The sequence below is a fragment of the Ranitomeya imitator genome, chromosome 7, assembly GCF_032444005.1.
Source record: "Ranitomeya imitator isolate aRanImi1 chromosome 7, aRanImi1.pri, whole genome shotgun sequence".
Taxonomy (NCBI): Eukaryota; Metazoa; Chordata; class Amphibia; order Anura; family Dendrobatidae; genus Ranitomeya; species Ranitomeya imitator.
The window spans coordinates 172309384-172440599 of NC_091288.1; the positions used below are offsets into that span (position 1 = coordinate 172309384).

The following is a 131216-nucleotide window of genomic DNA, read 5'->3' on the forward strand; positions in this document are numbered from 1 at the left end:
GTACAGTGTCAGACTAAGGAACATTGGGCCCACCTTTTATCAAAACAAAACTCAATGCATCATCATTAAAAGGTTTTTTTCGGACCTGAGCTATGTTTCATCAGGCATTGTATCATGTTATATAGCCATAAGATACAGAATGTTAGGATTCAGCTCTGTTTGCTGAATTGATCGGTTATCACACGATTGCTTAGATACTATTGAACTCCAGATAGTGGCACCAGATTCTCTCTCACTCAAGAGCCCCATAGCATCTGCAAGGTCTGCACTATACATTCCCCTGAAAAGAAGCTGGGGCCTACCGGAGGATTTGCCGACTCTCTGGTGGGCCAGTCCAACCCTGCTTATGTAATGTACAAAGTCACATTACTATGACCGACAACCTGTTTTTTAAATTGTTTATTCTGGATACAACTGATCAGTGCAATTGTGGTATTATTACATTTCAGTCACTCCAAAAATTAAATCTTTATTAACTTGGTAATTACAAGAAAGGGTTTCTCAAACATTATACAACACCTTGAAAAAGGTCCAATGATTCATATTTTGATTTAATTTAAACCAAAATCCTAAAAGAAAAAAAACCAAAACAACTCTTTGTGGGTTTTGATTTTCACAGTACTTGCATACAAAAAGACTAATTTGTGAAGGTGCCATCACAGTGACACAATGTTAACCTAAAAGAAGTTAATTTTGTTGGTATTAAATAAATTAGATATTTACATTCTAAAGAAAATACATATGTACAAAGTGTTACAGTAAAGTACAGCAAGAAGAGCACGGATGTACATGTGCGGCTATACTGGAGCTCAGCATAGGCCAGAATGAAAGATGGGACTTGTAAGCAGCAGGAATGGTGCCCGTTGCTGCACATTATCTTCTATAAGAAGGCCGCCCTTTTAAAGGCTTCTCCTGGCTCACTTTCACATTGGGAACATGATGTCATTGAGGCTACAGATATCGGTCTGCATGGGAGCGCAAGTGGCAAACATCAGACACATGCTATTTATTGAGACCAGCGGGCGGTAGATGAATCTGACTGATATGTAGACATAAAGGGCTATTCCCATCTCCAGGATCCTACCCCAAGGAGGTACAATAATAATATTGGCCAATACTTCCAATTATAAATGTAGTGTAGTTCTTCTGATTCGCCTTGTCACCCTATATGGAGAGCATTGCAGCTTTCATATCCATGGTTATGACCACTAACAACTAACTGTCACTATATGAGTGGTCGTAACCACAGATACCTAAGCTACTGCAATGCCCTGCACATGGGGTAAGTGACAAAGAAAATCAGAAGAATTATATAGTACATTTCTAATTAAAAGATATTTGCTAATATGATTATTACACCTACTACATATTGAGAAAGGGTCTTGGAGATGGGGATACCGCTTTAATGTCACCAGTCCTGCTCTCGTTTCAATACAGAAGTGAGAGGAGCCTGGTTTCCCCTTTACCCATTTTAGCACGTCTGTTCACTGAAAACCTACTTTCCAAACTTACAGTGGTCATAAGGGGTCAATTGTCTACTTTCGTTACAGACAGTAGTCCAAGGGCGGTCTGGTGATAAAGTTTAAGCCAAATGAAGCTGAAAAGGTAGACAAAAGAAAAGCGAGTATCATACATCCTGTGTAGAGGAAACCCATCAAGTGGCTTTAGGGTTGAAAAGAAGTAGCATGTCACTTTTTTGTGAATCTGCAGCGTTTTTGTACCCATTCCATTATAGAAAACCGCAGGGGTAAAAAACCGCAGCAAATCTGCAAGAAAACCGCAGCAAAAACACTGCGGAACTGCACAAAAAATGCGACAAATCCACAGGTGCGTTTTCTGCCAGGAGAGGTAGAATCCGCACCAGAAATTCCTAAGCCTAATCCGCAACGTGTGCACATAGCCTGAAAGGTCTAACCACCGCAGCTCCAATGCAAGCTAATCCAATAGTCTCCAGGTGGACAGAAAACAATGGTGTCCTTTTTCGCTATTGCCCGATAACTGAGGCTTGCGATTGGCTGCAGCAGTCTGGTGACTGGAAAGGAACACATCTGACTGCTGCAGCCAATCAGAGTATAGTGGTCAGGAAAACAGATGAATGGGAAGTCATCACTTCCTCCAGAGACCACCGGCCTAGCCTTCACTTCACACAGCCTTAGCTACAGTCATGGGTGTTAAAAGTCGGTGAATATAGCAATTTCCATTATTGTTTTAAGAGTATAAAAAACAAAAAAAACTTTTAGACAGCTTTCAAGGTCTTACACAACGCCGGCAGCAGTTTTACAGGGTCAGAAATTGATGAAAGACTCTCATTAAGACAATTGAGCTCCTCTAGCAGTTAAGGAATTTGTACCAAGGAGAGAAGTTACTCTATTCAAAGGATAGGCGACAACTTCTTGATTGCTAAGGGACCATCAGCTGGGACCCCCCCATCAATTCGGAGAATGGGGCTCTATAGTGCTCCGTATGAATGGAGCAGAGATCGACCCCGCGCACCTCTGCGCCATTTATTCTGCAATAGCCGGGCGGTGTTGGTCGTGCTTGACCATCTCCAGCAGTCTCAGAGTGAATGGTCAAAAGGTGACGCACTCAGGTCTCCTCTTCGTTCTGCAGTGTCCCATTCTCAGGACCAATGGTGTTCTAGGGGGTCAAGAAGTCATCCCTTATTCTGTGGATTTGGGGGGGTTGTAACTTTCATATTTGGTACAAACCATTTAATGATCATTGATAAATTGTAAATTTATTGCATGAGCCTAGCGACAAGTTATTCGCAGAAAGATTAGAGGCAGGGAAGGGTCATTATTTGGTTCCGCTATGCAAGAAAGTCATAAAAAAGCGAGATTTCTACAATATTGAAAAGTGACAGATTTCTGAAAACATTTTTTTTTTCCACATTTAGAATTACTAAAAATTGCACTTCGTTTGCAGCTTGGATTTAATATCCTTCAAAGTAAAACACAAAATAAGTTAATTTTATAACTATTGCTAGTAGCAGGACACAAGGCTTAGTCCGCACAGGGGTATAATTTTGCAGATCTCAACTGCACCAATTTTGGAGCCAATTAGTTTATAAGCATTAACTTGAAAAAAAAAAAAAAAGGAAGAAATTTAATAAAACATGTTGAAAACTACAATAGGGGTACAGCATATAAAAATATGTAGGCACCCCACTGCCAGTTCTCTTTAAATGGGAGAAATGCAAATTATAAGCTTCATTAAAAAAGGTCAAAAAAGAGACGGTGTGTGAAAAGCAAATCAAATTCTCACTGATCGCACAAAACAACCAAAAACGCGCCCTGTGTGAACGCAGTCAATAGGATTGCACGTAAGCTGCACATTATTCCTATGTAGGCTGTAAACAAGAAATTCACTCAAAACCTCCAATACTAAAATAAGAAAAAAAAAAATTTAAAATAAAATTGATGTCTAAGGGAAAGGAAAAAAAATATAATTACACATAAAAAAGTATGAAAATATTTTGACCTTAATAGTGCCTCTCTGATTTAAAGTCTTATTAAAATAAATGGATCACACAGTGACTGTAGAAAGAGGAGACATCCTTTAATTCAGTGTCACGACTTGTGTCCAATCCTGGCAAGGTCTCACACTGCTTGGGTCTCCAATCTTCGGAACTTTTTCACCACTAAGTCAATGTTAATGATTGGGTTGAAATATAAAGCCCAGTAAAACAAGCAGTTGCAGACAAACTGTGGGATTACAGGCCAGAAGATGGCAACAAAAAGTCCTTGGGTTGACATCTTCCAAAAATGGCCCCACATATGTCGGGGGAAGGAGCTGAAAGAAAGAGGTGAAATGTGTTAACACAGCGACGATGTAGCTAATACTTACACAGGAAAAAGACGTCGATCTCAGGAGCATGTCTGCCATTGACCGATTACATTTTTTCATTTTATAACGGCTCAATTAAAAATAAATTTATTAGAGGACAGTTGGGCAAAAAGATTCACAGTACCCTGTAAGGCCCAGAGACCCTGACGATATTCAGTGGATTCCAGACCATAGTACTGAAAACCTCTGTAGGCCTCTTTTATAAGTTGTCCCAGTTGAATCCACTACAAGAAAACGTTTTGGCTGCGGTTCCGCAACCGCCATTTTTTACTCTATACTGTTAAGCATAGAGAGGGGGCGGCTTTTTTTTGGCAGACCTTCCAAAACACTTGTAAAAAAAAAAAAAATGTATGTGTACATGGTGTTTATTAGACACCATTGCAGCTGCCGAGTTTTTCCAGGTGAAACAGTTTCAGGAAAACACTAACAGTAAAGTTCCTGATGCAGCTAGACGTCGTTCTTAAGCAGCAGGCATATTTTGCTCTGTGTTACCAATATAGTGCAGGGTGGAAACCTCTTGAAAGAGTAGGTTTCCAAAACCTGAAGCAATTAAAAGAAGAGACATAAGGCAAAACAGGGGCAGAGCAATGTGGTTTTGACATTGCAGCGGACTATGTTCATTTTATGGCGTGCTGGGGAATCCGCCAGAAAAAAAGAGATTTTTGTGAACTCACCGTAAAATCTTTTTCTCCGAGCCAATTATTGGGGGACACAGGACCATGGGTGTTATGCTGCTTGCCACAAGGAGGACACTAAGTAAACACAAAGAATTAACTCCTCCTGTGCAGTATACACCCTTTGACTGGCCGGTAACGACCCAGTTCGTTAGTAAAGCCGTAGGAGTATAAGAAAAACCAGACAAGTAAACTATGTCAAAAACTGAGGAACAAACCACAATAACAACCAGCCGATAGGCTAACAGGGTGGGTGCTGTGTCCCCCAATGATTGGCTCAGAAAAAGATTTTACGGTGAGTACACAAAAATCTCCTTTTCTCCTACGCCTCATTGGGGGACACAGGACCATGGGACGTCCTAAAGCAGTCCCTGGGTGGGGAGCAATTGCACTGCTAAACCCCAAGTACCACTGGCTTACTGAGGTACCGCTGTCTGCAGAATGCCCCTGCCATGGGCAGCGTCTGCCGAAGCCTGGGTATGAACGTGATAGTGCTTCGTGAAAGTATGCCGACTGGATCAAGTCGCAGCTTTACAAAGCTGTTGTGCTGAAGCCTGGTGCCGAATGGCTCAAGAAGCACCAACTGACCGAGTCGAATGCGCCTTAATCCCTGCTGGGACAGAGGCGTTCCTGACGCTGTAGGATTCCTAAATGGTGGAGCAAATCCACATGGCTAGAGAGGCCATTGAGGCGGGTAGACCTTTCCTATGTCCCTCCGGAAGCATGAACAGGACATCCGACTTACGGAAGGGAGCGAGATATGTACCGCCGAAGAGCTCCAACCACATCAAGAGTATGGAGAGCCTTCTCGATACGATGGGTTAGCGCCGGACAGAATGACGGCAAGACTCATCTAAATGAAGACAAAGGAGGAGACGACTTTAGGTAGGAAAGAGGGAGAGGTTCTCAAGACTACCTTGTCTGGGTGAAAAATCAGAAAAGGGGGTCGGCACGAGAGGGCCGCCAACTCAGAAACTCTCCTAATTGACATAATCGCCACGAGAAAGACCACCTTCCACGAAAGGAGGGTGAGAGAGATGTCCTGCAATGGTTCGAAAGTGGACTCCTGAAGAAGAACTCCGAGAACCAAGTTAAGATCCCATGAAGCCAAAGGCATTCCATAGGGAGGAACCACCCGGGAGACTCCTTGCATGAACGTCTTAACCGGCAGTCTGGAAGCGATCTTTCGTTGAAATAGAACAGAATGTGGACACTTGTCCCTTGAGCGAGCTTAGCGCAAGGCCTGACTCTAAACCTGATTGGAGAAACTCCAGAATGAACGGAATGGAAAACACCAGAGGAGAACATCCATGGGCATTGCACCATGAAATGAAGATGCGCCAGGTGCGATGATAAATGCGCATGGATACGGGTATCCTAGCGCAAATCATGGTAGAAGAAACCCCTGGAGACAATCCGGCTTGGGCTAAAATCCAGGATTCAATGGCCACGCCGTAAAAGACAGGGCCCCAGAGTTCTGGTGGCAAATCGGGCCCTGTGAAAGGAGATCCCTGCGATCTGGAAGCCGCCAGGGAACATCGGCGACCATTTGGACGAGTTCCGTGTACCATGCTCGGCGCGGCCAGTCCAGCGAGATGAGGAATACCGGTCTCCCCTCTGCCCTGATCTTCTTGATGACTCTCGGGAGCAGAGGAAGAGGCGGAAATATGTATGGCAGCTGGAACCGATGCCACGAAAGGACCAGAGCATCTGCCCCGATGGCGCAAGGATCACAGGATCGAGCAATGAACTGGGGAACCTGGTTGTTGAGCCTCGAGGCCATGAGTCCGAAGATGGCGCCCGAGATTTGCAGGGCTCTTCTCGTTCAGAGTGAGAAGCGCCTGAGTAGTGGGCGGGGCTCCGGCGGTGGGTGGGATTTTTGAATTGCGGCCTAGTCCGGCTGAAGAAGCCGGGGACTAAACTAGTGAACCCGGCCGGCGGCCGCGACGCCGCGCCTAGCGGTCGCCGCTGGCATCTAGCCAGCGGTACCTCTCCCCAGGGACCCGGACCGCATCTTACCACATCGGCAGCGTGAGGAAGAGTAGTACTCACCGAGGAGGAGCCACCCCCAGCTCAATCGATCTTCTCTATGCTGGGGGATGGAGAGCGTCCTGATATGTGCTTGCCGCAGAGGACTTACGGCTACTGTGGGGACTACAAGACGCCAAGGTGAGGGCTTGAGTGCGGTGGAGCCCAGGAGATGCACATAAGAGGTATACTCTATGTGCTCGCCATCTTACAGGGGGGAGATCGGGACCGTATAGGAACCGTCGCCCTAGCGTAGATTAGGCGTGCCCCAAACGTCGCAGGAGAGGTATGGGGAGGTATACTCGCTGTGCTCGCCTGTTGATGGTTCGGGGGAGAGCGGACCCTGAAAGGAATCCGTCGCCCCCTTCACTCCATTAATTAAAAAATAAAAAGGAACAGAAAAATATAATAAAAAACGTTGGGGTCTGAGAACAGACCGAAGTGCCTCCTACAGACATTAAGCAAGAACTGGGTCGTTACTGGCCAGTCAAGGGGTGTATACTGCAGCGGAGGAGTTAATTCTTTGTGTTTACTTAGTGTCCTCCTAGTGGCAAGCAGCATAACACCCATGGTCCGGTGTCCCCCAATGAGGCGTAGGAGAAAGATGCAAAGTGTGCATAGCCTAATATAGCATCCTGGGACCTCTACTGATTAGTGACCACCACAACATCATTACATTGCATGCATGACATCGGATGTCATAGGTGGTAAAGAGGTTCACAGTGCACAGGTCCGATTCCACAGACTATCAACACGGCCAACTGGACCAGGTACTGCAAATCTTTTCGCTCAACTTAATCACCTACTGCTCTGGTACTGAAACTTACTGGATCTCTTCCTAGCCTCTGCTGACTGGGCTCCCACAATAGCAAGTCGCTTCCACACCATTGAGGCCATCACTAAAAGGGACATCGTAAACAGAGCAGCAGAGAACCAGGGAAGGGTGGTCAAGAAAGGCAGGAGTACGATGAGGTGATTACTAGTGATGAGCGAAAGTGCTTGGGTGCCAACAGTGACTTTAGCGTGCTCGAATAATATATTTGAGTCCCGCAACTGCATGTCTCCAAGCTGTTCAACAGCCACAACCCATAGGGATTGTCTGTCTGTTAGACAATCCCTGCATGTGTTGCGGATGTCTAACAGCCTCGAGAGATGGAGGCTCGCGGATGCGAACATATTATTCGAGCACGCTGATGTCACTCTGTTAGCACCCGAGCATGGTCAGATAACACCTAACCCGGGCGCGTTCGCTCATCACTAGCGATTACTCCTGCCTTAACAATTTGATGCTATTGGAAGTGGTGTAATCTTCCGGGCAGCGTCCTCCCCAGAGCCTGGAAAACGCCATTTACATAAAGTGATAAGATGATTTCTCAGCAGCCACACATCTGCTATGAAACACACAGGGAGGACATTTTTCAGCAGTTTATAACCTGTATGCCCATATTAATAGTTTGTACAGATCAAATGTGGTGACAGATTTCCTCTGAAAAGATGATAGGTCTGCAAACAAAAAACAGACATATGAACATAAATACTGTAATGTGCAGGTGTACTGTGAAAAACAGCATACAGTTGAATCCAGAAGTTTCCATACACTATATAAAAAGACACATCTGCATGTTTTTCTCAATATCTGACATGAAATCAGAAAAAACCTTTGTTCCGTTTCTGGTCAATTAGGATTACCATAATCTAATATATAAAGCTGAGTGTGTGTGTGTGTGTGTGTGCGCGTGCGTGCGTGTCCGTCCGTCCAAGATTGACATCTGCACCGTCGCAGCTACAGCCACAAAATTTTGCACAGTCACACGTCTGGACCCGAGAGCGTCATAGGTTATGTTGTGAGGTGAAATTTTAACCCCGCGCTTTCCAATTCACCAAACAATTTTGCCCCTATCTACATAAATGGGGAAAAAGTGAAAGGAAAAGTGTTGGAGGCAAATTGACAGCTGCCAGATGTGAACAAGGGGGACTTAAAGAGTGAGAGCGATGGCGCCAAAGAGTATATACCGTACAGTTGCTAAGGTGGGGCCCCGACATGGGATACTCACCACACACGGAGATATGAACATGCACACAAAATGCGCCACACACTACCACGTGCTTGAACACATATACCACCCTCAGCACACATTTCACCACACATACACCAACCTCGCCACATAAAAGTCAAAACACAAAAGTCGCCGCTCAAAACTCGCCACGGTAATACTCGACACATGCAAAACTAGGCTCAAGCAAAACTCGCTACATGTGCAAAACTCACCTCATGGGAAAACTCGCCACACGCAAAACTTGCTGCACACAACTTGCTACACTAACCTGTCACATGCAACTCGACACACAAAAAGTTGCTACACGCATGTCGCCACACGCAACTCAACACACACAACTTGACACACGAAACTCGCCCTAAAACACACACAAGTCTGGTATTATCCTTCAAAAATAAAAATCTGATTAATAAGCAGACAAACTACAAGAGCAACAAATGTACCATATAGGAAATACGCCAGCTGTCAGTCACATGACCTATTATGTGTATGTGTGAGCTCATATATACTGCCAGGGGGAGGGCTTCCTGTTGGCTGGGGATTTATCAGGCTGCCAATTTAGCTTACAAATACTGAGGTAAAAATACTGACCAAATAACGTGTGAACGAGGTCTAATACAGGAGGAGATGACACACAGATATATATTATATACAGGAGAGATAACACACAGGTATATACTATATACAGGAGAGATGACACATAGGTATATACTATATAGAGGAGCAGATGACCTACAGTTATATACTATATACAGGAGGAGATGACATACAGGTATATGCTATATATAGGAGATGACATACAGGTATATACTATATACAGGAGGAGATGACACATATATATACTATATACAGGAGGAGATGACACATATATATACTATATACAGGGGAGATGACATGTATACTATATACAGGAGGAGATGACAGGTATATACTATATATAAGAGGAGATGACACAGGTATATACTATATACAGGGGAGATGACAGCAGGTATATACTATATACAGGGGAGATGACAGCAGGTATATACTATATACAGGGGAGATGACAGCAGGTATATACTATATACAGGGGAGATGACAGGTATATACTATATACAGAGGAGATGACATACAGGTATATACTATATACAGAGGAGATGACATACAGGTATATACTATATACAGGAGATGACATACAGGTGTATACTATATATAAGGGAGATGACAAACATGTATATACTGAGGTGATGAGGTGAAAATGAGAGGTGTGCGGTGAAAATGAAAAGGTGTGAGTGCAAAATGAGAGGCGTGAGGGAAAATAGTGGAGTGATCGGAAAATGACAGATGTGAGGTCGAAATGACAAGTGTTAGGGGGGAATGAGAGGAGTGAGGGGGAAAATGAGAGGTGTGAGGGAGAAAATGAGAGATGTGAGAGGGAAAATAAAAGATGTGAGGGGGAAAATGAGAGGCGTGATGGGAAAATAAGAGAAGTGAGGTGCTATAACTAACCACAGATATTTACTATGCCCAGGCAACGCCGGGCTCTTCAGCTAGTTATTAATATTTGCCAAATGTTTTAAGGCATTTTTATTACTTACTGCAAAGTCAAAGTTTCCATACACTAAGATTACTATGCCTTTAATCAATTCTGGACTGCCCACATGATGTCATGTGTTTTGAAGCTTCTGATAAGTTTTTTTTTGGCAACATCTGAGTTAGAGTCACACCTGTGGATGCTTTTTAATGCACACCTGAAACACACTGCTGCTTTGTGTAGCATCATGGGAAAGACTCAAGAAATCAGCAAAGATATTAGGAGAATTGCTGACTTGCACGAGTCTGGCTCATCCTTGAGTACAATTTCAAGATGCTTGAATGTGCCTCATTCATCTGTACAATCAATTATAGGCAAGTACAAACGATGTAAATATGCAGCCATCATTCCGCTCAGGAAGGAGACGGGTTCTGTGTCCCAGAGATTAACATGCTTTGGTCCGACAAGTGCATATCAACTCAAGGACAAAAGCAAAAGACTTTGTGAAGATTATGGCGGAAGCTGGTAAGATTGTATCACTATCCACAGTGAAATGAGTACTGTATCAACATGGGCTAGAAGGCCACTCTGCCACTAAGAAGCCATTACTCCAAAAGAAACATAAAAGGCCAGATTAATGTTTGCAAATGCACACAGGAACAAAGAACTTAATTTTTGGAGACAAGTCCTGTGGTCTGATGAAATAAAAATTTTACTTTTTGGGCATAATGACCTTCAATACGTTTGGAGGAAAAGGGAGAAGCTTAGAAGCCTAAGAACACCATCCCAACTGTGAAAGACGGGGGTGGCAGCATCATGTTGTGGGGTTGTTTTGCTGCAGCAGGGACTGGTGAACTTCAAAAAATAGATGACATCATGAGAAAATAAGATTATGTGGCAATACTGAAGAAACATCTCAAGACATCAGCCAGGAAGTTTGGGCAGAAATGGGTCTTGCAAATGGACAATGACCCAAAGCATACTGCCAAAATGGTAAAAACGTGGCTTAAGGATAAAGTCAATGTTTTGGAGCGGTCATCACAAAGCCCTGATCTCAATCCTATTGAAAATGTATGGGCAAAGCTGAAAAGGCCGGTGCGAGCATGGCGACCTACAAACATGGTTCAGTTACACCAGTTTTGTCAGGAGGAATGGGCCCAAAATCCAACCAACTATTGTGAGAAGCTTGTGGAAGGATAATCCAAATGTTTCACCCAAGTCATTCAGTTTCAGGGCAATGGTACCAAATACTAATGAAATGAATGGAAACTTTTGACTTTGCAGTAAGTAATAAAAATGCCTTAAAAACATTCTCGCTCTCTCTCATTATTCTGGCATTTGGCAAGTATTACCAATTATCGTAATCCTAATTTACCTAAATGGGAAAGATTTATTCTGATTTCATGTCAGATATTGAGAAAAACACGCAGATGTGTCTTTTTATTATATAGTGTATGGAAACTTTTGGTTTCAAAATTATATAATTAATTCAGCAATAATGAGTGGACCACCTTTGTCTGAATGTATTTGGTAAGAATATTTTTTTTAAATCTTACATTATTCTGAACCAAAAAGCAGAAGGTATAACTTTGCATATACTGGGACATTGCGCCATCACAATGCAGAATATGCTCTTACCGTAGTTGGCTATTCGACCACAGTCTCCAAAATGAAAATAATTCCAGCACTGTAAGCAGCATGGCATTTACTATTATGAATCGAGACGTCCAGTAATGAACTTCTAGCCAGTCCCATGCAAACTCTGCAAGTAGTTGATACGGAAGAAACACATATTTGACAAGGAACTCGCGCCACTGTGTCCACGTTGGATCCTGCAAATCCTGAAAAGGGTATAAGGCATAGTTAAAGTATGAATATAGTGACAAATTAGCAGCCGACACGAGCTGTCACTCATCCTATGCCTGCAGACTGGCTGGAAGGTTTTTGCTTTTGCATGTGATTCTGGGGCAATGGTCAGTGCATCTGCATTGTATATGTGGTCTGCACCATAATACAACACTATGCATGCATTATGGGGTGCATTAAAAAAAATGGAGTCACATCCAGATTTCAATAAAAAGGTTACAGTCATTTTGTTAATGCAAACAATATCTTCCCAAACCAAAGTCTTATTTGCACATTCAGATCCATTCATGTTTCCTCTGGTCATATACTCAATAGGCTAACGTTGGGCAAAATCGCCAACTAATGTGTATAGGGGGCGTCTAGACTTCACCTAGATGCCTTGAAATACAGGAAAATAGGAATCCGGAATCTCAAATGTTATCAGGTGTCTGGAAGAAGCCTATTCTCCTGCCTATTCACATGCACAGTCCACTGAGCCAAGCATCCACGTGTATGGGGAGACTCATCCACTGACCATCGACACACAGACATCTGATTATTCTTAGACTGTAAGCTCTTGGGAAGAACGCTCATCGTAAAGACAGAACATACAATTGATTATCTAAGAGAAATGATGACAATTGTGTGCACAATAAAAGAAATTCCGATCTGCAATCATTATCAATCACAAAAAAGGTAACTCTGTTAGAAATCAAATCCTTAAACTTATTAGTGTTTGTTAGTATGCACACAAGGCTACACAATACCGTGTATTAGCTCAGATCCCAGCTTACCCGCACGCCAGAACTGCCACGTAGTGCGCTTAATGCTACAGACACCTGTAGGTTATACAATATACAGAAATCCCTCATTGCCCCTGTTAAGAGATATACGCAACTAAACATGATACATTAAACCTCACACCCAATAAAGAGGCTCATTTTGCAAAGGGTCGGTAATACCAAAGTTTAGACAAGATGGTTATTTTTCTGTGAAAAAAAAGTGGAAAACTACCTGCAGTTTTAAAAAAAATCTTGTGTTTTTATAGATGCGGTAAGTGGGTAACATTTTGCTAATTTGGGAAGAAACCCCCACCCCCACAACATGTTAAGTGCCATATCTTTAAAAAAGCATGCATTTTCCCAAAGTATTTTTTTTTGGACTCTAAGATACTCTCCCTGCCTTCTGCACATAGTTACAATGAAAGGGGATAAAGGAGGTCTTCAACAGTTTTAAGGAGGACCTTCCAGCAAATTTGTCAGGTTGGACTGGATACACCATGCAATAATGACTGTAGAGTGGATTTTTTGGTTTTATTTTGCCTCTTTGTTGCAGAGATATTAGCAAGTACTTGGCACCTAAGGAGTTAAAAAAAAGCTTTCGTGGGTGTCAGTTTTCACTGGGGAAGTGTACTTCTACATGTAGGTTTATGACCAATCATACAGAAGTAGCAACACTCAAAAGCAAGTAGAGAACAGCCCACAATAGCTCAGAACAGGTTTGAGAGATGTAATGATACAGCTCTGATCTCCTAGTTTAACAACCTACGTGAATAAATAAGGGAAAATGGGCAGTGCAGCAGAGTTTAGCTGTGCCACATTACAAACCATTCTATCAGTTTTCCTGACTATTAAGTCTGACAATCACACTTGTAATCACTATGCAGTGAGACCAGGACTATCATTGAATTTGTCAACCTGCCTGTTCTGAACTACCCCTGTGTGAGATAGGACCCCCTGCTCTAATCTCACAGCAGAGCGATTACAAGTTGAGCACAGCAGTGTGATACTGGCACATCTCTGGACAGACAGTGTAGGGGAGGGGAAGTAGGAAAAGGGACAATGTTAGTAGAAGAGGAGAGCTGATAGCTTGTATAGCTTGTCACATTGCACTATGTTGACATGCAATGGCATAGAAGTCGGATTAGTGGGGATTCAATCAAGGAGACCCCCCCATTGATCACCAAGGTGAAAGAGCACCATTTCAGCTCAGCATACTTGCACTAGTAAAATTCTGACTCCAACATTGAAAATGCAACACCAAGAAGGAAAAATCATTATGGAAATCACAGGATGGATACATAGGTTAACGAAATAAGAGAGTGTTGAAAAATATGCAAACAATTTTCAAAAGATCTCAATTTATTCAGTACTGATTATGAGCACCACGTGCAGAGACGCCTGCACTTACATGCTTTGGCTGCCATCAATGAGGCCATTACTAGTTGCTGAGGAATGTTCTGCTGCAACTGAATGCACTTGGGCAAATAATCAAGATTCTCTGCTGGCAGCTCCCTTTGCAATTGTTAACCAATGAAGTCCAAGATGTGGCGATGGAAGAAAAGTCCGGAGACGCTACACGACTTGGTAGTAAGTTTTAAATCATGACGGCTGGGCATCGTAGCACCAGCAACATGCGGCCTGGTTTTGTCGTAGTAAAAAAGTCTCCTAGGGGCACTTTGGAGAAATGACAATACCACTGGCCTCAACATGTGCTACCATGACCTGCAGCGTCTCCGAACTTGTCTCCCATTGAGCACATCATTTGTTGCAATTGCAAAGGGAGCTGTCAGCAGTGGATCTTGTTGATAGCCATTACTAACCTCATTGATAGCAGCAAAAGCGTGCAAGTACAGGTATCTCCTACTCTATATAGAATAAATCGAGATGATTTGAAGATATAATGATCTCCATAATAACTGACTTTTCCTTCTTGGTGTTGCAATTTCAATGTTGAAGAATGCACATAAACTTTCCATAGATAAGAGGTTCAACAAAATTAATACACTACAAGTATAATAAATCTGACCCGTAGAAACTGGCACCACTGGCCTAGACAAGTCAGTGATGTAAAACTTACTATGAATTTGGTAATAATGTCTTCTTCGTCCTCCTCCTCCAGAGGACAAGTAGTGTGGATGAAGGGTAAAAAGGTTTCTGAGTAATCAAACAAGTACATGTATAACATGCTGAGACGCGGCGAACTCTTCAGAGCATACAACAGAAAAAGGGATTTTCCAGGGTTTACAGCCTAGAGCGCGAGAGGAAAAAAAAAAAGTTTAAATGCTTTTCTATTGGAAACAACTAGATAAGTATTTGCCTCCCAAGAAAATAAAATATCACAATGAAACTTCTAAAGACAACGTTTTGATTGCTTATTATATTTTTCCACATCATCTAAATATTGCTGTTAAGAGATTGTCAGGTTTCTCTGGTGCTGGCAGAGAGAGCAGGTGGTCACAAGTGCGCAAGCAAGCGATTTGTATTGTGACCCTATGTGCGCAGGCTCACAACAAGTGAATTAAGTAAAAATGAGCACATCTAGCTGGCACGTGACTTCATGTGTGACAGTGTACAATATGCTCAATGTGAGGATTCAGCAGTAGGGCGACTGCAGACTTTCAACCCAAACTTGAACAACCCCTTTAAATGCAGCAATTAGAATAGCAGTTGTAGTCAGAAACCAGCTACGTAACGAAGCAGGTTCAGCTCCGTAGCGGGATTCATACTTTCCTAAGCAACCAATGATGAAAATGGACTTCATAGATAATTATGGGGCTAAAGAGTCACTATATCCTTTTAGGATTGCTGCCTCCATAAGTGCCATTTGAGTCTCTGTTCTCTCCCTCTTTGAAGCAACTTCACCTCCCCTCTCCGTTTGTCACTTTCCTGAAGGAAAAACTTTACTCTTTAGACCACTACCTCACCCAACAAGCCTCTTACTTTGCACTGATGAAAAGCAAGAAACCAGAAACCGACAACTGAAAATGGAGGAGTTCTTTACATTTTGGAAAATGATTCTGGTTTGGCTTCCTAAATCATTTTGCAAGATTTTTTTAATGATATTATGGACTTCAAGATTGCTGCTGGCAACAGGTGGAATGAAAGACTGTTCATTTTTTCTTTGAAGAAGTGCAGCGCCTCCTTGCTGCGAGGGTATGAGCTCAATCCAAGCACCCTGGGTCGGGGGATGGAGAGGACCCCCATCCATCTTCACCACAGGGGACTGCCAATTTCATGGGGACTGCAATGACGCCATCAGGTGGGGGCTGGTGGGGCCCAGGAGAGGGACATAAGAGACTATGTGCTCGCCTTCTTACAGGGGTAGATTGGGACCGTATAGGAACTGTCGCCCTAGCATAGATTAGGCGTGCCCCAGTCATCTCAGGAGAGGGTGCGGGGAGGTATACTCCGCGTGCTCGCCTGTTGATAGTTCGGGGGAGAGCGGACCCTTGCAAGGCATCCGTCGCCCCCTTCACTCCGTTAATTAAAAAATAAAAATTTACAGAAAATCAAAAATTAAAATAAAAATGTTGGGGTCTGAAACAGACCCAAGTGCCTCCTACAGACACTAAGCAAGAACTGGTTGTATATGGCCCAGTGAGGGTGTATACTGCAGGGGAGGAGTTCTCTTTCTTTGTTAACTTAGTGTCCTCCTAATGGCAGCAGCATAACACCCATGGTCCTGTGTCCCCCAATGAGGCGTAGGAGAAACAAATAAAATAATATACTGGATCATAGATAGTGATGAGCGAGTATACTCGTTGCTCGAGATTTCCCGAGCACGCTCGGGGGGTCTCCGAGTATTTGTAATTGCTCGGAGATTTAGTTTTTGTTGACGTAGCTGCATGATTTACAGCTACTAGCCAGGCTGAGTACATGTGGGGTTGCCTGGTTGCTAGAGAATCCCCACATGTAATCAAGCTGGCTAACAGATGTAAATCATTCAGCTGCGGCGATGAAAACCAAATCTCCTAGCACAAAAAAAAAAAAAAAAAAAAAAATACTTGGAGACCCCCCCAAGCGTGCTCGGGAAACCTCGAGTAACGAGAATACTCGCTCATCACTAATGATAGACCGAAACCAAATGAAAAAAAAACCATCACACAGAAGAAACAGTGCATTTGTTTGTAGACACAACACTGATGTGTGAATAAAGGTACCTTCACACTGAGCGACGCTGCAGCGATACCGACAACGATGTCGATCGCTGCAGCGTCGCTGTTTGGTCGCTGGAGAGCTGTCACACAGACAGCTCTCCAGCGACCAATGATCCCGAGGTCCCCGGTAACCAGGGTAAACATCTGGTTACTAAGCGCAGGGCCGCGCATAGTAACCCGATGTTTACCCTGGTTACCAGCGTAAACGTTAAAAAAACAAACACTACATACTTACCTTCAGCTGTCTGTCCTCCGGCGCTCTGCTTTCCTCTGCACTGTCAGCGCCGGTCAGCCGTAAAGCAGAGCGGTGACGTCACCGCTCTGCTTTCCGGCTGGCTGACGCTGACACAGGATGCAGGAGGAGTGCAGAGAAGCAGAGCGCCGGGGACAGACAGCTGAAGGTAAGTATGTAGTGTTTGTTTTTTTAACGTTTACGCTGGTAACAAGGGTAAACATCGGGTTACTAAGCGCGGCCTAGCGCTTAGTAACCCGATGTTTACCCTGGTTACCAGTGAAGACATCGCTGAATCAGCGTCACACACGCCGATTCAGCGATGTCAGCGGGAGATCCAGTGACGAAATCAAGTTCTGGACTTTCCTCAGCAACCAACGATCTCCCAGCAGGGGCCTGATCGTTGGTCGCTGTCACACAAAGATTTCCTTAACGATATCGTTGCTACGTCACAAAAAGCAACAATATCGTTAACGATATCGTTATGTGTGACGGTACCTTAAGGCTTACTACACAGTTGTGAGGCTTCAGGCAGCACCACAATTTTTCAATAGGACTTGTCAGCTTTTCTGACAACTTTGTTTTAGTAAATGTTTGCATGCCCCTATATAATGCTGTAGCACCTTTCCTTAGCCCCCTGCATTGCATCGACCACATGTTCTTCCACCTAGAAATTTATAAATACGTTGACAAGTGGGAGTTATTACATGGGGTGTGTCCCTACACAATGTAATCAGAGCTGAGGCTACAGGTACTAACGGCTGAGTCTACTAGAATGCGTAAGGACACATGCCAGACCAGTGCATGTATCAGACTGCAGGGACAAGCGCCAGACTGGCGATGGTACCAGACTGTGTAGAGACACGTGCCAGACCGGTGATGGTACCAGACTGTGTAGAGACACGCGGCCAGACCGGTGATGATACCAGACTGTGTAGGAATACGCGCCAGACCGGTGATGATACCAGACTGTGTAGGAATACGCGCCAGACCGGCGATGGTACCAGACCTGTGATGATACCAGACTGTGTAGGGATACGCGCCAGACCGGCGATGGTACCAGACTGTGTAGACACACGCGCCAGACCGGTGATCGTACCACACTGTATAGGGATAAGCGCCAGACTGGCGATGGTACCAGACCGGTGATGGTACCAGACTGTGTAGGAATACGCGCCATAGCGGTGAGGGTACCAGACTGTATAGGGATAAGCGCCAGACCGGTGATGGTACCAGACTGTGTAGGTACACACGCCAGACAGGTGATGATGCCAGATTGTGGGGACACTCTTCTTTCACAAGGTAAACGGTAAGTCCTAGTTTACATATATATTTTCAGCAGGAATAACAGAACGACAATGCATGGTTCTATGAAAAGATTACTGGTTAGGGTCCTTATCCTGTGGACCCAAGTGATAACTCGTTGAGCATGGATATGTAGTTCTTTGATAGACAGAACACACTTAGGAGAAAATAAAAGTTAATGGCAGACAGAAAACAGGTGGAGGAGGCCTGAGGACTGCGGCACCTTCATACTAATGATCTTGGGACATGGACGTTCCCTGATAACATTATCTTGACATGTTTCACCGACATACAGTGAGGTTGACAGATATGACAGGAGGTCTCCTGAAGCTGTAATGCAGTTGCTGCAGAGCGGCAGTGACCATGTCTGGTGCCAATACAGGAAAAGAACACGTGCCTAATCTTTACTTGTACCAATACAATATAATAGATAAGAACGTTCTATACCTTATATTCCCACAAATTCTGGGGTGGCTTCACCCCCAATGTTTTAACTCTCTCCAGCTCCATGATAATGGCTTTCCGGTGACTGTTGCTTTGTATACTGTACGGCTCTTTAGAGAATTCCTCCTCCGCCAGTGTCAGCAGGAGCCTGTTTTATAGAAAGATCTGTTAGTAGTAGTGTTAGTAGTGATTACAAAAGCTATCACACATGCATCATGGCATTCTGGAGAGAAATGTGTTGTCCAGTGTCAGAAAGCTTGATCTGAGGTCGCAGGACATGGGTCATCCAATAGGATATTGATCCAAAAGACAACTAAAACACTAAGCTCCAGATCTGGTGCATCTTATGGATGAGCCATTTCTGGGGAAGCTGAGAGGTGATGTTGGTTGCCTGGGAAGGGGACAATATCGCTGGCCCCTTCCCAGGCTATTAATATCAACCCACAGCTGTCTGTATGGCCTTTGCTGGTTAGAATTTATAAGGGTGGCCTACAACATTTTTTTTTCTTAACCTTTCGTAAATTAACCAGTAAAAGTTAAGCAAATAGCCTGGGAACCTTTTGGGATATTGTCCCCTTAACCAGATTAGTGGGCTTTCCCTCTGCTGGTTATTAAAATTACGTGGGAGCCCACGCCATTTTTTTCCCCTTCATTCTTTAACTTACATATGATGCACACAACGTGTGCTGAATACAACTCCCATCATTGTCACCTGGTCGTGCTGATCTCAGGGTGAGCAGGCGACAATGATTAGGGCAGTATTCAGCACCCGGTGCCTGGGAACAGCTCAAACTGTACGGCTTCTCAGGCGGTGGTGCGTGTCACGCTAATGACACACGGATGTCATCTGTGTGCCACATGCATTTTGTCTGTGGGGGGTGTAAAAAAACTGACATGTCTGCGAGTTTGTCACACGGACACAACACAATTTAATACAATGGGTGGGCATGTGTCTGTAAAAAACTTGTGGGGGCACCGCTAGTTTCTGCAAGCCAAATAATCCTCTTACAACGCCTACTGACAGTGCGCTCTCTTAGTGGCTCCTAACTTCTAATCAGAGCGGGAGAACGAGCGCACTGTCATTGTGCACATCGAACAGTGACAACAATGTACTGAGCATCCGTCAGAACTGACAATCGATGCATGCTTAGAAGGAGCAGGGACTAGCCTAGCCTCTGAAACAGGCGTCACTTATGACGCTTTGTCTCAGGATGTCTCATGATGATTCTTCAAGTATCTCTTCATGCACTGGAATTCTCAAATGAAGCAGTAAAAATAAAAATAAATAAAAATAAAGATAGATAGTGTAGTGAGGGAATGGTAGGGACTTTTTAATTAAATATTAGAAAATAGATTCGATTATGGAATTAAATCGATCGGTATTTAGAATGAAAATCACTGTTTTGGATCAACCCTTTAGGGACTGAGAACCAAAAAAAAAACAAACCTCATGCCATGTACAGCATGTTATTTTACGTTTCTGTTTCCACACCATATGTAACATGTCAGGTAAGCAGTTACTCAGCAGCAGTGAGACTGGTAATTACCTGCCATGTTCCTAGTGAATATACCGCATTCATTTCCAACAATAGAGCGACACCAGTATTCTCACCTTCCATTAACTCTTCCTAGTAAAAAGCTCTCTTTGTAATGGGAGGCCCAAGGACCCAACTGTTCAAGCCAGAGGACTACTTCTTCAGGAGTCCATTTAGACACCGGTTTGTGGACCAAGAGGTCATGTTCAGATTCCCGACTGCTCCAATGATACACCAGTAATACCACCTGCGGCACAAAGACAAACCATATCATGAGAACACAGGGGATACCCAACATCTACTTGGTTGTGATTCACACAATAATTGCTGTGATCTTGAATATACAGAATGACACAAGATGTACAGTGTTAAAAGATAAAATCTGGGGCGCGCAGGGATTTAGGCAACTACCATAATTATCAAAAGTGTTTGTCCACCTAGGAGGACAATTTTCTATTTTACTTAAATGCATGTATTGTCGGCTGAAAATCATTTTTGCTATTGGGTTTCATTATAAATGTTGCATTGCTTGACTTCTACAGACTCTGGGTTGCACTGTGTATTGCAAACTGTAGAATGAGGAATCTAAATTAATCAATGAGCTCCTTCTCTCAGGAGAGTTTGACGCTTTTTGTCCCTCTGTCTTTTGCTAAGCTTTTTCCAGCAGATTTCTGAGCACAGACCATACTCTTTTTCTTAGCCTCTAATTGGGGGGCACAGGACCATGGGTGTTATGCTGCTGTCCACTAGGAGGCGACACTATGCATAATCTGAAAAAGATTAACTGTGGCTCCTCCTCTGCAGTATACACCCCTGGACAGCCTTCTCCAGCTTAGTGCAAAAGCAGTAGGAGGAACGTAACATGAATAACATAACCATGCCTATAAGAAGGCAACTATAATATACATAATCCCACCAACATGACAACGGTCTGGGAAAAGAAACCCAAAAAACATTTATTTAATGGGCACCCAGACAAACTAGATCCGCTCCAAAAATATCATATGACACCCGGAGAACAAGGAGCCAAACATGGAATAAATGTAAATTCTTTATTGATGAATACAAAACGTTAAAAGTTAACAAACCGTAATACGTCAGAGTAAAAAACGTTACCAGTGAACATATGAAGGGAAAAACCTCGGTCCCCAACTCTTTCTCATGTATCAATACATGGGACGTCCCAAAGCAGTCCCTGGGTGGGAAGCAATGGACGAATATTGTACAGACAGGCCCCTATACTTGGGGCACCGTCGCCTGCAGAGCACATCTACCCAGGCTCGCGTCCGCTGAGGACTGGGTATGAACCCTGTAGTGTTTAGTAAACGTGTGTAGGCTAGTCCAAGTGGCTGCCTTACACACTTGTGCCAAAGCCTGGTGCCGAATGGCCCAGGAAGCCCCTACCGCCTGTGTAGAGTGTGCCGTAATACCGGCTGGAAGAGGAGAATTCTTAAGGCCGTAGGCCTCTTGTATGGTCGATTTGATCCACCTGGCAAGGGTAGCTTTGGAAGCTGGCAGACCCTTGCGGCCGCCTCCCGGAAGAAGGAAAAGAGAATCACACCCCCGGAAGGACGCAGTCCTAGACACATACCGTATATACGCAATGCGCTGACAAGGTCAAGCGTATGCAGAGCCTTCTCCACTCTATGAACCAGGACCAAACAAAGGGAAGGCCGAGAAATTTCCTCATTGAGGTGGAAGTTGGACACAACCTTCGGAAGGAAGGATGGGACCGTACGGAGAACTACCTTGTCCTGGTGAAAAGCCAGGAAGGGCTGTCTGCAGGAGAGTGCTGTCAGTTCAGACACCCTGCGTAGCGAGGCAATTGCCACCAGGGAAAACCACCTACTGGGAGAGAAGGCGGAGCGGGGCCTCCTTAGGGGTTCGAAGGGTGGTTCCTGCAATGCTGTCAGGACCAGGTTGAGGTCCCACGTTTCTAGTGGTCGTCTGTAGGGAGGAACCAATCGGGAAACCCCCTGAGGAAAAAGTCCTTACTTGCGGCTTGGTAGCAATGCGCCTTTGAAAAAGCACTGAGAGGGCTGACACCTGGCTCTTAAGCGAGCCCAGGGACAGCCTGGCCTCCAGACCCGATTGGAGAAAACCAAGTAGTTTGGGGAGGGAATAAGGGAATGGGGTCTGGCCACGAGATTCGCACCAGGTAAAGAAAGCTTTCCAGGTACGGTAATAAACCTAGGCAGAAGCTGGCTTCCGTGACCTGATCATGGTATTAATGACGTCCGGCGAGAGCCCTGCCTGGGCTAGAACCCAGGTTTCAAGGGCCACACTGTCAAATTGAGGGCCCCTGAGTTCTGGTGGTAGAACGGGCCTTGTGATAGAAGATCCAGGCGGTCGGAGAGGCGCCAGGAGGCGTCTGCTGTAAGTTGTACGATGTTGGCGTACAATGTACGTCTGGGCCAGTCCGATGCAATTAGGATGGTTGGAACTCCCTCTTGCTTGATCTTTCTCACCACTCTTGATATCAGGGGAAGAGGTGGAAAAATGTACAAAAGCCGGAACTGGGTCCAGTCCTGTAACAGAGCGTCTGCTCTGAGCGACCGCGGATCGTGTGCTCTGGCCATGAAGTTGGAGACCTTGGCATTGAAGTGGGATGCCATTAGGTCCTCATCCGGGGTCCCCCAGCGATGGCAGATCTGGCGAAAAAAATTCGGGATGGAGAGACCACTCTCCCAAGTCTATTCCTTGTCGGCTGAATGAAGTCTGCTTCCCAGTTGTCCACACGCGGAATGTGGACCGCCGAGAGAACCGACCATGTGTCCTCCGCCCAGTGGAGGATGTGTGACACTTCTCGCATCGCCTGGGTACTGCGGGTCCCCCTGGGTGATTCACAGATGCCACAGCCGTGGCATTGTCTGACTGTATTGTGATGTGAGAGGCTGCCAGTAAGTGATGGAAGGCCCTCAATGCCAGGAGGATGGCACAAGTTTCCAGGATGTTGATTGACATGGTCGCTTCCGCTGGGGACCACTTGCCCTGTGGTGTAGGTGCACTGCACCCCAACCCGTCAGGCTCGCATCAGTGGTCAGAACCTTCCATTGACCTGTGAGAAAGGATTTCCCTTTTGCTAGCGAGGTTGGCTTGAGCCACCAGTGCAGGGACCGGAACTCCCTGTCGAGAGAGAAAGGGTTCTTGTCCCAGGACTTGAGGATGGCTAGTTGGAGAGGCCTGAGGTGAAACTGGGCAAATGGGACCGCTTCTATTGCTGCCCCCATCCTGCCGAGGACTCATGGCAAACAGGAGAGATCGAGGGGGTTTGCGGAGGAGGGTGCGAACTCCTAGGCGGAGAGCCAGTGCCTTGTCCTTGGGAAGGAGCACTAGACCCCTGGAGGTGTTGAGTAGCATTCCCAGGAAGGTCAGAGACTGACTCGGGGTTGGTGACTTTTGTAGGTTGACTAACCAGCCCATGCGACTCACGTGTCGATTGTGATTGAGACGCTGAGCTCGCAGTCCTTGAAGGTGGGAGCCTTGATGAGTAGATCGTCCAGGTATGGAACGACTACTATGCCTCTGGAGTGCAGGACGTCCATGGTGGCTGCCATGACTTTGATGAACACTCTGGGAGCCGTGGCGAGTCCGAACGGGAGAGCCACGAACTGGTAGTGGTCCTGGTCGATTGCGAACCTGAGAAAACTCTGATGAGCAGGTGCAATCGGTATATGCAGGTATGCGTCTTGTATGTCTATGAAGGCGAGATATTCTCCTTTCTCCATGGACACAATGATAGCCTGAAGGGACTCCATGCAGAAGTGACGAACCCGTACATATTTGTTGAGTTGTTTTAGGTCCAGTATGGGCCATACGCTGCCTCATTTCTTGGGGAATACAAATAGATTGGAGTAGAACCCTCGGAAGCGCTCGGCCGTGGGGACCGGTACTATGACTCCTGCTTGAAGAAGCGAGGAAACGACTTGGTGGAAGGCACGAGCCTTGGCTGGCGGTTTTGGGGGAACAGAGAGGAAGAATCGGTCCGGTGGGTTGGAGGTGAACTATCTTGTATCCGGAAGACACTAGTACCCGGACCCACCTGTCTTCTGTAATAGGCATCCAGACTTGCTGAAAGAGCAAAGTCGGCCGCCTACGGGTAGGATGTCTTCTGGAGTCCGTGAGTCATGAGAAGAAAGTCTGAGGTTTTCCTCCTTTGGGCTTTGACTGGCCTGCTTTTGACTGCCAGGTCTTGTCCGACCTTTGCGTCGACCGTGAGTTGTCCCTGCGTGGGAACGGTTACGATTTTGAGCTGGACGCGAGACGGACCAGCCTGAAGAATTCCGAAAGGATCGGAATCGGGTTTGGTTATGCTTCTAGTAAGTGCTTTTCGATTTCAGTTGAGGGAGACAGGTACTCTTACCCCCGGTGGCGTTGGATATCATTGTGTCCAACTTTTCACTGAAAAGTCGCCCACTGAGACACGGGAGGTGCGTGAGGGACTTCTTTAAGGCTGCGTCTGCTTTCCATTCCCACAGCCAGAGGATACGCCGAATCATGATGGCGTTTGAGGCCATCTCCGCTACGCCCCTTGCTGAATCCAGAGCTGCATGAAGCATGTAATCTGCTACAACTGCTATTTGAACCGCTTGGTCCGACAGCTCAGGAGAAGATGCTTGGAGGCCAGCTTGTAAATGTTTTTGGCCCAAGCCAGGATGGCCTTGGCAGCCCATACTGAAGCGAACGCGGGAGCCAGTGAGGCCCCTGCCGCCTCGAAAATTGAACGAGCCATGCGTTCTACCTGCCGATCTGCTGCATCCCTGAGGGCGGAGCTATCTGACTGTGAAAGGAGGGTCTGTGCTGATAGTTTCTTGAGATTGGGGGGTCCACTTCGGGTGGATCTGTCCATTCCTTGGTGTCCTTCTGTGGGAAAGGGTACCTTGCCTCCAGATATTTGCCATTAGCTAATTTTTTCTCAGGCTGTGAGAGCTGCTTTTTAAGGATCACCTTAAACTGTGGGTGGTTAGAGAAAACCTTAGGCGGCTTCAGAGCTCCTTCAAAGGAAATCTTGTGTTCTGGGGCCTCTGGTGGCGGATCAGAAATGTCCAAAACCCGATGGATGGAAGAGATTATGTACTCAACTAGCGCTGTATTGCTAGGGGGGATTGTGATTAGGGACCCCTCTGTTTCCTTGTCTGAGTCGGAGTCACAGATGCCTTCTGAATCCTGTGTATCACTGAGGCGTCCTCTGCTGGGTGAGCTGGGGAGGAAGCCTTCTCTGGTCGGGGATTGCGGAGATCTGCATTGTCTGCCCCTGGAGGGGGACGGTCTAGATGACCTGGAACTACGCTGTCTCTCCCTAGAAGGGGATGACCGTTACGATGACGCAGATGAACGTGACCTATGGGTCCGCTTGCGTCCTGACTTAGACGTGGATGTGCCAGGGTCATCCTGTTCCTGAGTCAAGCTCTCCCTTTGCTGGGTAACGGTCATAGCCAAGGCATGACTCTGCAGAGCCTGAAGCAATGTGGAGGTTTGGTTATCTATAGACTGCGTCATAGATTGCGACCGGTGAGTGACCCATTCCGGCGTGGCATTAGACACCGAAACATTGGCAGGGGCTTCTTGGGGCTCTGACACAGTAGTCTGGATGCAGTCATGGCAGTGCGGGCTGCCACTGGGGAGAGCGGTCCTGCAGGCTGTGCAGAATGCTAATAGCAGTCCTGCCTGGTTCTCTTGGACCTTGAGCCAGGCATAGTGCACAGAGTGCAGAAGGGCTGGCCATGCAGAGGACCCTTAGGGGTGGCTATGCAGAGGAACCTATAGGGGAGCCTTATAGGGAATATGGATTCACAGCCGAGTAAAAAAACCCAGCTGTGATCGTACCCCACCAGTTTGCTCCTAGGTCCAGCGCCGAAGATCCACAGTCCTGTGCCCTCCTGAGACTGGCTGGCCTGGTCCTGCTGACCGGGAGGTGCGGGGTTAATCCCTGCAGCAGAAATGGCCGCCGAGAAGAAGAGGAAGGGGGAGAAAAGGGCGGAGAGCTGAAAAAGGCGGCAAAGCTGTGTAAAATCACGCCCTTTCTGTCTCGATCCGCCCCCTCTATGACACTGTAGTGTCATTTGTCATCCGGGGGCGGGCTGTGGGGCGGAGAGGAGGCGGCGGCTTCAGCTAGGCCGAAGCCGCGGCCTAAATTAGATGCCATGATGCCCAGAAAGGCTCCAGGCAGGCGCTAAAAGTCGGGGAGGGGGGGGGGGGTCGGATCTGAACCGGAACCCTCCGGATTTAAAGACAGGATAGCGGTGGGGCTATAAGCGGAAGGGGGGGCCCTGTGAGGGGTCCCCCTGAGGCAGTATAGAGCTGGTGCAGCAGCAGAGACAGGGGGGCAGGGAGCCCTCTTTCTCTATTGTGCCATGCCTGCCTGCACTCCCCCCCGACCCCGACAGGAGCCCGCAGCTGGGCTGGGGTCCCTGGATGCAGCTGCAGTGTGCTGGCCCATGCTGGGAGATGCAGAGTGCTGCCTGTATAGCCCCTACCTGAGGCATCTCAACCTAATGCCCCCAAAGGGGGATTAGGGAGGGTGCTGCTTTCACCATCAGGGGGGCTTTATCCTCGCCTCGACCTCAACCCAGAAACCAAAAGGAATTGGTGAAGGAGGGGGATCTCGACTTCGAACCAGCATCCGAGTGACTGGGGAAGGAGCGACATGGAGAATAGCCATCTCGACTTCAACCGTAATAGGGGGCCAAGGAAGGAGCCATGCTGGGAGTCTCACAGGAGACCCACTTTTCTTTATCTGTAATCCGTTGGAAAAAAATAAAACGGAGTAAACAATTTTAGGTGTGCCTCCTATGCGACACTAAGCAAAAACTGGAGAAGGCTAACGCCGTCCAGGGGTGTAAACTGCAGAGGAGGAGCCTTGGTTAATCTTTTTCAGATTATGCATAGTGTCGCCTCCTAGTTGACAGCAGCACAACACCCATGGTCCTGTGTCCGCCAACGAGGCGACAGAGTAAACCCTATAAATGCAAAGTTTTTATTGAAACCAAAAATTGCAAAAAAATATTTTTTATAGTCCAAAATACATGAATTTAATGGAAACGGTCTTTGTAAATCTCTACATTCCTGACTATGCACAGTAAGCTTGGTGTACACTACATTGGTGCACTGCGCGTGCCCAGGGAAGCAGCGGTGACGTAGGACCAGGTAGCCATTAATACCCGCTCTGCAAATTTCACGACTGGCTGTGTCGCTGCCTTCCTGGGCTTGATCAGATCAGCGATGACTGCATACTCAGAGGCAAGATCTGAAAAGAGTTGCCAGTGACGCCACTTGTGCAAATTGTGATACTCAGGTGCACGGGGTGGGGGTGGGGGCGTGATGACAAGATTAGTGGGATGAGCTGTCTGGGGAAGACAAGGTCCACTCAACCACTCACTCACTAATTATCGTATCACCACCGCATTTATAAAACTCTTTGCTGGCACTACTGTCTCTTTCCCCACAATCCTGTAGAATGTAAGCCCGCAAGGGCAGGGTTCTCTCCCCTCTGTACCAGTCTGTCATTGCTAGTTTTGTTTACTGTAAGTGATAAGTTTGATAAGTCTTTTAACCCCTTTCTGACATCGGACATAATAATACGCCGATGTCGGACACCCTCCCTTTGATGTGGGCTCTAGCGGTCGATGGAGGTCGACGCTCATAGCAAGTGAGCAATTCTGCTACATACAGGCATTCTGATCATCGCCTGTATGCAGTAGAGGCGATCGGGTTAACCTCTTTCTGACCTCGGACGGGATAGTACGTCCGAGGTCAGATACCGCGCTTTGATGCAGGGCTCCGGCACTGAGCCCGCATCAAAGCCGGGACATGTCAGCTGTTTTGAACAGCTGACATGTGCCCGTAATAGCGGCGGGTGACATCACGATTCACCTGCCGCTATTAACTAGTTAAATGCAGCTGTCAAACGCCGACAGCGGCATTAAACCGGTGCTTCCGGCCGGGTGGCCGGAAATTAGCACATCGCCGACCCCCGTCAAATGATCGGGGGTCAGCGATGCTTCTGCATTGTAACCATAGAGGTCCTTGAGGCCTCTATGGTTACTGATGCCGGCCTGCTGTGAGCGCCACTCTGTGGTCGGCGCTCACAGCACACCTACATTTCTGCTGCATAGCAGCGATCTGATGAACTCTGCTATGTAGCAGAGCCGATCACGTTGTGCCAGCTTCTAGCCTCCCATGGAGGATATTGAAGCATGGCAAAAGTAAAAAAAGAAAAAAAAAGTTAAAAAAGAAAAAAAAAAAAAAAATTTAAATCATTCCCCTTTCGCCCCATTCAAAAAAAAAAAAAAAAAAAAAAAAAAAATCAAACCTACACATATTTGGTATCGCCACGATCAGAATCGCCCGATCAATAAAAAAAAGGATTAACCTGATCGCTAAACGGCGTGGCGAGAAAAAAATTCAAAAACGCCAGAATTACGTTTTTTTTGTCGCCACGACATTGCATTAAAATGCAATAATGGGCGATCAAAAGAACGTATCTGCACCAAAATGCTATCAATAAAAACGCCAGCTCAGCATGCCAAAAATAAGCCCTGACCCGACCCCAGATCATGAAAAATGGAGACGCTACGGGTATCGGAAAATGGCACAATTTTTTTTTTTTTTACCAAATTTTGGGATTTTTTTTCACCACTTAGATAAAAGATAACCTAGCCATGTTTGGTGTCTATGAACTCGTAATGACCTGTGGAATCATAATGGCAGGTCAGTTTTAGCATTTAGTGAAGATAGTAAAAAAGCCAATCAAAAAACAAGTGTGGGATTGCACTTTTTTGCAATTTCACCGCACTAGGAATTTTTTCCCCATTTTCTAGTACACGACATGCTAAAACCCATGATGTCGTTCAAAAGTACAACTTGTTTCGCAAAAAATAAGCCCTCACATGGCCATATTGACGAAAAAATAAAAAAAGTTATGGCTCTGGGAAGAAGGGGAGCAAAAAACGAACACGGAAAAACGGAAAATCCCAAGGTCATGAAGGGGTTAAGGCAGTTTCTAGTTTAAAAAAAAGTTTTTAAAATAGGGATTTTTTGTGTACTCACCGTAAAATCCTTTTCTCTGAGCCACTCATTGGGGGCACAGAACCATGGGTGTTATGCTGCTGCGGCTAGAAGGCTGACACTAAGTTTGTTCATTTCAATGGGCCTGACTAAGACGTTGTGTGTATGTGCCCTTACGATATGTGTTTAGTCCACCATTTAAGGTTGGGTTGACAATGGTTGCCTGCTTTGTACAAATGCGATTGATCAGATGAATGCCAGGAGATCAAAAATTTAAAAAAAACTGATCTATATACCATGTGCATAGCTTAGAAATGAGGTATACTACAAAAGATTACGTTAGAGGGTCACTTACTGCAACTCCGGTTAATGCAGTCAGCACCCCTGAGAAGAAGCCACCTCCACCTCTCTGTCGGTTAGCCCGCCCTTGCCTGGAAGACGATTGATTCTGGTCATTCCCATACTTATTGAAGGCCTGTAGGGCCCTGGCAATTTCAGTACTCTGCTCAATGTCCTCATATTTTTCTTTTATTGTATCAGGAAATAATTTTTCAATGACATCCCTGAAAAATAAGAGGTCAGTGAAAACAGGATTTTTGGTTGCTTACCGTAAAATCTGTTTCTCGGAGCCTTCATTGGGGGACACAGGAACCATGGGTGTATGCTGCTGCCACTAGGAGGCTGACACTATGCAAATAAAAAGTTAGCTCCTCCTCTGCAGTGTACACCCCACCGACAGGAAGTAGGATCTTCAGTTAGTGAGAAAGCAGTAGGAGAAGCAACGTGTAAAAGAGAAGGATAATATAATAATAATAAACTTTATATAGCGCCAACAAAATCCATGGCGCTTCACAGATTAACAGCTTCAAACACTCAGAGTGTTCAAAGAACTCAAACGTAGACAGTAAACAGAGCTGTTCAACTTGGGAGGGTGCTGTGTCCCCCAATGAAGGCTCCGAGAAACAGATTTTACGGTAAGCAACCAAAAATCCTGTTTTCTCTATCGCCTTTCATTGGGGGACACAGGAACCATGGGACGTCCCAAAGCAGTCCCTGGGGTGGGAAAAAACAGACTTCCATCAGGCCAGAGGACTCACCACTGCCGCCTGCAGGATCCTTCTGCCCAGGCGGGAGTCCGCCGTAGTTCGGCGAAACGTGTGGATGGAAGACCAGGTTGCCGCTTTGCAAAGCCGTCGGCGAAAGCCCTGTGACGTACCGCACTGGAAGCGCCGACTGCCCGGGTAGAGTGAGCCTTCATCTCAGGAGGGGGCCCCCTGTGCTTGACCCGGTAAGCTTCCAAAATTGCCATTCTGATCGAGCGAGCAATCGTCGCCTTGGAAGCCGGCAGGCCTCTACGCACGCCATCAGGGATGGCGAAAAGAGAATCCATCTTTCGGAAAGCGGCCGTGCTAGCCAGGGAGATCCTCACTGCCCTGACGAGGTCCAGCCTGTTCAACGATCGCTCCAGAGGATGAGTCGGAGCTGGACAAAAGGAAGGTAGAACGAAGTCCTCGTTGAGGTGGAAAGATGAAAACCACCTCGAGAAAGGAAGGAAGGCGGAGGCCTGGGACCACCTTATCCTGGTGGAAAAATCAAGAAAGGAGGACGGCAGGAAATGGCCGTCAACTCAAAAACGCGGCGGATCGAAGAGATGGACCTGAGAAAAACCACCTTCCGAGATAGAACTGACAGGGAAAACTCCCTGAGAGGCTCAAAGGGGAGAACCCCTAAGAACAACCAACACAACCTTTAAATCCCATGAATCCACAGAGGCCCTGAACGGAGGGACAGCGTGGACTACTCCTTGAAGGAAAGTCTTAACCTGTGGCTGAGGAGATAAGTCTTCTTAAAGGGAAGAAGAGCGCAGGAACCTGGCCCTTTTGAGAACTGAGAGCGAAGCCCGAATCCAGTCCTGCCTGAAGGAAAACCAAATGGAAGGCAGGGAAAAGGGACATAGGTGAAAAGCGGTTGGACTCGCATCAGCAAAGTAAGCCTTCCAGGTACAATAGTAGATCCTGGAAGAAGACGAAGGCTTCCTAGCCTGGATTATAGTGTGACTCATCCGGGCCGAAAGGCCGTACACTCTTAAAAACAGTGGAGTCCACATCCACGCCGTTAAACTGAGCGACCGATAATTCGGGTGGCAGATCGGACCCTGAGACAGCAGATCGGGGTCCGTTTGGAAGGCACCAGGGGTGTCCGCGAGAAGATAGACGATGTCTGCAAACCAAGACCTCCAGGGTCAATCCGGGACGATCAGAATGACCGGCACCCATCCCGCCTTGATCTTTTTCGACAGTTTGGAAAGCAAGGGAAGGGGTGGGAACCGATAGGGGAGCAGGAACTGCGACCAAGGAATGGCCAAAATGTCAACACCACTGTGAGAGGATCACGGGACCCTGGGCCGACCCGAGGGACCTCCTGTTCAATCGGGACGCCATGAGGTCCACCTCTGGAGTCCCCCATCGAAGAGCAATCCGACGGGAAACCTCCTGAAGTACCATTCCCCTGCCGCGAGGCCTTCGAAGCCGAGGAAGTCGGCGGCCTAAATGTCCACGCCGGGGACATGCACTGCGGAGCTCACCAGGACCGTTGCCTCTGTCCAAAGGAGGATCCTGGAATCTCGGCCGAGGCCAGAGAACGCCGAGTACACCCCTGGTGGTAGACGTATGCCACTGCTGTGTCATTGTCTGTCTGGGTTCGAATTGGCAGGCTGCTGAGAATCCTTACCCAGTGAAGGCAAGACGGAAAGATGATCCGGAACTCGAGAACATTGATCGGCAAAGAGGACTCCTGCGCCGACCAACAACCCTGAAAGAACAGGAGACAAAGCCCCGCGCCTCCGCCGAGCGGGCTGGCGCCCGTCGTCACCACCTGCCAGGGAACTGGAAGGAAGGATATGCTGAGAAGGATCTACTCTGGGATAAGAGAAGTGACCTCGGCCACCAGTCGAGGAACCATTTGACCCGGGAGAAAACCGGATCGGACGATACAGGGAGAAGACAGACCTGTCCCCTGTGATAGAATAGCCTGCTGAAGAAGTCTTGAATGAAACGGGCGAAGGGAAAATTGCTTCCGATGTTGCAACCAACCTCCTTAGGGCCTTTAAGGCCCATCGGAAAGGAGGGGAGCCGAGAACCCTGGAGCAAGTGAACTTCCTGACAAAGGAGGGATATCTTGTCTTCGGGAAGGAAGACTCTGGTCCGACAAGTGTCGAAGAACATGCCCGGAGATACGAGGCGCTGAACAAGACGGAACTTCTTCCTGTTGACGAGCCACCCGCAACAGTTAGAATGTCGGGAAAGATGGATAGACTTTCGGGTGCCTGAAACCGAAATTCCTGAGCCTCCATGGAAGCGATTACTGAACGAGGGGATATCGTCCCGAAGTGTCTCCGACGAAACTTCTTGTTCAGCAAATTGAGATCCGGACTGGGACGACCCTTGTCGTTCTCTGTCAGTACAAAAGGATTCGAAGAGAAGCCTGTGAACCGTTCCTGTTCTGGGACGGGAACGATTACTCCGGATTTAAGGAGGGAAACAATGGCAGTAAAGAAAACCCGGGACTAGAGCGGGGTCTCTCGTAGGTTGGGATTTGAAGAAAACGATCCCAGGACCGTGAAAAGAAGATTTTGTGTCTAGAGGGAACAGGTGCCCTGGCCCATGCGACCTCTGCTGAGGAGACCCAGACGTCCCTGAGGAACAGGAGACGGTTGCCCAGTCTGAGAAACGGGCTGGGGTCTAGTCGTGGGTCATGCCTAGGTGGAACTTCCAGTCCTGGACCTGGAGAATCCACCTTAGGAGTAGCGGGCACGCCAGGGAAGAGTGAGCCGAAGAAAACCTTCTTCTCTTAACATGCCTGTGGCCTCTGCAGTTGCGAAGAAGAATCAAACTACGAGAAAGGTCGAAAAGACCAAAGTAGCCGCCTAAGGGGAAGTAGGTGAGGTCTGGAGAAGGGGACTGGTGCCCCCAGTGGCGTCCTTAATAATTTGGTCCAGCTTGGAACCGAAAGGACGTGAACCTTGAAAAGGCAGGCTAGTGAGGGACTTCTTCGATGACTCTTGAGTCAAACAGTGCGACAGCTGGCAACGACATTACTGGGCGCCCGTGCGGCAGAAGACGCGACGTCCCGGGAACAAATTATTCCCCGGCATGAGTAATCTGGGTGGCAAGTTCCGCCAGCCGGCCTGACGGAGCTCCAGCTTGAATGCCCCAACGGAGTTGTTTAGCCCCTCAGATACAGACTTCGAAACCCATGAGGAAGCCAAAGCCGGGCATTGGGATGATGCAGCAGTTTCGAAGGCCGACTTCACGAAGGATTCCATGATCCTATCGATGGAATCTTTCAGAGCCGCCCACCGGACAGCGTAAGGACTGTGTTGGCGGCAAGTCTAGCGGCCGACGGATCCACAGGGGGAGAGGTCGTTCTCTAACGCCTCTCATTCCGGTTGGCAATGAGATCCGGAGGAAAGAGATATGAGCGTCTTGCTTGTCTCTTTGAGAACGTCTGGTCGAATTCGCTCTCTCTGGCCAGAAGCTCCTCGAATTCAGGATGAGGAGCAAATACCTTGGGAGGTAGTTTAGACCGTCTAAACGAAACCGCCTGATCTGCGGGTTTCGTAGAGGAATCTTCGATGCCACAGGTCTGATTGGTCGCTCCAATGAGGCTTTGAACCATATCCCTCATGTTAGCGATTTGGTTCGAATCCGGCCCCAAATTATCCTCCGAAGGCGCATCAGAGAAGCCTCGCCTGACTCAGCGGATGAGGATCGGGAGGACGCCGACCGCAGAGGAGGACCGAGTGGCGAGATGGAGCGAGAAGAGGACTCAGACCGGCGTTCCTGTCTGGACCTTTTGCAGCTAGCCTTGGAAGGCTTGGACGGAGCTTCCTGCGACCCGGTGGCTACTGCGGGGGTCTGCAGGGGTAACCGATCCAGCACGGAAACCAGGGTTTGAGACACCCCTGTTAAATTGGCCACCGATTGAGACAGAGAGGAGGCCCAGCCTGGGATGGGTATCACTCTGGGGCGGATCGGCTGGGGGATCCTGGGCGGTGGGAACAATCGGGTTGCTGCAGGACAGACATAGCGGAGTGTCAGTCTGCGGTGCAGAGCTACTTACGGCAGACGAAATCCGGAGGAAGCTGTCCGGCTAGATGGTATGGACCTCCGGCGAGAAATAGACCCTTAGGCAGGAGGGTGGTAAGGCCTGCTGCCGTAATCTTGATCGATCTGCGTTGCTTAAAATTAACTTTCATTGCTGGGGTTCGAACTCACAGCTCTCTGTTTGCAAGCCTGCACACCTTACCACTGTACTATCTCACTCTCTTGTTCCGGAGGAGGGGACTCGTGGTTCAGGAGTCCCAAGATGGCGCCGGTGGGAGGAGAAAAGGCGGTTCTCAGTGAAATTGTCGGGCGGGAGAAAAGCCCGCCCGACGAACAAGGAAGGGGGGCGGAGTCCGGCACCGGAAGTAGGCCCAGGCAGAAGCCGGGGCCTAAATTAGCGATCGGTGACCGGCATGGAAGGGCCGCAGCGGAGAACCGTGCGCCGCAGAAGGCGATGGTGAGCGGCCGCCTACAGCGGCGGGAGCAGCGCAGCCGCAGGTCCCAAGCGGTGTGGCGGTCTGGCAAGCCGCCGCGCTGAGGGAGGATGAGCGGCACTGTAAGCGGCCAGAGGGACGCAGCTGCAGGGGGCCCGAAGCGATGCGGCGGCCGGCAAAGCCGCCGCGCTGAATAGAAATGAACGGCCGCATACAGCGGCCGGAGCAGGGAAGCCAGAGAGGGCCGAAGCGATGTGGCGGCTGGGAAGCCGCCGCGCTGAAAAGAACGGCCGCATACAGCGGCCAGAGCGATGCGACGGCTGGCAAAGCCACCACGCAGAAAAGAAATGAACGGCCGCAAACAGCGGCCGGAGCAGGGGAGCCACTGAGGGCCGAAGCCACCGCGCTGAAGCTGGGGCTGGGAAGCCTGCAGGACCCGAGGTGGAAATGTCCCCCCCCTGAGCAAGGCCACGCAGATAGCGTGCCTGGACAAGAAGCGGCGCGGTGGTCCGTAAAGGCAGCCGCGCCGGAACAGGGAGGCCGCATCCACGGAAGTGGCGCGGCTGAAAAGAGATGCGATTCGCATCAGAAAACCCCCCTAAATAGGATTTTTTTTTTTTTTTTTTTTTTTTTCCTCTGGGATCCAGGGAAGCCACAGGGTGGGGCGGGAAAATACTCACCTAAAGATCCCCCGCCGGTACTAACCTGGAAGGAATGAGACGTCCACGGAGCTGATGGACGTCCTCGTCTCCTCCGACCGACAGGCTCTGGTGGGCGAGTGGGTGGGGGACGGAGCCAGGACCGGATTTCTGAGCACGCTTGTGTGCTAGGATCTTGGTCCTGGAGAGGAATCTATGAGGATACGGGGTGGCAGTACACGCCGTACTCATAGTCCGCATAGTGGGACTACAGGTGTGACTGTTCACCCTGTATCCCTCCGGAAAAACCTGAAGGAAACGACGCACATTGAGGTAGATAAGGGTCTAATGAAAGACCCGTGTCCACCTCCTACTGACACTAAGCTAAACTGAAGATCCTACTTCCTGTCGGTGGGGTGTACACTGCAGAGGAGGAGCTAACTTTTTATTTGCATAGTGTCAGCCTCCTAGTGGCAGCAGCATACACCCATGGTTCCTGTGTCCCCCAATGAAAGGCGATAGAGAAAAGGTTGTTACAGGAAGACAGAAACTTCGTAACAGTACTCATTTCATAATCTAATTATATTGTAAAACTAATGATGAGTGAATATACTCATTACTCGAGATTTCCAGAGCACGCTCGGGTGTCCTCCAAGTATTTTTTAGTGCTCGGAGATTTAGTTTTCATCACCAAAGCTGAATGATTTACATCTGATAGCCAGCATAAGTACATGTGGGGGTTGCCTGGTTGTTAGGGAATCCCCACATGTACTTATGCTGGCTAACAGATGTAAATCATTCAGCTGCGGCGATGAAAACTAAATCTCCGAGCACTAAAAAATACTCGGAGGTCACCCGAGCGTGCTCTGGAAATCTCGAGTAATGAGTATATTCGCTCATCACTAGTTAAAACAAAGTAAAAAAAAAAAAACCCTACTGCAATTCAGAACAAAACCTACTTTCAAGATATATGTCCAGCCTTAAACGGGTTGTCTAGCTTCAAGCTACAAGTCTGCAGTCACTTTGCAAACATCTTTTTCCAGGATGTCCCTCCTGACAGCACCACCAGGAGGTTGTCCTTCGTATCCTTGATAGCGACAAGAACACAGAAGAGGTTAAATAGCCTCTCCCCACCTCCACCCTTCAGTGTTTTTCCTGTCCCTATCAGGGACAGACGCAGAGGAGTTAGGTGCGGCTTACCGTGCCGAAGATTTCTAACAGCCGGTCGAGCGGTGCTCCCAGGGCAGCTTGATCCCTCTCCAGAGGACTCTGAGCAGCGGGGGGCTTGCTTCTACAGCAGACTCCACAGAACGCGCTGACACCAAGGGAGGTCCCTCAGCGCGGGTTGAGCTGTGTGCTCCCATCTACGGCGCATCCCTCTCCAGAGGGCTCTGCGCCGACAGCTGTATACCCGGCCACACGCCGGCGGTGATCCGACTCCAGGCGCGCCGCGTCATCGGGAACGACGGCGTCGACTTCCGGTGACGGGGTTCCGGCCGGGACTTGTTGCTGCCGTCGGGGACGCCGAAGAGTGCGGCCTTGTGGGGCTGCTGTAGTGGGCCCCGGAGGGGAATTCTCATCCACGAATCAGCGTGAGTTCCACCAGGGACGTGCGCAGGCCCGCCGGAGGTCATCAGGAGGATCACCAGCAGCTGAGCTCGGAAGGAGGACGGGTCAGATGGTTTGAAGCCAGGTGAGGCAGACTATTTAACCACAAACACCTGACAGCACACTTAACCTAGGAAACATGGAAGGTGCTAATCGTCCAGACGCCCAGTCCTCGCCCCAGAACATGTGTTATACATAGTGGGGTTTTCATAGCGCTAGTCACACACAAGCTATAGGGCCTTCTTATATCTCATTGTAGGATAAAGAAGCGCCCAAGCGTCCAGAAGCAGTTACTAGACGCAAGACAAATAGATGTCCACTATGCTCTAACAGACTTCCAAAAGGACACTCGTAAGAAATTGTGCGACGGCTGTATGTCGGGACTGCTTAAAGAGGAGCAGACCTCCTTTCTAGACAGTACTAAAACTATGATCAGAGAGGAGGTACAGTCCACGGTATCATTCCTGATGCCGGATAAATCTCCCCATCCTAAAAAACCCAGGTGGGAGCAAGATCTTAGCTCAGAAGAGGGCGAGCTCTCAACTTACTCTATATCTGATTCCGTGGAAGGCGAATGTTCTTCAGCCATGCTCCCAGAAGAGAGAAAAAGGTATCTGTTCTCTTCTGAAAATACGGATATACTCCTGCAGGCTGTTAAACACCATGAAGGTGGAAGAAGCCATAGAACCCCTTACGGTCCAAGATGAGATGTTTGGCGGGCTTAGAGCTTGCAGAAACAGGGTGTTCCCAGTGTATCACAATATAACAGAAATGATCCTGGAAGAATGGGAGGACGACGGGAAGAAGCTAATAGTCCCAAAAGATTTTTGATACCGACGAGACCAAAGTATGGAAATCTGTGCCTATAGTGGCTATACCAGTCGCCAAGGTCTCAAAAAAGACCGCCATACCGTTTGAAGATTTGTCTAGTCTCAAAGACCCTATGGACAAAAGATCAGAAGATCTCCTTAAGAAGGCCTGGGAAGCATCATCAGATATCATGAAGGCCAATATCGCAGCTACCTCAGTAGCCAGGTCAATGACTCTGTGGGTAGAAAAATTAGAAGACCAAATTAACAATAAAACTCCTAGAGAGGAAATCCTAAAGTCTTTACCATTATTGAAGATGGCGACGGATTTTATGGCTGATGCTTTGGCGGAAGCGGTTCGGTTCGCAGCAAGGAACAACGCCTTGTCCAACGCAGCAAGAAGAGCTCTGTGGCTCAGGTTATGGTTCGGCGATACGCAATCAAAGACCAAACTATGTTCAATACCCTTCTCCGATCTTCACGTATTTGGTCCAGTATTGGACGAACTGCCTGAAAAAAGCAGCAGACAAGAAAGGCTTTCCGGAGGAGAAGCCGAAAAATACACCGTCCTTTCGTAGGACTCGTTCCCATCCCAGACAGGATTATAGAGGGAAGGGGAAAGGTGGAAGATGGAGCTACCCGAAAGGGGGTAGAGGTAGGGGTACCTTTCAGGATCAGAAGCCAAGAGCCAACAGACAATGATGTCAACTTAGTGGGTGGAAGACTCCAGTACTTCTTACAGGGCTGGCAGGAGATCACTCAGAATTCATGGATCTTAAGTACAATAGAGCAGGGGTACAGAATACAATTCAGCCAGTTACCCCCCAGAAGATTTTTGACTCACACCCAGTCCTTGACAGTTCACCAGAGACTTCTAAAGGATATTCAGGAACTTATCCAAATAAAGGCCATTATTCAGGTACCCCACTCGCAGAGGTTCAAGGGACACTATTCAAGCCTGTTCTCCATAAAAAAAACAGGTGGAGAATATCGTAAGATCATAAATCTGAAAAAACTAAATCAGTGGGTAACTTCCAAACAGTTCAAGATGGAGTCCCTCAAATCCGTAGTACCTCTAATCCAGAAAGGCTTGGTAATGAGCACATTAGATCTAAAAAGTTCTTTGCCAAAACAGGGTAAAGATCCGAGGGATCCAGCTTCTTATCGCCCAATCTCATTATTAACGATAGATATCAAAATCTTGGCGAAGTAGTTGGCTAACCGTCTTAATAAGGTGATAACAACCTTAATACACCAGGACCAGTCCGGATTTATGCCCAATAGTTCCACAGCGTGTAATCTTCGACGACTGTTTCTCAATATGCAGGTAAAGGCGGATATTATAGGTCGGAGGGTTGTGGTGTCTTTAGACGCCGCTAAGGCGTTTGATAGTGTGGAGTGGCGGTATTTATGGGCAATCATGAAGGCTATGGGTTTTGGTGAGAGGTTCATACGGTTGGTGCAGCTGATGTATGAGTCTCCAAGAGCCAGGATAAGGGTAAATGGAGTCTTGTCGGGGGATTTCCCTTTATATAGGGGAACGCGGTAGGGGTGCCCTTTGTCTCCTCTGCTGTTTGCAATTGCTATAGAGCCCCTGGTGGCGGCAATACGGAGGGACAGGGACGTAAAGGGGTTTCGGAATGGAAACTATGAAGAAAAAATAGCCCTGTACTCTGACGATGTATTATTGTTCTTGGAAGCTGCACAGGAGTCTCTGGGGGCCGCTATAAACAGTATATCTAATTTTGGGGCTCTTTCCAGATTATCTATTAATTGGGAGAAGTCTGTGTTGTTGCTCATGGACGCGGCGGCTCCTCTGACTCTTGACCCTGGGGTTCCCTTAAGAGTAGTACATGAGTTTAAATATCTGGGCATCGTGGTTTCGGACAAAACAGAGGACTATGTGCGACTATCTGACTCCTTTGCTTGGGAGGTTCCAGCAGAAGATTGGGGCTTGGAAGAAGCTATTTCTGTCGGTCGCAGGCAGAGCCAATTTGATCAAAATGATACTTATGTCTCAGCCCCTCTACATGTTGCATAATGCTCCAGTGTGGCTACCTCAGAGTACATGTTATAGGATCAATACTCTATTTAGGGATGTAATCTGGAAGGGTGGGCGGGCGCGCATTAAATTGGAACATTTGCAAAGGGCGAAGGATGAGGGTGATCTGGCGGTCCCCAATCCATGGATTTACTATATAGCATCTCAATGCCAGCACATGGTAGGTTGGGGAGAGACAGAACAAAGCTCTTCAGCGGGAATAATCATTGAACACGCGGTAGGGAAGGGCCCATTGTTGGCTAGTCTTGAAGCAGGTAGATTCAGAATTAACCCCCAAAAAATCCCAACAATAGCTATGATGTGGAAAGTATGGCAGAAAATTAAGCAATGGAGGGGAGTAATGGAATTAAGAGATATATGCCAATTTGGTTTGAACCTAGGTTGGCAGAGCTTAAGAGATTGCGGGGGTTCGGTCAGTGGAGGCGCATTGGCATTTTGTTCGTGTCTCAGTTGTTTGTTGGGGATGTCATTAAAACATTCGACACACTTATGACTGAGTTTCCTTTAACCCAGAAGTCATTCTTTCAGGACCTGCAGTTGAGATGCCCTAAACTGTCAAAAGGAGGTGTCGCGCGTGAATCTGCATTCAGACAGCCTGTTGAATCTTATTGGGCCTTGAAGGAGTACGAGAGAGTTCATTAACTTGATGTACAGGGGTCTGATGGATACCTTTTTATTGAAGCATCCGTTAAGGAATAAGGAGAAATGGGTGGCAGATGTGGGCTCCTTGTCCGAGTCCCAGTGGGAGTCCATACTTCATCCAGGGCTTCCCTGAGTGAGGCTAAAAGGGTGTCACAGTTATACCTGGTGTATAGGACCCGGGCATGGATGAGGAAGGCAGGACTGAGAGGTGACAGTGTCCCAGGTGTGGTGAGGAAAGCGCTGATCTGCTACATATGGTGTGGTCATGTGCTCGCCTCCAACCCTTTTGGGTGAAGGTGCTCAACTTGATCTAGGAGGTGACAGAAGTGGGATATGAATCTAGCGTATGCTTTTCCACCATTGGCTCTAATACCAAGAATCTTGAGGAAGATCCAGGAGAGCCAGGCATCGGTAATCCTAATAGTTCCATACTGGCCCAAAAGGAGCTATTTTCCTCTACTGAAATGGATGTCCTTGGAAGAACCAATCCATCTACCAGCAAAACCGGACCTTTTGTTCCAAGGCCCTCTAGTTCATCAAAACCCGGGACTGCTACAGTTAACAGCGTGGATCCTGAAAAAAATGAGATCCTAAAGTCAAAAGGCCTCTCGGAACCAGTCATTGCCACTATCCAGAGCAGTAGGAAGCCTGTGACTTCTGCAATATACGGAAAAATATGGAAGACGTTTTGTTTACAAAGTACATCTCCTGTGTTGGTCTCCCAGGGCCCAGATATTCCTAAAATCCTAGATTTTCTCCAGTTGGGCTTTGATAAAGGACTAAGACCTAGTACGTTAAAAGTACAAATTTCAGCCCTCAGTTCCTTCTATGACTTTCAGTTAGCTAGTGATCCCTGGGTAATGAGATTTGTTAAGGCCACCCAAAGGCTTAGGCCTACGATACACAGTACAGTACCTCCCTGGGATCTAAACCTGGTTTTGAATGAACTCTGTAAAGAACCATATGAACCACTAAATCAAGCAGACTTAAGAGCGGTAACCCTTAAAGCCCTCTTCTTAGTAGCGATAACTTCAGCAAGACGAGATTCAATCCTTATCCATTAAAGCTCCATACCTGAAAATCCAGGATGATTGCATCATCCTTAAACTAGATCCCGGGTTTCTCCCCAAGGTGTTTTCTGACTTCCATAGAAGTCAAGAGATTGTTCTACCTACCTTTTTGCCAGAATTATAGTAATGAGAAGAAGCGTTCTCTTCACACCTTAGATGTTAAAAGGACAATTCTCCACTACCTAGAGATCACAAATAATTGGAGAGTGGACCCTAATCTCTTCATCCAGATGGCCGGAAAAAAGAGGGTAGAAGGCGTCCAAAGCTACTCTAGCTAGATGGATTAAGTCAACTATCAGGGCAGCCTATATCTCGGCAGGGAGACCCCACCAGAAAGTCTCAAAGCGCACTTGCTGAGAGCAGTCTCGGCCTCATATGCAGAAAGCGCTGGGGCTTCAATGGACCAAATATGCAGAGCTGCAACTTGGTCTAGATCAAATATATTCTGTAGGCATAATAAATTGAACGTTACAGCAAACCAACAAACTACATTTGGGAGGAAAGTCCTCCAAGCTGTGATCCCACCCTAGAATAGGAGTTATTTGGTATTTCTCCTGGTGGTGCTGTCAGGAGGGACATCCTGGAAAGTAGGAATTAATCCTACCGGTAATAGTGTTTCCAGGAGTCCATCATGACAGCACCCATTATATACTCTCCCCTGAGTTCCTGTCTGATATGTGATGTAAACATGTGTAGGAAGGAATTTCAATAAAATAGAGTTGCATCCATCCTGGTGTGGTACTTGGGAAAATCACTGAAGGGTGGAGGTGGGGAGAGGATATTTAACCTCTTCCGTGTTCCTGTCCCTATCAAGGATATGAAGGACAACCTCTTGGTGGTGCTGTCATGATGGACTCCTGGAAACACTTACCTGTAGGACTAATTCCTACTATTGAGGAACCTACTTATTTGGAGTACTGGTGCTGGCAGTGAAAGTCAGCACTTAAAACAACACATATGCTGATCCTTTCACTGCCATCATCTGTACTCCACAACAGTCTTTTCTGGATCCATTAATAAAGAGATTAGGAAAGTTTTATAACTTTCCATGCTGGATAAAATGAATAGAAAAAAGTTTTTGCTTCTTTTAAAATATAAATATAATCTTTTACTTGGCTTCTACTTATGCATATTTAAGAGCCACGGGCATTCAAGGAAATGGGTTGAAACTATTTATTTGGATTGGCACAATCTTATGTGCCATTACTAACAGCTCATGGATGCAAAAGTTAGTAGGATTACCACCATAGTCTGATGATGATCCAATTTCCTCAAATAAAATTATTTCACCGTGATTTTTAAAAAAAAATTATATTACAATTACATTGAACCGTTGGCTCCATTTACCTAAGAAGTATGTTCACTTTGGGAAAGCCTTCCCACTTGTCACGGCATTCAGGACACTCAGTCTTCTTTGAAGACACCCACCACAGGGCAAGACAATGTCGGCAGAAGCTGTGCCCACAGTTCAGGGTGGTGGGGTTCACCAAGATATCGTAGCAACAATTGCAGGAAAATTCACTAACTGAAATGTTTCGGTCTAATTTTGGACCCGAACCGCCTTCGGTTTTGGCACTTTCTATCTTCACATCTTCCTCCATGGCTGCCGTGTTCAAACTGTCAGCCACGCAAATAAGAAAACCGGGACCTCAAAAAAATCATTGAAATCCGATTGTCGTTAACCCTGTAAAGAGACAGAATGTCATGATTGTGAACATTCAAAATACATACATGAAAGCACTGCCTGCATTATGTATTAGGACTATTAGAAGTCAAAAGAGATCCTGAAAACCACTGCAGAAGCAATCAATGTAAATGAAAAAAAAAAGTTTATTTTTTCATAAATACGTATATATACCACATATTTGGCACTACCAGAAACACAAGCAAACTTCCAGGGAGCGACTTAAAAACCTCATACAACGTAAGTGTAGAATTTAGATAGGGCTGCTCTGTCATTTACCGTATATACTCGAGTAAAAGCCGAGATTTTCAGCCCATTTTTTTTGGCTGAAAGTCCCCCTCTCGGCTTGTACTCGAGTCATACCCGGGGGTCGGCAGGAGAGGGGGGGCGGGGGCAGTGTAATTATACTTACCTGCTCCCGACGCGGTCCCTGGACGTCCCTGCTTCTTCCAGCACTGCAGCTTCTTCCTGTACTGAGCGGTCACATGGTACCGCTCATTACAGTAATGAATATGCGGCTCCACCTCCCATAGAAGTGGAGCTGCATATTCATTAATGTATGAGCGGTAATGCTGACCGCTCAATACAGGAAGAAGATGCAGTGCTGGGGAAGAAGCAGGGACACAGCGCCAGGAGCAGGTAAGTATACGGGAAGGGGGAGCGCAGCGCTGCGCGATAATTACCCCTCCTCGTTCAAGTGCGACTCCGTCTTCATCGTCCTCTGGCAGTGACGCTCAGGTCAGAGGGCGCGGTGACGTAGTCAGTGCGCACCCTCTGCTGAACGTCAGTGCCGAAGATGGAGCCGCACGAGGAGCAGGTGACAGTGCCGGGGTCCTGAGCGAGGCGAGTATGTGATTTTTTTTATGGCAGCAAAAGCAAATGGGGCAAGTGGCTGTGCGGAGCATCTGTATGGGGCCATAACGCTTGTGCAGCACTATAAGGGGCAAGTGGCTGTGCGGAGCATCTGTATGGGGCCATAACACTTGTGCAGCACTATAAGGGGCAAGTGGCTGTGCGGAGCATCTGTATGGGGCCATAACGCTTGTGCAGCACTATATGGGGCAAGTGGCTGTGCGGAGCATCTGTATGGGGCCATAACACTTGTGCAGCACTATATGGGGCAAGTGGCTGTGCGGAGCATCTGTATGGGGCCATAACACTTGTGCAGCACTATATGGGGCAAGTGGCTGTGCGGAGCATCTGTATGGGGCCATAACACTTGTGCAGCACTATAAGGGGCAAGTGGCTGTGCGGAGCATCTGTATGGGGCCATAACGCTTGTGCAGCACTATAAGGGGCAAGTGGCTGTGCGGAGCATCTGTATGGGGCCATAACGCTTGTGCAGCACTATATGGGGCAAGTGGCTGTGCGGAGCATCTTATGGGGCCATAACACTTGTGCAGCATTATATTGGGCAAATATCTCTATGGAGCATCTTATGGGGCCCTTATTACTCTTTATGCAGGATTATATGGGGCATATTTTAATATGGAGCATCTAATGGGGCTCCTGATTCAATATGGATATTCAAAAACACTTAAACTACTGATGTCTCAATTAATTTTACTTTTATTGGTATCTATTTTTACTTCTGAAATTTACCGGTAGCTGCTGCATTTTCCACCCTAGGCTTATACTCGAGTCATTAAGTTTTCCCAGTTTTTTGTGGCAAAATTAGGGGGGGTCGGCTTATACTCGAGTATATATGGTACTTCTAATCTGCATACTGGAATCAAGTCACTTCACTTGCTTCAGTCCTTTACTTCCTCCCTGCTGAGACAGACACAGGTTGCTAGAGAATAAGAGAGATGCAACTAAAATAAGCAGAATATCATACTCAAATACGGAGTATTACGCCGTCTGTAAAGTACAAGTCCTAATTAAAGTCCTGTGATTACAGCAGACTCCGCAGCGACTTAACCCTTCCCAAAATGTGACTCGCATATATGTTACATATCAGTTGCTGGTGTACAAAATGGGTTCACCTTGTGCCAGCAATGTTATACAACTGGTACCTGCCTCTAAGGCTACGTTCACATTAGCGTTTGCGTCGGGCGACGCAGCGGCGACGCATGAGTCATGCGCCCCTATATTTAACATGGGGGACGCATGCGTTTTTGTGTGACGCATGCGTTTTTTTTGCCGCAAGCGTCGGGCCAAGAAAACGCAACAAGTTGCATTTTTCTTGCGTCCAAATTTCGGCAAAAAACGACGCATGCGTCGCAAAACGCAGCGTTTTTGCGTGCGTTTTGATGCATTTTCATTTGCGTTGTGCGTTGCGTCGCCGACGCAGCGGCGCACAACGCAAATGTGAACGTAGCGTAACAGCAGTGATCAAAACAGTATTTTAAGAGTTAAATGCTTCAGTCAATTTGACAGTAGTAATCAAGTGGCACCATAATGCGACACAGCCATTGCCGTGATCATGTGGTGCCAATGGATCCCCATGGCAGCTGAAGGACTCGGTTACTGCCATCTGTGTAGTCCCATGAAGACCAGCCACAGGTTGGACTTCATGGGAAATAGTCATTTCTTCTACATTGGGGAAAATAAGTACTTGATACACTGCCGATTACACAAGTTTTCCCACCTACAAAGAATGTAGAGATCTGTAATTTTTATCGTAGGTACACTTCAACTGTGAGGAGACAGAATCTAAAAATAAAAACCAGAAAATCACATTGTATGATTTTTAAATAATTAAATTGCATTTTATTGCATGAAATAAGTATTTGCTCACCTACCAACCAGCAAGAATTCTGGCACTCACAGACTTGTCAGTTATTCTTTAGGAAGCCCTCCTACTCTGCACTCAGCTTGTTACCTGTATAAAAAAAAAACATCTGTACATACAAATCAAGAAATCACACTCCAACCTCTCCACCAGCTGCTCACACCAGCACACATCCAGGCCATATTGAAGTTTGCCAATGACCATCTGGATGATCCAGAGCAGGCATGGGAGAGGATCATGTGGTCAGTAGAGACTACAATAGATCATGTTGATATTGAACTCCATTTTGTTATCAAATCGCCATGTTTGAAGGAAGAAGAAGGATGAGTACTACCCCATGAACACAGTTCCAACTGTGAAGCATGGTGGGAGGAAAACAATACTTTGGAGGTGCTTTTCTGCAAAGGGGACAAGACAAATGCACCGTATTGAATGGAGGATGGACAGCCAGGGTAACTAAGGAATGGCTCCGTTAGAGGCATTTCAAGGTCCTGTAGTAGCCTAGCCAGTCTCCAGACCTGAACCCAATAGAAAATCTTTGGAGGGAGGTGAAACTCAATGTTCCCCAGCAACAGCCACAAAACCCTTAAAGATCTGGAGTAGACCTGTATGGAGGGTTGGCCTAAAATCCCTGCTGCAGTGTGTGCAAACTTGGACAAAACTACAGGAAACGTCTGACCTCTAATTGCAAACAAAGGTTTCTGTACCAAATATTAAGTTCTGTTTTTCTATTGTAGCAAATACTTATGTCATGCAATAAAATGCTAATTAACTATGTAAAAATCATACAATGTGATTTTCTGGATTTTTTTTTTCTTTTTAAGATTCTGTCTTTCACAGGTGAAGTGTACCTACGTTAGAAATTACAAACCTCTCCATTCTTCGTAAGGGGGAAAACTTGCAAAATCAGCAGAGTATCAGTGGATATACCCTTATCATATACAGGTGGGGTCTAGATGATGGCTATTCAGCATATGACCCTGTGGTGTACGAGATGCCAGCCTGCCCTGTCTGCAGAGAAGAATGCTGGGTGCGTCAGATTAGGCGGCCCCAGCTACACTCCTGGTGATGGGCACAAGTCTATAGATATCTATAGATAATAAACACAGCAGTACAGGCTATATTTGTGCCAGCGTGCGGGCGGTCCACCATTTGGCAGAACCCAGCTACACTCCTGGTTGTGGGCACCGGTCTTTGGATAATAGGCGCAGCAGGATGGGTTATTGGGGCTGGTTATACGGTGCCCAGTGTGCGGGATCACACCATTTGGCAGAATCCAGCTACACTCCTGGTTGTGGGCACCCGTCTTTGGGTAATAGGCGCAGCAGGATGTGCTATTGGTGCTGGTTATATGTGTGCCCGGCGTACGAGCCGCCGACCATATGGCAGAACCCAGCTACACTCCTGGTTGTGGGCACCGGTCTTTGGGTAATAGGTGCAGCAGGACGGGCTATTGGTGCTGGTTATACGTGTGCCCAGTGTACGGGATCCCACCATATGGAAGAACCCAGCTACACTCCTGGTTGTGGGCATTGGTCTTTGGGTAATAGGCGCAGCAGGATGGGCTATTGGTGCTGGTAATATTATACGTGTGCCCAGCGTACGAGCGGCCAACCAAATGGCAGAACCCAGCTACTCTCCTGGTTGTGGGCACCGGTCTTTGGGTAATAGCACAGCAGGATGGGCTATTGGTGCTGGTTATACGTGTGCCCAGTGTACGGGATCCCACCATATGGCAGAACCCAGCTACACTCCTGGTTGTGGGCACCAATGTTTGGGTAACAGGCGCAGCAGGACGGGCTACTGGTGCTGGTTATACCTGTGCCCAGTGTACGGGATCCCACCATATGGCAGAACCCAGCTACACTCCTGGTTGTGGGCACCAATGTTTGGGTAACAGGCGCAGCAGGACGGGCTACTGGTGCTGGTTATACCTGTGCCCAGTGTACGGGATCCCACCATAAGACAGAACCCAGCTACACTCCTGGTTGTGAGCACCAATGTTTGGGTAACAGGCGCAGCAGGACGGGCTACTGGTGCTGGTTATACCTGTGCCCAGTGTACGGGATCCCACCATAAGACAGAACCCAGCTACACTCCTGGTTGTGGGCACCGGTCTTTGGGTAATAGGCGCAGCAGGACGGGATATTGGTGGTTATATGGTGCCCAGTGTACGGGCAGCTGACCATTTAGCAGAAGTCACTGGTGTTGCTCAGTCTCCAGGACATCGTGCCATGTGGTCAGTGGAATCTACCTGGCATGGAACACCCCGCCACAGGTGGGCACACAGGGCAGGTGGGGTCTTCCTGGCACTGAGGGCGAGGAGCCACCCATCATGTGCCCATACAACACACAGGTGACACATGGCGGTATACCACAGCTGTAGTAATGCCCCAGTGCGCACGCCTGGCAGCTCTGCTCCATGCTATGGGGCAGCTGGGCTCCCGGTGCCAACACACAGAACGAGACGCCGTTATACTGACAGCCGCCATGCCCTTCTTCCCCAGTCACCCCCGTCACACCATTACCTGCTCTGGCTTCAGCTCCCGAGGGTGCCGCCATCTTCCCCCGCGTCAGCGCCCGGATCATCAACACTCGCTCTGCTTCCGCCTGACAGCCCCAGCTATGGGCAGTCTTCTACGCATGCGCGGCACAGTGTCACGAGACGAGACTCGGACACCGTTAGTTTTCCTGCGGTAGCGTCCAGTGACTGAGCGTCCGTCACATAACTACACTCTGTGACCCTAGTGTGCCCTGACGGGAGGACACGCGTGGGCACAGCAGTCATTGGCGAAGGTGATGGGAGACTGAATACCAGGACCACACCTTGCCATTATAGCTCCTCTAAGGCTACGTTCACATTAGCGTTGCGCGCCGGTGCGTCGGCGACGCAACGCACCAAAAACGCGCGCAAAAACGCTGCGTTTTGCGACGCGTGCGTCGTTTTTTGACGAAAATCGGACGCACGAAAAATGCAACTTGTTGCATTTTCTTGCATCCGACGCTAGCGTCGAAAACGACGCACATGTCGGAAAACGCTACCAAAAAAACGCACGCGTCCCCCATGTTAAACATAGGGGCGCGTCGCCGCTGCGTCGCCGACGCAACAGCGACGCACATTAGCGAAACGCTAATGTGAACGAAGCCTCACAGTGGCATGAATTCACACCTGGCAGGCTTTTGAGTTTTTTCTCAGTCCTTATGCAACTGGGATCGCTGATGTTCGTGGCTTCACAGATTTCGAAGCCTGAAGAGATTAACCCTTTCAAGACGCAGCCCTTTTTCGGTTTTGCGTTTTCGTTTTTCACTCCCCTCCTTCCCAGAGCCGTAACTTTTTTATTTTTCTGTCAATATGGCCATGTGAGGCTTATTTTTTGCGGGACGAGTTGTACTTTTGAACGACATCATTGGTTTTTACCATGTCGTGTACTAGAAAATGGGGAAAAAATTCCAAGTGTGGTGAAATTACAAAAAAAGTGCAATCCCACACTTGTTTTTTGTTTGGCTTTTTTGCTAGGTTCACTAAATGCCAAAACTGACCTGCCATTATGATTCTCCAGGTCATTACGAGTTCATAGGCACCAAACATGTCTAGGTTATTTTGTATCTTAAAGGGACACTGTCACCTGAATTTGGAGGGAACAATCTTCAGCCATGGAGGCGGGGTTTTTGGGTTTTTGATTCACCCTTTCCTTACCCGCTGGCTGCACGCTGGCTTCAATATTGGATTGAAGTTCATTCTCTGTCCTCCGTAGTACATGCCTGCACAAAGCAATCTTGCCTTGCGCAGGCGTGTACTATGGAGGACAGAGAATGAACTTCAATCCAATATTGCAGCCAGCATGCAGCCAGCGGGTAAGGAAAGGGTGAATCAAAAACCCCGCCTCCATGGCTGAAGATTGTTCCCTCCAAATTCAGGTGACAGTGTCCCTTTAAGTGGTGAAAAAACAATTCAAAACTTAGCTAAAAAAAAAAAAATTGTGCCATTTTCCGATACCTGTAGCGTCTCTATTTTTCATGATCTGGGGTCAGGTGAGGGCTTATTTTTTGCGTGCTGAGCTGACGTTAAATGCCGCTGTCAAACGCTGACAGCGGCATTTAACTACGGCATCCGGACGTGCGGCCGGAAATGCGCTTATCGCTGACCCCGTCACATGATTGGGGGTCAGCGATGCTTCGGCATAGTAACCAGAGGTTTCCTTGAGACCTCTATGGTTGTTGATGCTGGCTTGCTGTGAGCGCCACCCTGTGGTCGGCGCTCATAGCAAGCCTGTAATTAAAGGGATCCGGGCGCCGCCCCCACTGCGCTGTTTTCCCATGAAATCCAGCGCCGCTCTCCTCTGCTCTGCACTACTAGCGCTCAGGATCCAGCGCCGTTACTCCCTCCAGGCTTTGTGCCTCTCCTCTGGCGCTTCACATTCCTTTGTGATCCTGCAGACTGCAGCTCCTATATCCCGTGCTCTGGCTGACGCTCATTCAGGCTCATTAGCTTCCTCATCCAGTCAATGTCTAAGAAACGCTCTGACGAAGGTCCGGTGTGGACCGAAAACGTTTAGCGGTTTTGTTTGTCTGGATGCATCAATAAACTAAGAAGCTTTTCTTCTCAAAAATTGCCAAGTTTCATTCATCTTTAATATACGGGGTGGACACACTACTTGAGCACCGCCAACCCTCATATCTACTGAGTGCCGTGTTTCCTTACCGTGGAATTGAGATCAGACGCCATGTCGCGTTTTGAGAGCCCCTGATGTGCCTAAACATTGAAACCCCCCACAAGTGACACCATTTTGGAAAGTAAACCCCCTAAGGAACTTATCTAGATGTGTTGTGAGAACTTTGAACCCCCTAGTGTTTCACTACAGTTTATAAGGCAGAGCCGTGAAAATAAAAAAAATCCTTTTTTTTTTTCCACAAAAATTATTTTTCAGCCCAAGTTTTGTATTTTCCCAAGGGTAACAGGAGAAATTGGACCACAAACGTTGTTGCCCAATTTGTCCTGAGTACACTGATACCCCATATGTGGGGGGGAAACCACTGTTTGGGCGCATGGCAGAGCTCGGAAGGGAAGGAGCGCCGTTTGGAATGCAGACTTAGATGGATTGGTTTGCAGGCATCATGTTGCATTTGCAGAGCCCCTGAAGTACCTAAACAGTAGAAACCCCCCATAAGTGACCCCATACTGGAAACTAGACCCCTCAAGGAACTTATCTAGATGTGTTGTGAGAACTTTGAACCCCCAAGTGTTTCACTACAGTTTATAACGCAGAGCCGTGAAAATAAAAAATAATTTTTACCACAAAAATGTTTTTTTAGGCCCAATTTTTTATTTTCCCAAGGGTACCAAGAGAAATTGGACCCCAAAAGTTGTTGTCCAATTTGTCCTGAGTACGCTGATACCCCATATGTTGGGGTAAACTCCTGTTTGGGCGCACGGGAGAGCTCGGAAGGGAAGGAGCACTGTTTTAATTTTTCAACGCAGAATTGGCTGTAATTGAGATCGGACGCCATGTCGCCTTTGGAGAGCGCCTGATGTGCCTAAACAGTGGAAACCCCCCAATTCTAACTGAAACCCTAACTCAAACACACCCCTAACCCAAATCCCAACCCTAACCATAACCCTAACCACACCCCTAACCCCAACACACCCCTAACCACACCCCTAACCCTAATCCCAACCCTAATCCCAACTGTAAATGTAATCCAAAACCTTACCCTAACTTTAGCCCCTAACCCTAGCCCTAACACGAAACCCTAGCCCTAATCCCAACCCTAGCCCCAACCGTAATGGAAAAATGGAAATAACTACTTTTTTTATTTTATTATTTTTCACTAACTAAGGGTTATGATGAAGGGGGGTTTGATTTACTATTTATAGCGGGTTATTATAGCGGATTTTTTTGATTGGCAGCTGTCACACACTAAAAGACGCTTTTTATTGCAAAAAATAGTTTTTGCGTCAACACATTTTGAGAGCTATAGTTTTTCCATATTTTGGTCCACAGAGTCATGTGAGGTTTTTGTTTTTTGCGGGACGGGTTGACGTTTGTATTGGTACCATTTTCGGGCACGTGACATTTTTTGATCGCTTTTTATTCCGATTTTTGTGAGGCAGACGGGCACAGTCTGCCGCGAATTCTGGAATCATCATTGTCCATATACTATGAGGACATGCATATTCTAGAATACCCGATGCGTTAGAATCGGGCCACAATCTAGTACATCATATGCATTCTTAATCCACTCCCATTTTCATTCGTGTGAAGGACACACAGGCTGCATCTTACAGCAAAAAGCCTCACACTTCACCCTTTGTAAACAACACGTACCCATTATAATCTATGGTGCTGTTCACATGTCCATATTTTTTAACTGTGTGTCCGTGCAAAACTCATGGAGACCCGTCTGTTTTTTGTTTTTTTTACGCCATTTCGAATGAAAAAAGAAGGGAATAATTCAGCTCACCCAAACGAAGCCAGGGATCATCCAAAGCACAGACGGGTCAGCAGTGCAGCAGGCTTACTAATCGAATGAAGAAAAAAGTCCAGATCCCATAAAAGGAAAATTTATTGATGATCCGTAAAATCCATTATAACAGCATGAGGCTATGTGCACACGTTGCAGATTTTGCTGTGGATCCACAGCGGATTTGACGCTGTGGATTCGCAGCTGCTTTCCATGCATTTACAGTACAATGTAAACCTATGGAAAACGCAATCCGCAGTGCCCATGCTGCGGAACAAAAGTGCAGAAACGCTGCCGTTTACATTTCGTAGCATGGCAATTCTTTGTGCGGATTCCGCAGCGGTTTATACCTGCTTCTCTATAGGAATCCGCAGGTGTAAAACCGCAGGTGGAATCCGCACAAAATCCGCGGTAAATTCGCAGGTAAAATGCAGTGCCTTTTACGTGCGGATTTCTCAAATCCGCTGAGGAAAAATCCGCTGAGCTCAAAACTACGTGTGCACATACCCTAATAGTCACCAACCCTGTCAGGGGAGTTCACACGTTTTATGGGATTCCTGGAGCAGGACTTTTTTTCATTCGATCACGAATAGAAAGGATCAATGCAACTCTAAAACACGTGCAGCACACTGATGATATTCGTATTGTCCGTACATAGGCGGATTATAATGGAGGGCAATCTAGGCTACCACAATACGAGGCTCTGGGGGCCCATCGCCAGATTGCCATCATGATAATGATATGTGCGGCGTCATCTGCAGTGCACATATTCCGGCAGGGAGCTTTCCTGATGCCGCGCTGCCGATGATGCAGAATGCCAGCGTGGCTCCAGGGGAGCTCCTGTCATCTCTGCGACGTCATGTGCTGGTGCATTGACATCATAAGCTGGCGCTAGCATGTACGTGCTGGCCAGAATAGAAGTGGAGCCTTAGGGACTGCAGTAGAGTGCCAGGAGAACGGGAGCGAGATTAGTATGTCTTTTTTTTTTTAAATTAATATGGGATGTGCGGGTTCATACTGTATATGGGAGGCTATATGGGGGCTCAGACTATATACAGGAGGCAATGTGCGAATGTGCGGGGTCACACTGTATACAATGAGCTATGCGTGGGGTGTTACTGTACATAGGAGGCTGTATAGGGGCTCATACTTTATATAGGAGGCTATATGGGGGCTCACACTGTATATAGGATGGTATATGGGGCTCATACTGTATATAGAGGGCTATATGGGGGCAGAAACCGTATATGGGGCTTATACTGCCTATTTTACTTAATGCCCTTATTTTACTTTGCCCAACGGAGCTGGGCAAAACGATTTTGAAAATGCCAAAACTTGCAAAAAATGTTTGACTTTTCAAAGTTTTTGTACTCTGGACTTCTGGTGTAAAAGCTGTGATGAATGGGAGCCATTGTGTGCACGTACAGTTATGGTATGTTCTGATGAGCATAGCATACAACCAGCACACAGACTACTAGGGTACGTGTCCACCTTCAGGATGGCCGGCGGTTTAGTCGGAGCGGCAAACCCGCCCTGCGCTAAGCTCCGCCCCCTTCTGGGACGCGATGATGCCGCATGTCCGGAGTCGCAGGGCCGCCGCGTGCGTGTTACCACGCATAGTGGAGATGGGATTTAATAAAATCCCCTCCACTATGCTGTAACATCTGGACGCTGCTTCTCTATGCAGCGTCAAACACGCAGCGTTTCCTGCACATGGAAACACACCCTTAGGCTATGTGCCAACGTTGCAGAATCTAAGCAGAATTTTCCACAGCGTTTTTTGTGTGTTTTTATTGCGGATTTGTCGCTTTTTTCTTGCGTTTTTCTATGTGTCCCAATACAATTATATAGCGGCAAAATCACCACGATTCCGCAAAGTTAATGAGCGTGCTGTGTTTTTTTTTCCCCGATGCGTTTCCGCTGCGGAAAAAAATGCAGCATGGGCACAACAATGCGGAATTCCATTAAAAATAATGTGATGCATTTTGTAAGCGTCTCCGCAGCAGAAAAAAAACGCTTAAAAAACGCAACGTGTGCACATAGCCTTACAAGTCAACGCTTTTACACACGGACCAACAAGACTCATGTAAACTATCATAGCATGCACTAGTCTAATCCGTTTTTGGCTCAGAATTGCCCTATGATGAGTGCATCAAAAATGGATATCACAGTGAAACCATCTTTTTTTTTTTATATAAAATTATTAGAAAAGAAAACTCGGTTTGGCCTATTATTATATGTTAAATTGTATATGTAAACAACAAATGTTGTACAGATGTCTTATGGATATAAAAAACGGACATACAGATGATATATCAATGGCACACAAATTACTAAACAGGTGAAAAATTAGTTTTTTTTCTAGATGGAAAACAGATAATTTCTCATAAGCTCACATGAGCCAGACTTAAAGGCCTCACTCAGTCATAGGTTTTTCACATATGTATGTTCCGTTAGTGTGTTTTTACTGGACACATACCCATTATTGTCTTTGGGATGTTCACTTGTCCATATTGTTTTTGTCCACAAAGAAAAAGAAATGGAGACGTGTCTGTTTGATCCAAGTTAACGATCAAATGCGTTCAATCCAAGCGAAAAGGTGTACAGCAAAGTACTCCGGCCACAGATTGCCACAAATCACATGTAGGGTCTATTTACACAGTGAAATTATATTGTATTTTCCCCACAATTGTGTGAAATTTTAAAGCAATTGTGTCACATTTACAGCAAAAACTCCACTAGAAGAACTAAATATTTACTTACTGTTATCGCTTTTATTCCGCAGCCGCTTACAGAAAACTGTGAGAATCAATTTGTTGAATTTGTTTTTCCCAGATTCAGGAATGTAAATTTTTGCCAGATCCGGAAAAAAACGGAAGGAACGGTGGGCAATGTGGCGCAATCCATCGCTAATACAAGTCAATGGGAAGAAACCGGTTCCGTTTTGTTTTTTCCCCTGGTTTTTCTAAAAAAAAAAGAGCCGTAATGAAAAAAACCTTATGTGTGAAAGTAGCCTAAGGCTATATTCACACTTTGCGGATTTTGCTGCGGATCCGCAGCGGATTTGACCGCTGCGGATCCGCAGCAGTTTCCCATGAGTTTACATTTCAATGTAAACCTATGGGAAACAAAAAACGCTGTGCACATGCTGCAGAAAAATCAGCGCGGAAACGCTGCGGATTACATTCCGCAGCATGTCACTTCTTTTCTGCGGATTTTCAGCTGCTCCAATAGAAAACTGCAGTTGAAAATCCGCAGAAGAAAACGCAGTAAAAACCGCGATAAATCCGCAGTAAAAACCGCGATGGGTTTTCACTGCGGATTTTGCAATTCCGCTGCGGAAAAATCCGCAGTGGAATCTGCAAAGTGTGCACATAGCCTTACAGATGTAGCTTTGAGCTGTGAACATTTGCTCCAATTAGGGATTTCCATTGGGTGGGATCACATCGTCAGCCATTATAAGGGTGTTCACAGGGAGACATTGCACATTAGAGCACCAGTGGAAGTGAACAGAAGCCCTGGTTGGGATTAGGTTTTCTTGCAGAAGGTGATGCCATTTATTTTTTTATGTAGAGTGTTTAATACCAGTAGATTCAGGGGTGGACAAAGGCTAACAAGGGACCTTGTGCAAGAACAGTGTTTGGGTCCAGTGCAGTCTATGGCTACTTTCAAACTAGCGTCGGAATCTCCCCGTCGCAATGCGTCGGGCAGAGATTCCAACGCTAGCGTTTGACGCACTGCACAGCGGGTGCAGCGGATACATTTCTCCGGCGCATCCGCTGCCCCATTGTGAGGTGCGGGGAGGTGGGGGCGGAGTTCCGGCCGCACATGCGCGGTCGGAAAAAGCGGTCCGTCAAGAGCAAAAAACGTTACGTGTAACGTTTTTTTGCTCTCGGTGGTCCGCCACAACACGGCGCAACCGTCCCACAACGGTTGCGACGTGTGCCAAAGCGTCGCAATGCGTCGCTAATGTTAATCTATGGGGCAAAAACGCATCCTGCAAACAACTTTGCAGGATGCGGTTTTTGCCATAAACGACGCATTGCGACGTCTGGCAAAAAACGCCAGTGTGAAAGTAGCCATATATGACAGAAGCTGCTTTGGAGGTAGAAGTGGCCCCTTACCATGTGGCCCCTGGATGGCTGCAGGTTGCACCATTTGTATATCCGCTTCTGAAGTATTTGCCAGACAAGCAGGTTATTCTTTTTTAATGATTCCTAGAATGTGTAACCCATTAAACTCCAGAAAACAACCATCTGCATTTGTTTCTTTCAATGCAGGAGACATGGGAATTTGTCACTGCAGCGCTGCTAAACACTGTGATCCTGAAGAAGGAGGAAACTGCTTTCGGGTGAGTGTATCACATGGCTGCATTTTTAGGGATCTATCACAAGGGCAATCTTGGCACAATTTAGGTAACTTTTACCAGACTTCCAATTAACCTGAGGCTACATTCCCACTATGAACCTTTGATGTTGCACCTACTCAACATGGGTTATTGCTCAAGACTTTTTTTCTTGTCATAAAGATGATTTTTGTTTATTACTGCCTGGTATATGAATTTGAAACTATACTGATCTATTTTGGTGCAGATTACATGTGTTCTGTCTGCGGAAACACACTAAAAATGCACTTGTGGTTTTTTTTTTTGTTTTTTTTTTTTTCTGTCCGAGAAAACTCTGCATACCTGCAAGAGAAATTGACATGCTGTCTACATGAAACGCAAATCGCAGGTTGGTTTATGCTGTGCTGAAAAACAGGTGTGAAATTTCTATACATCCCATCCACCTTCTTAGAACTGCAAGATGCTGTGATTTTCATGCAGCATAAAAAAAAGCACCAAAAGTTAATTGGGGAATGTAGCCTATGGCTAAGTTTACACTAGTCATTTTTTTTTATTTTTATGCAAATAATTATCTGCTGCATTTTGACGTGCCAAGCAAAGTCTGAGACATCAGAAATCTCCTGCTGCGTTTTTGTGCCAAAAGTTAAGTCTATAGAATAAGACTGCAGTGATAATGCATTGTTGCACTGCAAAGTATGCTGCATATACTGACATTTTGTAAAAACTGCTACTCTAATGTGCCGCAGACTTAAAAACGAACACGAAAAAAAACCTTTGCATATAAGCCACCTGAACATATACCCTAACATTGCCAGTCACATACTAATTTGCCTCTTCTGTCGTTTCCATGCTTCATTTTAGCTTGGTTCTTTATATTTGATTTTCCTTGCTACTCCAACGGCCGCAGGGTCCTGTGTTTCCATTATTTTGCAACTTTGGATGTCACTAAATATTTATTGTAATCTATGACTGTATGTATAGTTGAATTGATTATGTCCTTGTCTTTCAGTGACTCTATGATTAAGACCCGGGAGGGGTCGAAACATCATGTTTTTCAGTTGCTTTGGCCATTGTTTGTTTTACTTTGCTTCCACTTATGACTCTTTAAGGGCAGTCTCACACGTCCAGATAATTCCGGTACCGGAAAAATCGGTACCGGAATTATCTGTGTCCGTGTGCCTGTGCATTTCTGTGGCACATCAGTGTGGCACACGTGTGCCGCCCGTGTGCCCACTGGGTACCACACGCACCGTGCCGGAGACAGCACTAAAGTTTAGCGCTGTCCCCTGCATCGTGCTGAAGCCCCATTCATATCTTCCCTGCAGCAGCGTTTGCTGTAGAGAAGATATGAATAATTGTGTGTAAAATCCAGATCCAGGTCCCCACCCCCTGTGCCACCCCCCCATGAATAATCCATTTTTTTCTCTTCGCCACGACAGCACCCACTGAGAGAGGGGATCCGCCCCTAGGAACAGGAAACCCTACGGAGAGATAAAAGGGGCGGTCCCCCTCGCTCCCACAGTTTTGGTTTCCTGTTCCTACGGGAAGATCCACGGAGAAGAGGATTCCCAGCCTGGACGCCGCTTGCGCAGTTTACCTGTGAGGACGGCAAGGGCTCCAGGACTGGATGCAGCGTCGGGGGTGCTGATTCAGTTTTCCCCCCTCTGCTGGCAGACGTTGCGAGACCGGGTCGTGGGGTCGGTTCGCGGCAGATGTCCGGCGGTCTGCGGGGCAAGCACCAGGTGGTAGTGTCGCGCCGTCCTCGGCGGACGCTTGTGCGGTGTGGAGCCCAGTGTACGCCCCCGGAAGTGCTGGTAAGCTTCCGGGGTGCGGAGGAGTGAGACGACGCCAGCGCTGAAGCCGGGTAACAGCGCCGGAGTACACAATATGGCCGCGACCCGGAAGTGGTTAGCACTTCCGGGTTCAACAGGAAGAACATGGCGGCCCCCATGTGAAAAGGACGCCGGCGCTGCATCCCGGCGTCCAGAATGGATTCTACAAGGGAGCCTGCGGTACCTTCTCTAGAAGTTACCGCCAACACCCTTCGCAGCCATGCCAGCAGCAGCAGCCGCTCTAGACAGAGTGGATCGTCCAAAAGGAAGCCACCTGCATCTGTGTCTCCTCCTCAGCCAGTACCTGATCGGTCAGCTTCTGGGTGAGTGTGCATCTACCCCACTAGTCTGATTATTGTCCCTCTCCCTTTATAATAGGCAAAAAGGAAGGCAAAAGCGAAACACAAGCAGTGTGCGTTATGTATCCAGCCCCTTCCGGATAGTTACACTAAAAGACTATGTGATTCATGTATAAAATCAACGTTACGTGAGGAAGCCTCAGTCAAATCAGAGGATATAAGGGCCATGATCAGGGAAGAATTACGAGCCCTACAAAGCGTTGGCAGAGAGCCACGTATTAAGGAGAAAAAAGGATACGTTTCACCTGTATCCGATCAGGCCTCTGAGTTAGAGGAATCAAACTCAGATAGATCGCAGCAGGAGGTATCCTCAGATGAGGATCAGGATACGTGCTTCCCCACAGACAGCATTGACAATCTGGTGAGATCAGTTTGCAATACCATGGGCATAGAAGATCTTAAAGTCCCTAAAACACAGCAAGACATTATGTTTGCCGGCCTATCCGAAAAGAAGAGACCCTCTTTTCCGGTAATAACGGCAGTAAAGAGTTTGATCAAAAAAGAGTGGGAAAGTCAGGGGCAGAGGGGGTTACCACCATCCTCAAAAAGACGCTACCCCTTTAATGATGAAGAATTAGCAACATGGTCAAAAGCCCCAAAAGTAGACGCAGCTGTGGCGTCTACATCAAAGAGATCTTACTGCCTGTAGAGGATTCAGGCTCGTTGCAAGATCCTCTAGATCGCAAAGCCAATTCACTTCTTAAAAGAGCATGGGAGACTTCTGCAGGGGCTTTTAAACCGGCAATCTCAGCCACATGCACCGCAAGATCCATGCTTGTTTGGCTGAGTGACTTGGAAGAAGGGCTGAAAGGAGGTCTCTCTCGAGAAAAATTATTGTCCTCCATACCCCTAATTAGAGGTGCCACAGCCTTTCTAGCGGACTCGTCTGCCGACTCTATCCGCCTGGCAGCCAAGTCGGCAGGATTAACCAATGCAGCACGTAGGGCCCTATGGCTTAAGGGCTGGAAGGGTGACCCTCAGACCAAGTCTAAGTTATGCAGCCTCCCATGTCAGGGTGAGTACCTGTTTGGTACCAAACTGGATGAGATTTTAACTAAAGCAGGGGAAAGGAAGAAAGGCTTTCCAAATAGTAATAATTACCTTCCATTTTATAGGAGAGCGTTCCGAAAGCCCGCATTTAATAAAAGGAAGGAGTTTAAGAACCAGGATCGCTGGGCCACAAGAGATACAAAACAAAGGGGTGCGTTCTTTGGGAAGCGCCCTTTCAAGTTTGAAGAAAAACCCGTTAGGACAGATCTACCTGTGGGAGGCAGATTGTCCTCCTTCGCTAATCAATGGCGGGCCATAACAGCAAATATTTGGGCAAATAACCTTATCACATCTGGGTTACAATTAAAATTTTCCCCGAGTCCCTCCGGACTCATTTCTATTGACTTCATTAAAGTCTCAATTACAACAAGAGGCATTGAAGCAGGAGGTAATGAATCTCCTAGCTAAGGGAGTCTTGGTGGAGGTTCCATTCCTACAGGAGGGGAAAGGATTCTATTCCCCCTTATTTCTGATTCCTAAACCAGATGGAACATTCAGAACTATTATTAATCTTAAAAAATTAAACATCTACCTAGAAAATCAAACCTTTAAGATGGAGTCTATCCGGTCCACCATTAAACTCCTGTTTCCCTATTGCTTTATGACAGTTCTCGACCTTAAAGATGCGTATTACCATCTACCTATTTATGCAGAGTATCAACAATATCTCTGTGTAGCGATTGTATTGAATGGGTGTGTCCGACACTTTCAGTATACTGCAATGCCTTTTGGGCTATCTATAGCCCCAAGAGTATTCACTAAACTAATGGCGGAGGTAATGTCATATCTAAGACTAAAAGACACTCTCGTAATTCCCTACTTAGATGACATCTTAGTAGTAGGAAATTCTCCTTCGCAATGTCAACAACGGTTGTGTGATATGATAGCATCTCTGCAAAGATTGGGTTGGATAATAAACTGGGAAAAATCTAGACTGATCCCAACAACTCGGCAAATTTTTCTGGGAATTATATTAGATTCTACAAGCCAGAAATGTTTCCTTCTGGAAACTAAACAAATAACGGTTAGGAATAAGGTTCAGTCGGTAATAGATAAACCCCTAATTTCTTTGAGAGAAGGCATGTCCCTTCTTGGCTCCTTCACGTCATGTATCCCAGCGGTTCCATGGGCCCAATTTCATTCGAGGCATTTGCAGTATGCAATTTTACATGAAGAAAAATCTCATGGTCATTTAAATATTTAAATTTCCCTTTCTAATAAAGTAATCCAATCTCTGATATGGTGGCTAGAACCAAGAAACCTGGTCAGTGGAGTCCCCTGGGTAGTTAAACCCTCAAATATAATATATACTGATGCCAGTCCTACTGGCTGGGGCGCACATTTAAAAGATCATTTAGTCCAAGGATTATGGTCAGTCACGGAGTCAGACGACTCTTCTAATATAAGAGAGCTAAAAGCTATCTATCATGCTCTGTGAATTCCTTCCGCAGCTACACGGGACACATACCAGAATTCTGTCCGACAACATGACATCAGTCGCCTATATCAATCATCAAGGAGGAACAAAATCAGGAACACTTATGTCTATAACCGAAGACTTTATAACCATAGCCGAAGAACATCTTCTGTCCCTGTCAGCGCTGCATGTCAGAGGAGTGGACAACTCAAGAGCAGACTTCCTCAGTCGTCATACCCTCCACCAAGGGGAATGGGTCCTAAATCATCACATTTTCAAAATGATAACTATGAAATGGGGTATACCCGAGATAGATCTCTTCGCCACAAGACAAAACCGAGAACTAAAAAGATTCGCTTCAATGTTCCGGGCCGACAATCCCGATATTCTCGATGCCCTTCAGACTCCTTGGACATTTCAGAAAGCATACGCTTTTCCTCCTCTGATTCTTCTACCAACGGTAATCAGGAAGATAAGAGAGGACCGGGCAAATATAATCCTGATTGCCCCGTTTTGGCCAAAAGGACCATGGTTTTCCCTGCTCAGAGCCATGTCCATCTCGGATCCGTGGATCCTCCCAGAGGATCAGGATCTTCTTTCCCAGGGGCCCTTCAACCACCCTCATGTGAAGGGACTAAGGTTGACAGCCTGGAATTTGAGAGGCAGCTGTTAAAATTAAGAGGCTTCTCCGATAGTGTAATTAATACCTTATTGACAAGTAGGAAAAGATCCACTACTGACATATATGTGAGAGTGTGGAGGAAATTTCTAGATCTCTATCCATCAGCATTGTCTAGTGAAATTCCCATCTCCACTATTCTAGAATTTCTTCAAAAAGGACGTGACCTAGGCCTTTCAGTTAATACTCTGAAGGTACAAGTTTCTGCTCTAGGGGCCTTGTATAGTCACAATGTTGCGGGTAATAGATGGATAGCTAGATTTATTTCAGCTTGCCAGAGATCAGAGCCAGTTCAGATTCCCCAGATGCCTCCTTGGGATATTAATTTGGTCCTGGAAGCCTTAACAGGTCATCCATTTGAGCCTCTAGACTCAGCTCACATTAAATATATTTCACTTAAGACCGTTCTTCTTGTCGCGTTAGTATCGGCAAGAAGAGTAGGTGACATACAGGCGCTATCAGTAGATCCTCCCTTTATGTCAATATTTCCTGATAGAATTGTCCTGAAAACAGACCCTTCCTACCTACCTAAAATGTGTACAAAATTCCATAGATCTCAAGAGATCCTTCTTTCTATAATAATCCTACAGACCAGGAGGAGGAGAAGTACCATACTTTAGATGTGAGAAGGGCTATAATAACTTATCTGGATAGGACTAGCGCCTGGAGGAAGAGCAGGGCTCTCTTTGTTTCCTTCCAGGGTCAAAGGAAAGGATCTGGTGTTACAAAAGGCACACTATCCCGATTGATTCGGGAGGCGATACACCTGGCCTATTCCTCTAAAGGGGAGAATCCACCTGAGACTGTGAAGGCACATTCCACCCGGGCGATAGCATCATCCTGGGCTGAGCGAGCAGAGGTTCCTATAGAACTCATATGTAAGGCCGCAACCTGGTCTTCTCCTTCTATAGTCACTATAGATTAGATCTATCTGCCTCCACTGACTTGTGTTTCGGTAGATCAGTCCTTAATACGATAATCCCCCCCCCCCAAATAACTATCTCTGAAAGTCTCTCAGTGGGTGCTGTCGTGGCGAAGAGAAAACACCGGATTACGTACCGGTAATGCTCTTTTATAGAGCCACGACAGCACCCCTTCACTTCCCTCCCATTTATATATATATTAGTGTACATATGAGCACTGTTAAGGGTGGTGGATTCTTGTAGTTATACGTAGTTAAATTATAATAAATGATGATAAAGAATTGTCTACTAAAACTGGTGGGCGGTTCCTCGCAATCTCTGTAACCCAAACTGTGGGAGCGAGGGGGACCGCCCCTTTTCTCTCCGTAGGGTTTCCTGTTCCTAGGGGCGGATTTCCTCTCTGTGGGTGCTGTCGTAGCTCTATAAAAGAGCATTACCGGTACGTAATCCGGTGGTTTTTTTTAAGTTTACCGTGTATAAAATAAAGGTCCATGTCCCCACCCCCTGTGCGCCTGCCTGCTGTTCTGAAAATACTCACCCAGCTCCTTCGTTGGCTGTCGCTGCTTCCTCTCCTGGCCGCACCTTCTACTGTATGCGGTCACGTGGGGTTGCTCATTTACAGTATGGGAGGTGGAGCCGCATATTCATGACTGTAATCGGCGGCCCCACGTGACCGCATACAGTAGACGGTGCGGCCAGGACAGGAAGCAGCGACAGCCAACGAAGGAGCTGGGTGAGTATTTTCAGAACAGCGGGCGGGCGCACAGGGGGTGGGAGGGGGGTGGGGACATGGACCTTTATTTTATACATGATAAACTTAAAAAAAATGGATTATTCATATCTTCTTTACAGCAAACGCTGCTGCACAGAAGATATGAATCGCAGCTTCAGCACCATGTGGGGGGGACAGCGCTTACTGGAGCGCTGTCTCCTGCACGGCACACGGACTGCACACGGACAACGTCCGTGTGCGGTACGTGTTTTACACGGACGCATTGACTTTAATGGGTCTATGTAATACGTGCGCTCCCATGAACACTGACATGTCTCCGTGTTTGGCACACGGAGACACGGTCTGCAAAAAATCAATGACATCTGCACAGATGCATTGAATTGAATGTGTCTACGTGAGTCAGTGGCTCCGGTACGTGAGGAAACTGTCACCTCACGTACCGGAGCCACTGACGTGTGAAACTGGCCTAATAGTAACATAGTTAAGGTTGAAGGAAGACTTTAACCCCTTTACCCCCAAGGGTGGTTTGCACGTTAATGACCGAGCCAATTTTTACAATTCTGACCACTGTCCCTTTATGAGGCTATAACTCTAGAACGCTTCAACGGATCCCGGTGATTCTGACATTGTTTTCTCGTGACATATTGTACTTCATGATAGTGGTAAAATTTCTTTGCTATTACCTGCGTTTATTTGTGAAAAAAAACGGAAATTTGGTGAAAATTTTGAAAATTTTCCAACTTTGAATTTTTATGCAATTAAATCAGAGATGTCACACAAAATACTTAATAAGTAACCTTTCCCACATGTCTACTTTACATCAGCACAATTTTGGAACCAACATTTTTTTTGTTAGGGAGTTATAAGGGTTAAAAGTTGACCAGCAATTTCTCATTTTTTTACTTTTTTTTTTTTTTTTTTTTTTTTTTTTTTTAGGGACCACATCTCATTTGTAGTCATTTTGAGGGGCCTGTATGATAGAAAGTACCCAAGTGTGACACCATTCTAAAAACTGCACCCCTCAAGGTGCTCAAAACCACATTGAAGAAGTTTATTAACCCTTCAGGTGTTTCACAGGAATTTTTGGAATGTTTAAATAAAAATGAACATTTAACTTTTTTCACAAAAAATTTGCTTCAGCTCCAATTTGTTTTATTTTACATAGGGTAACAGGAGAAAATGGACCCCAAAAGTTGTAATGCCACCTGTGGCATTCGGTCAGGGTGACCGACGCTGCTTTAAGGGGTCTGCTGGGGTGATGCTATGGCAGCTAGATGGTATACCTTCCCACAGGTGAAGTATATCCCCAGAGCTTCCTGGTATGTAGACTGTGAATGGTGGGCGGTGCAGAGAACGAGAACACAAGGTTGCAGTTTCTATTACCTTTACTGATGACTCCAGCATCTACAGTCCAAGGCAGCAGATCACAGGGCAGGCAGAGTCTGGTCGGTTTGGAGGCAAGTCCAGAGTCCCCTTGTCCAAGTGGAGAATAAAAGCCTTTCCTCTAGTGCCGTGGTGGTGTAGGCCCTTACTGCTAAACTTCTCATAAGGTCCTCACAGATGTTCTCTCTCTGTCCCCTAGATTGGATAGGACATAACCCGTATGACTGGTGATTTGAGGCAGATTATAGGGACTCTAGCACGCCCCAGCCTTTAAGTTTGTCATCGTGCCTCCTGGGTGTTAGGTCACACAGGTAAAGTAGAGTTCAGCTGTCCTGCTGGTCTCTGATGTAAGTCAGAGGTCCTTACAACCTCGGTGTTCCGGCTACCGGTCTCTGCGCCTCAGAAGGAGGCAGCCTGCTCGGGGCTGGTCCCCTTCTGATATCCTCTCCTGTGCTTCCCCTCCTGCATGCTTGCTGCAAACAATTCGGCCTTCAAATGTCTTTCTGGGAGCTGCAGCTCTGTGGACATGCACAGCTCCGTGGACCCTCTGTCCTCCTCAGACTACTGTCTGGAACTCACTAACTTTCCCTGCAGACTAGTGTGTGTGTGTGTGTGTGTGTGTGTGTGTGTGTGTGTGTGTGTGTGTTAGCCTGAAGTGTGTTGCATGTTTGTGGTACTTGGATGCAGTTATCCTTTCTTGCCTCCAAACGTAATATCACTCTCCCTGGGAGGAAAGCGACATTACTGCAACGGCCAGGACCCTGGGGCGCTGCAATTTAATGTAGTGTAATTCATATAGTTGCCCACCACTGTGGTCTCTGGTATCCAGCGTTGTGCTTTTGACATCACCATCAGTGTTGGACATCAGAGCAGTGTAAGTACGTTAATACACACTACATAACATGCATGTATATGTAAAATGGGGCAGTAGCCACTGGCAAGGTACCTCACTGGCACGTTACATGAAAGTGGAGGTCCTAGTTGGGTGTGTGGACTTAAGCTGTGAGGGTGCTATGCCCATGCAGGCCACATGTAACCAATGTCACTGGTTGCCAGGACCAGATGTTTTACAGTTCAGTGAGGGAGACCACCAGTCAAAAATCTTCACGGAATAGGAACTTGGTAGGAAATGTAGACATAATATAGTGGATAAACCACTTCACGAACATTTCCTTCCCAAAATTGAGCATTTTTCAGTTTCAATTCCTTCTTCTTTACTTGCCCTCCGAATTCACTGTTCCTCACTAGTTAACCACAACCCACATTGACACTACAGTTCTGTTTAGCAAGAGTTCTTTGCTCAACCTGTGGTTCTGTCTCCTTTCCCCTTAGAAGTGCTTCGGTGCCAGTATAGCCGATACCTAACTTGTTTACTTGCCGACGTGTTGGAGCTCTCGCCCGGGACACTCTGCGTCTCGTGTACTCAGTCCGGTCTATGCACATAGCCTCTTGGAGATATAAACTCTAGGCCTTACAGATAAGCGTCTTCTCGCAGGACTGGTCTCCACAAAATCACTCCACTTCTGGTCTGAGTCTCACAATCTCTTCCTTTCAGATTCGTCTTGAAAATGTGCAAGAATGCAGCACTGCTCACACTGGACCCTAGGTCCTATCTTACCCACTACCAGGAAACTGTCGCTTTCCCTTCAACTTTACCCCTATAGCTCGGGGCTAGTCCCAACATTAACTCACTATCCCTGCTGCAAACTACACATTACCAACATTAACACAAGTCACCATTCACATTATACATCACAAGTTACATATTGAACGGGGAACATGGGCAATATGTCAGTCTCCTTACATACACTTAGAGGCACTCCCACTAACTTCTGAATTGATTCAGTAGGTTAGAGGTTTGATCACTATAATTGGCCATAAAAAGACTTGGGTAAACTTCTGCTGTAATATATCTTAATTAATATGCCCTCTGTGTTCTTATTTTTAAGGTTATCAATGTGAATGACAATGGCAAAAATGTCTGTCCAGGAATCATGGAGCTTACAGAGACTACCCTAATTTTTCATATTAGGAGAGGAGGGTTTGTGCGATGGCCTTACATCAGCCTGCTGAAATATGGCTATGACACCGATCTGTTTTCCTTTGTCTGTGGCAGGAGATGTCAGACTGGAGAAGGTAATATTGGTCTGTTAACAAAAAAAAATCACACCTGGGATATGTGCGCACACAGTCTTATTGTCATTTTTTTGCAGAATTTTCAGTGTAGAAATTGAGCAGAACCTTTTTGTTTTAAAGAGGATCTGGACTTTGTGCTTCAACTCCATCCCCCACCTCCAAAGGAAACTGAGCACATAAAAGCATGTGCAGAGCATAGTTTGAGTCTTTTCGAGTGTCTGCAAAAAATAACTTTTCTTTTTTGTTTGTTTTTACTCTAATGCTTTAGGACAAAAAATGCCACATATAAGAATTTCCTTTAAGGCTTCTTGAAAAACTCCCCAAAAGTGTGCACATAACCCTTGTAGATTGCTGCGCAAACATGTGGTGCTATGGAGTTCAAATGCTTTCTATCTGAAGAGGCAATGTGCATATTACATTTTCCAGTGGAGCATTGCACCACAAATAAGCCTCCTTATATCGGCATGCCAGAGCCGTTAAGTCGCTCTCCACAAGGAGAAACATACTCCCTTAGACCTCAGTCCTGAGCCTCTCACCTAGCCTAATAAGATCTCATACTTGGCACTGATGAGGGGCAATACCCCAAAACACCATGTCTACAAATTGAGATTCTGATTTGGCTTTTATCCGAAGTCTCTTTTTCAAGGCTTGTTAAAGGGTTGATTGTGACTTGTAGGATCGCTGCTTCCAACAGGTGCTGCTTTATAGTTAAGTCATCTTCCTCTCTGAAGAGGCAATTTTCACATACCGCTTTCTAAATTATATTATTAGATACTGAATGCACAAAATGACAAGGCTTTTTAGCCTTAAAAGGGTCATGCGGTCTTGAGATCTGACTGCAGACTTCTGAATCCTTGCGGCATGTGCACCTCACATTGAGATTCTCCATTGATGATGTTGAGAGCATGCATGCAGTCACATGCTGACAAGACTCTGCTCCTCTATTTACTTGGCTTGAGCGAGGTCAAGCAGATCTAGTCGGACTGTGGCAGGAAGTATGCAAATTGCCTGACAGTGTGCCTTGTGGTTTTAGAAGCCTACAGTCACTTAAAGGCTACAGGTTTTTATCACAAGACCAGATAACCCCTCTAACGCCATATACATATGCTTTGTGTCTGAGGGGTAGACAAAATTGCACAAGCTGCAATAAGACTAAAGGCAAGCCATTGTGTAGAGGTGAAGAAAAACTATGGATTAATAGCAGGGCTTCAGCTCAACTTTTCAAAGCCAAAAAGGTGTTCGAATATTCAGCAGGAGCAATGATGGGTGTGAAACTGCAACCAAAAACAGTCTAGGCATTATGCTAATAGTCAATTTGAATAACTACACCCCATCTCTAAACAGATATACTAATAGGACTGCTATCTGCTGGGCACCCAGGGTTAGAATATTCACCCATATAATACTCAGAATAATTTTCACTATTTGTGTCATTAACGACTGCATGGAAGGAAACTACTGGAGGTTTCTAACAATATGCAACTGCAAAAAGATCAACAAATTGAAGACAAAAACAATTGTCTAACATGAGATGAGTTTGTGTGCCAAAATCCACATACACACTGAACATTGACAACCATGTAACACCAAGAAGTAAATGTACAATCGATTAATTCAGCCTATTGTGGATATCACACTAAAATGAGAGTAAATGGGCACCATGTTATTACAAGTCCTAAGGCTATATTCACACTTAGCGGTTTTTACCGCGGAACCGCCGCGATTTTGATGCTGCGGGTCCGCAGCAGTTTCCATAGCGTTTACAGTAACATGGAAACCGCAAACCGCTGTGCACATGCTGCGGGAAAAACCGCGCGGGAACGCAGCGGTTTACAACCCGCAGCATGTCACTTCTTTGTGCAGAATCGCTGCGATTCTGCACCCATAGGAATACATTGAACCGCTTACTTCCCGCATGGGGCTGTGCCCACGTTGCAGGAAGTAAGCGGATAATGTGCGGGTGGTACCCGGGGTGGAGGAGAGGAGACTCTCCTCCAGGCCCTGGGAACCATATTTGGGGTTAAAAAATAAAAAATCTGGTTATACTCACCCTCTGATGTCCGGAGCTCCTGGGCGCTGCACGCGGCCGTCCGGTCAGAGTTGCAGTGCGACCAGGACCTGCGGTGACGTCGCGGTCACATGACCGTGACGTCACGAAGGGTCCTTCTCCCACAGCATCTTTGGAACCGGACCGCCGGGTGCAGCGCCCAGGAGATCCGGACATCAGAGGGTGAGTATAACCAATTTTTATTATTTTTAACATTACTATTGATGCTGCATATTGCTGCATATGCAGCATCAATAGTATAGGCGGAAACCCGCAGCGGAAAACGCGGAACAAACCGCGATAAATCTGCAGGGAGAACCGCAGTTGTTTTGCCCTGCAGATTTATCAAATCCGCTGCGGGAGAACCCGCAGGGACCCGACGCAAGGTGTGAACATAGCCTAAGGGTGCCCTTATAATGACAATCCTGTGGATATGGCGAGTACATGAGATCACCTTTTGTTCAAAAGTCTTGGATTACAGGGAAAAAAAACTTAATGTCCTGGCGTTTGGCAATCTTATGAATGAAGTCTGAATGATGCCCTAATCAAGTGATGTCACCACTGCAGGTATGGTGGACTAGAGATCCCCCGATGAAGGAAGTGGTTAATTTCTTAAATGCACAAGCTTCTGTCTTGGTCTCTCTGGTCCAGTAGATCTACAGCAGGGGTGTCAAACTGCACCCATAGTTTGTAAGCTTGCGAGCAGGGCCCTCACTCCTCCTGGTATCTGTTTTGAACTGTATTTCTGTTATGCTGTAATGTCTATTGTCTGTACAAGTCCCCTCTATAATTTGTAAAGCGCTGCGGAATATGTTGGCGCTATATAAATAAAATTATTATTATATTATTATTATTCCTCAAGGGCTGCAAACAGGTCATGTTTTCAGGATTTCCTTGTACTGCACAGGTGATAATTTAATCACCAAATCATTATTTGTGTAGGTGATTAAGTTATGACCTGTGCAGTACAAGGAAATCCTGAAAACATTACCTGTTTGCAGCCCTCGAGGAATGCAGTTTGACACCCCTCATCTACAGCAGTGGCGTCACTCAGTCATTCAGACTGCATCCACAAGATTGCTATGAACCTCGCTGTCCGAGGCGTTTTGTTCTTCTACATTTTGGTAGTTGTCCTAGTTGAGGATTTTTGCTGTTTTGTTGGCAACTTCCAGTTTTAATGCATGGCATTGCCTTTAAACTGTCATTGTCATACAGAAAAATCTCCTATTTGTATGCTATACTAACCTAATCAATTTACGGAGACCCTGCTCCTGGCCAATATTACCTGTTTATGAAGTCTTGTGATCTGGTTACGTCACCTCCCTCCTGTTACTGAAGCGTGTACTCCTCATTTTACCTAGCAATGATTACACCAGGATTACTAGTTTTTCAGGACCTCAAAAACCAAAGGTCGGCGTTTTATCTGCTTTCTCAGACAGAAGTCAAAAGCGAACATGTGTAATTGTTACAGCCTGGTGCAAGTTAAGAATTACAATCTATAACTAAAGCTTTGTTCACATCAGTTGAAAAATGCTGGATTGTATGATGGAAATCGGACCTTATTCTAGTCAGGGATCCATCGTGTCAGGGATCCAGAAACTCTGTGATTATTGTACTCCTGTTGTGACTGAGCAGAAAAAATATTAAATTACTAACGCAAAGCTGTAAAAGGCAAAAGTCAGAAATGTAGCGTAAGCCAGGAAAAAAGGCCAAGGCCGTAATTGGGAATCTATTATTTTGGATAAGAATGTACGGTTACTGTAATCTTCTCTAAAAGATCTCCTTTAGTCTGGAGGCAACACATGTGGTGCGACAGCCAGTCTCCAATAAGTCGTGTAACTAAAATCTGTTTCAGACTTGCAGCATAACTGTAAGGTACAGCCAAATCGCAGATACGCAAATTGCATCAAAGTCCATGATGTGTCACTTGCAAATAGCAATGGAAAGTACAACACATGCCCAATGCAATGCCAAAGGTAATCACTAGATGCAGAGTCCGATCAGTGGCTGCTTGTTACTATTAGTACCTGACTCTTACTTACTTAGCAGTGCAGTCACTACACTAGGAACTATGTAGCTACTTTAATTACTTTTTTTTTTTGGTGTGGAGGTTTTTTTTAAAAATTTTATTCATTCCCCAACTTAGGCATATTTGGGTTCAGATGTAGCCGTGCAGAAGAGCTTTTCAACTTGCTACAAATATGCATGAAAAACAATCGAATAAGTGTAATTTCTGATACAGATGGAGACTCTCCAGTAGGTAAGTGCCAAGTAGTAGTTGTTGTAGTTCCCCTGTGACTTCACTGGAGAACCCGAAGGCACATATCTGTAGTGTAATGGTGCTGGTTTGCTGATTACATTGATGCCTGTGAGGAAATCTTCTATGTGGTTCTTCAATCACAATTTGGAGTTCCCTGCTAACCAGATTTTTGGCGCACAGGAGTGGAGTGTGCACTGGGTCTTCTCCTCCCTGTCTGAGTCCCCGATCTGTGAATGACGGGTCACAGCTGAGATTTCCTACTGAGGAGGCAGGAGCCGGATAATCGGACACGGGAAGGAGGAGACCCAGTGTACGGTCCGGCCCCTGTGCACTGAAATCTAACTAGCATAACACTTCAAATACTGATTGATCCCACCTTGTGGTTCTTCAACGTAATCTGTATCACAGCGCCATGACAAAATCGTGCTTAGTCTGACAGGTTTTTCTTTAAAGGAGTCTTTCAAGATTGAAACAAAAGACCTGGACTCTTTGGGCCCCAACTTATTAGTCACCCCAGAATTCTTGCATAACCCCTTCACGACATATGATGTAAATTTGCCTACCTTTTGGATGCTGGCTTACAAGCATCAGTGTTGGAAATTACACAAATGTTATAAATTTTAAATAGGAATGTACTCGGTAAATGGAGTATGGAAACTGAAAGATGCACAGAATTAGGAGGTAGTCATCTTATTCCAGACACCTCAGGTTTTTTTTTTTTTTTTTTTGCTAGCTCAGCTCTATAACTCTTGTTTCATGTTGCATGTTTGTCTTTAGCAGATGCTGAACAAAGTTTCCCATACCGGTATGAGACCTATCCCACTCTCCCAGCAACCTCCCTAATCTCATCTACCATAAGGCCAGAGCCTATTGGAAGTGAATTCCTCACTCCTTCATCTTCTACAAGATCTTCAGAAGTGAGTCAGTTGCTGTTCATTCTTTATTAGTGATGAAGGGGTATACTCGTTGCTTGGGTTTTCCAGAGCACGCTTGGGTGGTCTCCGGGTATTTGTAAGTGCTCTGAGATTTAGTTTGACGCAGCTGCATGGTTCACGGCTGCTAGCCAGGCTGAGTACATGTGGGGGTTGCCTGGTTGCTAGGGAATCCCCACATGTATTCAAGCTGTCTATCAGCTGTAAATTGTGCACCTGCGGCAAGGAAAACTAAATCTCCGAGTACTTCCGAATACTCGGAGATCAGGAAAACCCGAGCAACAAGTATACTCGCTCATCACTATTTGTTATGCATTATTTATAGCTCTATCAATGTCTCTATTGTTTACTTTTTTTTTCTCCCCCCTAAAATTGCAAATTTCCTGACTAGAACAAGATAAAAAGATCCAATTTACCTCTACACCATAAGCTTTCAGATGGTGGCATGAGTCAAATGTCTATGCAAAGCTATCTTAATGTAGACGAGCATCTTGGACTTGGCCCAGCCTCTATGGTTGGGAACACCATGAAAAGTGAAGAGCTACAAACCTTCAGTAATGTACAATCTAGAGATTTAAATGGAGCCATATGGGACACTGGTTATGACAGTGATGACCGTCAAGAATCCTCCTGTGTGAGAAGAATGGGGTATGAAAATGTTTCAGCTATTCCAGGAGCGTGTCTTAGGTCCCGAAGCATGTTGGTTTCGTTCAGTAGCTCGGAGTCACAAAGCAGTGATAATTTAACACCTCGTATATCGGGATGTGTCAATAGTAAGGCATCTTCTCCATTGATCATTGAGCAAAATATAGCCTCCATGAAGGAAGACGGCAGTTCATTAGACACAGAGAAATTGTCTTCAGCGAGAGATTCCAAAATGCGTCAAGGCAGTGCACCCATCTATTTTAACTTTGATGTCAGGCAGTCTTCTCAGGAATCAAAAACTCTCAATTACATCCAGGTTGAGATGGAAAGTGGTATTGACTCGGACAACCCTGAAACACCTCAAAGTCCTGATGTACAATGGAGCTTGGGCCGCCAGTCTCAGATTTACACAGAACTGGACTTGGCAAAAACCACAGCTTTGTCACTTATACAGAGGAACTGGCCTAAAGAAGATGGCACTAGGAAAACTAGACATAATGGCAAACCTTTCCCAGTTTGACCATGTAGTTTCTAACAATTTAGTCTTTAAGGCAAAGCATCGTTATTATTGATCACACAGTTTAGTATATAAAGTCTAGAATCTGTAATTTTGAGTACTGTTCTTGCAGTCTTCACCTGTCTTTAGCTGGTCTACAAGCAATGGAAATTAACAAAGGGACTAGCAGCTTTTGTTGGCCATTAAAACATTAATCAGACTTTTTGTGTGTAAATATATTGGCTGTCATGCTTCCAGTTGACTACCTAATGACTTTTGATCACTTGCAGATCTTAATATAACTGAAGGATTAGGCCTTATTCATTCTAGTACACATTGGATAGGCCATATGTGGAAGTTACTATGCAACAAATTTTCCAATTCCTGGGACTGGTTTTCAAATGCTAAATACTGACTTAACACCACCATTGTATAATTTATTGGAGCAGCCTTGTGGCCACCAACATTCCTACTAGGAAAAGTTCAAAAGGCCACCAGTAGATTGTGCAACACCAATCCCGCAATTCTTGTGCCACCAAATGTTGGGTAAGGCTAGCTTTTTTTGCTTCATAGCTAAACTGAGCCTGATGGGAGATTCATGATGCTCAAACCAGTGTTTCAGAGTATAAAATTTACAAGGCTGTGATAACGCCACTCATGTCTGATTCACACTACCCAAATTTTGTTGGGTTACATTAAAGTTCTGTCCTAAAATTTCACATGACAATTTCTTTTGTCTATATTGGGAGAGGGTGGGGAGATGTTAATTAACTTTGTTTTTTTACTGTAATATTTTCAATAGTGACAAACTGCATGCATAACTTGAATGCGGTTAATAAAGCATTAAAGTTTTTATTGTGTCATGCCTATTCCTGAACCGGGGAGAATCTGACAAGTGGTGTGTGTGCCATACCAAAAAAAATATTAACTAGTCCATGATTGGAGTAATAACATGGTAAAATCACCAAACTCCGGTGTATGGGCACAAGTAGCAGCCCAATTCATAGGAAGAATTTGGCACACAAATGGAAAATTTCAAGGTGATTTGCAAGAGTGAGAACATAACGTTTTGGTCTGTGCTTAGCCCTTCCTCAGATGCATGGATTTACACCAGAGAACAAGTGTAAAGGGCTGCTTATGAAAGGCTTTAATAGCATAGAGTAGTGGCAAATTCACTATAGGTGTCGTGCCTTTGTAAGTCACATAGGCTTCCAAAGGAGCCACACCTGTAGTGGATTCTCAGAGATGGTTTGGGGACCCTTGTGCTGGTGTAGCTGCACTGTTTTATCAAGACCAAAGTCGGTGCTGCCATCTACCGGAAATTTTGGAGCACTTCATGCTTCCCTCGGAAATTTCCATCTCCAAAAAGTTGGTCAGCATTCTCCAGCAGGACTTGGCACCTGTCCGCACTGCCAAATGTACCAACACCTGGTTTAAAAACAACCATATCGCTATGCTTGATTGGCCAGCAAACTCACCTGACCTTAACCCAATAGAGAATCTATGGGGTATTGTAAAGAAGATGAAACATCAGACCCAATAATGCAGATGAGCTGAAGGCTGCTATCAAAGCAACCTGGGCTTCCATAACACCTCAGCAGTGCCACTGGCTAATTTCCTCCATGCCTCGCCGCATTGATGCAAAAGGCGCCCTGACAAAGTATTTAGTGCATTTACAGAACATGCCATATATTTTTGGACTAGAAGACACACTTTATTCCTCCAAATAATGGGGGTGCTTCTTATAGTTCGGATGTACCGGCTGAGATGGGGCAACAGCGGAGGAGTAGTGGGTCACAGGAGGCAGGAGCAGGCGGCTGTGGCTAACTCCTATGCCCGCTGCTAAAGAGAAATGAATATTCACTGAATTCCATGCCCAGGGGTATGGAGGATAATGAACATTCATTTCTCTTTAATAGCATCCTGATATGCATGACCCCATCAGAAAAACATAAAAAAAAAAAAAAATTAACTTCCCTTTGCTCCCTCGCAGCGTCTTGTTCCAAGGCCAGCATCTGCTTTATGCTTGTAAGCAGCGCATGGCAGTGACGTCATGTGTTGCTTACAAGCCAAAGGGCAGCTGCCGAAACACACTGCGCTGCATGCTGGGACTGTGCGTGGAAGGCAGTTAGTATTCATTGCTCACTCTTTAGTAGCGTGCGCAGTGTCAGTCGCCGGCTTCCTTCCAACGCCCCAGTGGCCGAACTCCTCAGATTGAGCGCTAATGAATTGACATTCGCAAGTAGTGCTTATTTCTTCCCCTACATAAACTATATGCATCAGTCATACTCACATTTGCCCTTGGGGATGGGTGTTTTTCCATCATACATGACGGCACCACAAGAGAGGGGATCCGCCCTTCAAGGACAGGAAACCTTCAAGATAAAAGGGGCAGCTCCTCTCTCCACATCAGTTGTTTTAAAGAGTACGAGAGGAACTCCGCTGGTTAGTGTACACATAAATAATACATCCTATACGGTTCTTATCACCGACACCCAACTAATGACGTGATCAACAGGGTGGGAATGTAAGGGTGCCGTCATGTCTCATGAAAAAACACATTACCAGGTATGTAATACCCATGTTTCCGCTAAACCAGATGGCAGAATAACAATCCTCCCATTTTTTTGGGGATTGCAGATAAAGTAGGTTAGAACCATTTTGTATACAAACCTTAGGCAGTGTTTCTTCTTAGTGCCCTTCAATACAATCGCTGAAATTCCAGTGAGATCACATGTGAGAGCCACACACTGGAACACTCGCCAAGCAACAATACAGTGAGCTGAATTTTAGTCTGATAGCTATGATATCTGCAGTGCAAGGGTGGAGAATTTTCTGCAAGAAGTAAGTTGGTCTTGGGCCGCCAGCCCTGTTTTTCTGTTTGCTGGTTCTTATAATGAAGAGTGTTTGTATGCAGCATTCACTAATGAAGATCATGACATGTGTGATGTATGTAAGAGTCGCAGTCTGTGTCTCCCCTGTAATGTAAATATACGGCAGTTTCTGTATCCCACTTAATGTATCTACAGCAGTCTGTGTCTCCTATGTGATGTACTGTGTATGTACAGAAGTCTCGGTGTCAATGTGATGTACTGTGTGTGTGTATGTATGTGTATATATATATATATATAATCTGTCTTCTATGTGAGGTTATGCAGAGACTGCTGGATATGTGATGTGTGTGTGTGTGTATATATATATAAAGATTGCTCTCACTAATTGTATTGGGGGACACTCGCTTGGCACGGGATTAACGTAGTCAGGCACAATTTTTCGCTTAAACACAGTCTATACGGTTTATCAGTGTCATAAACCGGGTTGTGCACAGTTCACATTATACATTTCATCAAACACAATAGGTTCCATCTGATGATATTAACTTGCAGCTTTGTCTTAAACACTTAATTTACGGCTTTGTTTCACGGACACTAAACATGCTGGACCTCTCACTTCGCCAAGTTACCATGGGTGTCCGTACAGTTCACCAATGTCCCAAGTCACGTACAGCGCATATGACACTGGGTCGCAGTCTCTAAACACGCCGAACCTCACTCCGTTCAGTCACCGTGGGAGACCACACAGTTCATGGAACATCACAAGCACCAACAGTCTGTATATTACCTGACTGGAGCTCCTGCTCCACATGCTGACTCCTTGTCAGTCCACTTCTCTGGGAAAGCTGCCTCACAGGGATCACCAACTTGCCTGGGCGGCATATCTTAGTCAGTCCAGACCCACCGAAGGACGGTAGTTTCCTCAACACAGACCATCCAGAACCAGAGTCTTACTGTGTGCTATTCAGGGATCCGGTCCTACTCCCAGAACCTCCCAACACCCCAGCATGTGCTCTTCAGGGAGCCTCCTCCCAGGTGTTCCAACGCAGGTTGCCCAGTGTGCTATTCAGGATTCCTACTCCCAGGAAATCCAACACACTGGCATCTCCTCACATGAACCGCCCATGTGACCTGTCCAGGTGCTATTCAGGACCTCATCCAACACCCCAGGCATATAACCTGTCCAGGTGCTATTCAGGATGTCAGTCCAACACCCCAGGCCACTAGCAAGTCCAAAGCCCCACCATGTGCTCTTCAGGACTCCTACTCCCAGGAAATCCAACACAGGTTGTTCAGTGTGCTATTCAGGACTCCTACTCCCAGGAAATCCAACACATTAGCATGTGCTCTTCAGGATTCCTACTCCCAGGAAATCCAACACAGACTTCCAGGACCTTCACCACTCAGGTCCAAACACTGGAACCACACCGGAACATGTGACCCACACCCTGGTCACATTATATATCCTTAACCACTCCCCTGGGTGGGAGTGTGGATGTGTGGCTAGTTTGTCCTGCCCATCTCACATAACTAGCCTAGTAAGTCTCCCTTACAACTACACCATACATATACACACTCTTGAGGGACTACAGGTCCCAGAACAACAACATTGCATCAGACTTACCACGCAGACTCCCTCTGCGACACTTATCGGCCATTCACAACACAGCCAGTCACTGTTTCACCACCATTATAACAACAGATATGCCTCCATGCATATCCCAAAGAGCACACACAGCACCCCTTAGCTGCCACAGGGGTCACTGCATCACAATATATATATAAGCAGTCTCAGTGTCTCCTATGTGATATATTCAGCAAACCTCCTACATCTTGTGTTTCGTAATCGATACCGGAACCATAGTGAATTCCCTACTTTCATGAGACATACAGTGAAATACACATCTGTGTTCAGAACAACTTACTGCTGCGAGTTCTTTACAAAACTTACCATTGTAAAGAGTCGCTGCAATCTGACCGACGTAAACATGGAAAAGCACTTGTGAGTAGCAACATCATCCATACCACCTAACACACATCACAATATAGAAAAAGCTCCAGTCATTGTATTATGGGCGAGTTAATTAATTGTCCAACTAAAGAACATTTTTAAGTAGATTATTTTGTATGGCTCGAGACTGATGCTATAGATATTCAAATGGCCCCTTACAGAATAAAAGGTTCCCCACCTCTGCTATAAAGAAAGGGCTACTGGAAAACTTCAACTGGAGTGGACTAAACCACTTGGACCATGTAGAATGGTGGCAGCATTCAGATAGATCATCTCCTTTTATGTGTACCTAAATTGTCTGAATTGTGAAAATAAACTAGCACTAGGAAGAATATTTTTTTTCTTATGCCGGACAATGTGCAAGAACTGACAGTCAGCATTTGTCTCCAAGAGCTCCCTGTTTTTTGGTTTTTTTTAGGTTGTGTTTTTAAACATTTGGCAATGATATAAGGGGGAATCGCCAGATTTATGGAGGTATGGTTGGTCTAACTGCATATCGCTCTAAAGCAAGCATTAAAAGAAGAGCAAATCAACTCTGCTTCTTTGTGTAGGATCCAATTAATCAAGCAAAAAGTCTAGTTTTCTGCTGTAAAACAACTTGAAACAGTGTAAAACGTTTGCACAAGTTGTAGATGCACAAAAAATGTGATTCTTGGCATTTATACTCCAATCTTGATCTGTAAAAAGTCGGACATGTGAACAGCTCCATAGATTATTAAACAGTTGATGTACCACTGTTTTATGATGACAATTGTATTGCCTTCTTTATTTATTTTATTTTTGTTACTTCTTTTAAATAAAAATTGCTTTGTGCTGCCATTTACTGGACCCCATTTTTTAAGTATTTCCACAGATACACCTATGTGAGGGCTTTTTTTTTTATAGGGCAAGGTGTAATTTATATTGGTACCATGGGTACATAGAGCGATTTGATTGCTTTTTATTACATTTTTTACTGCCGTTGGATCTTTACATTTTTTTTCCTTCAGTATTTCCGTATGGGGTAATTAATTTTGTATACCTGTTTTTACATTATGAAGATGAGATACAAGAAGGTATTTACATTGCCTTCAGTGGGACCCTAAATGCCATGGTACACCTTCAGCTCCCTGTGATGGCCCAAAGGGCAACATAAATAAAAACACACATACTTAACTTCTGCATCAAACTACTTAAAACAGCATCTCAATGGTTAAATAGAGGCAATACAAGGCAGGTTGGTAGAAGTGGGTGCCAGCTGTATAAAGAAGCCGGCACCTACTGTATATGAATTGGGCTAAGCTCCATATAACTGCATCAGACATGTGACATACATGTAGATCGCATGTTGAGAATGGGATATATTGTTTTTAAACACAATACTTGTACCCTAGTTTACATGTGTGTAAGAAAACTGGATAATCAGCAGCCATGTGTGATGGTAATGACTATACAAAGTAGTCAAATGCTATCTATATTTTGTTGTATTGTAAAGATCCATAAAAGAAAGCTCAGATGCACATGATATACACTGACTTCATTAATAACTTTATTCAAGTTTGATAATGTGGAATTTTGGAATTTTCCATTAAAGTCAGGACAATAGTCGTCCTTTAACACTCAGGAGAGGAAAAACCCCCAATGGTGGAAACCTCTAGGGAACCATGGTTAAAGGAGTGCCCTTCCCTTGGGCTGTGGACAGGTGAGAGCAGAGACCGAGCCCGGAATCTGCTTCTTCTTACAGCCATTACCTCACATGTGTCGTGGGTACACATAGCTGTGGAAAGTCCAGTAAATGCCATATGAATCGGTGAGAGCAGTCCAAGCCTGGAATCTGCCTATTCATGCAGCAGGTAAGTCACTTGTCCGTGAACACGCCTGACTGCGGAAAGTCCGGTAAGTGTCATATCCATAGCTGAGAGCAGTCCAAGCCTGGAATCTGCCTCCTTATGCAGCAGGTAAGTCACTTGTCCGTGAACATGTCTGACTGCGGAAAGTCCGGTAAGTGTCAAATCCATAGTTGAGGGCAGTCCAAGCCTGGAATCTGCCTCGTTATGCAGCAAGTAAGTCACTTGTCCGTGAACACGCTTGACTGCGGAAAGTCCGGTAAGTGTCATATCCATAGCTGAGGGCAGTCCAAGCCTGGAATCTGCCTCGTTATACAGCAGGTAAGTCACTTGTCCGTGAACATGCCTGACTGCGGAAAGTCCGGTAAGTGTCATATCCATGGGTGAGAGCAGATACTGAGCCCAGAATCTGTCTCTTTTTTCATAATCACAGGTTGCCTGATCCTCACATGGTAGCCACCATGTAATGGAGTTGTAGCGGAGTCGTCGTCTGAATCTCCTGCTGGATTCCTTATTCATTTTTGGAACTCAGTGAACTCTCGATTTTTCTGCAGAAACAATAGTGGATTATGACTAAACATGGAGCAGCAGAATATTATGTATAAGAAACATACAATATAGATGCTTTTTGTTTTTTTTTTACATGACATCCCCTTAGGAGAATCTAGATAATATTACACCACTAATCTATGGCCTATTGCAGAATCCAGTTTGATATAAATGACAGTTTGTATCCTATATATTAGATCTAGGAGCTTCTCCATAGAAAATATAGACTTTTATACAAAACTAAATCCTAGCTTTAAAGGGCTATTCCCATCTTATTCGTTTATGGCATATCCACCCAATAGTTTGCAAGAAAAAAAGTAATAATTGAAAAGAATAAAATAGGATTAAGTAGATAAAGCACTGAATAAATTAGGAAGGCGGCAGGAGTGGTGTAAGATCTCGTCTACAGCAATCTCAATCTGCGCATATGCCACCTCTGGTGACTATTTAACATAGGGATATAATTGGGAAAATGAACTACGCTCACTGCACCGACACCTTCTGAGATCCCAGTAACGGCAGCCTCGCCCGCTCCTGTCACTGGCAGCCTCGCCCGCTCCTGTCACTGCCAGCCTCCTGAAGCAGCAACCTTGCCTCCTTGGACGCCAAGTAGGACAGGTATAAATCCTAGCTGTGCAGGATTTGATTAGATGCACCCACCTTACTTTTTACTAAAACCATAGCTTGTGTTCACTAGATGTGTGAGTCTGCTGGATGAAGCAGGGTCAAGTGTGCTGGAGCTGGTGTGTGTTCAGTCAAAACATGAGCTGTAGCCGAGAGGGAGATGTGCCGGGATCTCTCTCTGAAAGGAGACAGCATGGATCAGCTAGGAAAGCTGAGCAGTCTGTGTGCAGAAGCTGCAGAGACCAGTGTGTCAGCTGCAGCCTGTTCAGTGTGAACCGTGCCCAGGAGTTGAACACTTCTGTTTGGCACTGGAGGCTGCTGGAGCACAGGCTGAAAAAGATACTGAGATTGATGGGATTGTGCTCTCCTGTGTATGAAGTTTCCTCTGGGAGAAAGAACTAGTCTGTTCGGGTGAGCCCACACAGACATATGTGCCATGCTAAATGAACTGTTTATTTGCGGTGATACCTTTGTGCCCAGAACAGGCTGTTTTTTAGTTTTTAACCCCTTCCCAACCCATGACCCCACGTAGGCGTCATGAAAGTCGGTGCCAATCCGACCTGTGACGCCTATGTGGCGTCATGGAAAGATCGCGTCCCTGCAGATCGGGTGAAAGGGTTAAATCCCATTTCACCCGATCTGCAGGGACAGGGGGAGTGGTAGTTTAGCCCGGGGGGGTGGCTTCACCCCCCCGTGGCTACGATCGCTCTGATTGGCTGTTGAAAGTGAAACTGCCAATCAGAGCGATTTGTAATATTTCACCTATTATAACTGGTGAAATATTACAATCCAGCCATGGCCGATGCTGCAATAACATCGGCCATAGCTGGAAACACTAATGTGCCCCCACCCCACCGATCGCCCCCCCAGCCCTCCGATCTGTCCGGTACACTGCTCCGGCTCTCCTACGTCCTGTGCGCCGCTCCCCCCGTGCTCTTGTCCGCTCCCCCCGTGCTCCAATCACCCCTCCGTGCTCCAATCACCCCCCCTGCAGTCCGATCCACCCCCCCCGTGCTCCGTTCCACCCCCCCGTGCTCCGTTCCACCACCCCGTGCTCCGTTCCACCCCCCCGTGCTCCGTTCCACCCCTCCCGCGCTCCGAACCACCCCCCCATGCTCCGATCCCCCCCACCGTGCTCCCCCCCACCCCATCATACTTACCGATCCTGCCGGGGTCCGTCCGTCTTCTCCCTGGGCGCCGCCATCTTCCAAAATGGCGGGCGCATGCGCAGTGCGCCCGCCTAATCTGCCGGCCGGCAGATTCGTTCCAAAGTGCATTTTGATCACTGAGATATAATCTATCACAGTGATCAAAATAAAAAAAATAATAAATGACCCCCCCTTTGTCACCCCCATAGGTAGGGACAATAAAAAAAATAAAGAATTTTTTTTTCCACTAATGTTAGAATAGGGTTAGGGTTAGGGCTAGGGTTAGGGGTAGGGCTAGGGTTAGGGCTAGGGTTAGGGTTACGGTATGTGCACACGTATTCTGGTCCTCTGCGGATTTTTCCGCAGCGGATTTGATAAATCCTCAGTGCTAAACCGCTGCGGATTTATGGCGGATTGACCGCGGTTTTTCTGCGCATTTCACTGCGGTTTTACAACTGCGATTTTCTATTTGAGCAGTTGTAAAACCGCTGCGGAATCCGCACAAAGAAGTGACATGCTGCGTAATGTAAACCGCTGCGTTTCCGTACAGTTTTTCCGCAGCATGTGTACAGCGATTTTTGTTTCCCATAGGTTTACATTGAACTGTAAACTCATGGGAAACTGCTGCGGATACGCAGCGTTTTCCGCAGTGTGTGCACATACCTTTAGAATTAGGCTATGTGCACACGGTGCGGATTTGGCTGCGGATTCGCAGCAGTGTTCCATCAGGTTTACAGTACCATGTAAACCTATGGAAAACCAAATCCGCTGTGCCCATGGTGCGGAAAATACCACGCGGAAACGCTGCATTGTATTTTCCGCAGCATGTCAATTCTTTGTGCGGATTCCGCAGCGTTTTACACCTGTTCCTCAATAGGAATCCGCAGGTGAAATCCGCACAAAAAACACTGGAAATCCGCGGAAAATCCGCAGGTAAAACGCAGTGCCTTTTACCCGCGGATTTTTCAAAAATGATGCTGAAAAATCTCACACGAATCCGCAAGGTGGGCACATAGCCTTAGGGTTAGGGTTGGAATTAGGGTTGTGGTTAGGGTTGTGATTAGGGTTATGGCTACAGTTGGGATTAGGGTTAGGGGTGTGTTGGGGTTAGTGTTGGAGGTAGAATTGAGGGGTTACCACTGTTTAGGCACATCAGGGGTCTCCAAACGCAACATGGCGCCACCATTGATTCCAGCCAATCTCGTTTTCAAAAAGTCAAATGGTGCTCCCTCAATTCCCAGCCCTGACGTGTGCCCAAACAGTGGTTTACCCCCACATATGGGGTACCAGCATACTCAGGATAAACTGCGCAACAATTACTGGGGTCCAATTTCTCCTGTTACCCTTGTGAAAATAAAAAAATGCTTGCTAAAACATCATTTTTGAGGAAAGAAAAATGATTTTTTATTTTCACGGCTCTGCGTTGTAAACGTCTGTGAAGCACTTGGGGGTTCAAAGTGCTCACCACATATCTAGATAAGTTTCTTGGGGGGTCTAGTTTCTAAAATGGGGTCACTTGTGGGGGGTTTCTACTGTTTAGGCACACCAGGGGCTCTGCAAACGCAACGTCACGCCCGCAGACCATTCCATCAAAGTCTGCATTTCAAAAGTCACTACTTCCCTTCTGAGCCCCGACGTGTGCCCAAACAGTGGTTTACCTCCACACATGGGGTATCAGCGTACTCAGGAGAAACTGGACAACAACTTTTGGGGTCCAATTTCTCCTGTAACCCTTGGGAAAATAAAAAATTCTGGGCTAAATAATTATTTTTGAGGAAAGAAAACGTATTTATTATTTTCATGGCTCTGCATTATAAACTTCTATGAAGCACTTGGGGGTTCAAAGTCCTCACCACACATCTAGATTAGTTCCTTTGGGGGTCTAGTATCCAAAATGGGGTCATTTCTGGGGGATCTCCAATGTTTAGGCACACAGGGGCTCTCCAAACGTGACATGGTGTTCGCTAATGATTGGAGCTAATTTTCCATTTAAAATCAGCGTACTCAGGACAAACTGGACAACAATATTTGGGGTCCAATTTCTCCTATTACCCTTGGCAAAATAGGAAATTCCAGGCTAAAAAATCATTTTTGAGGAAAGAAAAATTATTTTTTATTTTCATGGCTCTGCGTTATAAACTTCTGTGAAGCACCTGGGGGTTTAAAGTGCTCAATATGCATCTAGATAAGTTCCTTGGGGGGTCTAGTTTCCAAAATGGGGTCACTTGTGGGGGAGCTCCAATGTTTAGGCACACAGGGGCTCTCCAAACGCGACATGGTGTCCGCTAACAATTGGAGCTAATTTTCCATTCAAAAAGTCAAATGGCGCGCCTTCCCTTCCGAGCCTTACCATGTGCCCAAACAGTGGTTTACCCCCACATATGAGGTATTGGCGTACTCGGGAGAAATTGCCCAGTAAATTTTATGATCCATTTTATCCTATTGCCCATGTGAAAATGAAAAAATTGAGGCGAAAAGTATTTTTTTGTGAAAAAAAAGTACTTTTTCATTTTTAGAGATCAATTTGTGAAGCACCTGAGGGTTTAAAGTTCTCACTAGGCATCTAGATAAGTTCCTTGGGGGGTCTAGTTTCCAAAATGGGGTCACTTGTGGGGGAGCGCCAATGTTTAGGCACACAGGGGCTCTCCAAACGCGACATGGTGTCCGCTAACGATGGAGATAATTTTTCATTCAAAAAGTCAAATGGCGCTCCTTCCCTTCCGAGCCTTACCATGTGCCCAAACAGTGGTTTACCCCCACATGTGAGGTATTGGTGTACTCAGGAGAAATTGCCCAACAAATTGTAGGATCCATTTTATCCTGTTGCCCATGTGAAAATGAAAAAATTGAGGCTAAAAGAATTTTTTTGTGAAAAAAAGTACTTTTTCATTTTTACGGATCAATTTGTGAAGCACCTGGGGGTTCAAAGTGCTCACTATGCATCTAGATAAGTTCCTTGGGGCGTCTAGTTTCCAAAATGTGGTCACTTGTGGGGGAGCTCCAATTTTTAGGCACATGGGGGCTCTCCAAACGTGACATGGTGTCCGCTAAACAGTGGAGCCAATTTTTCATTCAAAAAGTCAAATGGCGCTCCTTCCCTTCCAAGCCCTGAAGTGCGCCCAAACAGTGGTTTACCCCCACATATGAGGTATCAGCGTACTCAGGACAAATTGGACAACAACTTTCGTGGTTCAGTTTCTCCTTTTACCATTGGGAAAATAAAAAAATTGTTGCTAAAAGATAATTTTTGTGACTAAAAAGTTAAATGTTCATTTTTTCCTTCCATGTTGCTTCAGCTGCTGTGAAGCACCTGAAGGGTTAATAAACTTCTTGAATGTGGTTTTGAGTACCTTGAGGGGTGCAGTTTTTAGAATGGTGTCACTTTTGGGTATTTTCAGCCATATAGACCCCTCAAACTGACTTCAAATGTGAGGTGGTCCCTAAAAAAAATGGTTTTGTAAATTTCGTTGTAAAAATGAGAAATCACTGGTCAAATTTTAACCCTTATAACTTCCTAGCAAAAAAAAATGTTGTTTCCAAAATTGTGCTGATGTAAAGTATACATGTGGGAAATGTTATTTATTAACTATTTTGTGTCACATAACTCTCTGGTTTAACAGAATAAAAATTAAAAATGTGAAAATTGCAAAATTTTCAAAATTTTCGCCAAATTTCCGTTTTTATCACAAATAAACGCAGAATTTATTGACCTAAATTTACCACTAACATGAAGCCCAATATGTCACAAAAAAACAATCTCAGAACCGCTAGGATCCGTTGAAGCGTTCCTGGGTTATTACCTCATAAAGGGACACTGGTCAGAATTGCAAAAAACGGCAAGGTCTTTAAAGACAAAATAGGCTGGGTCATGAAGGGGTTAATCCCCTGGAGCTTTATGAAAACAATAAAACGTCGCTGGATTGGAAAAAAAGACATTGCCTGTTTGAATGCTAACTAATGCCTACCTGAGAGCGTGAACCCTACAAAGTCTAACATATACCAATCAGTTATCAGCAGGGCACAACTCCAGGGTGACGAGTGTGAGCCACAAGAAGTCTACACTAAAATGTTCCCATTACTGGAGTAACCTGAAGATAAGACATTTCCTCTACAGACTCCTGTGTAGCTCATAAATCATTACTTACTACACTTACCCACATATTGCACCAATAGCAAGGATTGCTACAATGGCAACTACAGTTACTGCAAAGATAACCAGAATGGCAGCATTTATAACACGTCCAAGTGATTCTATCCTCAGAAGTTCTTGGAGGGACGGTGATATGAACTAGAAAAGAAGGAACATAAGTGATCAGGGAACGAACACATGATGGGAGATGACGTTTCAAGAAAAATGGCCACTGAAAAAAGCCCAAAGCGACGATTGCCCACAGGAAAATTTACCTTTGCAAAATGTTTCCCACATGGAAATTGCCCATATGGAAATTTGCCCACAAAAAGTTTTACCAAAAACTTCACACTGTTTTGAGGGATTTCACAATGCACTTAATTCTCTGTTCTACTGCAGTCATCCAAGCTTGTGGTTTTTCTTTGATGGATTGCAGAGGGACCTGGTTTGCGACAAATTAACTGTGTCCTTACAAGGATGAATGTTTGAGGAGTGTGGTGATGGGTGACCTAATGTCCCAACCGGGTTAAAAAAAACTGGACTGTGCCCACGGACTGTTGGGGAGATGTTGTGTCGACCTGAGGGCTGTGGTTTCGATAAGAACTTGAACTATATGTTCCGCGATCCCAACCTAGTGGGAGTGGTGTAAGTGGTGACCGACAAAGGGCACTTTATGCTCCTGGAAGGAGACATTAATTTGATGTGGATTTTAAGTGTTTGTTTTCTAGATTCTTGAATGGTTGAGGGCAACAAAGTTCAAAGCGTGGAGTTATGTAAGGGTGTGGACTGTGCTGTTGTGTTTTTGCACTGAACACAATAATTGCGTCATGTGTACATTGTCATTCATTTTTATACATATGTGTTTCATGTGAAGTGAAGATAATGTCCTGCGATTTTTAGCATGTAATGTATAGCGTTAATATACAATGTGAGTAGTGTATATTGCAGGGTAAGCACAGAAAAAGACATTACTAGGATTAGGACATAAGGTAGTGACAAATAAGGTAAAATAGACAGTGATAAGCATTATAAGTGTGATAAGATGCTTAGTGTACAGTAGTTAGATGATGTCTATACGATAATATCCAGTTAATGTACCGTATATACTCGAGTATAAGCCGACCCGAGTATAAGCCGACCCCCCTGATTTTGCCACAAAAAACTGGGAAAACTTATTGACTCGAGTATAAGCCTAGGGTGGAAATGCAGCATTTACCGGTGAATTTCAAAAATAAAAATAGATCATTATTTCCCCATAGCTGTGCCATATAGTGCTCTGCACCGTTCATATTTCCCCATATCTGTGCCCCATACAGTGCTCTGCACCGTTCATTTTGTCCCATATCTGTGCCCCATATACAATGCTCTGCACCGTTCATTTTGTCCCATAGCTGTGCCCCATACTGTGCTCGGCACCGTTCATTTTGTCCCATAGCTGTGCCCCATATGGTGCTCTGCACCGTTCATTTTGTCCCATAGCTGTGCCCCATATAGTGCTCTGCACCGTTCATTTTGTCCCATAGCTGTGCCCCATATATGCTCTGCACCGTTCATTTTGTCCCATAGCTGTGCCCCATATAGTGCTCTGCGCCGTTCATTTTGTCCCATAGCTGTGCCCCATACTGTGCTCGGCACCGTTCATTATTGCCCCATATCTGTGCCCCATATACAATGCTATGCACCGTTCATTTTGTCCCATAGCTGTGCCCCATATAGTGCTCTGCACCGTTCGTTTTGTCCCATAGCTGTGCCCCATATAGTGCCCTGCACCGTTCATTTTGTCCCATAGCTGTGCCCCATATAGTGCTCTGCACCGTTCATTTTGTCCCATAGCTGTGCCCCATACTGTGCTCGGCACCGTTCATTATTGCCCCATAGCTGTGCCCCATATATGCTCTGCACCGTTCATTTTGTCCCATAGCTGTGCCCCATACAGTGCTCTGCACCATTCATTGTGCCCCATACAGTGCTCTGCACCGTTCATTGTGCCCCATACAGTGCTCTGCACCGTTCATTGTGCCCCATACAGTGCTCTGCACCGTTCATCCCATAAGTGCTCTGCACCGTTCATTTTGTCCCATAGATGCTCCACATAAATCTGTGCCGCTGCTGCTGCTGCAATTAAAAAAACAAAACAAAACACATACTCACCTCTCTTGCTTGCAGCTCCCGGCATCTCGTTCCGGCGTCCGGTCCCGGCGTCTCGGCACTGACTGATCAGGCAGAGGGCGCCGCGCGCACTATATGCGTCATCGCGCCCTCTGACCTGAACAGTCAGAGCGCAGACGCTGGGAAGATGGAGGCGCCGGGAAGATGGAGCGACGCCCGGCGGCTGGAACGCGGACAGGTGAATATTACATACTTACCTGCTCCCGGCGTCCGGCTCCCTCTGCCTGTCACAGCTGGTCTTCGGTGCCGCAGCCTCTTTCTCTATCAGCGGTCACCGGCACCGCTGATTAGAGAAATGAATACGCGGCTCCACCCCTATGGGAGGTGGAGCCGCCTATTCATTTTTCTAATGAGCGGTCCCACGTGACCGCTGAAGATGGGAAGAAGCTGCAGCACAGAAGACCGTGGGACGGCAGGGGGAGCGCCAGGATCGCTGGGACTAGGTAAGTATGCCTCAGCGCCCTCACCCCCTCACCCGCCGACCCTGCCACCCACCTTGACTCGAGTATAAGCCGAGAGGGGCACTTTCAGCCCAAAAATTTGGGCTGAAAATCTCGGCTTATACTCGAGTATATACAGTATGTGACGCATTGGGTGGGGACTATGGCTAGCATAATGGAAACTGCTTCCTGTTTGAGACTAGTTCTGATAGTTCGTAGGTGACAGAGACAAGCTGAAGTTCAAGGTGCAGTGGGCTGCTAGCAGAAGCGAATACAAAGTGTTCTGGAATTTTAAGAGTTAAAACAAATCGGGTGTCCTTGATCCGTGTGCTGCTGTTCCTAAACATGGAGAACTTAAAGGAGTTGTCCCATGAACAAAGTTCATTTTAATCAATACATCTTGGAATAATAATAAATTATACAATCAGATGAGTTTAAAAAAATGTTCCTGTGCTGAGATAATCTTATAAATGTGCTCCTGATATGTACTGTGTAGTGATGAGCGAGTAGACTCGTTGCTAAGCTTTCCAAGTATGTATGACTGTTCGGAGGTTTAGTTTTCATTGCCACAGCTGAATGATTTACACCTACTAACCAGCTTGAATACATGTGGGGATACCCCTACATGTACTCAGCCTGGCTAGTAGCTGTAAATCATTCAGCTGAGGCGATGAAAACTAAATCTCCGAACACTAACAAATACTTGGAGACGACCCGAACCTGCTCGGGAAAACCCGAGCAACGAGAATATTTGCTCATCACTAGTTCTGTGCAATCATTGTTTCTGACCTTGCAGGAACATGGTCTGCTCATACCACAGCAACAATGTCTAGGTTCTTTTTTTATTTAAATGGTGAAAAAAAAAATCCAAATTTGGTAAAAAAAGGGGGCCATTTTCCGAAAACCTGTAGTGTCTCCATTTTTCGTGATCTGAGGCTGGGTGAGGGCTTAATTTTTGAGTGCCAAGATGTTGTTTTTATTGATACCTTGTTGGCTTAGATACAATCTTTTTTTTCCCCATTATTGCATTTCATTGCAATGTAGCGGTGACCAAAAAATGTAATTTTTGGCGTTTTGAGTTTTTTCGCGTTACACCGTTTAGTGTTTGGGTTAATTCTTTTTTTTTAAATTGATAGATAGGTCTATTCTGGATGCGACAAAACGAAATGTGTGTATATTTGATTTTTTATTTTATTTTTTTTGAAAGGGGGGTTATTTGAACTTTTAAATGTTTTTTATTATTTTTAAAAAAAATTTAACTTTTTTTTACTTTTTGCATGCTTCAATAGTCTCCATGGGAGACCAGAAGATGCAGCACTTTGATTACTTCTGCTACATTCAGGCGATGATCAGATCACCTGTGTGTAGCAGAAATGCTCACTTGCTATGAGCGCTGACCACAAGGTGTCAGCCATAGAGGTCTGCTGTAGATCTCTGGTTGTCATGACCCGTCAGTGACCCCCAATCATGTGACAGGGTCACCGATGGGTGGAATTAGCAACACGCTTCCGGTAAGCGCAAGTTAAATGCCGCTGTCAAAGATTGACAGTGGCATTTAACTAGTTAACAGCTGTGGGTGGATCATGATTCCACCCGCGGCTGTTGCGAGCATATGTCAGCTGTATAGATCAGCTGTCATGTGCCTGGAAAGGTGCAGGCTCAGAGCTGGAGCCCTCACCAAACAGAGGGAGTCTGACATGGGAGTACTATTACGTCCAATATCAGAAAGGGGTTAAGACAGCGGATTCCTGCGACCTACAAGTGAGTATTACGCACATTACGTGATATAGCACACTGGGACAGGGACATAATTTTTCAGTAGAATACCAGGGCGTCATAGAGCAGCAGCTCGAACACGGCTACCACCCTCTGGGACCATACAGTCGCTGGCCTGCTGTGCAAAATATGTTTTCTACAGTCGTGCAGAATCTCAGACTCTATATTAGTATTTTTATTATCTTGGATTTTACCTTTACATCATTTAAATAAAAACAGTTCTCTTACTCTTTAAAAATATTTCTTATAATAGTCCTGAAACTTACTGTCTAAGGGAATAACCGTTACATTCCTATCACGGCTGCTAATTTAATAATAAGCTAAGATAATTTTTTCAGTGGAGTGAGCAATGTTGATCTTCGTGTCTTCGAAGACGTCTCCCTTTTCAGCCTCAGGTCCATGAGGAACATCCTCATTGGTAACAGTTCTTTTGAGCTCATGATCTCCTGTAATGGAAAAAATTGAACGTAACATTAATAAAATCTTCTATATGTTTATTGGAGATTATCAGTATATATGTTATTATAACCTCTAGATGGTACACTGAACTATGACAACAGAGGGGCTGAGCCTCTATAGCTACCAATATATTTGGTAATGGCTCATACACTGACAAGGTCCCACAGGAGACCATTTTTTAATTATATATTAGGTTGTTTTTCTATAAAATCTATTTCAGGAATGCCCTTAGAACTGACGGTCAGAGGAGGTGACCTCATCCTCATCTGGGCTGATATCGGTTACTACATCAGGGGGTCCAGGCACTGAGATCTTGCTGCCTGTGAGGACGTCTCTCTGCTCATTCCCGGGTCCATGAGGAGAATCATCAATGGTAATTGGTATGTCGTCCGCATGTTTTCCTATAACACAAAACTTTGAAATCAACATTTCTAAAAGAAAAGCTTCCATCATGTTTCTATTGTATGTTTAAGGATCATATTCTAACAAGATCCTTAAAGAGACTATTTTTTGATATAATGTTCTTTTTCTATTAAATACATTTTATACACAGAAGAAGACAAATCGGAAAGTCCTCAGTGTCGGTAACGGACTTCACAATACGGACTGCTTCCATGTGCTATAAAAGCCGACAATAACTGTATGAATAGAAATATCAAAGAAGCGTTCTGAGATAAATAGTTTTCTCATGATAAGTATATGGAACCTCACAGTGAGAACTTACGGTCAGAGGAGGTGACCTCATCCTCATCGGGGCTGATATCGGTTCCTACATCAGGGGGTCCAGGCACTGAGATCTTGTTGCCTGTGAGGACGTCTCTCTGTTCATTCCCAGATCCATGAGGAGAATCATCAATGTTAATTGTGATATAGTCCTCATGTTTTCCTGTAACACAAAACATTGAAATCAACATAAAAGAAAAGCTTCCATCATGTTTCTATTGAATGCTTAAGGATCATATTCTAACAAGATCATTTAAGAGACTATTTTTTTTTATATCACGTTTTTTCTAATAAATACATTGTAAACATTGAAGAAGATAAATCAGAAAATCCTCAGTGCCAGTAACGGACTTCACAATGCAGAATTCTTCCATGTGATATAAAAGCCGACAATAACCGTCTGTATGAAAAGATATCAAAGAAGCGCTCTGAGATAAATTTGTATTGCTAATAACTTCTGAACATCTCAGTCGTGTAGTGTATATGGTAAAACACTGATCGATGTCTTCTCCAGTTTGCAGCACAGCTCCCGTCCTCTGCTGAACCATATGACTGTAATTTGGACTGGATATAACAATATCTTTCTTATGTGTGAACTGGAAGTTGCTTTCTCAATATAAGTATATGGCACCTCGCTCTGAGCCTCATAGGCTGACATTGGGGAAACTACTACCGCACCACACATAAGACGTTGTGTGAGCCGACAACCCTGAATCGTGGTCATATGGTTCAGAAAATGACCAGAATGGCGCTGAAAACCAGAGAAGACGGCAAATGGTAAGTATTTTATCACATGTACACTACAATACTGATATATCTGGAAGGGATTAGACCAGAGGTCCTCAACCTGTAGCTCGGGAGCCACATGTGGCTCGCTGTCCCATGAATTGTGGCTCGCTGCTGTCTGTCAGCTTGGTGAATTAGCTCCAGTTCTAGCAAACAGGTATGAAGAGCAAATCTGAAAATGGTGAATTTTGTGAGCAGCCCTGCACAGAAGAGCAGGTCTGGATGCACATATACTGGTCTTAGGGGTTTTGAGATGATTTAAGTATGGTGCGCTGGAGACAAGTTGACACCACCTGTCAGAGGAGATGTTTGAAGCTGGATGTGACAGTGTCTTAGGAGTGCTTTATAGGAGAATACTGAATGGGGGTATTGTGGGAACCCATGGATCTTAGTATACTGCTTTGGGGTGATTTTTGTGGAAAAGCTTTGGTTAACCATTATGCCAGTAATGGGGGCTTTGGTTGCCACTATTGTGAGGGGGGCGGGAGCTGAATGTGGCTCCCGACCCTCTCTCAACGCTGGATGTGGCTCCCGACCCTCTCTCAGAGCTGAATGTGGCTCTCGAGGTCAGAAACGTTGGGGACCTTTGGATTAGACAATACATATGTAAATGGAGCGCTTCTGTAATGTCAGATTTATCAGGCTGTACTTACCAGTTAGTTCGGTGTTGCTCTCTGTAAAGTCGTTGGTGCAGTTTTGGCTTTCAACATCTTTCGTTGGCTTTTTCTTATTCAGACAACTAAAAAATTGCAAAAACACAAGTCACATTGTAAATCACAAAGTAAAACATGTCTGTATTCTGAAGAATTAAACATTTTATCTAATCCTATCTGTAGAGAGATCACAAGTCAGTCATTTTGGTGTCTATAACAATCAGCAATTTATTTTAATAAAGTATATACAAGTTGTAGCAGAGCCAGTTAGGACAGAGTTAAGTCCTATTTTTGCAGGATTTGATAATAAGCCCCCACATAGTTTTTTGCTAAAACCAGGGCCTGTGTTCACCAGATGTGTCAGTCTGCTGGATGGAGCTTGTGAGTTGGAGTTTTATGAAAGGAATAAAACTGCACAGGTTTGGACCAAACGTCATTGACTGTGTGAACGCTACCTAATCCCTATCTGAATCCTTACAAAGTCTAATACATACCCATCAGTTACCCGCAGGGCACAACTCCAGGGTGACGTGTGTGTGAGCCACAAGAGGTCTACACTAAAATATTCCCATTACTGGAGGAACCTGAAGATGTGACATTTCCTCTACAGACTCCTGTGTGACCCATAAATCGTTACTTACTACGATACTTACCAACAAATGATAGCAGTGCCACCAATGATTACTACAAGGACGGAGAAAACGACAGCCGGTATAACAGTCCTATAGACTATATCCTCAGATGGTTCTGGTGGCACGGTGATAGTCTCTAAAAAGACAAAGAACATAAGGGATCAGGTAACCAGGGATGGAATGTGCTCAGAAGTGGAAACCAAATATATGGACTGGGCAGACTGAGGAACCAAGTAGGACTATTACAGAGAGGGGGATTTAGTTTGGAAAAATGATGGATTATTTTTGACGTCATATCAATATATAATGGAAAAGACAGAGATCTGTTCTTTTATATTCCTGGAATAAGGAACGAACACACAATGGGAGATGACACCTGAAATTACAAGTAACATGAAAATTCCTCCATTCCATGTATTATGTGATGACATATAAATCTCCAGTCACTGAAGAAAAGTTACAGAAGCCCTAATGACACGGAGCCTGACGCTCATAAACTGGGCCCTAATAATGGATCCTAATAGTTTCTGGGGCCGGATGTGAAATGCTACATGTGAAGGACATATCTGATTTCTGAGGGATTCACTGAGGGAAGGGTTAACCCCACATAATAACTGGTAATGCACTTACCTTCTTTAATAGTGATCTGCTTTGCTGATCGAGTGCTGCGGATGAAGATGGGAGCACCTTCCGCGGATGCTAATAGCACGCTGAGAACTAGAAGTATTCTAAACAGCATTGTAGCCTGGAGAAATATCGCTTACTTGTGTACGGCACAATCAGCTTCTCCAGACAGAGGATCTCACTGCACAATCGCTGGTTACAGCCAAGAATTCCGTGACATCACAAATGGAACCCAACTGTGACATCATGGTGGGCGGGGCTACACATGAGTGATGTCACAATTGGGGCTCATCCACTAAACATTCCCAGTTTCTATCAGACGACCTCTTAATACGGCTAAATGAGGCAACACTTTAAGTTACATGTTGGTACACGGTCTTCATATCCCTCCGACAATACAATACAATATTTTTATTTGTCTCAAAAGCCCCCAAGTGGGGCACATGGAACTGTGGAAACTGCAAGGCGAGCAAATATACTGATATAACAGAAACCTGTTCAGATTAAGCAAGAGAGCGCGATACCAAGATGTTACATTTTATTAGCTGCAGGACAACCTTAGTCATTTATCTTACAACTTAACCTTGTGGTCTGATGTATGTCGGCATGGCAACTCAGGAATGGAGAATCCGGATCCTTGAACACATGAAGGATATTAAGGCGGCAGAAAAGATCCCACAGGAAGACGTGTGCGAATGCAAAATGTAATCCTTTAGCCAGATATTGTTCTGAATTCCATCAGTGACACTTACTCTGCTTTTGGGGAATTGATCGTCTTTATCCAGGTAATAGAAGAGGTGACGTGACCAAGAAATTGGCCCAATTAGAATGCAAATGGGTCACATTATTAAAAGGCATGAAGCCAAGGGGTTAAATGAACAACGGGGCCTTGGGAGTGTCCTATAAAATATTGATCTCTTGTCTGTTATTAAATACATCTATATACATAATTGTCTAAGGGGTACTTCCGTCTGTCTGTTTGTCCTTCTGTCACGGTTATTCGCTCGCTGATTGGTCTCGGCAGCTGCCTGTCATGGCTGCCGCGACCAATCAGCGACGCGCACAGTTTGGAAGAAAATGGCCGCTCCTTACTCCCCGCACTCACTGCCCGGCACCCGCATACACCCCTCCAGTCTGCCCTCACACAGGGTTAATGGCAGCGGTAACAGACCGCGGTGTAATGCAGTCCGTTACCGCTGCTATTAACCCTGTGTGACCACGTTTTTTTACTATTGACGCAGCCTATGCAGCGTCAATAGTAAAAACATTGAATGTTAAAAATAATAAAAAAATATTATATACTCACCTACGCCGCCTTTCCCGCTCCTCGCGATGCAACCGGCACGTTCTGGTCGCACGGATGGTCTGGCAGAAGGACCTGCCATGACGTCACGGTCATGTGACCGCGACATCATCACAAGTCCTGTGCGCCTGCGCGAAAAGGACCTGCCGTGATGTCACGGTTATATGACCGCGACACGGTCACGTGACCGCGACGTCAGCACACCCTCGGACCGGAAGATGCCGCCTGCACCCCACACAGGCTACAGTGCTACAACGCACCTGTGGAAGGTGAGTATGTTTATTTTTAATTTTTTTAACCTGTGTCATACGTGGCTGGGCAATATACTACATAGCTGGGCAATATACTACATGGGCTGTGCAATATGCTACGTGGCTCTGTGCTGTATACTACGTCACTGGGCAATATACTACGTCACTGGGCAATATACTATGTGGCTATGTGCTGTATACTACGTCACTGGCCAATATACTACGTCACTGGGCAATATACTATGTGGCTATGTGCTGTATACTACGTCACTGGCCAATATACTACGTCACTGGGCAATATACTTCGTCACTGGGCAATATACTATGTGGCTCTGTGCTGTATACTACGTCACTGGGCGATGTACTACGTGATTGGGCAATATACTACGTCACTGGACAATATATTACGTGACTGGGAAATATACTACGTGGCTGAGCAATATACTACGTGGCTGGGCACTATACTACGTCACTGGGCAATATACTACGTCACTGGGCAATGTACTATGTGATTGGGCAATATACTACGTCACTGAACAATATACTACGTGGCTGAGCAATATACTTCGTGGCTGGGCAATATACTACGTCACTGGGCAATATACTATGTGACTGGGCAATATACTACGTCGCTGGGCAATATACTACGTGGACATGCATATTCTAGAATACCCGATGCGTTAGAATCGGGCAACCATCTAGTGTCAGATATTTGTCCTTCAAAAAACTGATGGTCACATCCAAACATAGACTTAGTGTGAACAGGTGCTGAACCTAGAGTCACCAACTCATATACAGTCAAATAAATAAGGCAGCACACTGTGGCGCCAAAACCTGCAAACATGAAACATGAAAATTGAATTGCATTACTGCACTAGAAATATGAAAAATTGAGAAAGCTTAGCACATAAATTGGCCAATTTATGGGTACCTTGTAGCCACGTTAAGGCATTTCTCGTATACAAAGTCCTAGCTATGCCTTTCCTCTCTGAGAATAAAGTCTTCATCTGAATGGGAACCTAAAAGTAAGTCCTCTCTTTGACTAAAAATCTCTCTCTCTGTGGAGGTGTAGTGGATCTTGCTTCTGACTGAGCACTCCTCCTTTTAGCCACAGGTGTTTTTAATCACAGTAGGTCCACTACCCCTCCACAGAGAGAGAGATTTTTAGTCAAAGAGAGGACTCCCTTGTAGGTTCCCATTTAGGCCGGGGTCACACTAGCGTATTGCATCCAATGCGCAGCAGAGCAGGAGCCGAGTGTCATGCGTCTGTGCTCCGATTCTCTCGCACAGGGAGGATTGGAGCACAGCAGCGGAGGAGGCGGAGAAATGAATTTCTCCATCTCCTCCATTGCTGGGGTCCGCTTATAGCGCACATCACTCGGATGATATCCGAGTGGTGTGCGCTGTCTCACTCGCACCCATAGGCTTATATGGGTGCGAGTGAGCCGAGAGTTTTCCTCGGTCCGAGACAATCGCGATTGTCTCGGACCGAGGAAAACGGACGACAAAAAGTCGGCTGGTGGGAGCGGCCCCATATGGTAACATTGGTCCGAGTGCAATGCGATTTTTTATCGCATTGCACTCGGCCGTATTACGGTCTAGTGTGACCCCGGCCTTAGACGAAGACTAAAGGAAATTTTTTAATGTAATTGCTATTTATTATTATTAATATTATTACATTCACCACGGGGTTCAGTCCACAATTTAACCCAGATCACTGACATCATACGGAAGTACATACCTATTTTGCGACAAGATACAATTCTCAGAAACATCTTAGATAATCATATGGTCCGATTTGTGCCAAAAAGAGCAACTACATTAAAAAAACCTTTTGTCTCCCAGCTTATTTGTGGATGTAGAACGAGATCAAAGGAAAAACTGGCTTACTGCTGTTGATTTCCACAAATGTGGAGCTAACGTGTGCAAATGTTGCCAGTATGCTATAAAGGATAAAAAAATTGTCTCTTTTACAAACAAAAAAGAGTTTCCAATACGCAGTTTTATAAATTGCAATACGGACAATGTTATTTATCTAATTCAGTGCAATATTTGTCAACTTCAATATGTGGGTTGTACCATGAACCCTCTGAAAAAACGCATCCGTAAACATTTGTCCGATGCGGTTAATTTGGAAACTAGAGTGCTGTGTGGTTTAAATAGCCACATGGACATTATAACGCAATATTATATATACAGTGAGATGTTATAATAGAAGCTCTATTACCTGCCTTTTTTTCCTGTTTTGTGCTGTGAATATCGGAATATTTAATATGAATCTTTTGTGTATCCTATAGATATAGTTGATTTTAATTTGTATTTAATGTGGATTTTAAATATTCGTTTTTTTCATGTTGAAATCCTTGGGGAAGGATCAATACCGCAAGGGGTTACTGTTGGATATGGGGTTAACTGGGTTAAATCAAATCTATTGGCATTTTCTATACACACCTGTGACACCCAGTAACCAATATGGGCCTTTTTTTCCTCCTTCCCTATACTACATTTGCGGTCTTGATTCAGTACTCATTTGGACCTGGAGGAAGACACATGTGGTGTCAAAACATGTCGTCCATAAGGGATTGAATGTATGCAATATTGTAACTGAAGAAATCTGGAACTCTTTAATGGATAAATAAAAAGGTATATTTTACTCTACCATTGGACTGATCGCTGGAGAAACAAAGTTTTTTCTTTATATATATATATATATATACTAGATGGTAGCCCGATTCTAACGCATCGGGTATTCTAGAATTTGTATGCGTAGTGTATAGCACAGCCCATGTAGTATATTGCACAGCCCACGCAGTACATTGCGCAGCCCACGCAGTAGATTACGCAGCCCATGCAGTAGATTGCGCAGCCCACGCAGTAGATTGAGAAGCCCACACAGTACATTGTGCAGCCCACGCAGTACATTGCGCAACCCACGTAGTGTATTGCGCAACCCACGTAGTATATTGCGCAGCCCACGTAGTATACTGCGCAGCCCACGTAGCATATTGCGCAGCCCACACAGCATATTGCGCAGCCCACGTAGTACATTGCGCAGCCCACGTTGTATATTGCGCAGCCTATGTAGTATACTGCGCAGCCCACGTAGTATATTGCGCAGCCCACGTAGAATATTGTGCAGCCCACGTAGTATATTGCGCAGCCCACGTTGTATATTGCACAGCCCCCGTTGTATATTGCGCAGCCCGCGTTGTATATTGTGCAGCCCGCGTTGTATATTGCGCAGCCCACGTTGTATATTGCGCAGGCCACGTTGTATATTGCGCAGCCCGCGTTGTATATTGCGCAGCCCACGTTGTATATTGCGCAGGCCACATTGTATATTGCGCAGCCCACGTTGTATATTGCGCAGCCCACGTAGTATATTGCGCAGCCCACGTTGTATATTGCGCAGCCCACGTTGTATATTGCGCAGCCCGTGTTGTATATTGCGCAGCCCACGTTGTATATTGCGCAGCCCACGTTGTATATTGCGCAGCTAGCGTAGTATATTGCCCAGCTACATAGTATATTGCCCAGCCACATAGTATATTGCCCAGTCACATAGTATATAGCCCAGCCACGTAGTATATTTGTCAGCCTCATAGTATATTGCCCAGTGACGTAGTATACAGCACAGAGCCACGTAGTATATTGCCCAGTCATATAGTATATTGCCCAGCCACGTAGTATATTGCCTAGCCACATAGTATATTGCCCAGTGACATAGTATACAGCACGGACACATAGTATATTGCCCAACCACGTAGTATACAGCACAGACACGTAGTATATTGCCCAGCCACGTAGTATATTGCCCAGCCACATAGTATATTGCCCAGCCACAAACTATGTTGCCCAGTCACGTAGTATTCAGCACAGAGCCACGTAGTATACAGCACCGACACGTAGTATACTGCCCAGTCACATAGTATGCACCAAATCCCTGTTAAAAAAAAAGAATTAAAATAAAAAATAGTTACATACTCACCTTCCGGAGCCACCAGATCGAAGCGGCCGGTTACCGATGGTCCTCGCGCGCTCCGGTCTGAAGAGTGCATTGCGGTGTCGCGAGATCGCAGCATGGACCGGTTACCGGAGCGTCGCGAGAGGGAAAGGCCTCTTGTGGATCTGAGGGGCCAACGGACGTTGAGTATATAACGATTTTTATTTTTTTAAATTATTTTTAACATTAGATCTTTTTACTATTGATGCTGCATAGGCCGCATCAATAGTAAAAAGTTGGTCACACAGGGTCAATAGCAGCGTTAATGGAGTGCGTTACACTGCGGTCAACGCTGCCATTAACCCTGTGTGAGCGCTGACCGGAGGGGAGTATGCGGGCTCCGGGTACTGACTGCGGGGAGGAAGGAGCGGCCATTTTCTTCTGGACTGTGCCCGTCGCTGATTGGTCGTGGCTGTTTTGCCGCGACCAATCAGCGACTGGATTTCCATGACAGACAGAGGCCGCGACCAATGAATATCTGTGACAGAGAGACAGACGGAAGTGAACCTTAGACAATTATATAGTAGATATATATATATACCGTATATATAAATACAGTACAGACCAAAAGTTTGGACACACATTCTCGTTTAAAGGTTTTTCTGTAAAAAAGAGCACTATCTGACCTACAGTACCTGGGAGTTAATTTGACCTCTCATAGGGCAACCCTATTTAAATGGAACTACCTTCCACAATTAAAAAAACCTCCAGTCAGACCTTGCCAGATGGTCCTCCATGACACTATATTGGCTCGGCAGATTGCACGCCATTAAGATGGTCACCCTCTCAAAATTCCTATACCTCTTCTGATCCTTGCCTATCCCGTTACCACCCAGGACATTGCACGAGATCCATACCATGATTTCAAAATTCCTATGGCAGGGTAAGAAACCTCGGATCCGACAGAAAACCTTATTTATACACAGAAGATTGGGAGGACTGTCCCTGCCCAATTTTACATTATATTATAAGTCGGCTCAACTAGCCCAGTTAATTAATACCTGTACTGACAAAGATAATAAGCCTAGATGGATTGGACTGGAATCTTCTTTCATGGCCCCCTTTACTTTATCGAGTCTGCTTTGGACTACGCAGAAACTCCCGAAAGGTCTTCATATAACAGCTCCATTCTCTTTCCATTCCCTGATCATCTGGCGAAAAGAGAGGTTTAAGCATGGCCTATAATCTAGGTCCTCCCTACTGACCCATTTCTTCCACAATCCCGATTTTATACCAGGGCTGGATCCCCGTCCTTTCTCCTGGTGGACCTCTAATGGCATAACCACTTTGAGACACCTTTGCACGCCCTTCCATACATTACTTACCCGACAAGAATTTATTCAAAAATGTACACCACCAGCCAAGGAGACACTGCGCATATGTCAAATTTTCCATTTTGCTAATCAGATCCTATGACATAAAGCCCCCCCACGCCCTACCACTTATGAACAGAGATGCTTGGTTGATCCCTTAGGTAGAGGAACCATCTCCCTTATTTACTCATCTTTAAATAACACACAGGGAGATGAAAAGCTTAAATTCATGGAGCAGTGGGAGGCGGATCTGAATATGTCGATGTCTCTAGAGGAATGGCGAAGAAGTTGCAATACACTCTCCAGGGGTAGTTGTCAGACCTCGTTGGTTGAGACATCCATTAAACTCTTACATAGGACATACCAAGTCCCGAGTAAACTACATGCCATATATCGGAATGTATCAGATCGTTGCTTTAGAGCAGGGGTCCCCAACTCCAGTCCTCAAGGCCCACCAACATGTCATGTTTTCAGGATTTCCTTAGTCTTGCCCAGGTAATAATTGCATCACCTGTGCAATGCAAAGGAAATCCTGAAAACATGACCTGTTGGTGGGCCTTGAGGACTGGAGTTGGGGACCCCTGCTTTAGAGGATGCGGGGCCCTGGGAGACATGAGACATATTTGGTGGGAGTGCCCAGTGGCTTCAGCTTTGTGGCGGAAGATTCAATCCACTGTGGAGAGATTGTACGGCAAAACGGTCCAGCTAAACCCAGCTGTCTTCCTCTTAGGAGCTAAAGTACCAGGTTTTTCTAATAAGCTTCACAATTTGGTCAACCAACTTTGCATGGCCGCAAAACTTCATATTGCGGTAGGACTCCTTCTCTCTCAATGTCGTTAGTGGTAGACAGGATGAACACCATTTTACTCTATGAACGAATTCAAGCCACAAGGAGTGACACATGGGACATCTTCTACCAGACCTGGCGGCCTTGGATGGAATTGGACACTAATGTAAATCTAGGACGGACTTTAATTTTATCCCTGTGACGATTTTGTTCTTGTTCGCGTTCACTCCTGCTACACAGTGTGAAATAGCCTAATCGACCCCCCCTCATGTACTCTTCCCCCTTGTCTATGTCTTACCGTTTTAAATGTTTACACTGTTTAAGTTTAGTCGTTTGTCGGCTTATGTTTATTCTCTTTGATGTAGAATGTTTAATACTCCCTTGAACGGGAGACTTACTGTTAAAAAAATTTCTGAAAATAAAACTTATTGAAACTAAAGATTTTTCTGTATTTTCATGACTATGAAAATTGTAAATTCACACTGCAGGCATCAAAACTGTGAATTAACAGAAGTGGAATTATATACCTAACAAAAAAGTGTGAAACAACGGAAAATATGTCTTATATTCTAGGTTCTTCAGAGAACTATTTAATGGATAAATAAAAGGTATATTTAACTCTACCAGTGGACTGATTGCTGGAGAAACAAGAAGTTTTTTTCTTTATATATATATATATATATATATATATATATATATTATATATTGTTTATTTTGTGATACTTTTAATAGTCTTAAAACTTTTTTTACATTTTTTTTACTTAGTCCCTGTATGCGACTCAATTTTAATTTTTCTGATCATTGGTCTCATGCATTGCAATGCACATGTATTGCATTGCAAGAGACCTGTCAGTTTTCCACTGGAAGATTGGCTGTTAGACTCAGCTGCTGACTGAGACTAAGGCCGGCATCACACTACAGCGAGATAAGGCCGAGTCTCGCAAGTTAAAAACAAGCTCTGGCACCGGCACTCCAGAGCGGAGCGTATGACTCCATGTATTGCTGTGCGGCCGCACGCTCCGCTCTGGAGTGCTGGTGCCAGAGCTTAGTTTTAACCAGCGAGACTCGGCCGTATCTCGCTGTGTGTGATCCCGGCCTAACAGGCCACCGTAGATGGCAGACCCTTGGGTTATCATGTGACATCCGTCAGCCATGACAATCCTAGGCTCCACTGTGATATTGATCACGGCATCTAGAAGAAAGCAACGCGTTAACATGAGATGAGCGAACTTGTTCGGAAAACGTTAGCAATCTCAAATTCGGCATGAATGCAGCACATTCAGATTTGTGTTCAGTTTCATGAACAATTTTACTTAAAGTTGGCAAAATTCGGTCACCGAATTCCCACTAATGCTTTCGTTATTACTTTTGCTAGGATAGTGGTGCTGTAAGATGAGCAAGGAGTATGGGGGGACGTGTTTGATGAGGGGCAGGGGTGTGGAGAGTTTAGAGGAGCAACACGCTCTTTTTTCCCCTTAACTTTATGGGTGTTGATTCCAGCAGCCAATTAGGGTGCAGAAACCATTCAAAAACCTCATGACAGAAGGTCTTCTGTAAATGGCTGCCGAAGTCCTTGTCCCTGGCTATATAAAAAGTGGACATCATTTTCTCAGTGTCACAGTGCTGAGAAGCTGCTCCTGCTAGTGCTGCAAGTGAAATTGTCAGTTAACTTCATAGGATCCTGTCTTGTATGAAATCGATCTTCCAGCACCTAACTAGATAGTGTAAAACTTGGTTTCAGTCTCAGGAGACCCCATTTGCTAATCCAAATAGTTTGTGATAAAACAGTGTTTCAGTGAGAAATCAGAAGGCCAGAATTCCACTTAAAAATCGTTAGGATTAATATTGGGGTGCAGCGATGAGGCCTAATTAGCTAATCAAAATCGTTTATGATAAAACTGTGTTTCAGTGAGAAATCAGAAAGCCAGATTTCCAAATATAAATCGTTAGATCTAATATTAGTGTACAGGCAGGAGGCCCAATTGGCTACTCCAAATCATTTGTGATAAAACTGTGTTTCGTGACAAATCAGAATGCCAGATTTCCACTTAAAAATTGTTAGGCCTAATATTGGGGTGCAACTAGGAGGCCTAATTAGCTAATCCAAATAGTTTATGATAAAACTGTGTTTCAGGGAAAAATCAGAAGGCCAGAATTCCACATATAAATCGGTAGGTCTAATATTGGGGTACAGGCAGGAGGCCCAATTAGCTATTCCAACTCGTTTGTGATAAAACTGTGTTTCAGTGAGAAATCAGAAGTCTAGAATTCCAAATATAAATCGTAAGGTCTAATATTTAGGTGCAGCACGGACGCCCAATTAGCTACTCCAAATAATTTGTGATAAAACTGTGTTTCAGTGACAAATCATAATGCCAGATTCCTGCTTAAAAATCGTAAGAGTGTTTTTTCCCCAAGACAGAAGTGAGGCACACAGTGTACATCACAGTTCTAGACTTCCAACCCCGGGAAAGTCAAGGCATCTTCACAAAAACTTGAGCAGCAGTAATGTAAGTGGAATAAGCAATTTTTGTGAGTCATTTCACACATTTTTAGACCAGCCCGTGTATCAGCAGAACACAGTACAAGTCTGACACATTGTGAATGATTGGAGAGGATGGTGTATCTTGAGCTCAATGCAAATGCCATCAGGGACTCTTTTGCATTTTGGTCTTCAAAAATAGAAGAGTGACCTGAGCTCGTCTGTCACACCTTGGAGGTTTTTTCATGCCCGGCAGTCAGCGTTCTCTCAAAACATGTCTTCAGCGCTGCTGATGGTGTCCTGACAGATAGTACATCTGGCTGTCCCCTGAAAGTAGAAACCGACCTAACTTTCATCAAAATAGACAAGTCATGCATCTCCAGTGACTTTTGCACACCAGTCACGGACTGGGCAGGCTAGACGATGGTGTAGTTTTTTGTGTCATGCATTGATCTCGCATTATTGCAGTCTGTGCCACTTTTGCCATGACTTCTGTGCCTGCTCTTGGTTCTGCTACTGATGTTGCATACAATTTTTTGAAATGCAGAGACTCAAGGTCGGCTCTACATCTGGTGGGTTGCTTGTAGTGGAAGGTGTGTCAGAAGCCTATTATACTGCTTCTACTCTGTTAAAATTGATACCATTTTTGTGGTTTGTAACAATACCTTTTTGAAATGTGAATAATTCCAGTTTGGTCCCCTTCCATGTGTGTTGCCTGTAGAAGTAGGGCTCCCAGACAGGCAGGCATGCACTTAGATTCAGTCAACTACCTGTGTAACTTTCCTTACATTTTTCTACCAATAGTACTGTATCAAACTGTTTCCCGTGCCATCTGAGTGTGGCTGGGAAAAAAAATGGAGGTGTTGCATGAGGTATCAGGGCTCCCAGCTAAAAAGACGTGCACCGCTCCCTTAACCACCAGGTCCTCATTGAAGCTTCAGTTCAAAGCTGTAAATGCTGGCCCAGACCCTGATATGTCAGGCATGGCCAATGGCTGACTGCTGCTGTGCCATTTTCAAATTTCTACTGTGGGTCAATTGATGGCACTTTTCATGGTGTCTGACCCTAATTTTAGTTATTTCGGAAGCTTTTTGTCACCCCTTAAGGTGTTGTGTATATGTTTGGTTTGGCCTACAATTAAATTCAATAGGGTTCGGGTATGTTCGTCTAGCTGTTTGGTGAACATGTTCAGTGATCGTCTAAACATTCTGCGAATCGAGCTTAACCTTAAAAGGTTCGCTCATCGCTAGTTAACATCATCGGAACCTGATACAATCAGTTCCCAATGATGTTGCCAGTCAGAGGTATGGTGCTGAACCTGAAACGCAGGGGGTCCTGAAAGCTGCAATATTGCCGACCATTGATTAACGTCGGCATTACACAAAGCCTAGCAAGCGCTGATGTTTATCTACAGTGGGAGGCTGCAAACAAATTTCAAGGGATCTGATGGACCATAAACTCCATCCCTTCATCTGCTGTCCAGGGTGCTGAAAATGTATAACTCAGAGAATTAAATGAAACTAATTGAAGACAAAGTCGAATGTAAAAATGGAGTTCCTGCATTTGCATTGTAAACCATGAAGTAATTATTTTTTTGTGCCCCAGGACATTTGCATTCAAATATACTGTAACGTAATAAGATTTACTAATAATTTGTAAGTGTAATTTTGAAAAGCTGCACCCTTATCACCATTTCAGCAAGGGTCCTGGGGTCTCAGAACCACCTCTATTGGGTGAAACTATAATTCTATTGACCCCAGGGCATCCATTAAACCTGGGACCCCACCACAACCACCAGTTTGAAGCTCTGATGCATGCACCCTTGTGACTCTGCTTGGGTTTATAAAGATATGGTCCAGGCCAACATGATTAATTCTTCCTGTTTCTGAAGAATGTAACACACAGAAATCTCTGTCTTATCATTCTTCTAGTATCCTACTCAGTTTTCCCCACCTCTAAACAGACTCCATAGTGTTTGATAGTGGCGTAACTAAAGTCCTCTGGTTGCCATTTTTTGAAAAGTAATAGGTCATCAATAGGTAAAAAAAAAAAAAAATTGTCCTTATACTCACCAGAGCGCTCACCTCTCTGGCCCCTCCGCTCCTCACCATCACCTGTTCAGTCGCAGCATCTTCTTACCACTACTGCTCACACTAAAACTCCTGAGATAGTTTTACACGTGTTTCTATAAGGTCACGGTGCACGTCATGACTTTTCACACTTGTGCCGGACCCTTCTGGGGATTTCAGTCCTTGCGGTGGTGATAAGAAGATGCAGCAATTGCTGGACGAGTGATGGTGAGGAGTGGAGGTGCAGGAGCTGAGTATAAGGATTTTATTTTTTCCATCTTCTGGTTATTATTCTCTGGGGTCTTTCCAGAACCCAGAACGTAATAAGGGACATTAAATTTGCAGAGAATAACTTCAATCTAATCAAATTTCCCAGGAAATCCGCTTGAATAAATGAATTTGAATTCTTCCTGATCCGCTCATATCTAATAATCCATACACTGTATATAAAGCAGGAAATCTGTGTCTATTTCCCCGTTAAATGCAAAACCACATTTTTTACCCAAAGCGTCTTAAAGAATTGAAGCGGCAGCACCTAAAGAGTTGCTCTTAAAGGTGCAGCAACCATACAGTCGCTAAGGTGGGGCAACCTGATAAGTCGCCCTAAAGTCTGTAATTATAGCAATGGCTGTTGCACAAGTAACAAGGGTGTCATTTATGAGTATTGTCTCACAGTGAGATCGTTCTGGTTGCTTATAGCGGCCAGAGTGCAGCTTGAAGCATTAAAGATGCTGAGGCAACGTGAAAGCTGAGCTCTGATTGCTATTTACAACAAGAACAGTCTGACTATGCGGCAATCGCAGCATAGCATGCTTTATATATATTTATTCAGCTATCAGATCTCTGGCAGTGTGAGGTGATTACTAAGAGTCATAATATTAAAAACTGCTTTTTAAAATGCCGCCCAAAAAGAGACCATCTGTTGGGCAAGTTAATCCAAAAGCTGAGAAAGCAAAACTGTCTCAAACAGACTTTTATAAAATGACATCCTCGGTACTGTAGGTTATTGGCCAAGTTTTCCCTGATATTTGTAACAATTTTGACAACCATCAGTGGCTTTGTGAAGCGGCAATCCTAGCACCTAAAATCGATAGTCAGCTCCATAAATCTACAATTGCGGGGAGAGTGCCCGGTCCAGCCGCATACATGTCCATTGATTCAGTCACGGATAGTGAAGAAGATGTAATGTTTCCATTGGAGTTATGGATTTCTTTGGAGCCTCCTGGATGCCACCGCATAGGCTCACTTTAAGTAGGAGCTACGATAATGTTTCTTAGGAACCTTGACCACCAAAATTGTGTAACAGCACAAGGTTGTGTGTTAAGAGTCTCATGTCCAACGTTATTGAAGCCACTATTCTTATGAGAAACTCTAAGGGTGAAAATGTCTGCATTTCGCGTATTACCTTGAAACCAAGCGACATTCATTTTAAGCATCTGCAGTTCCCAATCCGACTTGCATTTGCTATGACTATTAATGAAGCATAAGGTCAAGCACTTAAAGTAGTCGGCATTAATATGGAGAGCCTGTGTTTTTCACATGGTCAACTCTACGTTGCTTGCTCTAGGGTGGGTAACACCAAAAATCTTTTCATATATGCACCTGAAGGTAAAATAAAAAACGTGGGTACGCAAAAGACTACAATAGACAGCTGTGAATCTATGAATCAATCTTACTCCTTTGCCCCTTAACCACTGATAGGTTACACTGGGGGCAGGGTGGTGAAGGGTTGCACTATGTTCGCCCCCTCTTCATTTTTTTATGTGCTCGTGAAAGGAGAGTAAATTGTAATATTTAGTAAAAATGTGTTCAAAAACTAGTTGTTGTTCGCCTCAGTGTTACAAATTTGTGAGCAAAACCTCATTTTAAATGCTGAAGATATCCACTTCAGGGTGAAATTGATCATTTATCCTTAGCAAACGTAACCAACAATTTAACATATCATTTTCCACCAGTGATATTTTGCTAGTTACACTATATTAGTAAGTCATACATTATTATTATTATTATTGACTACGTCACTTTGCATGTTACTGACCGAGCCTCATTTTCCAAATCTGACCAGCGTCACTTTATGTGGTAATAACTCTGGAGCACTTCAACATTTCCCAGTGATTCTGTGACTGTTTCTTCATGACACATTGTACTTCATGTTAGTGATAAATTTAGGTAGATACAATTTGAGTCTATTTTTCAAAAAAAATTAAAATTTGACAAAAATTTTGAAAATGTAGCCATTTTCAAACTTTGACTTTTTATGCTCTTAGACTAGATAACTATACGACACAAAATAGTTAATAAATAACATTGCCCATATGTCTACTTTACATCTGCATCATTTTTGAAATATCATTTTATTTTATTAGGATGTTAGAAGGGTTAAATGTTTAGCAGCAATTTCTCATTTTTTCAAGAAATGTACAAAAGTTGCTTCTTTAAAGGGAAGGTGCCGCATTTTATTTTTTTTATTAAAAATAATTATTTATATAAACAATTATTTTTAATACAAATTTACATTTTTTAACTTTTTTTATCATTATTTTTTCAGCCACTGGGCACCGCCATTTTGCTTTGCAGGAGTGTAATTGTAGCTGCACGACACTTACACTCTGCAAATACGGCTGCCCTGGGCATAGGAGACTGCTGTCGGTGTCCAACCCTATACTTTACATTGACCTGCTCCCTGCTGTGATCTGGCCACGCCCCCTGAGCCGTCTACATCACAGCAGAGGCAGGAGATCGGCGCCATCTTTCTGGAGCTCACAGTATCCAGCGTCACCCTGGAATGCACCTGTCGCCTCGCCTTCACATATCGCCAGGACAGGATCTGAGAAGGCGAATGGGGTCTTTGCATGCAAAGTCTGGATCAGAAAAAAGCCATCAATCCGCAGAAATGTTTCTGTGGAGCAGACAAGCAGTCGGTCCATCCATGCGTATAAAAGACAGCGCTCTATGTACAATCCCTGGCTGCTCCGCGCACCAAACAGGGTGCCCCCCATAGACCAGCACACTGCTCTCCTGAAATACTCTGTGCTGCTGTAACCTTGCTCCCTCCACCATATATCTCCCAGAATCCTTGCTGCCTGCCATCCTTGGTGACTGTCTAATTGTCAGTATAACTTTGCAGTCACCAACAAAATGGCTGCTCACTGTGTTCCTGAATATCATCCTCTTATCCCTTAGCAAACACCCAGAAGGGGAGGAGAGGAGTGACATCACACACATGTCACCAGACTCCGCCCATAATTACTGCAGTGCTGTAATGTGAGCTTGTTGTACACTAGGTTTTTGTCAAATTTCAGTAGCTGCTCCCCCTAGTGTTTAAATGTGGAAATGCCAAACATTTTAAAATTATTTTTCATATTTTACTAAATCATAAACAAATGATAATATTTTTCAAGAAAATTTAAACATTAATTCTTTAAATTTTTTCAATCTCTGGGAAAATTTTTTTTTATGGCACCTTCCCTTTAAGTACCTCTTCAGATTTAAATGGATTTTTTTAAATGGATTTGAAACTCCCCAAAAGTGACACCATTTTAAAAACCGCATCCCTCAAATACTTCAAAACTGCTGTCAGGAATTTTTTTTTAACCCTTCAGGTGCTATACTGGAATTAATGCAAAGTGGAATGAAAAAAAAATGGTAATGTTTTCTCTAAAATGTAGTTTCATCCCCAATTTTTTCACAGCGTGTTAAATATTAATTAGTAATTGAATTATTCTTATTTTCAAATCTGAACTGAGCACATTGTCTCTTGCTGACATTACAAAAGCTATTCCTGTATATAGTGGGGCAAAAAAGTATTTAGTCAGTCAGCAATAGTGCAAGTTCCACCACTTAAAAAGATGAGAGGCGTCTGTAATTTACATCATAGGTAGACCTCAACTATGGGAGACAAACTGAGAAAAAAAAATCCAGAAAATCACATTGTCTGTTTTTTTAACAATTTATTTGCATAATATGGTGGAAAATAAGTATTTGGTCAGAAACAAACAATCAAGATTTCTGGCTCTCACAGACCTGTAACTTCTTCTTTAAGAGTCTCCTCTTTCCTCCACTCATTACCTGTAGTAATGGCACCTGTTTAAACTTGTTATCAGTATAAAAAGACACCTCTGCACACCCTCAAACAGTCTGACTCCAAACTCCACTATGGTGAAGACCAAAGAGCTGTCAAAGGACACCAGAAACAAAATTGTAGCCCTGCACCAGGCTGGGAAGACTGAATCTGCAATAGCCAACCAGCTTGGAGTGAAGAAATCAACAGTGGGAGCAATAATTAGAAAATGGAAGACATACAAGACCACTGATAATCTCCCTCGATCTGGGGCTCCACGCAAAATCCCACCCCGTGGGGTCGGAATGATCACAAGAACGGTGAGCAAAAATCCCAGAACCACGCGGGGGGGACCTAGTGAATGAACTGCAGAGAGCTGGGACCAATGTAACAAGGCCTACCATAAGTAACACACTATGCCACCATGGACTCAGATCCTGCAGTGCCAGACGTGTCCCACTGCTTAAGCCAGTACATGTCCGGGCCCGTCTGAAGTTTGCTAGAGAGCATTTGGATGATCCAGAGGAGTTTTGGGAGAATGTCCTATGGTCTGATGAAACCAAACTGGAACTGTTTGGTAGAAACACAACTTGTCGTGTTTGGAGGAAAAAGAATAATGAGTTGCATCCATCAAACACCATACCTACTGTAAAGCATGGTGGTGGAAACATCATTCTTTGGGGCTGTTTCTCTGCAAAGGGGCCAGGACGACTGATCCGGGTACATGAAAGAATGAATGGGGCCATGTATCGTGAGATTTTGAGTGCAAACCTCCTTCCATCAGCAAGGGCATTGAAGATGAAACGTGGCTGGGTCTTTCAACATGACAATGATCCAAAGCACACCGCCAGGGCAACGAAGGAGTGGCTTCGTAAGAAGCATTTTAAGGTCCTGGAGTGGCCTAGCCAGTCTCCAGATCTCAACCCTATAGAAAACCTTTGGAGGGAGTTGAAAGTCCGTGTTGCCAAGCGAAAAGCCAAAAACATCATTGCTCTAGAGGAAATCTGCATGGAGGAATGGGCCAACATACCAACAACAGTGTGTGGCAACCTTGTGAAGACTTACAGAAAACGTTTGACCTCTGTCATTGCCAACAAAGGATATATTACAAAGTATTGAGATGAAATTTTGTTTCTGACCAAATACTTATTTTCCACCATTATATGCAAATAAATTGTTAAAAAAACAGACAATGTGATTTTCTGGATTTTTTTTTCTCAGTTTGTCTCCCATAGTTGAGGTCTACCTATGATGTAAATTACAGACGCCTCTCATCTTTTTAAGTGGTGGAACTTGCACTATTGCTGACTGACTAAATACTTTTTTGCCCCACTGTATATAGCTCAGAGTAAGTTACACCATATAGAGAGAACACGTGGTCTATGGGAAATAGATAATCACATCTCTTAGGAGGTGGAGGGGGCTGTCATGTGAGGCCTGTCACCTTCTGCCTTCTCCATCAGATAGTTTTGTGTGCTATTAACATTATGCAGATATTTTTCTTTGCATGGTAATAATAAATATATATTTTTTTTTTGCATGGCATGAAATGACATGTCACAACAGGTGGCATCTGAACTGTGGGCTAATAATAAGGATACCATAGACCCGTGTTTCAGTTTAAAGCTGGTAATCTCAGTAAGAAGAAGCTTTTGAGAAGCCCCTTAGCCATTACATGTCAAGGCCAAGTTCTTATGAATCCTTCTATCTGTAGAATGTTTTACAAAGTGTTAGGTGATGTGTGTTTGGGGAATATTCAAAGAAATATTAAAATATTAAATTAAATAGTTTACAATGTGCATTGATAATTAGGATACAAAAATTTGGGTTAACATACATGTATTCATATCTTTGTATGTGAAATATGTAGTTTCAATGTATATATGTGTGTCACAGTCTGAGTGACAGATGACAGAAGCGTGAATGAGCAGCTGCTAAGAGTGAATTTAACGTAAGAATAACGTGGAATGTATGTACAGTATGAAAGAGGCCTCATAATGGTATGCTGGAAAAAAACGAAAAATTTCGAAATAATGCAACTTAGTTAAATTATTAGAATATTAAGATATAATTAAATATTATTTACTCAACATATATTTCTATATGTCTTTAGTAATTATTATTTCTTGGTTTAGTTAATAGTGACTAAGTGCAATCACACATCAATATGGTTTATCAAGAAAATCTACATTTAGAACATTTTTTCAAAATGATAATTTTGGGGATTCAATGTTTTTTTTAATAGTTATATAGATGGGTACACATCTTCAAACAAATATATGGCATAAAGCTGATATGACAGTTATAAAATAATTAATTATTTTTAATTTAAGTGTTTACAAATGAATTTTTTCATAAAATAATATTTTTTTGGTAATAAGGGGGAAATGTGTTTATGATCATCACATTTCATCAATACCTCTTCTTCACACATTTTAATAAAGAATAAATATTAATAAAGTACTATTAGGTATAATAAGATGAAGTATTATAAAAAAGCATTTTTTCTCTAATGAAAGGTATTATGGTATATGCAAAGTTGCATAATTTCAATATTTTGGTAATACAAGGTTATGAAGAATAGAAAAACATCTAGACAATAGAAATATTAAGGGAATGTGTTACTAAGACATAACCTCTGCATTTATCATCAACACATATAAAGGACTTATTTTTATTCTCATTTTTATTTTTCATTTTTTCTTTTTTCATTTTTCTTCTTAATTTTTATTTTTCATCTCAAATATAGAACAAAAATCTATATTTATTTAATAAAGTAATGTCTAGTACAAGAATATTGCTTCATTAAATATAGTGATCATATGGTTTCATTATAACAGAAATGTTTCAATTCTCAGTTAAATACAACAATTCTTTCACTCATTCATTCATATACAGTATATATTCTTATTTTGGTTCATGGCTATACATTCTTACATATTATTGGTCTAATAAATATAGTTTATTAATAAAGTTTTAGTAATAAAGATGGAAACACTTGTTACATAAAAAACACACACTGACATCTATGAGTTCAAAAATAAATTACACCTATAACATAAAAATGTTCTATCACATGAAGACGCAAAGGCGCCTGCCCTGCGTCTGAGCAGGGCAGGCGCTGGGAAGAAGTACCCGACGGGTGCCGCCAAATTGGAGGCAGAGCCGCCGGGTCACGACCTCCCAGAAGCCCCAGCGACGAAAGGAGCGCGGAGCGCAGAATGGACGAGCGCCGGAGAAGCTGGAAGACGGAGAGCAGGAGGGAGCATCAGGAGCGCGCCGGTAGGACAGGGGATTATGGGGAAGCGGCGTAACAGTGGGCAGTGTTATATACTATGTGAGCAGTGTTATATACTGCGTCGGCTGCGTTATATACTACATGACTGCTATATACTATGTGGGCAGTGTTATATACTATGTGGGCTGCGTTATATACTGCATGGCTGCTATATAGTACATGCCCAGTGTTATATACTATGTGGGCTGTGTTCTATACTGCGTGGGCTGTGTTATATACTGTTTGGGCTGTGTTATATACTGCGTGGCCACTGTTATAAACTGTGTGGCCTGTATTAACGCATCGGGTATTCAAGAATATGTCGTGGCCTGTGCTATATACTATGTGGCTGCTATATACATACATACAGTTATATGAAACATTTTGGGCACCCCTATTAATCTTAAGCTTAATGTTTTATAATAATTGTTTTTTTTGTAACAGCTATTTTAGTTTTATACATCTAATAACTTTTGGACACAGTAATGTTTCTGCCTTGAAATGAGGTTTATTGTACTAACAGAAAATGTGCAATCTGCATTCAAACAAAATTTGACAGGTGCATAAGTATGGGCACCCCACCAGAAAAGTGACATTAATATTTAGTAGATCCTCCGTTTGCAAAAATAACAGCCTCTAGTCACTTCCTGTAGCTTTTAATGAGTTCCTGGATCCTGGATGAAGGTATTTTTGACCATTCCTCTTTACAAAACAATTCCAGTTCAGTTAAGTTTGATGGTCGCCGAGCATGGACAGCCCTCTTCAAATGATCCCACAGATGTTCAATGATATTCAGGTCTGGGGACTGGGATGGCCATTCCAGAACAGTGTAATTGTTCCTCTGCATGAATGCCTGAGTAGATTTGGAGCGGTGTTTTGGATCATTGTCTTGCTGAAAGATCCATCCTCTGCGTAACTTCAACTTTGTCACTGATTCATGAACATTATTGTAAATAATCTGCTGATACTGAGAGGAATCCATGCGTCCCTCAACTTTAACAAGATTCCCGATGCCGGCATTGGCCACACAGCCCCAAAGCATGATGGAACCTCCACCAAATTTTACTGTGGGTAGCAAATGTTTTTCTTGGAATGCTGTGTTTTTTGGCCGCCATGCATAACGTCTTTTTGTATGACCAAACAACTCAATCTTGGTTTCATCAGTCCACAGGATCTTCTTCCAAAAAGAAATTGGCTTCTCCAAATGTGCTTTTGCATACCTCAGCCGCCTCTGTTTATGGCGTGCTTGCAGAAACAGCTTCTTTCGCATCACTCTACCATACAGCTTCTCCTTGTGCAAAGTGCATTGTATAGTTGACTGATGCACAGTGACACCATCTGCAGCAAGTTGATGCTGCAGCTCTCTGGAGGTGGTCTGAGGATTGTGTTATGAACAGGTAATTCAGAACCACAATGGACATTGAAGTTCAGAGCACACAAAGTGACCTGACAATTACCAAAAACAAAGGACGAGCTCTGAGACGTGGGAACTCTGCTGACCGAAACTAACTAGCCCTGAAGATAGAAAAATAATCCTACCTTGCCTCAGAGAAATTCCCCAAAGGAAAAGGCAGCCCCCCACATATAATGACTGTGAGTAAGATGAAAATACAAACACAGAGATGAAATAGATTTAGCAAAGTGAGGCTTTGCGGTCAACACAAAAACCTGCAAACAACCACGCAGAGGGGCAAAAAGACCCTCCGCACCGACTAACGGTACGGAGGTGCTCCCTCTGCGTCTCAGAGCTTCCAGCAAGCAAGAAAAACCAATATAGCAAGCTGGACAGAAAAAATAGCAAACAAAAAATAACACAAGCAAAACTTAGCTTATGCAGGATAGACAGGCCACAGGAACGATCCAGGAGGAAGCAAGACCAATACTAGAACATTGACTGGAGGCCAGGATCAAAGCACCAGGTGGAGTTAAATAGCGCAGCACCTAACGACTTAACCTCATCACCTGAGGAAGGAAACTCAGAAGCCGCAGTACCACTCTCGTCCACCAAAGGAAGCTCATAGACAGAACCAGCCGAAGTACCACTCTCGACCACAGGAGGGAGCTTGGCCACAGAATTCACAACAGTACCCCCCCCTTGAGGAGGGGTCACCGAACCCTCACCAGAGCCCCCAGGCCGACCAGGATGAGCCACATGAAAGGCACGAACCAGATCGGCAGCATGGACATCAGAGGCAAAGACCCAGGAATTATCTTCCTGACCATAACCTTTCCACTTAACCAGATACTGGAGTTTCCGTCTCGAAACACGAGAATCCAAAATCTTCTCCACTATATACTCCAATTCCCCTTCAACCAAAACTGGAGCAGGAGGATCAATAGATGGAACCACAGGTGCCACGTATCTCCGCAACAATGACCTATGGAACACGTTATGGATGGAAAAAGAAGCTGGAAGAGTCAAACGAAAAGACACAGGATTAAGAACCTCAGAAATCCTATAAGGACCAATGAAACGAGGCTTAAATTTAGGAGAGGAAACCTTCATAGGAATGTAACGAGATGACAACCAAACCAAATCCCCAACACGAAGTCGGGGACCCACACAGCGCCTGCGGTTAGCGAAACGTTGAGCCTTCTCCTGAGACAAAGTCAGATTGTCCACTACATGAGTCCAAATCTGCTGCAACCTATCCACCACAGTATCCACACCAGGACAGTCCGAAGACTCAACCTGCCCTGAAGAGAAACGAGGGTGGAACCCAGAATTGCAGAAAAACGGCGAAACCAAAGTAGCCGAGCTGGCCCGATTATTAAGGGCGAACTCAGCCAAAGGCAAAAAGGACACCCAATCATCCTGATCAGCAGAAACAAAACATCTCAGATATGTTTCCAAGGTCTGATTGGTTCGTTCAGTCTGGCCATTTGTCTCAGGATGGAAAGCCGAGGAAAAAGACAAATCAATGCCCATCCTAGCACAAAAGGCTCGCCAAAACCTCGAAACAAACTGGGAACCTCTGTCAGAAACAATGTTCTCTGGAATGCCATGTAAACGAACCACATGCTGGAAAAACAACGGCACCAAATCAGAGGAGGAAGGCAATTTAGACAAGGGCACCAAATGGACCATCTTAGAGAAGCGATCACAAACCACCCAAATGACCGACATTCTTTGACAGATCCGAAATAAAATCCATAGAGATATGTGTCCAAGGCCTCTTCGGGACTGGCAAGGGCAAAAGCAACCCACTGGCACGAGAACAGCAGGGCTTAGCCCGAGCACAAATCCCACAGGACTGCACAAAAGAACGCACATCCCGCGACAGAGACAGCCACCAAAAGGATCTAGCCACCAAATCTCTGGTACCAAAGATTCCAGGATGACCCGCCAACACCGAACAATGAACCTCAGAGATAACTTTATTCGTCCACCTATCAGGGACAAACAGTTTCCCCGCTGGGCAACGGTCAGGTCTATTAGCCTGAAATTTTTGCAGCACCCGCCGCAAATCAGGGGAGATGGCAGACAAAATTACTCCCTCTTTGAGAATACCCGTCTGCTCAGGCAAACCCGGAGAATCGGGCACAAAACTCCTAGACAGGGCATCCGCCTTCACATTTTTAGAGCCCGGAAGGTACGAAACCACAAAGTCAAAATGGGAGAAAAACAGCGACCAACGAGCCTGTCTAGAATTCAACCGTTTGGCAGACTCGAGATAAGTCAAGTTTTTGTGATCAGTCAAGACCACCACGCGATGCTTAGCTCCTTCAAGCCAATGACGCCACTCCTCGAATGCCCACTTCATGGCTAGCAACTCTCAATTGCCAACATCATAATTTCGCTCAGCAGGCGAAAATTTCCTGGAAAAGAAGGCGCATGGTTTCATCACAGAGCAATCAGAACTTCTCTGCGACAAAACAGCCCCTGCTCCAATTTCGGAAGCATCAACCTCGACCTGGAACGGAAGCGAAACATCTGGTTGGCACAACACAGGGGCAGAAGAAAAACGACGCTTCAACTCCTGAAAAGCTTCCACAGCAGCAGAAGACCAATTGACCACATCAGCACCCTTCTTGGTTAAATCAGTCAACGGTTTAGCAATGCTAGAAAAATTAGCGATGAAGCCACGATAAAAATTAGCAAAGCCCAGGAACTTCTGCAGACTCTTCAGAGATGTTGGCTGAGTCCAATCATAAATGGTCTGAACTTTAACAGGGTCCATCTCGATAGTAGAAGGAGAAAAAATGAACCACAAAAATGAAATCTTCTGAACACCAAAGAGACACTTTGACCCCTTCACAAACAAAGAATAAGCACGCAGGACCTGGAACACCATTCTGACCTGCTTCACATGAGACTCCCAATCATCCGAGAAGACCAAAATATCATCCAAGTATACAATCAGGAATTTATCCAGGTACTCTCGGAAGATGTCATGCATAAAGGACTGAAACACTGATGGAGCATTAGAAAGCCCGAATGGCATAACCAGGTACTCAAAATGGCCTTCGGGCGTATTAAATGCTGTTTTCCATTCATCGCCCCATTTAATACGCACAAGATTATACGCACCACGAAGATCTATCTTGGTGAACCAACTAGCCCCCTTAATCCGAGCAAACAAATCAGACAGCAGCGGCAAGGGGTACTGAAATTTGACCGTAATTTTATTTAGAAGGCGGTAATCAATACAAGGTCTCAGCGAACCATCTTTCTTGGCCACAAAAAAGAACCCCGCTCCCAATGGCGACGATGACGGGCGAATATGACCCTTCTCCAAAGACTCCTTCACGTAACTCCGCATAGCGGCGTGCTCAGGTACAGATAAATTAAACAGTCGACCCTTAGGAAACTTACTACCAGGAATCAAATCGATAGCACAATCACAATCCCTATGCGGAGGTAGGGCATTGGACTTGGGCTCATCGAATACATCCCGGTAATCAGACAAGAACTCTGGGACCTCAGAAGGGGTGGATGATGAGATAGACAGAAATGGAACATAACCATGTACCCCCTGACAACCCCAGCTGGACACAGACATTGATTTCCAATCTAATACTGGGTTATTGACTTGTAGCCATGGCAACCCCAACACGACCACATCATGCAGATTATGCAACACCAGAAAGCGAATATCCTCCTGGTGCGCAGGAGCCATGCACATGGTCAGCTGGGTCCAATACTGAGGCTTATTCTTGGCCAAAGGCGTAGCATCAATTCCTCTCAATGGAATAGGACACTGCAAGGGCTCCAAGACAAACCCACAGCGCCTAGCAAACTCCAAGTCCATCAAATTCAGGGCAGCGCCTGAATCCACAAATGCCATGACAGAATAGGAAGACAAAGAGCAGATCAAAGTAACGGACAAAAGAAATTTCGACTGTACCGTACCAATGGTGGCAGACCTAGCGAACCGCTTAGTGCGCTTAGGACAATCGGAGATAGCATGAGTGGAATCACCACAGTAGAAACACAGCCCATTCTGACGTCTGTGTTCTTGCCTTTCAGCTCTGGTCAAAGTCCTATCGCACTGCATAGGCTCAGGTTCATGCTCAGATAATACCGCCAAATGGTGCACAGATTTACGCTCGCGCAAGCGTCGACCGATCTGAATGGCCAAAGACATAGACTCATTCAGACCAGCAGGCATAGGAAATCCCACCATGACATCCTTAAGGGCTTCAGAGAGACCCTTTCTGAAAATAGCTGCCAGCGCACATTCATTCCATTGAGTGAGCACGGACCACTTTCTAAACTTCTGACAATAATTCTCTATCTCATCCTGACCCTGACACAGAGCCAGCAAATTTTTCTCTGCCTGATCCACTGAATTTGGTTCGTCGTACAGCAATCCGAGAACCAGAAAAAACGCATCAATATTACATAATGCAGGATCTCCTGGCGCAAGGGAAAATGCCCAGTCTTGAGTGTCGCCACGTAATAAAGAAATAATGATCTTAACTTGTTGAACTGGGTCACCAGAGGAGCGGGGTTTCAAAGCCAGAAATAGTTTACAATTATTTTTAAAATTCAAAAACTTAGCTCTATCTCCAGAAAATAACTCAGGAATAGGAATTTTAGGTTCTAACATAGGATTCTGAACCACTAAATCTTGAATATTCTGTACATTTATAGCGAGATTATCCATCAAAGAGAACAGACCTTGAATGTCCATGTCCACACCTGTGTTCTGAACCACCCTGATGTAAAGGGGAAAAGAAAGACAGAACACAGTGCAAAGAAAAAAAAATGGTCTCAGAACTTCTCTTTTCCCTCTATTGAGAAGCATTAGTACTTTGGGCCTCCAGTACTGTTATGAACAGGTAATTCAGAACCACAATGGACATTGAAGTTCAGAGCACACAAAGTGACCTGACAATTACCAAAAACAAAGGACGAGCTCTGAGACGTGGGAACTCTGCTGACCGCAATCCCTAATCCTATCACACCACACTAGAGGTAGCCGTGGATTGCGCCTAACGCTCCCTATGCAACTCGGCACAGCCTGAGAAACTAACTAGCCCTGAAGATAGAAAAATAAGCCTACCTTGCCTCAGAGAAATTCCCCAAAGGAAAAGGCAGCCCCCCACATATAATGACTGTGAGTAAGATGAAAATACAAACACAGAGATGAAATAGATTTAGCAAAGTGAGGCCCGACTTACTGAATAGACCGAGGATAGGAAAGATAGCTTTGCGGTCAACACAAAAACCTACAAACAACCACGCAGAGGGGCAAAAAGACCCTCCGCACCGACTAACGGTACGAAGGTGCTCCCTCTGCGTCTCAGAGCTTCCAGCAAGCAAGAAAAACCAATATAACAAGCTGGACAGAAAAAATAGCAAACAAAAAATAACACAAGCAAAACTTAGCTTATGCAGGATAGACAGGCCACAGGAACGATCCAGGAGGAAGCAAGACCAATACTAGAACATTGACTGGAGGCCAGGATCAAAGCACCAGGTGGAGTTAAATAGCGCAGCACCTAACGACTTAACCTCATCACCTGAGGAAGGAAACTCAGAAGCCGCAGTACCACTCTCATCCACCAAAGGAAGCTCATAGACAGAACCAGCCGAAGTACCACTCTCGACCACAGGAGGGAGCTTGGCCACAGAATTCACAACAGGATTGTCCTTGACGGATCTCACCATTCTTCTCTGCCTTTCTGATGTTTTTCTTGGCCTGCCACTTCTGGCCTTAACAAGAACTGTACCTGTGTTCTTCCATTTCCTTACTATGTTCCTCACAGTGGAAATTGACAGGTTAAATCTCTGAGACAGCTTTTTGTATCCTTCCCCTGAACTATGTTGAATAATCTTTGTTTTCAGATCATTAGACAGTTGTTTTGAGGAGCCCATGATGCCACTCTTCAGAGGAGATTCAAACAGGAGAACAACTTGCAAATGGCCACTTTAAGTAACTTTTCTCATGATTGCATACACCTACCTATGAAGTTCAAAGCTCAATGAGGTTAGAAAACCAAAAAAAGTGCTTTAGTAAGTCAGTAAAAAGTAGGTAGGAGTATTTAAAGCAAGAAAATGATAAGGGTGCCCATACTTATGCACCTGTCAAATTTTGTTTGACTGCAGATTGCACATTTTCTGTTAGTACAATAAACCTCATTTCAAGGCAGAAACATTACTGTGTCCAACAGTTATTAGATATATGAAACTGAAATAGCTGTTGCAAAAAAAACAATTTTTTTTAAAACATTAAGCTTAAGATTAATAGGGGTGCCCAAACTTTTTCATATAACTGTATTCTAGAATACCCGATGCATTAGAATCGGGCCACCATCTAGTTATTAATATATTTACTTTGAGGATTCCAATCAATGTCTGACACCCTCAAAAGTAGAAATTGTTAAATATTAATTGAACTAGATTGTGGCCCGATTCTAACGCATCGGGTATTCTAGAATATACATGTCCCCGTAGTATATGGACAATGATGATTCCAGAATTCGCGGCAGACTGTGCCCGTTGCTGATTGGTCGAGGCAACCTTTATGACATCATCGTCGCCATGGCAACCATTATGACATCTACGTCGATACTGTGCCCGTCGCTGAATCAGAAACGTGGGATTTCTACGTCCTTTATGACATCATCGTCGCTGGCGGCCTCGACCAATCAGAGACGCAGGATTTCTACGTCGATGCTGTGCCCGTCGCTGATTGGTCGAGGCCTGGTGGCCTCGACCAATCAGAGACGTGGGATTTCCAGGACAGACAGACAGAAAGACAGACAGACGGAAAAACCCTTAGACAATTATATATATAGATTATTCTTATTCTCAATTCTGTACTGAGCATATTGTTTCTTGCTGACATTACAAAAGCTATTTCTGTATATTTAGCTCAGCGTAAGTTAACACCATATAGAGAGAACACGTGCTCTATGTGACATATATAATCACGTCTTTTTGGAGGTGGAGGGGGCTGTCACGTGAGGCCTGTCACCTCCTGCCTTCTCCATCATTCTCCATGGACTTCAAACTACTCACAGAGGGAATGAACAGCTGGTAGCCATGATGACTTCTACTCCATGACAGACAGACACCTTTTATCATCTCAGGAAAGATGAGGAACAAATGGACAATGTGTTTGTAACTATTTCACCTATTTTATGTTTTGCTGCAATGTGGTTTTTCTGTGGACAATCCAATAAACCACAACAATTTTTATGAAAATATCATGACATTTTTCTTTAGGAGTATCGCATCTGGTAAAGAGTCCTGATTAAATAATTGTGCGCAATAAGCATATTTAACACAGCGTCAGTGTTGCTAGGATACCCGCTACGTCGATGACTCCACAGGATTTTGACCTGGCCGCGCGGGTACATCCTGTGATTGGTCTCACGTCCGTGCCCCTGGAAGAACTTCCTTGGTGTCACCATGGAAATAACATACTAGACTCTTATGTCAGTGTTGGGGATTTGGTTTTTATATGGTCATGTGACCGATCTCCTTCTTTACGTAAAAATAAAAAAAAATGGGTTAAACCGCACCTTACACCCATACGGCCTTAATAGGCTTAGTGGCGCACGTCACTGCCAGGGGGTCAGCCCAGCTACAAAGTCCAATCCATAACAAAGAAGAAGACAGCGCCACACCGGTCAGTGAAAAATGACTTACAGATTTAATCTGCCATCTGCGGCGACGTTTCGGTACAATGACCTTTATCAAGGTCATTGTACCGAAACGTCGCCGCAGATGTTATCGATCTCCTTCTTTGTCGATTAAATGACTAGTTTCGGACGCATGTTTGTTTAACGGACGGGTTCCTCTTTCTGGTAACGTGACCATTTCTATGACAACGGCGTTAACATTTTCTTCCTTTCATATTGGCCATGTATGATATAAAAAGGTACCTTACCAGCGCCTATCTACCCCTGGACGAAGCATTTTAGTGCGAAACTCGCGTCGGGTGTGATGGACGCCTGGACTCCTCTTACCCTTTCTGGTAATGAATGTCTTTTTTACTTCATCTTAAAATGGCTGAGTAGAATTTGCTGGACCTCCCATCGGCCTTATATGTTGATTGCTCTTCTTTATATGTATATCTAAATACTTTATTATGTACACTTAGGTTTATTTGATTGGGATGCCACATTTTACAATATATATTTTTTCTACTATGTGCAGCATTCTGCTTGTTTATACTGATTAAGTGGCGCCATTATGTGATTTTTTTATGTGTTATATAGCATCCATTACCTGATTTATACACTAGTATTTGAATTTTTCCAGGCTTTTCCACCTTTTTTTCTTTGTGTATGTTTGGTTTTATTTTGTCTTGATAATAAACTAATTTTATCATTATTTGCTCTTGTGTGGAGCCTTATTTTATCTGTAGGTGTTTATTCATTAATGACTATCATATAGGATATACATGTTTTTTTTTTTAATTGAGATCGGACGCATGTCGCTTTTGGGGAGCCACTGATGTGCCTAAACAGCAGAAACCCCCCACAAGTGACACCATTTTGGAAACTAGACCCCTTAAGGAACTTATCTAGATGTGTAGTGAGCACTTTGAACCCCCAAGTGCTTCACAGAAGTTTATAACGTAGAGCCGTGAAAATAAAAAATCTTATATTTTCCTCAAAAGTGATTTTTTAGCCCACAATTTTTTATTTTCCCAAGGGTAACAGGAGAAATTGGACCCCAAAACTTGTTGTCTAGTTTGTTCTGAGTACACCGATACCCCATGTGTGTGTGTGTGTGGGGGGGACCACTGTTTGGGCACACATCGGGGCTTGGAAGGGAAGTTGCATTTGCAGAGCCCTGATGTACCTAAACAGTAGAAGCCCCCAAGTGACCCCATTTTGAAATCTAGACCCCCAAGGAGCTTATCTAGATGTGTGGTGAGCACTATGAACCCCCAAGTGCTTCACAGAAGTTTATAAAGCAGAGTCGTGAAAATAAAAAAATCATTTTTGTTCCACAAAAAATATCTTTTCACCCCCAAATTTTTACTTTCACGAGGGTAACAGGAGAAATTGGACCATGAAAGTTGTTGTGCAATTTGTCCTGAGTACCCTGATACCCCATATGTGGGTTCACCGTTGTGTTGGCCGGACAACCTAAGGTCTCCTGGAGACTTCTATGTTGTCAATGCCTGAGCACCACCCAGTGATCGGCACTAATAGCAAGTCAGTGTATCTGCTAATAGAAGCGATCTGAACATCGCCTCTACGTAGCGGAGCCGATCGGGCTATGGCAGCTTCTAGTCTCCTATGGAGACTATTGAAGCATGCCCAAAGTAAATAAAAATGTTTTTAAAAATATATAAAATATAAAAAAATATAAAAGTTCAAATCACCCCCCTTTCAAAATAAAACAATAAAATAAAATCAAACATACACATATTTGGTATCGCTCTGTTCAGAAACACCTGATCTATCAATTAAATAAAGGATTAACCTGATCGCTAAACAGTGTAGCGAGAAAAAAGTAAAAACGCCAAAATTATGTTTTTCTGGTAGCCGCGACATTGCATTAAAATGCAATAACGGGCGATCAAAAGATCGTATCTGCATCAAAATGGTATCATTAAAAATGTCAGCTCTGCACGCAAAAAATAAGGCCTTACCCAACCCGAGATCAAGAAAAGTGGGAACGCTACAGGTATCGGAAAATGGCGCAATTTTTTTTTAACAAAGTTTGAATTTTTTTTTCACCACTTAGATAAAAAAGAACCTAGACATGTTTGGTGTTTATGAACTCGTAATGACCTGTAGAATCATAATGGTAGGACAGTATTAGCATTTAGTGATCCAATAAAAAAGACAAACAAAAAACAAGTGTGGGATTGCACTTTGTTTGCAATTTCACCTCACTTGGAATTTTTTTCACGTTTTCTAGTACACAACATGTTAAAAGCAATGATGTTGTTCAAAAGTACAACTCGTCCCACAAAAAAACAAGCCCTCACATGGCCATATTGACAGAAAAATAAAAAAGTTATGGTTCTGGGAAGAAGGGGAGCGGAAAACCAAAACGCAAAACCGAAAAAAGCTTTGGCGGTTAAGGGGTTAAAAGGTGAAAAGACAGAAAATGATTTTACACCTTTGAAATGTGGTACTGGAGGAGGATGTTATCAATACCATGGCGGCAAGAAGAACAAACAAATCAATTTTAGAGCAAATCAAGACAGACATGACACTCGAAGAAAGAATCACCAAGCTACGATTTCCTACTTTGAACACAACATACGAAGAGAGCAATCAATGGAGGACATCATGGTCAGAAGAATAGAAGCAACAGGTGAAGAGGAAGACCAGCAACTCGATGGCTTTATACTATCAAGATAACAGCGGAGAAGACCTTGGTCGACCTATCTAGGCTAGCTGAAGATCAATCTTAGTACAGAGCGTTCATCCATCAACTAGCTGAGGCTCAAGACCAAGCCAAAGGCCATCTATAATATAACGCTGGGAGCGTCACTCTGTCCGAAGCCTCTATAGACTGCGCAAGCGCAAGCGCCGGCGCAGTCTGGGCCTCACAGGGCGACGCTCCCGGGAGATCGCGGTGTGCGTTCACACTGAACACACACCGCGATCTCCACCGCAGAAGCAGGGACCGCCAGGAGGGTGAGTATCGGCCTATATTCACCTGTCCCCGTTCCATCGCTGAGCGGCGCCATCTTCCCGGTCTTCGGTCTGTGGCCTTCAGTTCAGAGGGCGCGATGACGCGCTTAATGCGCGCCGGCGCCGCCCTCTGACTGAACAGTCACGGCCAGGAGACCGGGAAGATGGCGGCGCTCAGCGATGGAACGCCGGACAGGTGAGTATAGTAAGTGCTGGGGGGGCCTGAGCTGGCGGCGATACCGGCACCTGACCCCCACAGCGCGCCGGTGTCCCCGCCTGCTCAGGCCCCCCCAGCACTCGGCGCCGACCGGGTCAGAGGCAGTATGGGGACGCAGGATGCAGCACATAAGGATGGGGACGCAGGATGGAGCAGCACATAAGGATGGGGACGCAGGATGGAGCAGCACATAAGGATGGGGACGCAGGATGGAGCAGCACATAAGGATGGGGACGCAGGATGCAGCAGCACATAAGGATGGGGACGCAGGATGGAGCAGCACATAAGGATGGGGACGCAGGATGGAGCAGCACATAAGGATGGGGACGCAGGATGCAGCAGCACATAAGGATGGGGACGCAGGATGGAGCAGCACATAAGGATGGGGACGCAGGATGCAGCAGCACATAAGGATGGGGACGCAGGATGGAGCAGCACATAACAGTATGGGGACGCAGGATGGAGCAGGACATAAGGATGGGGACGCAGGATGGAGCAGCACATAAGGATGGGGACGCAGGATGGAGCAGCACATAAGGATGGGGACGCAGGATGGAGCAGCACATAAGGATGGGGACGCAGGATGGAGCAGCACATAACAGTATGGGGACGCAGGATGGAGCAGCACATAAGGATGGGGACGCAGGATGGAGCAGCACATAAGGATGGGGACGCAGGATGCAGCATGAACATAAGGATGGGGACGCAGGATGGAGCAGCACATAAGGATGGGGACGCAGGATGCAGCAGCACATAAGGATGGGGACGCAGGATGGAGCAGTGCATGACAGGATGGGGACGCATGATGGAGCAGCGCATGACAGGATGGGGACGCAGGATGGAGCAGCACATGACAGGATGGGGACGCAGGATGGGAGCAGCGCATCACAGGATGGGAGCAGCGCATCACAGGATGAGGACGCAGGATGGGAGCAGCGCATGACAGGATGGGGACGCAGGATGGGAGCAGCGCATGACAGGAAAGGGAACGCAGGATGGAGCAGCACATGACAGGATGGGGACGCAGGATGGAGCAGCACATGACAGGATGGGGACGCAGGATGGAGCAGCACATACCATGATGGAGACAATATACCAATATAAATGCTCGCCACCCGGGCGTAGAACGGGTTCAATAGCTAGTAAAATAATAAAAAGGAATGAGGTTGCTGACGCTTTGTCTTGTTGCCAGTGGAACAAGTTTCAGGATTTGGCCCCAAGAGCAGAGAAGGCAGATCTTGCCCGGATCATTGTTATGAGTGAGTAGAAGTCGGGACATAGCCCTCACCTCCTGGGACGACTTCCTCAAACTGAGTCTATTCCGGTGGATCCGGGAGCTATGTGTAAAGCATAGGACATATGTGAACTGTGCCGTATTATAATCTTTGGGAGGCAGAATGAGCAAATGTATTTATTTTTCACACGGTTCGCCATGCAGCATTAGTAGTCATAAGGCGGTTTTATTCCTCCAGTCAGTGCAAATTCAGCAATACCTGATTTGTATTGGTTCTTTCTTTAGGTTTTGCTACACACTAAAAATGCTTTTCCATAACCACTTTTTGAGAGCTATAATTTTTCTATTTTTCAGCCACTTGAGAGAGCTTGTTTTCTTGAGGGATGTCTTGAAGGGTTTTTTTTGTTCCATTTTAGGCTGCATACATTTTTTGATCGCTTTTTTTTCTGATTTTTGAGAGGCAGAATGAACAAAACAGCAATTCGAGATTTTTTTGGGGGGGTTATTTATAAGCATTTCAATGTTTTGGTATAAGTGGCAGGTGAGTGCGGACATAACGATACCACATTTCTAGATTTTTTTATGTTTTTCCACTTTTGCACACTGAAAGCAATTTTACAGAAAAAAAGCTTTTGCATCGCCCTATTATGAAAGGTATAGCTTTTTTATTTTCTGCTGACAGAGATGAGTGGGGAATGTTTTTTTGCGGGACAGGATGATGTTTTCAGGAATACCATTTCCACTTACATGACTTTCTGCTTTACATTGCACTTTTTATTTGACAGTATGGAGTAACATGCTTTTTACCACATTTAATACTTATATTTTTTTTATTGTTGTGTAAGACCAGTGGCCAAAGGTCATTAGACCCTTTAAAAACGCCACTTATTCCAATCTGGGAAAATGTGCTATTTGCCCGCAATGATGCCAGCTTCGATGGCCAGAACCCCTGGGGCCAGGCTGGAGAGACCTGAAATTGATGCGTGGCATCACTACAGTCATGGCCAAAAGTATTGACACCCCTGCAATTCTGTAGATAATACTCAGTTTCTTCCTGAAAATTATTGCAATCACAAATTCTTTGTTATTATTGTCTTCATTTAATTTGTGTTAAATGAAAAAAAAAACACAAAAAGAATTGTCCTAAAGCCAAATTGGATATAATTCCACACCAAACATAAAAAGGGGGTGGACAAAAGTATTGGCACTGTTCGAAAAATCACGTGATGCTTCTCTAATTTGTGTAATTAACAGCACCTGTATCTTATCTGTGGCGCCTAACAGGTGTTGGCAATAAGTAAATCACACTTGCAGCCAGTTGACATGGATTAAAGTTGACTCAACCTCTGTCCTGTGTCCTTGTGTGTACCACATTGAGCATGTAGAAAAGAAAGAAGACCAAAGAACTGTCTGAGGACTTGAGAAACCAAATTGTGAGGAAGCATGAGCAATCTCAAGGCTACAAGTCCATCTCCAAAGACCTGAATGTTCCTGTGTCTACTGTGCACAGTGTCATCAAGAAGATTAAAGCCCATGGCACTGTGGCTAACCTCCCTAGATGTGGACGGAAAAGAAAAATTGACAAGAGATTTCAATGCAAGATTGTGCGGATGTTGGATAAAGAACCTCGACTAATATCCAAACAAGTTCAAGCTGCCCAGCAGTCCGAGGGTACAACAGTGTCAACCCGTACTATCCGTCGGCGTCTGAATGAAAAGGGACTGTTTGGTAGGAGACCCAGGAAGACCCCACTTCTTACCCCGAGACATAAAAAAGCCTGGTTGGAGTTTGCCAAAACTTACCTGAAAAAGCCTAAAACGTTTTGGAAGAATGTTCTCTGGTCAGATGTGACAAAAGTAGAGCTTTTTGGGCAAAGGCATCAACATAGAGTTTACAGAAAAAAAAAAGAGGCATTCAAAGAAAAGAACACGGTCCCTACAGTCAAACATAGCGGAGGTTCCCTGATGTTTTGGGGTTGCTTTGCTGCCTCTGCCACTGGACTGCTTGACCGTGTGCATGGCATTATGAAGTCTGAAGACTACCAACAAATTTTGGAGCATAATGTAGGGCCCAGTGTGAGAAAGCTGGGTCTCCCTCAGAGGTCATGGGTCTTCCAGCAGGACAATGACCCAAAACACACTTCAAAAAGCACTAGAAAATGGTTTGAGAGAAAGCACTGGAGACTTCTAAGGTGGCCAGCAATGAGTCCAGACCTGAATCCCATAGAACACCTGTGGAGAGATCTAAAAATGGCAGTTTGGAGAAGGCACCCTACAAATATCAGGGACCTGGAGCAGTTTGCCAAAGAAGAATGGTCTAAAATTCCAGCAGAGCATTGTAAGAAACTCATTGGTGGTTACCGGAAGCGGTTGGTCGCAGTTATTTTGGCTAAAGGTTGTGCAACCAAGTATTAGTCTGTGGGTGCCAATACTTTTGTCTGGCCCATTTTTGGAGTTTTATGTGAAATGATCAATGTTTTGCTTTTTGCTTCATTCTCTTTTGTGTTTTTTCATTTAAGACAAATTAAATGAAGATAATAATACCAAAGAATTTGTGATCGAAATCATTTTCAGGAAGAAACCGAGTATTATCTGACAGAATTGCAGGGGGGTCAATACTTTTGGCCATGACTGTATGTATTGATGGTGGGATATCAGTGGCCCAAAGTCAGTTAACCCTTTCAATATCGCCCTTCGGTGCCCACTTTGAGGCACATTTTTGTGCCAGATTTATATAGTTTGTTGCTGCTTAATGTGTTCACATCTGGGTTCCTCGCTGCATCGTATTTTATCATTGTCAATTTTGTTGTTAAACCAGTAAATATGAGGAAAAAATGTACAGAACAAAGAACCAATTTCAGCCTCGTCC

At 45.0% G+C, this 131216-nt stretch overlaps 2 protein-coding genes across 13 annotated transcripts; one reads left to right on the forward strand and one right to left on the reverse strand.

Moving 5' to 3' along the window:
- Positions 1–449: 449 nt before the first annotated feature.
- Positions 450–48859, reverse strand: BFAR (bifunctional apoptosis regulator). 12 transcript variants are annotated; one of them, XM_069734061.1, is made up of 11 exons: positions 48739–48831; positions 46221–46300; positions 46071–46131; positions 43140–43476; positions 29780–29987; positions 20496–20665; positions 18887–19031; positions 14823–14993; positions 12758–12802; positions 11757–11959; positions 450–3792 (listed from the first exon to the last, which is right to left on the reverse strand). In XM_069734061.1, exons 4-11 carry the CDS (start codon positions 43391–43393, stop codon positions 3600–3602), a joined length of 1389 nt encoding a protein of 462 aa, XP_069590162.1. In that variant the 5' UTR covers positions 43394–43476; positions 46071–46131; positions 46221–46300; positions 48739–48831; the 3' UTR covers positions 450–3599. The 12 variants fall into 12 exon arrangements, with proteins under 12 accessions (XP_069590162.1, XP_069590165.1, XP_069590164.1 ...); XM_069734064.1 differs by lacking the exon at positions 12758–12802 and adding an exon at positions 45079–45246 and having other exon boundaries at positions 46217–46300; positions 48739–48822; XM_069734063.1 differs by lacking the exon at positions 46071–46131.
- Positions 48860–67336: 18477 nt separating this feature from the next.
- Positions 67337–74762, forward strand: LOC138645918 (fibroblast growth factor receptor substrate 2-like). Its single transcript, XM_069735400.1, has 4 exons — positions 67337–67529; positions 71723–71836; positions 72617–72753; positions 73160–74762. Exons 1-4 carry the CDS (start codon positions 67388–67390, stop codon positions 73931–73933), a joined length of 1167 nt encoding a protein of 388 aa, XP_069591501.1. The 5' UTR covers positions 67337–67387; the 3' UTR covers positions 73934–74762.
- The last annotated feature ends 56454 nt before the right edge of the window (positions 74763–131216 follow it).

What these genes read in the sequence shown, in the direction of transcription:
- BFAR (XM_069734063.1), bottom strand. Translation starts at nt 43,393, where the DNA reads ATGGAGGAAGATGTGAAGATAGAAAGTGCCAAAACCGAAGGCGGTTCG. An exon ending in ACATTATTACCAAATTCATA is followed by an intron (nt 12,803 to 14,822) that starts GTAAGTTTTACA and finishes TATAACCTACAG; the next exon opens with GTGTCTGTAGCATTAAGCGC. An exon ending in GTGGCAGTTCTGGCGTGCGG is followed by an intron (nt 11,960 to 12,757) that starts GTAAGCTGGGAT and finishes TACCCTTTTCAG; the next exon opens with GATTTGCAGGATCCAACGTG.
- LOC138645918 (XM_069735400.1), top strand. Translation starts at nt 67,388, where the DNA reads ATGGAGCTTACAGAGACTACCCTAATTTTTCATATTAGGAGAGGAGGG. An exon ending in AGATGGAGACTCTCCAGTAG is followed by an intron (nt 71,837 to 72,616) that starts GTAAGTGCCAAG and finishes TGTCTTTAGCAG; the next exon opens with ATGCTGAACAAAGTTTCCCA. An exon ending in CTTCTACAAGATCTTCAGAA is followed by an intron (nt 72,754 to 73,159) that starts GTGAGTCAGTTG and finishes TTTCCTGACTAG; the next exon opens with AACAAGATAAAAAGATCCAA.